Consider the following 121,896-nt stretch of genomic DNA (forward strand, 5'->3'; position numbering starts at 1 on the left):
TGGTGAAAAAAGGCATTCAAGTTTAAGAAACACAGAGAGCCCCAAGTAAGAAGAACCCAAAGAGGCACACACTAACACACATCATAATTAAAATGCCAAAAATTAAAGACAAAGAGAGACTCTTAAAGGCAGCAAAAGATAAGCAATAGATTACCTACAAAGGAACCCCCATAAGCCTATCAGCTGATTTCTCAACAGCAACACTACAGGCCAGAAGAAAATGGTAGGAAATAATCAAGGTAATGAAAAACAAGGCTCTGAATCCAAGACTACTCTATTTAGCAAGACTACCAATCAAAATAGAAGGTGAAATATAGACCTTCCAAGACACACACAAAAAAAGGCTAAGGTAACATATTAGCAGCAAACCAGCAATGTAAGAAAAATGGAAAGGACTGCTGTAATAAGCAGAAGAAAAAGGCAGAGAAACAAATCATAATAAACAAAAATGGCAGTAAATAAGTATATGTCATTAATAACCTTAAATGTAAATGGATTAAACAATTAAAAGCCACAGAGTAGCTGAATGGATAAGAAAGCATGACTCATATATATGTTTCTTACAAGAGGTCTACTTCACAACAAATGACTCACATAGGTTGAAAGTGAAGGAATGGAAAAAATTTTTTTCAAGCAAACTAAAAAAATAAAAAGCCATGGTAGCAATAATAATATCTGATAAAATAGACTTCAAAATAAAGACCATAACTAGAGACAAAGAAGGCCACTACATACGATTTTTTTTTACTTGATCAAAAACATTTTTTATTTGCTCACATAATTCAAAAGATGAAGTCTTTTGTTAAAATAAGTTTTAATTTATTTTTGTTACAGATGTTTTTCTTTTTTTCCCCATTGACATCCTCCTCCCCATTCCCCCAAAGCTATCCCCGACTTTATTGTCCATGTCCATCAGTTATGTGTAGTTGCATATAAGTTCTGTGGTTTATCTCTTCGCTCCCCCCAACACCCTCTCTTCTGAGGGTTGTCAGTCTGTACCTGGGACTACCCAATTTCTCAGACTGTTATGTTCATTAAATTCCATAAATGAGATCACATTATACTTGTGCTTCTCTGCTTGGCTTGTTTCACTTAGGATAATACTTTCCAGGTCCCTGGATAAGAGATCTTTCTTTCATACAGCTGCGTAGTAGTCCATTGTGTATATGTACCACTGTTTTTTATCCATTTGTCTACTGATGGACACTTAGGCTGTTTCCAGATCTTAGCTATTGTAAATAGTGCTGCTAATATCTGATAAAATAGACTTCAAAATAGTGCTCTCAAACATGGGGGTCCATATATTCTTTCTGATTGGTGTTTCTGGCTCCGTAGGGTATATTACTAAAAGTGGGATCACTGAATCAAATGGCTATTCAATTTTTAATTTCCTGAGGTAACACCAGTGTTTTACATAGTGGTTGTACCAGTCTGCATTCCCACCAACAGTATACTGGAGTCCACTTTTCTCCACACCCTCGCCAACACTTCTTGTTTGATGATTTGTTGATGGTGGCCATTCTGACAGGTGTGAGGTGATACCTCATTGTTGTTCTAATTTGCATCTCTCTGATGATTAGCGATGTTGAGCATTTCTTTATATGTCTCTTAGCCATTTGTATGTCCTGATGGGAGAGGTGTGTATTTAGTTCCTCTGCCCATTTTTTAATTGGGTTCTATGTCTTCCTTTTGTTGAGTTGTGTGAGTACTCTATATATTTTGGAACCTAACCTCTTATCAGATATATCATTGGTAATTATGCTCTCGCATACAGTGGGTTGCCTTTCCATTTTGGTGGTTGTTTCTTTTGCTGTGCAGAAGCTTTTGAGTTTGATGTAGTCCCACGTGTTCATTTTTTCCTTTGTTTCTGTTACTTTAGGTGATGTATCAGTAAAAATTCTGCTGCATATGAATGTCAGAATTTTTGTTGCCTACATTTCTTCTAGAATTTTTATGGATTCATGGGTCACATTTAAGTCTTTTATGCATTTTGAGTTTATTCTTGTGTATGGTGTAAGTTGATGGTCTAGTTTCATTTTTTTGCATGTAGCTCTCCAATTTTCCCAACACCATTTATTACTCCATTGTAGGCTCTTGCCTCTTTTGTCAAATATTAATTGAGCATAATGTGTTGGGTCCATTTCTGAGTTTTCTGCTCTGTTTTACTGGTCCATATGCCTGTTCTTGTGCCAATACCAGGCTGTTTTGATTACAGTAGCCTTGTAGTACAATCTGATATCTGGTTCTGTGACCCCACCTACTTTGTCCTTCTTTTTCAAGATTGCTGTGGCTATTCAGGGACTTTTTTGCTTCCATATAAACTTTTGAAGCATTTATTCTAGTTCTGTGAAATATGTCACTGGTATTTTGATGGGGATTGCATTGAATATAGATTACTTTGGGTAATATGGACATTTTAATGATGTTAATTCTTCCAATCCATGAACAAGGTATGTGCTTCCACTTTTTTATATCTTCCTCTATTTCTTTTTTCAATGACCTGTGGTTTTCTGTGAATAGGTCTCTTATTTATTTGGTTAAGTTTATTCCTAGGTATCTTAATTTTTTTTTGCCGTGATGGAAAATGGGATTGTTTTTTTAGTTTCTTTTTTTGTGAGTTCATCATTGGTGTAGAAGAATGCCATAGATTTCTTGACGTTAATTTTGTATCCTGCTACTTTGCCAAATTCATTTATTAAGTCTAGGAGATTTTTGATGGAGTATTTAGGGTTTTCTATCTATGATGTCATGTCATCTGCAAATAATGACAGTTTCACTTCCTCTTTACCAATTTGGATCCCTTTCATTTTTTCTTCCTGTCTGATGGCTGTGGCTAAGACCTCCAGTACTATGTTAAATAAGAGTGGTGAAAGTGGTCATCCTTGCCTTCTTCCTGTTCTTAAGAGAAATGCTTTTAGTTTTTGCCCATTGAGTATGATGTTGGCTGTAGGTCTTTCATATATGGCCTTTATTATGTTGAGATATGGTCCCTCTATTTCTACATTGCTGAGCGTTTTTATCAGAAGCGAGTGATGGATTTCGTTGAATGCTTTTTCAGCATCTGTTTATATGATCACGTGGTTTTTATTTTTCATTTTATTTATGTGGTGTATCACATTTATTGATTTGTGAATATTGTACCAGCCTTGCATATCTGGGATGAATCCCACATGGTCATGGTGAATAATTTTTTTGATGCATTGCTGGATCCAATTTGCTAATATTTTGTTGAGGATTTTGGCATCTATATTCATCAGGGATATTGGCCTGTAGTTATTTTTTTCTGTAGTGTCTTTTTCTGGTTTTGGAATTAGAATTATGCTGGCCTCATAAAACGAGTTTGGAAATCTTCCTTCTTCTTGAATTTTTTGAAATAGTTTGAGAAGAATGGCTCTTACTTTTTCTTTGAATGTTCCGTAAAACTCCCCCATTAAGACATCTGGGCCAGGGCTTTTGTTTGCTGTAAGAGTCTTGATTACATCTTCAATTTCTTCTGTTGTTATTGGTCTGTTCAATTTTTTTATCTTCCAGGTCCAGTTTTGGGAGACTATGTGTTTCTTTGTCCATTTTGCTTAGATTGTCAAATCTGTTGCCATATAATTGTTCATAGTAGTTGTTAACAATCCTTTGTATTTCTGTGGTCTCTGTTGTTATTTCTCCTCTTTCATTTTTGATTTTGTGTATTTGGGTTCTCTCTCTTTGTTTCTTAGTGAGTCTAGCTGATGGTTCATCAATCTTGTTTATATTTTCGAAAAACCAGCTCTTTGTTTCATTGATCCTTTGAATTGTTTTTTTTTTTTTTTTGGTCTCTATATCATTTATTTCTGCTCTGATCTTTACTATTTCCTTCCTTCTACTTGCTCTGGGGCTTTTTAAAATTTGCTTTCTAGTTCTTTATGCTGTGAGGTTAGATAGTCTATGAGAGATTTTTCTTGTTTCCTGAGGTAGGCCTGTAGTGCTATAAACTTCTCTCTCAGAACTGCTTTGCTGCATCCCATAGATATTGTGTTGTTGTGTGTTCATTTTCATTGGTTTCCAGGAAGTTTTTAATCTCTTCCTTGATCTCCTCGGCAACCCATTCATTGTTTAATAACATGCTGTTTAGCCTCCATGTGTTCAAATGTCTTTGCATGTTCATGTTGCAATTGATTTCTAGCTTCATGCCATTGTGATCTGAGAAAATACTTGATATGATTTCAATCTTCTTGAACTTGTAGAAACTTTCTTTGTTTCCTAAAATGTGGTCTATCTTTGAGAATGTCCCATGTGCACTTGAGAAGAATGTGAATTCTGTAGTTTTGGGGTGTAATTCTCTGTAGATATCTATTAAATCCATTTGGTCTAGTGCTTCATTTAGAGTCTGTTTTCTTGCTATTTTTTATCCAGTGATGTCAGCGGAGTGTTGAAGTGCCCTGCTATGATTGTATTGCTGTGGATTTCTCCTTTGACGTCCTCCAGAAGATTTTTAATATATTTTTAATATATTTTGGTGCTCCTATATTGGGTGCATATATTTTATCAAGGTTATATCTTCCTGTTGGATAGATCCTTTAAATATTATGCAGTGGCCTCTCCTGTCTCTAGTTATGGCCTTTATTTTGAAATCTATTTGATCAGATTTGAGTATTGCTACCTCAGCTTTTTCTTTTTTTTGCTCTTCGTTTTCATGGAAGATTTTTTTTTTTTATCTCTTTACTTTCAACCTATGTGAGTCTTTTGTTGTGGGTCTCTTGTAAACAACATATAAATGAGTCATGCTTACTTATCTAATCAGCTACTTTGTGTCTTTTTATTGGAGCATTGAAACCATTCACATTTAAGGTGATTATTGATACGTACTCATTTATTTCCATTTTTTGTTTAGCATGGTTATATTTTTCTTCCTATTTTTCTGCTAATTACAGCAGTCCTTTTAATATTTCTTACAGTCTGATTTTTCACTAATGTTTTCCCTTAGGCTTTTTCTTTCTTTCTTTTTTTTGTCTCAGAAGCTCTTTGTTTGACTTTCAATTTTGAATGATAGCCTTGCTGTGTAGCGTAGTCTTGGATTCAGATCGTTGTTTTTTATGACCTTGATTACCTCATGCCATTTTTTTCTGGCCTGTATTGTTTCTATTGAGAAGTCAGCTGAGAGCCTTATGAGGGTTCCTTTGTAGGTAATCTGTTGCTTATCTCTTGCTGCCTTTAGGATTCTCTCTTTGTCTTTAATTTTTGGCATTTTAATTACTATGTGTCTTGGTGTGGGTCTGTTTGGGTTCTTCTTATTTGGGGATCTCTGTGCTTCTTGACTTTGAATGCCTTCTTCCTTCACCAAATAGGGAAGTTTTTTGTCACTATTTCTTGAAATATATTCTCTAACCCTTGCTCATTTTTTTCTGCTTTGGGAACTCCTATGATGTGAATATTATTACATTTCCAGTTGTCCCACAGTTCTCTTAATCTGTCTTCCTTTTTGTTGTTGTTGTTGTTGTTGTTCTGATTAATTTATTTTTTCTACCCTGTCCTCTAATTCACTGATCCGGTCCTCAGCTTCTTCTACTTTGCTGTTTAGTCCTTTCAATGTGTTCTTTATTTCTGCTGTGTCATTCTTCATTGTGTCGTGGTGGTTTTTAATTTCCAATTGGTCGATTTTCAATGTTTCTATGTCTTTACTCATGGTGCTCATGTCCTTACTCATGCTGTAGAGCTTTCTCAAGATCATGGCTCTGAATTCTTACTCTGTTAACTTGCTTAACAGTGTTTCATTTACCTCATATTTGGCAGAGGTCTCTTGTTCTTTCATTTGGGATTTGTTTCTGTGTTTCACCATTTTGGTGATTTCAGTGGATATTGGAGCCTGCCAAATTTTCCCTGTGTGTTTGGTGTTCTGCTATTTGTGGCTCCCTCTACTGGGTTTGAATTAGTGAGGGAGGACCCACGTTAAACACCACTGTCAAATCTTACTTTCCTAGGTAGATTTGCAAGCCCAGGAAAGGTTTTGTTATCCTTCAGCTTTTTGCCTGGAGGCTATTAGTCACGGTTACTTAAAGAGCCTTGGTTTCCCAGTTGAACGAAAAACTCCCCCTCATGTTTAGAGTAAGGGATTTCCTGAGGGTGGGGCAGATGCTGGTTTTTAATGAGCCTCAATTTGCATTTCAGTGGCCACAGTGTGGGGTTGAATAACCAAGGGAGGGGCCACAGCCTCTTCCCATAGCCCTGGGAAGGGGTAGGATGGCCACAGTCCTGTGTGGCCACAACTCAGTAAAAGCTCTTAGTGCCCTCCAAATCTTGAGTGTCCCCACACAGTTCCAGTCCAGTCCACCCTCCCTCTGCCAGAGCCCAAGTTGAGTGGCTATGGCCATTTCAGTGCTCTGTCCTGGCTCTGTGCTGTGGAGTGGGCTTGGGAGTTTAACCCCAAAGCACTGCTCACAGCTAAGGCCACTGCTGTCCATGGGCTCCCAGCCCCCATCTCATGCCTCCACAATCCTACCAGGATTGAGTCAGTGTCCCTGGTTATATGGTCCTCACAACCTACTTTTCTGTTGCTTTTTCCCGATGATTTGTCTTCATTTTAGTTGTAATTCCAGTTAGGTCCTGGGACATGGTCTGTATAGCTTTCATTCACTCTGCCAACATTTCCCCACCCCACCCCCTGCCACTACATACTATTGAAAAAAATCTATCCAACAGGAGTATATAACCTTGATAAATATATATGCACCCAATACCAGAGCACCAAAATATATTTTAAAACTTCTGAAGGATTTCAAAAGAGAAATGGACAGCAATACAATCATAGCATGGGACTTCAACACCTCACTGTCAGCATTGGATAGATCCCCTAGACAAAATAATTAGAGACTCTATTATTATGTGTAAGAACGAGGCAGAAGGAGGTGGTGCAGGGTCTCCAGAAGTGCAGGTTTATTGGGAATCAGCCTGCCAAACTACCTCTAAGAGAGAGTAGCAACTGGCTTGTGCAGACTAGGAATTGTTAAACTTAGGGCTGGGGTTGTGGTCTTTCAACCGAGGAGATGTGCTTGTCTTTGATTGGTCGTGTCTGTGGTCTCCCGAGTTCTTGATTAGTCAGGGGCTGGTGTTTTCTGAAACTTGTTTTTCTTGTCAAGTGACTGTTTGCAGTTTTGGGTGGGTTAGGGTAGTTTCATCATTCTGTTCTTCCTGACTGGAGTGATGGGTTTTGGTTTCTTGGAATGAGAGGCTTAGGGCAGTAATATGAAAGTTAAAGAGTTAACATGATGCACTAGATCTAATGGATTTAATAGATATCTACAGAGAATTGCACCCTAAAACTGCAGAACTCACATTCTTCTCAATGGCACATGGAACATTCTCAAAGATAGACCTTAAGACACAAACTAAGTCTCTACAAATTCACGAAGACTGACATCATATCAAGCATCTTCTCAGATCACAACAGCATGATACTAGAAATTAATTACAATAAAAACATTCAAACACAAGAAATCTAAATAGCTTGTTATTAAACAATAAATGGGTTACCAAAGAGATCAAGAAAGAAATAAAAAAACTTCCTGGAAATCAATGAAAATGAACATACAATAACACTGAATCTATGGGATGCAGCAAAAGCAGTCCTGAGCCCTGGCCAGTGTGGCTCAGCGGTTGGAGCGTCCGCCTGCGGTCTGGAGGGACCCGGGTTCGGTTCCTGCTAAGGGCATGTACCTAGGTTGCAGTTTGTCCCCGGCCCTGGTTGGTCGTGCGGGTGGCAGCCACTCGATGTGTCCCTTTCACATCGATGTTTCCCTCTCTCTCTCTTCCTCTCTCTCCCTCCCACTCTATCTGTACAAAAAATGTCCTCGGGTGAGGATAAAAAAAAAAAAAAAGCAGTCCTGAGAGGGAAGTTCATAGCACTAAAGGTTTACCTCAAGAAAGAAGATGCATTTCTAATTGACTATCTAACCCTAAAACTTAAAGAACTAGAAAGTAGACAAAAAGAAAAACCCAGAGGAGTTCTTGTCAGGATGGTGGCATAGGTAAACATGGTATTGCCTCCTCCCACACCTACATCAAAATTACAACTAAATTTCAACACAACCATCATTCAGAACTGCCAGAAATCGAGCGGAATGGAAGTCCTACAACTACTAAATTAAAATAGCAGCCACATTGCGACTGGTAGGAGGGGTAGAGGTGTTGATGGGCTGGTCCCACACCCATGTGTGGAGGATAAAAAACAGGAGGGACACCTCAGTTGTCAAGGTCCTCCCTGAGGAGTGAGAGGTCCCTGTCCCACACCAGGTGCTCAGCTGAGAATTCCAGTGCCAGGAAAAGAAGTCCCCATTACTTATGGCTGTAAAACCAGTGGTAACTGAGGCAGAAGGAAGCTGCTGCTGAAGCCCCAGGCAGTTCCTCTTAAAGGGCCCATGCACAAACTTACTGGAACTTACTCCCTCTGAGCTCTGAGGGGAAGCAGCTTGAGGAGCATCAGAGAACAGAAGAAATAAGATGTTTGGCCTTGGGATAAGGGTTGGAGGGGCAGCTTCCTCCTGGACAGACATGCTGCAGAAGATGACGTTCCTTTGTTAAGTCCTTCCCCCACAGGGAAGACAGAAAACACCATATCTGGGACTCCAGCAAACTGGATGATACTGTTGGCCCCACCCAGGTGATTTCCTGAGGCCCCACCCCACCCAACTTTTGGGGCCACCCAAGCTGTTTCCACAGGCTTTACCATAGGATTGCCCTGTCTTGGATCCTGCTTCAGACTTTCCTAAAATCTCTCAAACAAGCAGCATCAGGTCTCAGTGAGCCCCATACCTCTTGTTAAGTGGCTCCAGGCCTGGCACTAAAAGAAGACAGCCTTGGTTCACATCTTGGCTTTTTCTGGACACCTCCAAGCCCAGCACAAGAAGCAGCCATCTACAGATGACTTTGTAGCTTATGCCAGGTTGTCCTGGGTAGAACACAGGCAGAAGCTAACCTTGCCTCAGAGCCAGCACACCCAGTGGACTGCCTCAGACTACATCCAAACACCACCACCCAACCACCTCCACAAGTGACACACTCAATGAGTGGACTCAGTGGGTACCAGAGTCCTGATGAAGTAAGTCTTGCTCTGTGTGGTGGGCCCCTACACAGCTAATCCTCCAAGATAGTCAGAAACTAGTGGCTAGTGGACAGAGCCAGTCCTTGCAGCTGATCAGCCTGAGTAAATCCCTCCCATTCACATGCCAATGGCAATCAAGACTAAAATACAACCAAAGGGTGTACAGTCCACACCAGGGGTTCACCTCAAGGGCCCAGCTAGGGTGATCAGGGAGACTGTGCCACTGGATCCTACAGGATACCTACAACAGTAGGCCACCCTACAAAGCCTAGGAAACATAGCAACTCTGCCTAATACATAGAAACAATCACAGGGAAGCAGCCAAAATGAGGAGACAAAGAAACATGTTACAAATAAAAGAAAAGAACAAAACTCCAGGAAAAGAATTAAACAAAATGGAGATAAGCAATCAATCAGATGCAGAGTTCAGAAAACAGGTTATAAGGTTGCTTAAGAAACTGGTGAAACATTCAAGGAACTTAGTAAGACCGTCAAGGAACTTAAAGAGACCTCTGAGGAACTTAGTGAGAACATCAACAACATAAAAAATGACCAGTCAGAAATTAAGAATGCACAAACTGAAATAAAGAATAATTTACAGGGAATCAATAGTACAGTAGGTAAAGCCAAGAAGCAAACCATTGACTTGGAATATAAGGAAGTAGAAAACACCCAACCAGAACAGCAAAAAGAAAAAAAGAATCCAAAAGCTGTCCTATGGGAAAACTTCAAGCATGCCAACATTTGCATCATAGGAGAGGAGAGGAGAGAGAGCAAGAAATTGAAAAGCTATTTGAAACAATAATGACAGAAAAGTTCCCTAACTTGGTGAAGGAAACAGACACACAAGTCCAGCAAGCACAGAGTCCCAAACAAGAAAACCCAAAGAGGTTCACACCAAGACACATCATCATCAAAATGCCAAAGGTTAAATACAAAGAAAGAATCTTAAAACCAGCTATAGAAAAGCAGTTAATTACCTACAAGGTAGTTCCCATAAGACTGTCAGCTGATATCTCTAAAGAAACTATGCAGACCAGAAAGAAGTGGCAAGAGACAGATATTCAAGGTGATGAAAAGCAATGACCTACAACCAAGATTACTCTATTCTGCAAAGCTTTCATTTAGAATCAATGGACATATCAAGTGTTTCCCAGACAAGGAAAAGCTAAAGGAATTCATCACCACCAAACCAATATTATATGAAATGTTGAAGAGTCTTCTTGAAGGCTATAAAGAACAAAAATATGAATAAAATGGCAATTAATACATATTTGTCAACAATTGAATCTACAAAGAAAATGAGCAAGGAAAACAGAAATAAATTCATAAATACAGAGAACTTTTTGTTGCTTGCCAGATGGGTGGAAGCTAGAGGGAAGGGTGAAAAAGATGAAGGAATTAAGAAGTACAAATTGGTTATTAGACTGATGAACCTCAAAGGGAAAAGGGAGGGCAGGATGAGATAAACCAAATGATTTCCATGCATATATGCATAATCAATGGACAGCGACAATAGTGTGGGGAAGGCAGAAGGGGGGTGGGATTGGGGAGAAAGGGGGCAATGGGGGAAAAGGGGAGAAACGTCTGTAACACATTCAACAATAAAGATGAGTTAAAAAGAAAAAGAACAAGAAAAACCCAGAGCAAGTAGAAGAATAGAAATAGTAAAGGTCAGAGCAGAAATAAACAACATAGAGACTAAAAAACAATTCAAAAGATCAATGAAATAAAGAACTAGTTCTCTGAAAAGATAAACCAGATTGATGAACCCTTAGCCAGACTCACTAAAAACAAAGAGAGAGGACTCAAATAAACAAAACCAGAAACAAAAGAGGAGAAATAACTGACACCACAAAAACAAAAAGGATTGTTAAAAAATACTATGAACAATTATACATCAACATATTGGACAATCTAGGCAAAATGGACAAATATCTAAAATCAAATAGTCTCCAAAACTGAACCAAGAAGAGATAGAAAACTTGAAGAAGTAATCAATAAACGCCCAGTAAACAAATATCCGGGCCCGCACAGCAAACAAATATCCGGGCCCACACAGCTTCACAGAGGAATTTTTCTGAACATTCAAAGAAGAACTACACCCATTCTCCTCAAATTATTCCAAAAAATTTAATTCATTAAACAGAACCCAAGGCTCTTCAAGTAACTGCCACTGACAGCCTCCAGGGAAAAAGCTAGAGGATAACTGAACCATTCCTGGTCTAGCATCTCTAACCAAAAAAGTAAGATTTGACAGTGGTATTTAAGGTGGGTCCTCCCTCGCTCATCCAAACCCAGGAGAGGGAGCCACAAACAACAAAACTCCAACACCCACAGGGAAAATTTGGCAGGCTCCAAAGCCCACTGTGATTGCCAAAATGGTGAAACAAAGAAACAAAAGCCACATAAATAAACAAGAGACCTCTACTAAAGATGAGATAAATGTGCAGCAGTTAAGCAAGTTAACAGAGCTAGAATTCAGAGCCATGATCTTTAGGAAGCTCAACAGCATGAGTAAGGACATTGACACCATGAGTAAAGACATAGAAATGTTGAAAATCAACACTGGAAATTAAAAATCATCAAGAAGAAATGAAGAATGACATATCAGAAATAAAGAACAGCCCTGGCTGGTTTGGCTCAGCAGTTGAGCATCGGCCTGCGGTCCAGAGAGAACCAGGTTTGATTCCTGCTAAGGGCACGTACTCAGTTGCAGTTTATCTCCAGCCCTAGTGCGGGTGGCAGCCACTCGATGTATCCCTTTCACATCAATGTTTCTCTCTCTCTCTGTTTTCTCTCTCCCTCCCACTCTACCTGAACAAAAAGTGGATAAGTGTTCTCAGGTGAGGATAAAAAAAGAAAGTATAAATAAAGAACACATTGGAAGGTTTAAACAGCAGAATAGAGGAAGCTGAGGACCAGATCAGTGAATTAGAAGACAGGGTAAAAAAAATCAATTAACCAGAAAACCAAAAGGAAATAATTAAAAAATAGGACGACAGCTTAAGAGAACTGTGGGACAACTGGAAACAGGAAGACAGCTTAAGAGAACTGTGGGACAACTGGAAATGTAATAATGTTTGCATCATAGGAATCCTCGAAGAGGAAGATAATGGGCAAGGGTTAGAGAATATATTTGAAAAAATAGTGAACAAAAACTTTTCTAACTGGGTAAGGAAGAAAGCATTCAAGTTCAAGTCACACAGAGAGCCCCAAGTAAGAAGAACCCAAACAGGCCCACACCAAGAGACATAGTAACCAAAGTGCCAAAATTCAAGACAAAGAGAGAATCCTAAAAGCAGCAAGAGAGAAGCAACATGTTACGTACAAAGGAAACCCCATAAGGCTCTCAGCTGATTTCTCAACAGAAACACTACAGGCCAGAAGGGAATGGCATGAGGTAATCAAGGTCATGAAAAACAAGGATCTGAATCCAAGACTACTCTACCCAGCAAGGCTATCATTCAAAATAGAAGGTCAAATAAAGAGCTTCCCAGACAAAAAAAGGCTAAGGGAATACATTAGCACCAAACCAGCACTGCAAGAAATGTTAAAAGGACTGCTGTAATTAGCAGTAGAAATGGGAAGACAAATAGAACCACACTAAACAAAAATGGCAATAAACAAGTACATATCAATAATCACCTTAAATGTAAATGGACTGAATGCTCTGATAAAAGGACACAGAGTAGCTGATTGGATAAGAAAGCATGACTCATCCATATGTTGTTTACAAGAGACCCACCTCACAACAAAAGACTCACATAGGTTGAAAGTGAAGGGATGGAAAAAAATCTTCCAAGCAAATGGAAAGGGAAAAAAGGGTGGGGTAGCAATACTCATATCTGATTAAATAGATTTCAAAATGAAGGCCATAACTAGAGACAAAAAAGGCCACTACGTAATATTGAAAGGATCTATCCAACAGGAAGATATAACCTTGATAAACATATATGCACCCAATATAGGAGCACCAAAATATATTAAAAATCTTCTGGAGGACTTCAAAGGAGAAATCCACAGCAATACAATCATAGCAGGGGACTTCAACACCCCATTGACAGCACTGGATAGATCCTCTAAACAAAAAATTAGCAAGGAAACAGAAACTATAAATGAAGTGCAAGAACAAATGGATTTAATAAATATCTACAGAGAATTACACCACAAAACTACAGAATTCACATTCTTCTCAAGTGCACATGGGATATTCTCAAAGATAGACCATATGATAGGACACAAACTAAATCTGTACAAGTTCAAGAAGATTGAAATCATATCAAGCATCTTCTCAGATCACAATGGCATGAAACTAGAAATTAATTGCAACAAGAACATGCAAAGACATTTGAACACATAGCATGTTATTGAACAATGAATGGCTTACTGAGAAAATCAAGAAAGAAATTAAAAACTTCCTGGAAACCAATGAAAATAAACACACAACACAAAATCTACGGGATGCAGCAAAAGCAGTTCTGAGAGGGAAGTTCATAGCACTACAGGCCTACCTCAAGAAACAAGAAAAATTTCTAATTGACTGGACCCTTATCTAGACTCACCAAGAAACAAAGAGAGAGAACCCAAATATACAAAGTCAGAAATGAAAAAGACACTACAAAGAAAGAAAACTACAGGACGATATCCCTGATGAACATAGACACCAAAATCCTGAACAAAATGCTAGCAAATCGGATCCAGCAATACATCAAAAAAAATTATTCACCATGACCAAGTGGGATTCATTCCAGGGATGCAAGGCGGGTACAATATTTGCAAATCAATAAATGTGATACACCACATAAACAAACTGAAGAATAAAAACCACATGATCATATCAATAGATGCTGAAAAAGCATTCGACAAAATCCAGCATCCATTTCTGATAAAAATGCTCAGCAATGTGGGAATAGAGGGATCACATCTTGACATAATAAAGGCCATGCATGAGAGACCTACAGCCAAAAATCATACTCAATGGGCAGAAACTAAAAGCATTTCCCTTAAGAACAGGAACAAGATAGGGATGTCCACTTTCGCCACTCTTATTTAACATAGTACTGGAAGTCTTAGCCACAGCAATCAGACACGAGGAAAAAATAAAAGGGATCCAAATTGGAAAGGAGGAAGTGAAATTGTCATTATTTGCAGATGACATGACATTATACATAGAAAACCCCAAATACTACATCAAAAATCTACTAGACTTAATAAATTAATTTGGCAAAGTAACAGGATACAAAATTAACGTCAAGAAATCGACAGCATTCATATACACCAATGATGAACTCACAGAAAGAGAAACTAAAAAACAATCCCATTTACAATCACGCCAAAAAAATTGAGATACCTAGGAATAAACTTAACCAAAGAAGTAAAGGACCTATTTGGAGAAAACTACAGGACATTGAAAAAAGAAACAGAGAAAGATATAAAAAAGTAGAAGCACATACCTTGTTTATAGAAAGAATTAACATCATAAAAATGTCCATACTACCCAAAGTAATCTATAGATTCATTGCAATCCCCATCAAAATACCAACGACATATTTCACAGAACTAGAACAAATACTTCAAAAGTTCATATACAACCAAAAAAGACTCCGAATCGCCTCAGCAATTTTGAAAAAGAAGGATAAAGTAGGTGGGATCACAATACCAGATATCAGGTTATACTACAACGCGACAGTAATCAAAACAGCCTGGTACTGGCACAAGAACAGGCATATATATAGACCAGTGGAACAGAATAGAGAACTCAGAAATAGACCCAAGGCAATATGCTCAATTAATATTTGACAAAGGTCGCAAGGGCATACAGTGGAGTAAGGATAGCCTCTTTAATATATGGTGCTGGGAAAATTGGACAGCTACATGCAGAAAAATGAAACTAGACCATCAACTTACACCCTACACAAGAATAAACTCAGAATGGATAAAAGACTTAAATGTGACGGATGAATCCATAAAAATCCCAGAAGAAACTGTAGGCAAAAAAATTTCAGACATCATACGCAGCAGAATTTCCATTGATACATCACCTAAAGCAATAGAAACAAAGCAGAACATGAACACATGAGACTACATCAAACTCAAAAGCTTCTGCACAGCGAAAGATACAATCATCAAAATGGAAAGGCAACCCACTGTATGGGAGAGCATAATTGCCAATAATATATCAGATAAGGGGTTAATTTCCAATATATAGAGAGTGCTCATACAACTCAACAAAAGGAAAACAAAGAACACAATTTAAAAATAGGCAGAGGAACTAAATAGACTCCTCTCCAAACAGGACATACAAATGGCTATGAGACTTATGAAAAAATGCTCAACTTCACTAATCATCAGAGAGATGCAAATTAAAATAACAAGGAGGTATTACCTCACACCTGTCAGAATGGCTGCCATCAACAAATCATCAAACAACAAGTGTTGGCGAGGGTGTGGAGAAAAGGGGACTCTAGTGCACTGCTGGTGGGAATGCAGACTGGTGCAGCCACTATGGAAAACAGTACGATGTTACCTCAAAAAATTAAAAATTGAATTTCCATTTGATCCAGTGATTCTGCTTCTAGGAATATACCCTAAGAAGCCTGAAACGCCAATTAGGAAGAATATATGTACCCCATGTTCATAGCAGCACTATATACAATATCTAAGATCTGGAAACAGGCCAAGTGTCCATCAGTAGACGAATGGATAAAAAAGCAGTGGTACATACACACAATGGAGTACTATGCAGCCGTAAGAAAGAACAAACTCTTATCCTTTGAGACGACATGGAGAGACCTGGAAAGTATTATTCTAAGTGAAATAAGCCAAGCAGAAAAAGGAAATACCACATGATCTCACTTATATACGGGATATAATGAACATAACAGTCTGAGGGATACGGTAGATCCAGAAACATGGAAGTAGGGCACAGACTGACATCCCTCAGAAGAGGGGGTGGGTGGGGTGGGAAGAGATAAACCACAGAAATTATATGCATGTATGCATAACCAATGGACATGGACAACAAAGCTGGGGAGCAGGCGGGGGAGATGGGGAGGGGTGTGCCAATGAGGTAAAAAAGGAGAAACATTTGTAACAAAAATAAAATTAAAAATAAAAAAAAATCTTTGATGTGCTCATGGGACAAGGCAAATACCGCATTTACCTATCTTTACCGGATTGGTACCATCTTGACCAGAAGTGTGTGGCAATTTCTTAAAATAAGACAAGAATGCCCTGACTGTTGTTACTCAGTGTTTAGATCATCAGCCTGTGCAGTGAAACGACGCAGGTTTGATTCCTGGTCAAGGGTACATGTTGCAGGTTCAATTCCCAACCCCTGTTGGGGCACATGTGGGAGGCAACCAATCAATATTATCTCTTTCACGTCAATATTTCTCTCTCTCTTTCTCTCCCTTTCTCCCTTCCACTTTTTCTAAAAATCAATGGAAAAAAAATACTCAGGTGAGGATTAACCAAAATATAAAATTTAAAAAAGGACAACAATGAAATTTGTTGCATTGATTGACTCTTCCTTTCATGAACGATTTCTCAGCAGTTTGATAGGATTTTACCCACAGTAGAACTTCTTTCAAAATTGGAGTCAGTCCTCTCAAATCCTGCCATGCTTTATCAACTAAGTTTAGGTAATATTCTGAATCCTTTGTTGTCATTTCAACACTCTTCACAGCATCTTCACCAGTAATACATTCCATCTCAATAAACCACTTTACCTGCTGATCCATAAAACGCAACTCGTTGCCCAGTTCACCAGTGTAGTTCAGTTGGTTGAGTGTGGTCCCATGCATCAAAAGGGTGCCTGTTTGCCTGGCTGGTGTGGCTCAGTGGTTGAGCATCAACCCATGCACCAAGAGGTCACCGATTCAATTCCCAGTCAGGGCACATGCCCAGGTGGTGGGCCAAATCCCTAGTAGGGGGCATGCAGGAGGTGGCTCAATTGATGTTCTCTCTCATTGATGTTTCTATCTCTCTCTCCCTCTCCCTCCTCTCTCTCTAGAATCAATAAAGAAAAAAAAAGGTGAGCTGCCTGTTTGATTCCTGATCAGGGCACATTGCCTAGGTTTCGAGCTCAATTCCCAGTAGGGGACATGCAGGAGACAGCCAATTGGTGTTTCTCTCTCTCTCTCTCCCTTCCTACTTGTCTAAAAATCAAGTTAAAAAAATATTTTTTTAAAAGAGGACAAAAATAGAGCAACTTCTCATCCACTCATTTTACCATGAGACTTCACAATTCAGTCAAATCTTCAGTCTCCATTTGTAATTCTACTTCTCTTGGTGTTTCAACCACATTTAGTTACTTCCCCCACTAGTGTCTTGAATCCCTCAAAGTTATCCATGAGGATTGGAATCAACTTCTTCCAAACTGCTGTTAATGTTGCTATTTTGACCTCTTCCCATGAATCATGAATTTTTTTATTGGAATCTAGAATTATGACTCCTTTCAAGAAGGTTTTCAGTTTACTTTGCTGAGATCCATCAGAGGAATCACTATGGCAGACAGAGCCTTAAAAAATGCATGTGTGTGTGTGTGTGTGTGTGTGTGTGTGTGTGTGTGTGTGTGTGACAAAGGATTTTTACTGAAAAGTCACTCAAAAGAGAACACCTAGCAGTGCTATAAATAATTCCATGCAATTACACTCTTTGTGTATCTTTTTAAGATCTGTATTTATATTTTGCTGATATAAATAGGTATCCAGCAATAAAAAAACATTTTATGGACATAACACTTCATTGTAATCGGTAGGGCAGTTGACCTCTATGTCTTCCAGCAGAATGTACTCCTTTCTTACGCATGTGAATTACAAAGAGAACAGAGGAAGCTGCACTCAACTTCCTGCCTGTCCAAGGCCACAGGATGTGCAACCAGCTCCTCACATGCTCCTGTGTGGCTCCTACCATGATTTTTCTCAGAAATGTGGGGATGTGGGAGGCAGGAGGGAAAGAACATACAAGATCCCCAAAAGAACACAAATAGACTCTATCATGTGTTTCCCAAGGGCCACTTGTGAAGGACATCGGGCAGAACAGGTGTGTCCAGACCAGCCACAGACAAGGGCTTTACTAATACCATGAAGCTCAGAGACAGAGCACACTAGCTTTATACTATCTGGTCACACACCCTTTATATAGGATTTCCACTATTCATATTCATAGGACTATCTACAGAAACAGTTCATCTATGTGCAGCCAACATGATATCAGAGAATTCACCACCTCCCCAGACTGCTTCCCATGGAACATGGGACATGAAAGTCTTTGTCTCACAACAAAAACTCTGTATATGCAAATAAAACCTAAAAAAACAAAACAAAAAACAAAACAAAAACAATAGAAGACTATCTACAAGGTTAGCTCTTTGTAGAGGCTACAGGTTCTGGAGACTGACCAAATTCATATGGGTTATGGGTGACCTCTGACTGCTCACCGACACTGAGGTGAGAAGGACTTCCCAAGTGGTGCTGATCCATGTTGGAGGTGTTAGACAGGGAGCTGAGGTTGGACAATGGCCAGGAGCCCCACACTCTGCCTGTGCCTCATGCAGGTCCTGTAAGAGCTTTGTCGCCTTGTCCAAGTTGCAATGGCTGTCATCATGGTCTAGCTCCTTCTTCACTTTCCCCAGAGGGCTGAGCATGGAGATGTCCCAAGAGACATCAGAATATGACTTCATTTACATGAAATGCAGCACAGAGCTGCCATTTCCCAGGAAGCCCCCAGCCTTTACTTCATCTGGGGGCTTCATTGGGACAATTCTCTGCCTTAGCTGGAAGAGCATCTGTGAGTGGTCTCCACCTGTGATCTAGTCCAGATCATCCACCATTCTCTTGCTGTAGCTCCCAGCATCCTTCACAAAATCTTGCAGGCTCAGCACACACTGCACACCCGTCTCATCTCCGTAAGCAGAATACAGAAGCTCCATTTCATCTGATATCAAATCTCCAAATACAGAATTATTATGCATTGAAAGTACAGTACTGGCACTTTAGAGAAAAGTGACTTTGCTCCTTCTCTCGTCTTTGAAGCCTAGTGTGGTGAAGTTAAGCCAGAGAGTGGCTTGCTGGAAAGTGAGCTCAGGTACATCAGGTGGGTCTCCTCCTCGTCGGCATCTGGCTCAGCCCTGTTGACTACCCTATAGAGCAGGCTCCCATATCTGCTCTTCTTCAGATAGCAGCCCATCTTGCCACCTAGAAGGAGTTGGTTGATCCTGTCCAGAGCCTCATCCACTGCATGCTCCACCAAGGCCAGCACATGTTTTTCTGCTGTGCTGTTAGTCAAGCTGCAAGCATTTCCTTCTGGCTCAAACATGCAGCTGATGACTTCTCTATTCGGCCTTTTAGATTTCTTGGCAATTTCTACTTGTACAGGTACAACTTTTGGAACAGGTTCAACAGCTGTGTTTTTGTTGCCCAGAAGAGCTGCCTGTTTGCTCATCATCTAAAAGCCTGCATGAAGGATCTTCTTAGCTATCTTGTAGTACATGGTGTCTGGTCTGTTGTATGTCACTGCATTATCACACCTCAGTTTGAAATCTGCCTTAAATTCTGTGACTGACTTGTATTCATTAGCCATGATTTTGTCTTTCATTGTGCCAAAATCCATTGGATGTTTTATTATAATTGAATATCCAGGAGCAACTGCATCCATGACTAGAAAAGCAAAAAATCCATGAGGATCTTTTCTCTGGAGCTGGTGGAAGAAATGCTCTAGTAATTGCCGAATACATGTTCTCTCATTTTCAGCTGGCTGTGTCTGGCATGCTCAAACTGGCCAGTCAGGGGGTGGCTCCACCTCTATCTTCTTCCCAGGATCAAAGTCATCAGCCTCTCCCTCTGTGTCACAGTATTCCTTTTCCCATTTCCACTTCTTCTCTTCCTTTTGCTTCCTTCTTTCTTCATTGTCCAGATATTTCTCCTTCTCTTTTTCCTTTTTTCTTTTCTTTGTGCCTCTCTTGCTTATGGTATTCCCTATCATCTTAGTAACTGGAGTCATGGCCAGATCCAGAGAGGTCACTTCACTTCCTCCAACCTTGAGAACCAGCTTCAGGGGCTTCTCCAAGGGTTTGTCTGCGTAATCTTTGTATGACGATGACGAGTGCCACTGTCTTGTGCTTCTTGGCCATGGTGGCAGTGGGACAAGGGCGTGGGGCTAAGGGCAGCAGGGAGCATGACCTGAGCAGGCATTGCCCTGGCTCAGTATTCCCCTCACCCTGTAGAGGCTGTGGGGCCATGCAGGAAGTAGGCACTCACAATGCATTTCTTAAAGAATAAGATTTAAAAGTTAAAATTGCTCCTTGATCTATATGTTGCAGAATAGATGCTATGTTATCAGACACAAAAACCACATTAATCTCATACATCTCCTGGGTGACCAGCTGCATTGCTAATTAGCAGAGATATTTAGAAAGGAATCTATTTTTCTGATCAGTAGATCTCAATAGTGGACTTAAAGTATTCAGTAAACCATACTGTAAGCAGTTGTGCTATCATAAAGAGAGGAGGTGGGGGTGTGGGGTAGCGGGGAGACCGGGAAAATCTAACTGGAGACCTTTTGGTTTATGGGATGCCACTTCAACCAACTGAGCCACACTAGCCAGGGTTTAGCATAATTCTAAGGGCCCTAGAATTTTTACAATGGTAAGTGAGCAATGGCTTTAATTTTATGTCATCAGCTGCATTAACCCCTAACAACAGAGTCAGGCTGTCCTTTGAAGCTTTGAACCAGGCATTGATTTCTTTCAAATTATAAAAGTCCTAAATGGCATCTTTTTCCAATATAAGGCTGTTTCACCTACATTGGAAATCTGTTGTTTATGCCACCTTCATTCATTATTTTAGCTATAACTTCTGGATAACTTGTTGCAGCTTCTACATCAGTATTTGCTGCTTCACCTTGCACTTTTATGGAGATGGCTTCTTTCCTTAAACCTCATGAACCAACCTCTGCTAGCTTCAAACTTTTCTTCTGCAGCTTCCTTACCTCTCTCAACTTTCAAAGAACTGAAGAGAGCCCTGGCTGATTTGACTCAGCAGTTAGAGAATTGGCCTGAGGACCAAAGAGTCACGGGTTTGATTCTGGTCAAGGGCATGTCCCTTGGTTGTGGTTCGGTCCCAGGCCCTGGTCGCGGTTCAGCAGGAGGCAACCAATCGATGTGTCTCTCTCAGTTGGTGTCTCTCTCTCTCTCCCCCTCCAACTCTATCTGTAAATAAATAAAAAAATATCCTTGGATGAGGATTAAAAAAAAAAAAAAAGAGTTGAAGAGAGTTAGGACCTTGTTCTGGATTAAGCTTTGTCTTAAGGGAATGTTGCAGCTAGTTTGATCTATCAAGACCACTAAAACTTTCTCCTTATCCACAATAAAGCTGTTTTGCTTTCTTACCATTCATATGTTCATTGGCGTAGCACTTTTAATTTCCTTCAGGAACTGTGCCTTTGCATTCATAACTTGGCTGACTGGTACAAGAGGCTGAGCTTTAGACCTATCTCAGCTTTCAACATGCCCTCCTCACTAATCTTCATCATTTCTAGCTTTTGATTTAAAGTGGGAGATGTGCAACTCTTCCTTTCACTTGAATACTTAGAGGTCATTGTAGGATTATTAATTGGCCTGATTTTAATATTGCTGTGTCTCAGGGAATAGGGAGGCCCAAAGAGAGGGAGAGAGATGGGGAATGGCCAGTGAAGTAGTCACAATCCACATACATTTATCTATTAATTCCACCATCTTATATGGGCATGGTTCATGGTGCCCCAAAACAATTACAATAGTAACATCAAAGATCACTCATCACAGATCACCATAACAAATAACAAAAAAGTTGGAAATGTGAAAATTATCAAAATATGACACAGCCAAGTGAGCAAATGCTCTTGGAAAATGGCACCAGTAGACTTGCTCAAAGCAGGGTTGCCACAACTTGTAATTTGTAAAAACACACATCTAGGAAGCATCAAAAATGAAGTGCAATAAAGCAAAGTGAAATAAAATGAGGTATAGCTGTAATGTTTACTTTTAACTTTCTTTTGGTGGCTTTAGGATATGAAGTGTCATCTTCTTGTGAGTCCTTGATAAATGCCAGCACTTGTATTGTGATCTCTCTACCTATTAATAATCATAGCTTATTACAGAGAAGCATAGTTTGCAAAGGTGGGAGAGGAGATAGTCATTATGTCATCCTAAAATTTTTTAATTTGAGAGAAGGAATAGGGGACTGATTCTTTGACTGGTAAACTCATTTTACGAGGTTATAAGCTTCCCCTAAAGCAAACATCGAGTCTCCCTATAATATTGGGGGCCCTTGGGGCAGGCTCAGGACTCTGGAAGTCCCCTGAGTCATTCTGGTGGGCAGCCAGAGACTGTCAAGGGGCTCTGCTCTTGGCAAGAATCTCTGGCAGAACCTCTTCCTGCTCTGACTTCTGATAAATTAGAGGTAAAAAGAGAGTTGGTGCCACCTGGATGGTGAAAGTGGGCACCTCAGAGGAAGGCTGAGGATATTCTTTTAGTTCTGGGGTGGTGCTGGTGGTGAGAAAGTACCATAAAAGTAATCTCTGCTTTTTACTATTATCTTTAAATAATAAAAAAAATATTTTTATTTTTATTTTTTTATTTTAATCCTCACCCAAGAATATTTTTCCATTGATTTTCCATTGGAAGGGAGGGAGGGAGGGAGAGAGAGAAAGAAAGAAATATTGATGTGAGAGAGACACATCAATTGGTTACCTCCTGTACAACTCCAACCAGAGCTGAGGATCAAACCACAACCGAGGTACGTGCCCTTGACCAGAATCAAGCCTGAGACTCTGGTCCACAGGCCAACACTCTAACTGCTTTTTAAATTAAATTTTTATTAAAGTAATTGTGGATTACCTGCAGTTGTAAGAAATAATGCAGACAAATTTTTGGTACCTTTGCCCAGTTTCACCCAATTGTATCATCTTGCAAAAGTACAGTATATAGATCAATGGAATAAAAAGAGTCCAGAAATAAATCTATACATTTATGGCCAATTGGTGTTTTTTGTTTTGTTTTGTTTTGTTTTGTTCTACAAAAGTGCCAACACAATTCAGTGGGGGAAAAGAACAGTCTTTTCAACAGATGGTGCCGGCTATTTACAATAGCTAAGATCTGGAAACAGCCCAAGTGTCCACCAGTAGACGAATGGATAAAAAAGCTGTGGTACATATACACAATGGAGTACTATGCAGCGGTAAGAAAGAAAGATCTCTTATCCTTTGAGACGACATGGAGGGACCTGGAAAGTATTATCCTAAGTGAAAGAAGCCAAGCAGAAAAAGACAAATACCACATGATCTCACTTATATACGGAATATAATGAACATAACAGTCTGAAGAATACAGTAGACCCAGACACATGGAAGTAGGGCACAGACTGACATCCCTCAGAAGAGGGGATGGGGGGTGGGGGGGTGGGAAGAGATAAACCATTGGTCATGTATGCATGACCAATGGACATGGACAACTAAGCCGGGGACAGGGTGGAGGCGGGGTGGGGTGGGGGGTGCCAATGGGGTAAAAAGGTAAAATATCTGTAACAAAAAAATAAATAAAAATTCATAAAAAAAAAACAAAAACAAAAACAGATGGTGCCGGGATGTCCACATGCAAAAGAAAGAAGTTGAACCCCTACCTCACACCATCTAGAAAAACTTATTCAAAATGGATAAAGACCTAAATGTAAGAAGTAAAACTATAAAACTCTTAGGAGAAAACATAGAGATAAATCTTCATTATCTTGGCTTAAAACTCTATAATAAAAGAATAAATAAACCTTAATTTAAATTAAAAGTGAGCAATGGATCTGAATAGACATTTCTTCAAAGATCTATAAATGACCAGTAAGCACCTAAAAAGATGCTCAATATCACTAGCTACTAGGCAGGGAAATGCAAATCAAAACCACAACAAAATACCACCTCATACTCACTAGGATATAATAAAGACAATAACAAGTGTTGGTAACAATGTGGAGAAATTTGAACATTTATACACTGCCTGTAGGACTGTAAAGTGGTGCAGATGCTTTGGAAAACAGGCAGTGTCTCAAAAAGTTAAACATGAAGTTATCATGTGATCAGCATTTCTACTTCTACGTATATACTCAAGAGATTAGAAAACATATATCATAAAAAACTTGTACACACATGTTCATAGCAGCTTTATTCACAAGAGACAAAAAATAGAAACAACCCAAATGTATGTCTACTGATGAATTGATAAACAAAATGTGGTACATCCAGAAAATGTAATATTATTCAGCAATAAAAAGAAATGAAGTACTGATTCATGCTAAAACATGGGTGGACCTTAAAAATATTACAATAAGTGAAAGAAGCCAGACACAGAAATGGCCATATATTGTATGATTTAATTTACATGAAATATCCAGAATAGGCAAATCCACAGAGATAAAAAAGTAGATTAATGGTTGGAGGAGCCTGAGAAGGGGAGTGAGGAAGGGAAAATGACTGCTAATAAATATGAATTTCTCTTGGGGGGTGATAAAAATGTTCTGGAATTAGTGGTAATGGGAACACAATATTGTGAATATACTGAAAACCACTGAATTGTATGCTTTAAAGTAGTGCATGTTAAGGTATGTAGATTTTGTCTCAATTTTTCAAAACTAGTAAAATTAATAAAAATAGCCCTGGCCAATTTGGCTCAGTGGTTAGAGCATCGGTCTGTGGACCAATGATTTGTGGGTTCGATTCCGGTCAAGGGCATGTACCTCAGTAGCGATTCATCCCTGGCCCTGGCGTGTGGGAAGCAGCCACTTGATGTGTCCCTTTCACGGTGATGTATGTTTCTCTTTCTCTCTCTCTCTCTCTCTCTCTCTCTCTCCCTCTCCCTCTCTCTCTCTCTCTCTCCCCCTCCCTCATTCCCTCCCACTCTATCTAAACAAAAATGGAAAAATGTTCTCCGGTGAAGATAAAAAAAATATCACAACTAGGATACTGATATTGGTACAATCTACCAGTGTTATCCAGGTTTCTCCAGTTTCTCTTGTACTTTCAGTATTCTGTGTTTCTACCAAGGATTTAGCAATTATGAAGAATATATATTACATATAAAAAGTAATAAAAATCTACCCTGGCCAGTTTGGCTCAGCAGTTAGAGCACTGGCCATCAGACCAAATGGTCTCAGGTTCGATTCCCAGTCAAGGGCACGTACCTGGGTTGCAAGTTCCATCTCCAGCCTGGTTGGGTGGTCTGGGAGGCAACTAATCCATGTGTCTCTCTCACATCGGTGTTTCTCTCTCTCTTTGTCTCTCTCCCTCCCTCTCTTCCACTCTAAAAATCAATGGAAAAATATCCTTGAGTGAGGATTTAATAATAATAATCCTACAATTACTTATAAGCCCATACTTAAAGCTGGAGTCATAAACCACAATTTTCATTGTAAAGTTGAGGTTTATAAAAATTGCCCTTGGTATATAGTTTTCTAGAATATCATAACATAAAAGACTAACTCAACACAATTCATATGTATTTCACAGTCTTAACACAACAATCCAAATCTCTGGGGTTCTTTTCTGGTTTTTAACCATGAGCCAAATGTATTTCACCTTAATTGTGAACACTTTTACATTCTGCTTTTCTTTTTAAATGTCTCATTATAAGAAGTTTGCATATTGCCTCCCAAGTCATCAGAAATAGCCTTTTGTCTAATCACTATGTTGTACACCTGAAACTAATATAATATTGTATGTCAACTATAATTTTTAAAATATATTAAAAACAAGCAAACAGAAAAGAAATATTCCTTTATAAAGTGTGTAGAATATTTCATCCCATGGCTGTACCATAATTCCCATAATCATCCCCTTATTGCTGGACATTTAGGGTGTTTCCAATTTTCTGGCTGCAAACTGCTTCATTGAGCAATTTTATTTTCTTCTTTTGGATAATTTCCTCCGGATAAGGGGTAGGATTACTGGTTAAAGATTTTGAACATATACCTACTGTATATGGTTCTTGACAATTGCTCCTTGAAGCAAAATCTCTCTTCCCATTCCCTATGTCCTGCTAGGCCCCAGCCCTACTCTGCAAAGCCTGAAGGCAAGCCTCTCCCTCCTGCTCCGCTGTCATCCTCACCTTCGGCCAGTGCCCCCAACCTCCCGCCCCTCCCGCCGCTCCTCTCCGCTCAGCAGGGCTCCTTCTCATCCCGCTGGTCTTCAGACTGTCTCTTCCCAAGTCAGGCTGGTGCCACTCATTGCAGCGTTCAGTCATCCTGACTCGGCTTTGTGGTAGCCAATGCAATTTGGCACGATGGCAGGTTCCGTTCTTACCTTGTCTTCAAGGTGTGCTGCCTAAGTCCCAAGAAAGATAAACCCTAGGTGATGTTTCATTCTCCTCCTTCCCACTTCTTCCGCCCCCCCTCCCCCCCCCCGCCCCCGCGCTAGGCGGCATGACTAACTGGTTCCAGATAAATACCCAAAGTATTTTAAAAGCACGTTGAAGTTTCTATGCTGATTTTTTTTATCCTCACCAGAGGACTTTTTAAAAATTTTATTTACCTTCAGATAGAGCCAGAGGGGGAGGGAGGGAGGGGAGAGAGAGAGAGAGAGAGAGAAAGAGAGAGAGAGAGAGAGAAACATCCATGTGAGAGAATCACATCCAGTGGCCGCCACCCACACGACCCCAACCCTGCCAGGGACAAATTGCAACCACACGACCCCAACCCTGACAGGGACAAACTGCAACCGAGGTATGTGCCCCTAGCAGGAACCCAACCGGGACTCTCTGGTCCCCGGGCCCATGCTCTAACCGCGGAGCAAACAGGCCAGGGCTTTAGTTAGATGCCTGAAGGTTAAAGTACAAAATAATTTTCACCAGGAGCAGACCCGATAGGAGGTGGGCAGAGGTAAACTATAAGAGCAAATTCATGCATTAATTCATTCAAGAATAGTTTACTGAGCACCTATTATGTTCCACGGCAGTGAATAAAAAGACAATACGAGCAACAAATTAAAAATAGTGTGTTAGATAATGATTTTAGTTAGGGAGAAAAATCAGGCCAGGGAAGTGGGGGGGGGGGAGGGGGGCTGAACGTGAGGAGTGGCTAGAGAGGCCTCCCTGATAAGGTGATAATAAAAACAGGTAACATGAATTGGGGGTCTACTGCGAGAGAGTGTGGTGGGCGCCTCACTTTCGAAAGCCGGTTTAAACTCACGCCACAACGCAATTATGCGGGGACTCCTCCTCCTCCTATTGTACAGGTAAGGTGAGAGTACCGCGCACAGGTGGGGTGCCCCTCAGTTCCGAGCCTAAGGCCTCCGCTACCCCCTCAATCTCCCTAACAAGCCCCAGCCCCTTCCTGGCCAGGACAAGGTTAAAGCCCCAGAAGGCTGTGCGACCTACATGTGCGCCTGCGCAGAGCGCGGAGTGCGCCTGCGCAGAACGCAGGGTTACGTGGCCGGCGGAAGTGTTTGCGTGGAACTGCCATCAGACCAGGGCTGGTTTTGTGTCCCCGCCGGCACCGTCATGCTGAAGAAATTCGACAAGAAAGACGAGGAATCGGGTGAGCGGATCTAATCCTGGAGCTAGGCCTGGGGAAAGCTGTACCATCGCGCAGGCTCTCAGCACCCTGCCTGGGAGCCCTGCTTCGAGGCTTCTGTTCTGGCCTAGGCCCACTGCCAGTCAGAGGCTTGTGCGAAGGTCTACAACATATCAGTGGCAAGCCACGGAGAGCCCGAGCATGCCCCACTGCACCCGCCTCCCCATTCGTAAGCTCCGACCGCGATTCGCTGGGTGACCTTGAGCGTGTCACGCGCTTCTTTGTGCCTCAGTTTCCGCATCTGTCAGGGAAGTAGCAGATTCTCCTTTGTCCCTTTTTCCTGTCGTATCTCTTGGGATTCGCCGAGGCGCTTTGGTGATGGCCAAACTAGGGCGATATCTCTAGAGCCAGTGTCCTGCGACTGAGAACCTGGACACTCATTCATTCAGCAAACATATTGAGCGCTAACTGTATTCCAGGCACTTTATTGTGTCCTGATACTGCAGTAGAACAAATGAGATACTCACTGCTTAAACTGGTAATATTAGAATGGTCTCAGGCATAATGGAGGCAAGAGACGTAAACCAAAAAATAATAAAACGTAGTTAATTGCAAATATGGCATCTGCTGTGAAGAAATCTACTCACTGGGAGATGGTGGTCCCCACACATAGCAGGGAGTCAGTTAAGTACCATTTGCATAAAAATATGCAAGAGAAGACACTATGAAAGGCACAGAGGACTGTACTAGGGCTAATGAGTAACTGTAAGTAATTTGGGGTACAGGGCAACCCTTACAGGAGAGTGGTATGATTTATACACAGGTTGTAGAGCTTTGGTTGCCATTCAGAGGAGTTTGAACTTGATTAGGTAAACAGTAGGGACATCTGTCCCTTCTCTATGAGAGACTTTTGAAATTCAGGGTCACAACTTGTACTCAGTCAGTCTTCTCTGTTCTCTGACCATAGGTGGAGGCTCCAACCCATTCCAGCACCTCGAGAAGAGTGCAGTACTCCAGGAGGCAAGTGTCATTTGCTCCCCTCTCTCTTTCATCATAATGTTCAGGATGGATTCAATTGATATACTAACACATTAAAAATGCTGATTTAAAGAACAATAGGGGAGAAACCTCTTCCTGGAAAGACAGGAAAACTTTGTTCCTGGAGAGAGTTCATTATGCTTACATTTTTGTTGTTCTTCATTTCTCTTTCTAGTTAACAGACATTTACTAAGTATCTATTAGTCAATAAATGAATACATGCCTAACTAATATTTAAATTAAGGAAGATTTCAGGAGTTATTAATAGATGAATTAAACAAATAAAAAACAAAACTTTCTTTATGAAAATAAGTTTATCTAAGCAAGTGTATTTATTTACTCTGGGACTTCTCAGCCCTTGAATATGCATGATGGTAATCAATGGAAGGAAACTATGCTAGAAAGTAATATTCTTGATCTCTTCTTCTTAGGCCCGTGTATTTAATGAAACTCCCATCAACCCTCGGAAATGTGCCCACATTCTCACCAAGATCCTTTATCTCATAAACCAGGTAACAGAGGAGACTTAGGGGTGGAGAAAATAGAGTTGAGAGATGTTGGGGTACTCAAATCAAATAGCCCTTAGACTATTTAACAGCCCATGTGTGGTTTGTAGCCAGTTCTGTGTCCCCTCAGAGTCCAACTCTGATGTGTTGCCTTTGATGGAGCCTCTGCAGGGTCTGAGGATCTGGCCTGGGCTGATCCAGCAGGAAGAGCCTTCTGGCTCCTCCATCCCAAGCTAAGACTTATTTTTTCATTAAAATAGGGAGAGCACCTGGGGACCACTGAAGCAACTGAGGCCTTTTTTGCCATGACCAAGCTCTTTCAGTCCAATGATGTAAGTGCCACAAGCTCAGCTTTCCTCGAGGGAAAAATCTGGAGTTTTGTGTAGTCTGGATTTTTCTTTTTCTAACCCAGTCCCTCATGCTGGGCTATGAGTCATAGAACATTTTCCATCTCTTTCCCAGCCCACCCTTCGTCGGATGTGCTACTTGACCATCAAGGAGATGTCTTGCATTGCCGAGGATGTCATCATTGTCACCAGTAGGTAAGCTTTGGATCTGTGGGTGGTTCCTCTGATGGGTTCTTTTGATACAGAGACATTTTTTCTCATGTATACTAGACAGTGAGACTTTTGATTTACATATTTCTAGATGCCCTTTCATCTTCTGATTCCCTCATCCTTCATTTACAGCTGCCCACCCCATGGCACCCTCTAGAGTGTGCTGCTTCCCTTTTAATTCTCTGATGTTAGCTCAGGCACAAACTCTGCCTTCCCTTAGATTCCTCTTAGTCACCTGAGCTAGCCTGGAATTCTCACAAGGACTTTAGTGAGTTCCAAGAGAGAACACAAGAAAAAATGGACATAGAGAATACAAGAGGTATACAAATAGACTTCTTTACTAAGTACTGGTTTCTACATTAGGCTGAGTAATTCAGGGAACAGATGTAACTAAAGTATATCCCTGCCCTAAAGAACTAGGGCTCAGTTCTCTTATATCTTCTTCTTGTCACAGTTTTTTTGGGGGGTGTAGAGGGAGACATTATATATTTATTTGTAGGTTCATTTATAAAATATCTGTTGACTGTCTGTCAGTTTCTGTGTTTAGCTCTGGGAACAAAGTAGCAAATAAGACAGACATACCCTCTGTAGCCCCAAGAATTCATAGAGAAATAACCAGGCAGTCAGATCATTCAGATAGGATATAATATGATTTGCTATGAGACATATGATGGGCTGTGAGAGCAGACCATAAGGGCACCCAGTTTGAATTTGGATCAGGAAAGCCCTCCTAGAACAGTGGTTCTCAACCTTTCTAATGCCATGACCCTTTAATACAGTTCCTCATGTTGTAGTGATCCTCAATCATAAAATTATTTTTGTTGCTACTTCATAACTGTAATTTTGCTACTGTTATGTCTTAGGCGACCCCTGTGAAAAGGTCCTTTGACCCCCAAAGGGGTCACGACCCACAGGTTGAGAACTGCTGTTCTAGAAGAACTGTCTGAGTGGAGTCCTGAACAAGGAGTAGGAACTAGCAGGACAGAGATGGAGGTGATAGGGTGAGAACTTTTCCGGGCTAAGAAAACAGCATACACAAATACCTGGAGAGGAAAAATCGCATGGCCTATTTGGGGACTTTGTTGTTAAAGAGTTTATACTTGATGGTAATAACAGTAGGAAGCCTCAGAAACATTTTAGTAAAAGCAGGGGAGTGACCTGGGGTCGGTTTTGAGTTTTATAAAAAATCTTCCATTTGGCTGCTTCATGGAGTTTGGCTTAGATGAGGCAAAAATGAAGAACATTAATTAGGAGACTTGTATAGTAATTCAGGTAAGTGTGGTGCTGGGAGCTAGAGAGGAATGGATGAGGACGTGGGCTTGGGGAGGGCAGGCTAGGCTCCTGAGTGTGGACAACACCTTCCTCCACTGCAGCTTGACAAAGGACATGACTGGGAAAGAAGACAACTACCGGGGACCAGCCGTGCGAGCCCTCTGCCAGATCACTGATGTGAGTCTTCTGCCACTACCCAGCCATCTGTTTTTTGCATGCTTCAGGTTGTTCCTGTCTCCTGGGCAAAGCCCTGCACCAGGTGATAAGGGTTGGGGTACACAGGAAACATGTTTGCTTCCTTCTCGTCTCACTTCTCCACACCCAATCATCTGTTTCCTGAAGGTTATTGAGGATTGATTGGGTCCCCTCTTGCCCTACTCTTTGTCCCCACAGAGCACCATGCTGCAGGCTATTGAGCGCTACATGAAACAGGCTATCGTGGACAAGGTGCCCAGTGTCTCCAGTTCTGCCCTGGTGTCTTCCCTGGTGTGTAGCTGCAGCCGGGGTCCTGCAGGATCAGGGGTTGGGGTGGGGGGTGCAGGATTAGGAAACTGAAGAAAATATCAGAGTTGCTTTCTAATAGGTAATAATGTTTCTGTAACCCCAGATCTGAGAGTCTCACTTAACTTCTTAGCGAAGAGTGCCGGGAATTCTGGGTTGTTAAGGAGGGGCCAGTTGAATAACCTTTGGGGTGACATATTGTAGGAGTTTGGGCCTGGGGGAGAGAGAGTACACCATCTCAGAGGACCAAGAAAATAGAGAGGTCTGAGGGAAGAACCAGGGCCTAGCTGAACTACAAGCCAGGCCCAGCAGATGTGATGGGAGAGCCTCCTGTCTTCCTGTTCCTTGATGTGCCCTAATGCCCACAGCACCTGTTGAAGTGCAGCTTTGACGTGGTCAAGCGCTGGGTGAATGAGGCCCAGGAGGCGGCATCCAGTGATAACATCATGGTCCAGGTGAGGTATGAGTGGAGCAGTGTATTTAAAATATTTAGGCAGATGGCATGGCACTGGCTAGTCAGAATGGACTCTCACCACAGAGATCTTGGTTGCCCCTAGCCAGAGCAGGATTTAATTCTTTTGTCATTGGATTATGGGGAGATTTGAGGGACTTTGTGGAGAGGGGCTTAGGTTAGAGACTGCTTAACATCTGTTGCAAAAATTTGAAAATATTTTGATAAAATTATTGGGTATTCACTGTAGCAAACCTGACTCAGGCAGTCAGAGGACCGTTGCCAAGCTGGCTTTGTTAGTGATACGTGGAAGTATCAGTGGGATTTTGTCTGTGTAACTCTTTAGTGATTTAGGCAAGGAATTCCTTTTATTTCTGTGGCTCTCAGTTTATCTGTAAAATGGGAATGAAAGTTCCTACCTGACAAAGCTGTGAGGATAAAATGAGACAACATCTATAACACCTGACACATCTGGTACATACCCATAGGCAGTTTCCGTGTACTTATCTCTTCACCCTTTGAACTGATTCTCATTTCCAGGGTCAGCTGTGACCCCTCAAAATACTTTCCAGGTTCAGAGAAGCTTCTCACATAGAAGGCACCCATAACCTATTTAGCACTTGAATGCCACTTGCCACTCTGGTAAGGAAACAGAAAGGGCAGAAGGGACAAGAGATAACTTTGTAGATCTTACATCTCTAGAATAGAGTCCCTGGATTTCAGGTCCTCTAGATCTTGCTTTTCCAGTACCAGCCATGTGTCTTTGGGCGAGTCAGTGGGCTAAGAATATCTATCTATGTAGGGTTTGCCATTATCTGTGATTAGGGGCCAGGGTGGGGAGGGGCAGGAAGAAGAACTCGAAATATATTCATGTGGTTTGTTGAGCACTGTGTCAGGAGCTATCTATACAGACCATCTGGAGGACTTGTCACAGCCACTCTTTGATGCAGCTACTATGATTCCCATTTTTAAAATCAGAAGGCTGAAGCCCAGAGACATGCAGTGGCCTGCCCAGGGACACACAACTAGTAGACGTAGGCTTCACATGTTTGTGCTCTGCTATCTTCTGTCCTCTAGTACCATGCACTGGGGCTCCTATACCATGTACGTAGGAATGACCGCCTGGCTGTCAATAAGATGATTAGCAAGTTCACTCGGCATGGCCTCAAGTCTCCCTTTGCCTACTGCATGATGATTCGGGTGGCCAGCAAGCAGCTGGAAGAGGAAGACAGCAGGTAACAGCTCTTGTCTCTCCTCACTAGATGATGTCTCATTCAACCTATCATGCTGGGCCATTTCCAGCTTCTTCTTACCGCCTATGTTCTCTTTTAGCCATGACAGCCCACTGTTTGACTTCATCGAGAGCTGCTTGCGCAACAAGCATGAGATGGTGGTCTACGAGGCCGCCTCAGCCATTGTCAATCTTCCAGGCTGCAGTGCCAAAGAGCTGGCCCCAGCTGTGTCAGGTTACCAGACATTTCTTCACCCCAACCTCACACATTTGTGCCTTCTAGGAGCTAGGCCCTGACTAGGGATTAGGGGAAGAAAGAAAATGCCCTCAAATAGGCCACAGTCTAATTTTAAGAAAAGGAATTAGTACCTAGTAAGCACCTGCTCTGTGCTAGGCACTCTGCTGGGTCCTCTCACATGCATTACATTTGTGGGGTGAGGTACTTTTAGTTCCATGTTACCACTGAAGAGGCTGGGGCTCTGTTAAGTAACATAGGTGAGGTTCAGATCTGCCCTACAGCCTGTTGGGCTGGCTAGCCATGGCAAGAGGGCCTGGTGGAGGAACCCAGCAGTTATGAAACCACTGCATACTCCCTAGGGGCTGAGGATAAAGGAGAAAGCAATTCAGAGGGCAGAGCCAGGACATGAGCCGGATAGCCAGGTGGGAGTCATGGCTCTCTACTTAGCAGCAGAGTAAGCCTGGGCAAGTCATCCATCCTGTCCATATTTCACCTCTGGATAGTGGATAGTAATTGTGCCTGTTACATAAGATTATACTAGACAGTAAACTTGCGTGATCTATACAGATGGCTTAGAATAGTGCCTAGCACCATGGTGAACACAGTGAAAATGTTCTTTGCTGTTATTAAGAAGAATCCACCCACCTCTAGTTGTTTCAGATCTAGTCTGAGCGTTCATTCATTGCTTTGTTTATACTTGTCTCTTTGTTAGATGTTGTGATCTCACTGTATATCAGAATAGCAAGCATGTGCTGTGCCAAGTAATTTGGTACTAGAAAGTGAGTACGTTGAGAGGTTAGAAAAGGAGAGGTTCTTAAGCTTGTTAAACACATATTCAGAGAGAGGGAGAGTGTTCTAGAAGGACAAACCTAGTGAAAGCCAAGATGTGATGGCAGGAGAGTTTGAGTTGTAGCTTTTTTGGAATGAGTGAACCTGTTTTTCTATTCTCCATAATAATGGTACAACCTGGCCAGGCAGAGAGGTGGAATTTATGTTTGAAGAGAGAAGTCTCTCTTCTTAGGGACAAAAATACAAGAACCAAATGAATTTATTCACCGATTTGGGTATTCATTCACTTACTGTATTCCCCATATTTCCAGAATAATGAAAGACATAAATAAGGTAGAGCCTTCAAAATAAGAGTTATCTTATTTTAAGAAACACAAAAATAAGTCCTGAAAAAGTGTAAGAAAGAAAAAGCCAAGTAATAGAAAGTAACATGGATAGCTCGGAAAACTGTAGTCCTGTTTACTACTGCTGCGGGTGCAGAATTGAACCCTGAGCTTTCTGACAACTAAGGCACAGGAGGTATATGCTGCCTGACATGTGCCTGCATAGTATAGGAACCAAGGCCATAGTTTAAGCCAGGACTGAGGAAGTTCTGTTGGTTTCTGTATGTGTCTCAGGAGAGAGGAATGGAGTTCTACTTCACAGAGGTCCAAGGCTCAGGCTTCAGGTGCAGGTAGTCCTGGATTTCAGTTCTGGTTCTGCCATTTACTTACTGCTAACCTAGAGTTACTTTAGTTTCTTTTTCTTTACCCCTTTGTGCCTCACTCTCCTTATCTGTTACATGGAGATAATAGCAATAGCTGCTTCATAGAGTTGTGAGGAATCAATGAGACAAGGCATGGTAGCTCCTCAGCACAGTGCCTGGCAAGCAGCAGGTGCTCAGTTAACAGCAGCTCTTGTCATTCATGGGATCCATTAGGCTCTCACGTGCCTATTAAGGCTTCTGTGCTCATGGCTCAAGTACCCAAGGAGAGAAATTGCTTCCTTGGTTGAGGTGGGAGTGCCAGCTGGGAAATGAGGCGAGCAGAGAGTTTGGGTTTGAACAGCCTCAGAGCCTTTGCATGCTCTCAGTGCCCTGTTCCTGCCTGTCTCCCCGGAGGCCTGCCTGGGTTTTCCCAGCTGCTGAGCAGTGAAAACAGCCTGGCACGTGGCATCTATCTCCCTACAGTGCTCCAGCTTTTCTGCAGCTCACCCAAGGCCGCTCTCCGCTATGCTGCTGTCCGCACCCTCAATAAGGTAAAGGTCCAAGGTGGGTGGAAGGAGGACCTGGCCTGCTGAGAGGGTCACGGGAGGTGGCCTTTTCCAGCTGGAGATATTTCCATGTCCCTGATCTTACCTGGATCGGTGTAGCCCTGATCACAGTTACTTTCTACCAGGTGGTAAGATGAGTTCTTCCAAAGGACCTCTGACTGGGCCAAACTCATCCACTAGAATGACAAAGGTTCTATTTTTTATCTCTTGTCCCTGTACTCTTTCCTCCCAAAATAGGTTGCCATGAAGCATCCATCAGCAGTGACAGCCTGTAATCTGGACCTAGAGAACCTGGTCACAGATTCAAATCGCAGCATTGCCACGTTGGCCATCACCACCCTCCTCAAGACTGGCAGTGAAAGCAGCATTGATCGCCTCATGAAGCAGATCTCCTCTTTTATGTCAGAGATCTCAGATGAATTCAAGGTACCCAGGGCACCTTGGAACACCCACAGTCCCCAGAGTCAGGAAGATGCTCTGTGCCCCTTCTCCATGTTCCATAGCCACTGGGCTAGGATTGACCTAAGGGACGACTGTTCAGGTTTGAGGATTCAGTGGAGAAGGCTAGTACATAACCCTTCACAGAGTTTGGCCTTGGGAGATGCGCACAGTCTTGCCTCTGGTATTTGTCTACATTGTTCCTTTGTATAGCTAGTTGACAGGGCATGATGTTTGAAACTGAGGGAGTAAATGTTGTCAAAGATGATGCTGTGTTCCATTTTGGGTTGATAGTGATGCCATTGATTGGTTTGGGGAAGGAGAGAGAAGGTTATGTTTTGGATGAAGGAAGTGGTTAGGTAATGATGGTGACTGCAGACATTGTGTTTGTGGGCAACACGTGGAGTTACCTGGTAGACATTTGGAAACACTGAGCTCAGACAAGAGACAGAGATCGGGAGTCAGTGGCATAGAAGAGGTAGGTACAACTATGGGAAGAGATAAGATTGCTGAAGAGATTGTGAGAGAAGAAAAGAGGAGAGGGAGAGCAGAGGGACAGGATATAGAATACCAAAGAGGATCCAGAAAAGCTAATTGAGGGGAACCTCAAAGGAATGGGAGGTGGTAGGAAGAGAATCAGGATAAGTGAGATAGAGAGGGGTTTCATAGACTTACCTTGAGGTCTGAGTAGCAAAGCAGAATTTGGAGTTCATAAGGAAGGACTTCGTTGGCACTTAGTGAACTAAGTAACTCCACCCTGGTGGTGGGAGGCTGCTGCTTATGCATGTCTTTTTGACTCAGGTGGTGGTTGTCCAGGCCATCAGTGCCCTATGTCAGAAGTATCCTCGAAAACACGCTGTCCTCATGAACTTTCTGTTTACCATGCTGCGGGAAGAGGTAAGAACAGGGGGTATGCAGGCATGCCAGGGCTCCTGGTGCTTGGAGCAACTTGGCTGCTGGCTCCATGTCAATTTGGGTATATCCAGATTAACCTGTTAACTGGGTAGATTTTCTGGCTCCTTTAAACTCATGAACCAGCAAATAAACATGTAATAATTACTAGTAATTACAGTAATAATTATAATGACATAGTACCCTGACTTTAAAGATACAGTAGATGCCCTGAGGCAATGTTTGTGCAGATAATGGAAAAACTTATTTTGTATTGGTAGCTGGTATAGAAATATTCTCTACCATTCCAGGAACTCCATGGTGTAGTTTCTTATTAAACCTATGCTACTATTGTGACATTTGTTCTATTTTTTTTTTCCTGACATGAATTAGTGATTCACTTACACCATCTTTCATGAATGTCTCAACAAAACCGGTTAATTCAGAGGAGCAGAAACATAGTGTTTGTGGAGTAGATTTGGTCCCCAGATATTTGGTGCTCCTTTGCCTTAGCCCCAGAGTGGCTCTTGGACCAAGGCAGTAGAAGAACCATTGCCTTGGGTGTCTTTGGGGTTCCCAAGGATATTGGAAGGGAGGAGAGCACTAATGCTTAGGGAGCCTTCAGCTAATGGTCCTGGCACTTTGGAGACGCAACACAGTATACACAGTCTTGTGATTCTTATAACAGGCCTTGTCCATTGACATTATTTTCTCCCTTTAAAAATCAGATATTTGAGACTCAGAGAGGTGAAATAATCTGCCTGTGGTCACCTGACCAATACATGTCTGAGCCAAGATCTATCTGACTTCAAAGCCCATGATTTTCTCTGGGATCTTCTTTTCTCCCAAAACAATTTATGGTTCCATATAATTGTAAGACCATCACTTATTAGAGTGCAGCACTTAGACACTGAGACCTTGTCTTCTAGAAATGGGTTTGTTTCTAGCTTTGCAGAGAGGTTTATCATTCTCGTGTTAGAGCAGCTGCCAGTAGAGCCTTGATGTACTTTCTCTGAACTTGGTGGCCACCAGGCTGACTGATTGGCTATAAAACTGATAATGAAAATAGTGCTTGAAGGTTTATAGTGTACCTACACAAATAACAGCCTTATTAAAATGTACAAATGCATCTTATGTATTCTTCAAAATAACCTGTGAGGTAAGCACACTGTTATGAAGGAGTGTGAGACTCAGCAAGGAAAGTGGCTCACAGCCATAAAACAAACTAATCTGAGAACAGGGGCCAGATTTACAGATAAGTTTTACTTAGATTATATAAAGTTTTAAACATTTCTGGTTAGTAGCCATTATCAAAAAATCAGGAAAACACTACCACCACCACCACCAAAACAGATTTTCAGTTTCTCCTGTAAAACTTGCCAGATCTCGCAAAACTAGGCTGAGTGGTGATTTCCTTCTTTAGATGGGACAGGCACTGTCCTTTGCTCCACCATTCCCATTTAGTCAGCTTTGTGTTACAGGTTACATGCCTGGCACCAAAGGCATCTCATTTGCCACCTTTGTCATTGAAGTCTGTAAGTAGAAGAGCATAGATTTGATCGAGGAACTTGTGACTCTCCACTGCCCTGTTCTGCCTTTCTTTTTTTCAACTTTATGGATTTTAGAGAGAAAGGAAGGGAGTGGGAGAGAGAGATAGAAACATCAATGAGAGAGAACATTGATTGGCCACCTGCATACCCCTCACTGGGGATTTGGCCCACAACCAGGGCATGTGCCCCCACCGGGAACTGAACCATTGACCTCTTGGTGCATGGGTCAATGCTCAACCACTGAGCCACACCAGCTGGGCCTATTCTGTCATTTTTTTTTTTTATAAATTGTGGTAAAACATGCATGACAAAATTTACCATCTTAACCATTTCTAAATGTATAGATCAGTAATAAATATATTCAAAATGTAGTGCAACATCTCTTTTTCATCTTGCAAATCTGAAACTCTGTGCCCATTAAACACCAATTCCCCATCTTTCACGACCCAGCCCCTGGCAACCACCATTCTGTTTTCTATCTCTATGAATTTGACTTCATATAAGTGGAATCAAGCAATATTTGTCATTTTATGACTGGCTTATTTCATTGAGCATAATGTCCTCAAGGTTATACAACATTGTATGTAGAATATGTCAGAGTTATCCTTTCTTTATTTCTTTCTTATTTTTTTTAAGACATATCTCTTTTGTTTTTTTCAGTTTATTAATTTGAGAGAGAGGGAGAGGGAGAGAGAAAAACATTGATTTGTTGTTCTACTTATTTATGCATTCATTGGTTGATTCTTGTATATGCCCTGACTGGGGATCCAACCCTCAACCTTGGCATATTGGGATGATGCTACCCAGCCAAGAATTCTATCCATGGCTAGAATTTTCTTCCTTTTTAAGACTGTATATTCCACTGTATATATAGACCACATTTTGTTTATCCAGTCATCTGTCAGTGAACACCTGGGTTGCTTCCACCTCTTGACTATTGTGAATAATGCTGCTATGAACATGGGTATACCAACTCTTCAGGACTCTGCTTTCAATTTTTTGGGGTACATACCCAGAAGTGGACCTGGAATTATATGGCAAGTCAGTTGTTGATTTTTTAAAAATTTTTTATTAATTTATTTTTGTTACAGATGTTTCTCCTTTTTCCCCCATTGACACCCTCCTCTGGATCCACCCCCCCACCCTGTCCCCAGCATTGTTGTTTATGTCCATTGGTTACACATACATGCATATAAGTTCTGTGATTTATCTGTAGAGATGCAAATTAAAACGACCATGAGGTATCACCTCACACTTGTCAGAATGGCTGCCATTACTCCCCACCCTCTCTTCTGAGATTTGTCAGTCTATACCCTACTTCTGTGTCTCTGGGTCTATTTTGTTCATCAGTTTGTTTTGTTCATTATATTCCACAAATAAGTGAGATCATGTGATATTCGTCTTTCTCTGATTGGCTTGTTTTGCTTAGGATAATACTCCCCAGGTCCCTCTATGTCATCTCAGAATAAGAGATCTTTTTTCTTACAGCTGCATAGTATTCCATTGTGTGTATGTACCACAGCTTTTTTATCCACTCATCTATTGATAGACACTTGGGCTGTTTCCAGATATTAGTGATTGTAAATAGTGCTGCTATGAACATAGGGTTATATGTATATTCTTTCTGATTGGTGATTCAGGCTTCTTAGGGTATATTACTAGAAGTGGGATCACTGGGTTAAATGGCAATTCAATTTTTTTTAACTTTTTGAGGTAACACCATATTGTTTTCCATAGTGGTTGCACCAGTCTGCATTCCCACCAACAGTGTACTAGTCTCCTTTTCTCCACACCCTCTTCAGCACTTGTTGTTTGATGATTTGTTGATGGCAGCCATTCTGACAGGTGTGAGGTGATACCTCATGGTTGTTTTCATTTGCATCTCTGTGATGATTAGTGATGTTGAGCATTTTTTCATATGTCTCTTGGCCGTTTGTATGTCCTGTTTGGAGAGGTGCCTCTAGATCCTCTACCCATTTTCAATTGGATTCTTTGTCTTCCTTTTGTTGAGTTGTATTAGTACTCTGTATATTTTGGAAATGAACCCCTTATCTGATGTATCATTGGCAGTTATGCTCTCTCATATAGTGGGTTCCCTTTCCATTTTGATTGTTGTTTGTTTCTTTTGCTGTGCAGAAGCTTTTGAGTTTGATGTAGTCCCATGTGTTCATTTTTTCCTTTGTTTCTCTTGCCTTAAATGTTGTAGCAGTGAGAATACTGTTTGCCATAGCATTTGTATCACCCATTTTGCCCTTTATCTCAGAGTTATGAAGAAAATAAGACACAAAATGTTTCTATTAACCAAATACTATTCAAACTGGAAAGACCCCAGCAAACATTCTGTCCAGGTCTTTTGTTTTACACAAAAAGGAAATTGAGTACAGAGAGCCAAGTCCCTTGTCTCCAGGTTCTGTGTTTGGACCATTGTTTTTGGTCCTAGTTAGGCTCTGAGCCTCACAGCTCATTCTGGAGTAAGCAGCCTTCTTGTTCAGCTTGATCCCTCCCACTACAGGGTGGCTTTGAGTATAAGCGGGCCATTGTGGACTGCATCATCAGCATCATTGAGGAGAACTCAGAGAGCAAGGAGACAGGACTGTCACACCTATGCGAATTCATTGAGGACTGCGAATTCACTGTGTTGGCCACCCGCATCCTGCATCTTCTGGGCCAGGAGGGACCCAAGACCAACAATCCTTCCAAGTACATTCGCTTTATCTATAACCGAGTGGTCTTGGAGCATGAGGAAGTCCGAGCAGGTGGGTCTGAGCCAGGGTTGAAGTGGGTTCTTAGCTTGTTCTTAAGTAGACTCCCCTGGCAAAGAGGCCTTATCCTTCAATAAGGATAGGGCACTTGGTGGGTCTTGCCTTACAAGCTCAGTTTTTAATAAAATAGTAGAAGGACCTTAGAATGCTTAGAGATCATCTAGTTGAATGGTTCTTAACCTCTCTATTTGTTTTATTGATTTTTTTTTCACTTTATATTAGTGTTTAACTTTCTTTTTTTTTCATGGACTTTTTTTTTGGTTAATCCTCACCTGAGGATGTTTTTCCATTGATTTTTAGATAGAGTGGAAGGGAGTGAGGGAAAGAGGGAGAGAGGGAGAAATGTTGATCTGAGAGAGACACATCAATTGGTTGCCCTCCTACATGACCCTGATGGGGCCCTGGGATTTAATCTGCAACCCAGGTACATGCCCTTGACCAGGAATCAAACCCGAGACCCTTGGGTCCTTGGACCGATGCTCTTACTGCTGAGCCAAACTGGCCAGGGCTTTATTTCTTTATTTCTTTAACAATAGCTTTGAGATATAATTCACATACCATAAAATTCACTCTTTTAAATGAGTGTGCAACTTATTGTGCAACCACTGTATTAATTTTATTTTTAATTTGCTGTTCTTTCTTCTTATATTCACTGGATAGATTTTCCTCTTTCAGCAGTTGATAATCTTAAAATAATAGTTCATTTTCTCATTGATGTTAATCTAACACTTAACTGTGAATTGAGGCCATTTGGATACAGAAGCTGAGAACCCTGACATTGTGGCCAGATCCTGGGGCCTCACCATAGTTAATGCTGAAAATGGCTGCTGGAACCCAAATTGGGGCAGCCTTCTCTATGAAATAGGTGAGGAAGTCAAGGCTGGGTGGTGTCAAGATCCACCTAGAGCCACTTGTTGCTTAGGCTCTGGTGTGTCAGATATATCTTCTGTGCTTCATAAACACAGGTGCTGTGAGTGCTCTAGCCAAGTTTGGAGCCCAGAATGAAGAGATGTTACCCAGTATCTTGGTGTTGCTGAAGAGGTTAGTCTATGCCTGAGGGCCCTGATGGATGTCAGAGTCCCCTCAGGATCAGGCAACTTTCCTTTGTCTCTTTTTAACTATAAAGGGGAGGGGAAGTGAATTATACAACTATGGATTGTAGGGGGGAAATAGAAGGGCATGAAAAGCAATATACAAAAATGCCCCAGATGTGACATTGTTCCTTTGAATTTAAAAAATGAAAAAAAGAACTTTGAGATATAATTTGTGAACCTTACAATTCACCCATTTAAAATATATAATATGATGGTTTTTATTCACAGAGTTGTAAAGCCATCACCACAATCTAAGTTTAAAAGATTTTTATCTCCCCCCAAATAAATCCTCTATGTATTAGTGGTCAGTCTCCACTTTCCTTAACACCCCACCATCACCAGCCATAGACAACCACTAATCTACTTTCTTTTTTTTTTATCCTCACCCGAGGACATTTTTGCATTTATCTTCAGATAGAGCAGGAGGGAGAGAGGAAGAAAGAGAGAGAGAGAAACATCGATGTGAGAGAGACATATCGAGTGGCTCCCACCCACACGACCCCAACCAGGGCCGGGGACAAACTGCAACCAAGGTACGTGCCCATAGCGGGAACCGAACCCGGGACTCTCTGGTCCTCAGGCCGACGCTCTAATCACTGAGCCAAACCGGCCAGGGCTCTTTTTTAATTCTCACCTGAGGATATTTTTCCATTTACAGTTATCTTTAGTCAGAGTGGGAGGGGGAGAAAGAGAGAAAGTAACATCAGTGTAAGAGAGACATCAACTGGTTTCTCCCATGCGACCTCAATCAGGGCTGGGGACCGAACTGCAACCAGGTACATGCCCCTTGACTGGAATCGAACCCACAACTCTTTGGTGCTCAGGCCAACGCTGTAACCACTGAGCCAGACCAGCCAGGGCCTACTCTATCTTCTATCTCTATGGATTTGCCTATTCTGGATATTTCATATAAATGCCATCATACAATTTGTGGCCTTTTGTGTGTATGGCTCCTTCAAAATGTTTTCAAGGTTCATCCGTGTTGCTATATGTACCAATACTTCATTCCTTTTTATTGACTAATAATATTTTATTGTATAGCTATACCACATTTTATTTATTCATCAGTTCATGGACATTTGAGTTGTTTCTACTTTTGGGCTCTTGTGAATAAGCTACTGTAAACATTCCTATACAGATTTTTGTGTGGACATATGTTTTCTGTTTTTTTGAGGATATAACTAGGAGTGAAATTGCAAGGTCATATTAATTTTTTTTTTTTTTTTGGACATACACTGTTGGATACAGGAGATTGATTGCCTCCCTCACTGGATGGGCTTTAGGGAGAAGATCCAGAAAATAGGAATATGGTCACCTCCTGTTAATTAGTTAGAGTCTTGTGGGTTTGATGGCTGGAAAACACATCTAGGGACTGTGCTTTCAGAGCTTTAAGAGATGAACTTTCTCTCACCACTCTTTGATGAAGTCCTGCAGGATTCCTCCTGTCATCTCGGTGGGGCCCCAGTCAGAAGTACCTTGTGTTCTGGCTGCAGGTGTGTGATGGATGATGACAATGAAGTCAGGGACCGAGCCACCTTCTATCTCAATGTCCTGGAGCAGAAGCAGAAGGCCCTCAATGCAGGCTATATTCTAAATGGTGAGCTTTTCCCTGTCTGTCTTTGACCCCCTACCAGATCTGTGACCCTTCTTATCACTCTGGGGCTGGGCAGAGGTAATCTGAGACAAGATGTTCTTTCCTGGATTTTCACAGCAACTTCATGGCATCCCTGTGACCCAGGAGACCTCAGGTCAAGTGGATCATACTAGTATCAGTGGAAATAGCCCAGTGAATTGAAACACTAGTCATTAAAAAAAAAACTCTTCTTTGCATGGTGCTTTAGTCTTTATCAGTCATTCCTGTATGTATGTTTATTCCCCACAGCAATCATATCAAGGAGGATTTGGATGAGGAAGTAGAGAGTTAAGTGGCTTTCTCAGGGTCATACAACCTAGACCCCAGGGCCTCAGTTTTCCATGGGGGATTCCTGGTGCTCATTCTGTCATGTGTTCCAAGCAGAGTGATCTCTCTCCCACTGGTCTCTAGGATTGACTGTGTCCATCCCTGGTTTGGAGAGGGCTCTACAGCAGTATACTCTAGAACCATCAGAAAAACCTTTTGACCTCAAGTCTGTGCCTCTCGCCACCACACCCATGGCAGAGCAAAGAACAGGTAAGTAACACCTATACTCCTTTCAGAGATCCTCAGGTTCAGGCCTCCATTGGAGGGTCTGCATTAACTGTGAAGCCACTAAACTTAATCAGGATGGATGGAGTTGTACTGGGAGAAATGAATAATCCTTTTAGTCTCTGGCTGCACACACAAATACTTGCTCTCCTTATTATATGTATACTAAACACTCTCAGAACATTATAATCCTTAAATAACAGCACTGTGCTCAACACCATACTGCCCCATTAGTAAAGTTGTCGATCACCATGTATATTTTCTCCTGCAGAAAGCACCCCCATCACAGCAGCTAAGCAGCCTGAGAAAGTGGCAGCTACCCGGCAGGAGATCTTCCAGGGTGAGTAACAGGACTTGATGGGGCTCTTAGGAGCAGGGCTCAGTCTCCTCATCTTTGGAATAGTTGCTCTCCTCAGGGGAATTCAGAGTAAGAATTGTTGTTTATTGGGTTTGTCCTGAATTCTGGGCTCTGAGAGCACTTTAGACAGTACGTTTGATCCTTGTGTGGAGGGTATTAGGTCCATTTGGAATCTGAGGAATTGAAAGTTCAGAGAGAATAATTTGCCCAAGGTTGCACAGCAAGAAAATGAAAGGGCTGGAATTAAGATCTAAATAAAACTAGCTCAGAGCTGCCTCTCAGCATTGGTTCTGAAGGCTCAAACCTCTGGAACCCAGGCCAGTTCAGTATGTTTGATTGCACAGTCAGTGTCCAAAGACATAGGTACGTTTTCTTGGGTTCTAGATGTGTTCACTCTACATTGTATTGTAACATTTTGTTTAAGTATTTATCTATTTCTCTGGTCTTGCACTTCTAAAGGGCAAGGCTGTGTATCTAATTGACCATTTTATCTATTGAATTCTTACCTTTAAGAACTAGCACATAGCCCTGGCCAGTTTGTCTCAGCGGTTAGAGCATCGGCCTGCAGTCCCGAGAGACCCAGGTTCGGTTCCCACTAAGGGCGCGTAACTCCTTTCACGTCGATGTTTCTCTCTCTCTCTTTGTTCCTCTCTCTCCCTCCCACTCTACCTGAACAAAAAATGGAAAAGTGTCCTCGGGTGAGGATAAAAAAAAGAACTAGCACATAGCCCTCTTCCTTTGTGAAGCTCTCCCTGATCTCCTAAGCTCTTCCTTCTGATCACTTCTATTACAACTCTTCTGTCTTCTCTTTGTGGTTGTTCACATGTTCTTTTATTTTTTCTTTCATAGCATTTAGCACAATGCCTTTTTTCCTCAGAGTAGGCCCAGTTATTGTTTAACTGAATTAAATTCCCCCCTTTTCCATTACATTGAAGAATCCTGCCTCCTGTCATCATGTTGCCTTTCAGATTTAGGAAAACTAGGATGCTAAGCTAACTGGGATCACTTTTTTTTTTTTTTAAATCCTCACCCAAGGATATGTTTTTATTTATTTATTTATTTTTTAGAGAGGAGGGAAGAGAGAAAGAGTAACCTTAATGTGAGAGAGAAACATCGATCAGTTGCCTCCCATAAATGCCCAAAGTAGGATTGAAACCTGCAACCCAGGAATATACTGTGACCAGAATCAAACTTGCCACCTTTTGGTATACAAGACAATGCTCCAACCAACTGAACCACCCCACCAGGGCTGGGATAACTCTTAGCCTGAAACTTTTTCTTCTGTATTAGTTTCCTCATGCTGCTGTCACAAATTACCACAGTTTTGGTGGCTTAACACAACACATTTATTATCATACAGTTCTAAGGTTAGAAGTCCAAAATGGGTTTTGTGTTGGTGGTGCTGAGCTCCCTCTGGATGCTCTAGGGGAAAATTATTTCCTTGACGTTTCTACTTTCTGGAGGCTTCCTACATTCCTTCCTCCATCTTCAAAGTCAGCAGTATAGCCTCATAACGACCTTTGTGATTACATTTGGGCCCACCCATGTAATCCAGAATAATCTCCCCATCTCAAGATCCAACATAGTTTTATCTGCAAAGTCCCTTTTACCATGTGACAAAACATTCACGGGTTTTGGGAATTAGCATGTTAATATCTTGGGGGCGATCATTTTGCCACACCTTCCAAGAAAGATTCCTTCTAAGCCTCTTAGAGAGGTTATCAATTTCATTTTAAACAATCTTATAAAACCTAACATTTATCAATCACATGTTCCAGGAACTTTGCTAGATCTTGATACTGATTGCCTCATTTTTCTTCCCAACAACCCTGTGAGAACGATTATTATATCTGTTTTATTGATGAAGACTCTGAAACTCAGAAGCATTAACTGATAGCTAGTAGCAAAATCCCCTAGGTAGTAAGTGTCAGGTCTAGAAACTTGAGGCCCAGTGAAATGAATTCCCATAGAAAAACATGCTCATGGCTGATGATCATGGTAGCCTAAAAGGTCTTCCTAATATGTAGGCTGGCTCTTTATGGGGATCTAGTAAGGCTTATTCCTATACACCACAGTCAGGTTCCAGCAGTGGGCTGGGTCCTATTGCCTGCATATTGATTAGATGCAGGTCCTTCATTGCTACAGAGGGCTGAAGCAATCAGGTAGGCTCTTTCTGGTGAGGAGGAAAGCAAAATAATAACAATAATGCCTACTTTCTGTCTCTATCCCTGAAATATGAATTGAGTACCTACTAAGTAAAGGGAAAAATAGCAGGTTCCTGGCCTTGGTATAATTCCTGTCCCTAAGGAGTTTAATTTACTTGGGAAGACAAGTTGAAAGTCTTAAGAACAGTAGTCTTCAAATATCAGTAGGAGGAACTTGTTAGACATTCATATTCCTGGGTCCCAAACCCAGAGATTCTGATAAAGCATATTTGAGATGGGTCCAGAAATCAGAGCTTTTAACTAGTCCCCACCCACAGATAATTCTGATATAGATTATCCACGGCCATGGTTTGAGGAATCCTGCCCCTGCTGTAGAATAGGGATGAGAGCAGCAGCTTTAGCCATCATAGGTGGACACCATGTACAGGCAGCTGCCAGATGCCTCATTTCACCTGGACAGGCCTGACTGAGGGTCCGTAGGACTAGACTTTACCAGATACCTATAGGTCACACTAAGATGGGTTTTCTGTAACACGCTGAATCTGAACCATCTCTCTCGCTTTCTCTTTTTTTAAATATATTTTTCAGTTATAGTTAACATACAATATTAGTGGCAGGTGCACAATGAAACACTTTTTAATGGCCATTTGTCTTAACTGACAAATGTATAGGACCAAATTCTGTAGCTCTAACAGTATTCATCTAATGCTGTTAATATTTTCCTTTCATGTTCTTTTAATAATCTTTGCTGAGCTTCTAAATTTGAGGGGGGTTCTCCAAATGGATTATGCCTAGAACATTGAGGTCTTCCAATCATTTTGTTGCTTCTGAGGTCTTTTGTGGTACTGAAGGGAGGAGAGTATTCATAGTGGGTGACACAACTTGAACAAAGTTAGGGAGATGAGAAAATTTATCAGTATATTTAGGAAATAGTAAATAGTTGTGTATACATATCCACCCATCTCAGTAGGATGAAAGACCTTAAGAATTGGGCATGAGCATTTATTAAAAACCAAGTTGATCTGAGAATTGAGAAGCTGAGTAAATGTGTGGCCTGTGTTTTTCAGAGCAGTTGGCAGCAGTGCCAGAGTTCAATGGGTTGGGGCCCCTCTTCAAGTCCTCGCCTGAGCCTGTGGCCCTCACTGAGTCTGAAACAGAGTATGTCATCCACTGCACCAAACACACCTTCACTGACCACATGGTGTTCCAGGTAAGCAGGGAGGCCTGAGGTCCTGCTGAAGTCTCCTAGGACCAGGGAGTGGTCCAAGATCTGATGGGTCCTATAGGGTAATGGCTTCTCCTATGCTGAATTGGTTGTGAGCACAGCTTGATGACTTGGTCATCACTAGCTGGTATGTCTATTGTACCCTTGACCCTGGACCTTTCTGGCTCCTTAGTGTCAGCATGAAGACATGGAACTGGAGCAGGGTGACTGGGATGGGAGTCAGCTTGGCCCACAGAATAAGAAGTAGAATCTCCTGGCTTTTCCACTGCAACAGGGCTTAGACCTAGAGCCATATCTAAGAGCAGTGTCTAAGTAACCTTACCCCACCCTCCCACCCCCGGTCCAGTTTGACTGTACAAACACACTCAACGACCAGACTTTGGAGAATGTCACAGTGCAGATGGAGCCCACTGAGAGCTATGAGGTACTCTGTTATGTGCCTGCCTGGAGCCTACCCTACAACCAGCCTGGGACCTGCTACACGCTGGTGGCACTGCCCAAGGAAGACCCCACAGCTGGTGAGCCCCTATCCTAGATACCAACCTGGTCTCACGGTAGCCGTCAGGATCGGAATGGGGTGGGCAGCTTATGTACCAGCCATTTATCTCTTATTAGAGCTTCAGCTCCTTGATTTCAGTCTTGAGAAAAAGAATGGCTAAGTCTGGGTACTTTTCACTTCCTCCTCATGGAAGACCTATGGGGATATGTACTGCCATACCTATTCCTAGATGAGTAAACTGAGACTTGGGTTAAATGGCTTGTCTAAATTCAAATAACTGGTAAGAGATCAAACCCAGGTCTATCTGGTCCTCAAACCAGCATCCTTTTATTATACCACGAGAGAATACAAAGACAGGCATAAGCACTTAAAATATCTCAAAAATACTCCTCCCAGGGAAACCACCAGTTTCTTTTTCCAGGCCTCTGACAGTGGGCCCATTACTGTTACGTGGACATAGCCATCCTGCTTTTCTCTTCTTCCTTCCCCACAAGGGGACTCCTCAGGCTCATGACTTAACTCTCCTATCCTTCAACAGAGTGGTGCCTTCTGCCCAGATTTGTGGGGTTGGGATGGCATGTTACCACTGCTGATAACATGGGAAAGGCCTAGAGAGCTGGCTGTGGCCACCTGCCCTATCAAGGAGCTCATCCCCTGTAGTGCCTATGGACATTCTGACCACCCAGCCTTTCTTTCTCATAGTGGCTTGCACGTTCAGCTGCATGATGAAGTTCACTGTCAAGGACTGTGACCCCACAACTGGGGAGACTGATGATGAAGGCTATGAGGATGAATATGTGGTAAGGAGCTGGTGTCTGGAGGCTCAGTTTTATGCCTGAAGCTGAGAATAACTCCCTCCAGAAGCTGACAACCAGACTTGGAGCATTTTCTTGCTGTTTTAGCTTTACTGTTTTTAACTTGAAAAAAATGTTTGATCATATGTAAAAAGAAACCTTGAGAAATATAAAAACAAAGTGTAAACAAACATTATCCATAGTTCTTGGGAGTTATTTTGGGGTGTGGAGAGAGTTATATAATTGAGGTTATTCTGTACATTATAAATCTTGCTGTTGTCACTTAAAGCCATAGAGTATTTTCCCATGCCATTACAAATACTTCATAAACACAATTTTAATGACTTTAAAATATTCTTATATAGTTTATGATTACTCACTTGATTCCTTTAATGTTGGACCCTTGGGATTTCACATCATTACTGTTTATAAATGCTCATTAAACATCCCTTTGGCCCTGGTCGGTTTTGCTCAGTGGTTAGAACATCATCCTGTGGACCAAAGAGTCACGGGTTGGATTCTAGTCAAGGGTATGTACCTTGGTTGTGGTTTGGTCTCCCGCCCTGGTCAGGGTCGTGCAGGAGGCAACCAGTCGATGTGTCTCTCTCACATCAATGTTTCTCTTTCTCTCTCCCCCCCACTCACCCTCCCACTCTATCTGAAGATAAATGGAAAAATATCCTTGGGTGAGGATTTAAATAAATAAACATCCCCTTGGGTACAAATGTGCAGATTATTTCCTTAGGGTAGATTTCTGGAAATAGAATAGTTGGGTCAAAGGGTAAACATGATTTTAAAACATTTTTAACTCAGCCCTGGCCAGTTTGGCTCAAAAGTTAGAGTGTTGGCCCACGGACCAGAGAGACCCGGGTTCAATTCCTACTAAGGGCATGTACCTCAGTTGCAATTTGTCCCCGGCCTCGGTTGGGGTCGTGTGGGTGGCAACCCGTTGATGTGTGTCGCTTGCATTGATGTTTCTCTCTCTCCTTTCCTCTCTCCCTCCCACTCTATCTGAAGATAAATGCAAAATGTCCTTGGGTGAGAATAAAAATAAATAAATAAAAATTTTTGATCCATATTGTCAAATTGCTTTCTAGAGAAATTAGATGAGTTTTTATCTGCTAGCCAGTCCTTTCATATGCTGAAACAGCCCTTCCCATTCTACCTTTATGAGATTGCATGGAATCATTCTGGGATTTGACCATGGAGCAGTGGGTGAGTGCCACCTGAGTGTAGACCATGATGCTGTTTGGTGATGGAGCTCCTTATAACTGGAGGGCCAGCCATTGGACTACAACTGATGTCACTGTTGTGTTGTGTCATCCTAGAACCATTGTTGAGGAAGGGCCTTTCCTGAGCCAGCAATGACTCAAGTGAACTCTTTGGGAGAGCTGGGACTGAGGCATTGCTTTTATTTTAGGAGCTGAATCCTACTTATGCACACCTTAAACCTCTGCAAGAGTAGGGGCTCAGTGAAGATCTGTTGGGTGAATGAATGGGAAATCTTTTTTTTTTTTTGGTATGTGCCCCCAGCGGGAACCGAACCCAGGACTCTGGTCCACAGGCTAATGCTCCAACCGCTAAGCCAAAATGGCCAGGGCCTTGAATGGGAAATCTTTATGTACACTTTGTCCAAGGTGAGGGGTGTAATTATGTGTCATGTTCAGGGAGGACACAGCTAAGATGGGGGTGTGGATCAATATATGTCAAGCCCAGAGGACATAGCTGAGGTAAAGGGAAGGACCTACTGAATCATAGAAGTGACAGAGCCATAGGAGTCAGACCTCTGAGTTTTCTGTACAGTCCCTGGATCCTTGAGGCACTGATTCTAGGCAGAACTCAGAAGGGATGTGATCTTGCAGCTAACACCCTCAGGTGAATACTTGGGTCAGGGCATTTCTAAAGGACTACTTTGCTGTGAGCACCTTCAGGACAGATATTCGGTCAAGTTGCTGTGTATCCCCAGAGCCTAGCACAGTGTTCAGCACCTAGGAAGTAACTCCTCAATGTGTTGCAGGAAGAGGTGAGTAGTGAGTTCAGAGCAGAGGCCCAGAGGTGTGTGGAACTTTCTCCACTAGAGGTATGTACCTAACTTTTAATCCCCACCTCCCCAGCTGGAAGATCTGGAAGTCACTATAGCTGATCACATCCAAAAGGTCATGAAGCTGAACTTTGAAGCAGCCTGGGATGAGGTAGGAGATGAGTTTGAGAAGGAGGAAACGTTCACCTTGTCTACTACCAAGACACTTGAAGGTAAAATCCTTGGCTACTGTGAAGTGCTCCTCATATTTGCTCCCTGCCGCTGCCCTGCTAGGATCCAGGGCCATGTCTGTAGCACATACTTCAGATGCCACTTCATTAAAAGTCCTTCAGAGCAGTGTTAGGGGATGGGGGAGTTGTGGTAACACAAAGGGCAGACAAATTATGTGGCTCAACTATTATAAAATAATATTGATTGTAAACTAATTGAAAGTGACATTTTTTAAAAAAAGATACGTGTCCTACTGATACTAGGATTTCTCCCTTATAGAGGCTGTGGGAAATATTGTGAAATTCCTGGGAATGCACCCTTGTGAGAGGTCAGACAAAGTACCAGATAACAAGAACACCCACACATTACTCCTGGCCGGTAAGCAGCATTTCCAGTTGGGAAGGGCCTGGGTAGCTTGTAGCCTAGATACTACTGCATCCTGGGCTGCTGGCTCTCACTGGGAACACAGGGATTCAAAATTCATGGTGTTGAAATTTCACGAAGTGAAAAAGACCTGCAGTGAAAATCTGCCAGTCATCTAGTTCCCTTCTAGCGGACAACCATTGGTACTATTACAGAGCCTGTATGTCCTTCCATTGATTTTATTTTTAAACTTACCTTTATTGTTGAATGTATTACAGATGTCCCTCTTCCCCCCCCCTTGACACCCTCCCCAATTCTGTCCCCCTCCTCCTGCTTTCCCCACACTATTGTCTGTGTCTATTGGTTATGTATATATGAATATAAGTTCTTTGGTTTTTCTCTTTCTACTGCACCTCCCCCCGCTTTCCTTTGAGATTCATCAGCCTAACAACCAATTTGTACTTCTTAATCCCTCCATCCTTTTCACCCACCTCCCCTCCCATCTGGCAACCAACAAAAAGTTCTCTGTATCTATGAGTCTGTTTCTGTTCTGCTTGCTCCTTTTGTTTGTAGATTCAATTGTTGATAGATATGTATTTATTGCCATTTTATTGTTCATATTTTTTTATCTTCTTCAAGAACACCCTTCAACATTTTATATAATACTGGTTTGGTGGTGATGAACTCCTTTAACTTTTTCTTATCTGGGAAACTTTATATGGTCATCGATTCTAAATGATAGCTTTGCAGGACAGAGTAATCTTGGTCGTAGGTCCTTGCTTTTCATCACTTTAAATATTTCTTGCCACTCTCTCCTGGCCTGCAAAGTTTCTTTTGAGAAATCAGCTGACAGCCTAATGGGAGCTCCGATGTAGGTAACTAACTGCTTTTCTCTTGGTGCTTTTAAGATTCTCTCTTTGTCTTGAACCTTTGATATTTTGATGAGGATATGTCTTGGTATGGACCTCTTTGGGTTCATCTTGTTTGGAACTCTTTGTGCTTCCTGGACTTGTATGTCTGTTTCCTCCACCAAGTTAGGGAAGTTTTCTGTCATTATTGTTTAAAATAGGTTTTCGATTTCTTGCCCTCTCTCTTCTTCTTCTGGCACTCCCATGATGCAAATATTGGTACATTTGAAGTTGTCCCACAGCCTCCTTATACTATCCTAATTTTTTTGGATTCTTTTTTCTTTTTGCTGTTCTAATTGGGTGTTTTTTGCTTATATTTCAAATCGATGGTTTGCTCCTTGGCCTCACCTACTCTATTATTAATTCCCTGTAAATTATTCTTTATTTCAGTTAGTACATCCTTTATTTCTGACTGGTTCTTTATTATGCTCTTGCGGCCTTCACTAAGTTCATTGAGCATCCTTATAAGCAGTGTTTTGAACTCTGCATCTGTTAGATTCCTTATCTCCATTTCATTTAGTTCTTTTCATGGAGTTTTGTTCTGTTCTTTCATTTGGGATGTGTTTCTTGGTCTCCTCATTTTGGCTGCCTTTCTATGTTTGTTTCTATGTATTAGGTAGAGTTGCTATGTCTCCTATGCTTCCTAGGATGGCCTGTTGTGGTAGGTGTCCTGTAGGGTCCAGTGGCACAGCCTCCCTGATCACCCAGCTGGACCCTGGAGGTGCACCCCTCATGTGGACTTTACACCCTTCTGTTGTAATTGAGTCTTGATTGCTGTTGGCATGTCAATGGGAGGGCTTACTCAGGCTGGTCAGCTGCAAGGACTGGCTATGCCTACTAACCACCGACCTCTGACTGCCTTGGAGAATCAGCTGTGCAGGGGCCCACCACACAGAGTAAGACTTATTTCAGCAGTGCTATGATACCCCCTGAGTCCATTCCTGAGTGTGTCACTTGTGGAGGTGATTGAGTGGTGATGCTTCGACGTGGTCTGAAGCTGTCCACTGGGTGTGCTGGCTCCAGGGCAAGGCCATTCTGTGCCTGTGTTCTACCTGGGGCCACCAGGCAGAAGCTACAAAGTGATTTGCCGATAGCTGCTTCTGGTGCTGGACTTGAGGTGCCCAGGTGAAGCCAAGTTGTGAACTAAGGCGGGCTGCTTCTAGTGCCAGGCCTGGGGCCACATAGCGAGAGGTATGGAGCTCACTGTGGCCAGATGCTGCTTGTTTGAGAGAATTTAGAAAAATCTGAAACAGGAGTCAAAATAGGCCAATCCTTTGGTAAAGCCACTGGAAACAGCTTGGGTGGGCCAGAAAGTTGCGTGGGGGCAGGGCCTCAGGGAATCACTAGGGCAGGGCAAACAGTATGAGCCAGGTTGCTAGAGTCCCAGATAGGCACCCATCTGACTGCCCTGTGAGGGAAGGGCTCACTAAAGGAACAATGGCCTCCCCCAGCACACCTGTCCAGGAGAAAGGTGCCTCTCCAGTCCTCGCCCCAATGCCAAACAACTCAGTTCTTCCCCGTATGCCTTTCAAGCTGCCTCCCCTCCATGCTAGAGCTCAGAAGAAGCTGCTCTGAGTAAGTCTGTGCACAGGCCCTTTAAGAGGAGTTGCCTGGGGCTTCAGCAGCCTCAGCCTCGCTCAGCCACAGTTCCTGCTGGTTTTTAGAGCCAGAAGTTATGGAGACTTCTCTTCCTGGCACTGGAACCCTGAGTTGGGTGCCTGGTGTGGGATGCAGACCCCTCACTCCTCAGGGAGGACCTTCCCAACCGAGATGTACCTCCTGATTTTTATCCGTCACGTGGGTGTGGGACCAGCCCATCATACTTCCACCCCTCCTACCAGTCTCAGTGTGGCTGCTGCTTTAATTTCGTTGTTGTAGGACTTCCATTCAGCTCAATGTCAGCTTAACGTTTTTATTGATTTTTTAGAGAGAGAGGAAGAGAAAGAGAGAAACATCGATCTGCGCCTCCTGCACACCCCCTACTGGGGATTGAGACCACAACCTGGGCAAGTGCCCTGACCAGTAATGGAACCGGAACCTCTCAGTCCATTGGACAGTGTTCATTCCAGTGAGCCACATGGCCAGGCCTTTCATTGATTTTTTTGGATAGAAAAGTTAATATGTACATATTTCTCTTTTTCATTTTATTGTTGTTTTTTTTTTGAAAGAGAAAGGACAGGAGAGGGAGAAGTAGATAGAAACATCAATGAGAGAGAAAAATCGATTGGCCGCCTCCTGCATGCCCTCCTCACCTGAGGATCAAGCCCACAACCTGGGCATATTTCCCTTTTTTAATTCAAATGTTTATGTACAAATGGTTTTACGTTTTACTTGACAGTGCATCTTGGAAATCTTCTCTGTCAACACAGAGTTTCCTCATTTTTTTTTTCAAATTGTGGTAAAACATGTAACAGAATATACCCATTTTACCCATTTCTAGGTGTACAGCTTAGTGGCATTAAGTACATTCATATTTTTCTGCAATTATCTCTATGATCCATCTTCAGAACCATTTTATCTTCCCAAACTGAATCCTTATTGTTTTTTTTTTTTAATCCTCACCCAAGGACAGTTTTGCATCTGTCTTCAGATAGAGAAGGAGAGAGGGAGGGAGAGAGAGAAACATCAATGTGAAAGACACACATCGACTGGCCGCCACACACACAACCCCAACCAGGGCCCGAGACAAACTGCAATCGAAATACATGCCCTTAGTGGGAACCTAACCCGGGTCCCTCAGGTCCACGGGCCAACACTCTAACCACTGAGCCAAATCAGCCAGTGCCTTATTCTTTTTTTTATAGCTGCGTCTAATTCCATTGTGTGGACATACCATATTTTATAGAATCAGACTATGTTGATGAACATTTTTTTTTTTTAATCACCAAGGATATTGTTCCATTGATTTTTCAGATGGAGTTGTGGGGGAGAGGACAGAAAGAGGGAGAGAGAAAAACATCGGTGTGAGAGAGACACATTGATTGGTTGCCTCCCGCAGGACCCCAACCAGGGCTGGGGATTGAACCACAACTGAGGGATGTACCCTTGACCGGAATTGAACCAACAACCCTTTGGTCCGCAGACAACCGTTCTAACTGCTGAGCCAAAAAAGCTGGGGTTGTTGATGAACATTTAGATTGTTCCAGTCTTTTGCTATTACAAACAGTGCTAAAGTGAATAATCACATATACACGTGTGTACATACACATACTTTTTGTTGTGTGCACTGAGGTCAAAGTGCATTTCTCATTTTGATAAATATTACCAGTTGCCTTTTATAGAAATAGTATGCCTTTCTTTCTACACTCTGAGAAAATGCAGTGTGTTATCAAACTTTATGACCTTTGCCAGTCTGGGTGAGAAATGGTATCTTGGTGTAGTTTTATTTTACGTTTCTTTCTTTTTTTTTTTTCCATTAATTTTTGTTACAGATGTTTCTCCTTTTCCCCCCACTGATTTCCCCCTTCCCCTCCCTCCCTGCCCTGTCCCCAGGTTTGTTGTCCATATCCATTGTTCATGCATACATGCATGTAAGTTCTGTGGTGTATCTCTCCCCGACCACCCCCTCTTCTGGGTATTGTCATTCTGTACCCCACTTTCACGTCTCGGGGACTACCCCATTCCTCAGACTGTTGTGTTCATTATATTTCACAAATAAGTAAGAGCATATGATACTTGTCTTTCTCTGTTTGGCTTGTTTCACTTAGGATGATACTTTCCAGGTCCCTTCATGTAGTCTCAAAGGATAAGAGATCTTTCTTTCTTACAGCTGCGTAGTACTCCACTGTGTATATGTACCACTGCTTTTTTATCCATTCGTCTACTGATGGACACTTGGGCTGTTTCCAGATCTTAGCTATTGTAAATACTGCTGCTACAAACACGGGGGGGTGGGACGACATATATTCTTTCTGATTGGTGTTTCAGGCTTCTTAGGGTATATTCCTAGAAGTGGGATAACTGGGTCAAATGACAGTTCAATTTTTAATTTTTTGAGGTAGCACCATATTGTTCTCTATAGTGGCTGCACCAGTCTGCATTCCCACCAGCAGTGTACTAGAGTCCCCTTTTCTCCACACCCTCGCCAAAACTTGTTGTTTGATGATTTGTTGATGGCGGCCATTCTGACAGGTGTGAGGTAATACCTCCTTGTTGTTTTAATTTGCATCTCTCTGATGATTAGTGATATTGAGCATTTCTTCATATGTCTCTTAGCCATTTGTATGTCCTGTTTGGAGAGGTGTCTATTTATTTCCTCTGCCCATTATTTAATTGGGTTCTTTGTCTTCCTTTTGTGGAGTTCTATGAGCACTCTACATATATTGGAAATTAACCCCTTATCTGATATATCATTGGCAATTATGCTCTCCCATACAGTGGGTAGCCTTTTTGATTTGATGATTGTATCTTTCGCTGTGCAGAAGCTTTTGAGTTTTATGTAGTCCCATGTGTTCATTTTCTCCTTTGTTTCTATTGCCTTAGGTGATGTATCAGTGAAAATTCTGCTGTATATGATGTCTGAAATCTTGTTGCCTACATTTTCTTCTAGGATTTTTATGGATTCATGAGTCACATTTAGGTCTTTTCTACATTTTGAGTTTATTCTTGTGTAGGGTCTAAGCTGATGATCTAGTTTCATTTTTCTGCGTGTAGCTGTCCAATTTTCCCAACACCATTTATTAAAGTGGCTGTCCTTACTCCACTGTATGCCCTTGCCACCTTTGTCAAATATTAATTGAGCATATTGCCTTGGGTCCATTTCTGGGTTCTCTGTTCTGTTCCACTGTCTATATCCTGTTCTTGTGCCAGTACCAGGCTGTTTTGATTACAGTGACTTTCTAATATAACCTGAAATCTAGTAATGTGATCCCTCCAACTTTGTTCTTCTTTTTTAAGATTGCTGTGGCTATTCGAGGTCTTTTTTGGTTTCATATGAACTTTTGATATACTTGTTCTAATTCTGTGAAGGATTTTGATGGGGATTGCATTGAATCTATAGATTGCTTTAGGTAATATGGACATTTTAATGATGTTAATTCTTCCAATCCATGAACAGGGTATGTGCTTCCATTTTTTTATATCTTCCTCTATTTCTTTTTTCAATGACCTGTAGTTTTCTGCGAATAGATCCTTTATTTCTTTGGTTAAGTTTATTCCTAGGTATCGTAATTTTTTTGCCGCAATGGTAAATGGGATTGTTTTCTTAGTTTTCTTTCTGTGAGTTCATCATTGGTTTATAAGAATGCCATTGATTTCTTGATGTTAATTTTGTATCCTGCTACTTTTCCAAATTAATTTATTAAGTCTAGTAAATTTTTGATGGAGTCTTTGGGGTTTTCTATGTACAGTATCATGTCATCTGTGAATAGTGGCAGTTTCACTTCCTCCATTCCCATTTGGATCCCTCTTATTTTTTCTTCCTGTCTGATTGCTGTGGCTAAGTCTTCCAGTACTGTGTTAAATAAGAGTGGCGAAAGTGGGCATCCTTGCCTTGTTCCTGTTCTTAAGGAAAATGCTTTTAGTTTTTGCCCATTGAGTATGATGTTGGCTGTAGGTCTTTCATATATGGCCTTTATTATGTTGAGATATGATCCTTCTATTCCCACATTGCTGAGAGTTGTTATTAGAAACGGATGCTGGATTTTGTCGAAGGCTTTTTCGGCATCAATGATATCATGTGGATTTCATTCTTCATTTTATATATGTGGTGTATCACGTTTATTGATGTGTGAATATTGTACCAGCCTTACATCCCTGGGATGAATCCCACTTGGTCATGGGGGATAAATTTTTTGGTGTATTGCTGGATCCAATTTGCTAGTATTTTGTTCAGGATTTTGGCGTCTGTGTTCATCAGCGATATTGGCCTGTAGTTTTCTTTCTTTGTAGTGTCTTTTTCTGGTTTTGGAATTAGAATTATACTGGCTTCACAAAATGAGTTTGGAAGTCTTCCTTCTTCCTGAATTTTTTGAAATAGTTTGAGGAAAATGGGTGTTAGTTCTTCTTTCAATATTCAGTAAAGATCATCTGGGCCTGGGCTTTTGTTTTCTGGGAGAGTCTTGATTACATCTTCAATTTCTTCTGTTGTTATTGGTCTGTTCAAGTTTTTTATCTCTTCCTGGTCCAGTTTTGGGAGACTATGTGTTTGTAGAAATGTGTCCATTTTGCTTAGATTGTCGAATTTGTTGCCATATAATTGTTCATAGTAGTTGTTAACGATCTTTTGTATTTCTGTGGTGTCAGTTGTTACTTCTCTTTTATTTCTGATTTTGTGTATTGGGTTCTTTCTCTCTGTTTCTTGGTGAGTCTAGCTAAGGGTCCATCAATCTTGTTAATCTTTTCGGAAAACCAGCTCTTTGTTTCACTGATCCTTTGAATTGTTTTTTTGGACTCTTTGTCGTTTATTTCTGCTCTGATCTTTACTATTTCCTTCCTAATACTTGCTCTGGGTTTTTTTTGTTTGTTTGTTTGCTCTCTAGATATTTAAGTTGTGAGGTTAGATAGTCTATTAGAGATTTTTGTTTTTTGAGGTAGGCCTGTAGTGCTATGAACTTCCCTCTTAGAACTGCTTTCACTGCATCCCATAGATTTTGTGTTGTTGTGTCTTCATTTTCATTGGTTTCCAGTAAGTTTTTCACTTCTTCCTTGATCTCCTCGGTAACCCAATCATTGTTTAATAACATGCTATTGATCTTCCATGAGTTCAAATGTCTTTGTATGTTCTTCTTGCAATTGAGTTCTAGTTTCATGCCATTGTGATCTGTGAAGATGCTTGATATGATTTCAGTCTTCTTGAACTTGTAGAGACTTAGTTTGTGTCTTAACATGTGGTCTATCTTTGAGAATGTCACATGTGCACTTGAGAATTATGTGAATTCTGTAGTTTTGGGGTGTAATTCTCTGTAGATATCTATTAAATCCATTTGGTCTAGTGCTTCATTTAGAGTCTCTGTTTCCTTGCTAATTTTCTGTCTAGAGGATCTATCCAGGGATGTCAGCAGGGTATTGAAGTCCCTGCTATGATTGTGTTGCTATCAATTTCTCCTTTGAAGTCCTCCAGAAGATTTTTGATATATTTTGGTGCTCCTATATTGGGTGCATATATGTTTATCAAGGTTATATCTTCCTGTTGGATAGATCCTTTCAATATTATGTAGTGGCCTTCTTTGTCTCTAGTTATGGCCTTTATTTTGAAATTTATTTCATCAGATATGAGTATTGCTACCCCCCTTTTTTCCTTTCCGTTTGCTTGGAAGATTTTTTTCCATCCCTTCACTTTCAACCTATGTGAGTCTTTTGTTGTGAGGTGGGTCTCTTGTAAACAACATATAGATGAGTCATGCTTTCTTATCCAATCAGCTCCTCTATGTCTTTTTATGGGCGCATTCAGTCCATTTACATTTAAGGTGATTATTTATATGTACTTATTTATTGCCATTTTTGTTTAGTGTGGTTATATTTTTCTTCCTACTAATTACAGCAGTCCTTTAAACATTTCTTGCAGTGTTGGTTTGGTGCTAATGTATTCCCTTAGCCTTTTTTTGTCTGAGAAGCTCTTTATTTGACCTTCTATTTTGAATATCCTTGCTGCATAGTGTAGTCTTGGATTCAGATCCTTGTTTTTCATGACCTTGATTACCTCATGCCATTCCCTTCTGGCCTGTAGTGTTTCTTGTGAGAAGTCAGCTGAGAGCCTTATGGGGTTTCCTTTGTAGGTAACATGTTGCTTCTCTCTTGCTGCTTTTAGGATTCTCTCTTTGTCGTTAATTTTTGGCAGTTTGATTACTGTGTGTCTTGGTGTGGGCCTGTTTGGGTTCTTCTTACTTGGGGTTCTCTGTGCTTCTTGAACTTGAATGCCTTCTTCCTTCACCAAATTAGGGAAGTTTTCTGTTACTATTTCTTGAAATATATTCTCTAACTATTGCTCATTTTCTTCTTGTTTGGGGACTCCTATTATGCGAATGTTATTATGTTTCCCATTGACCCACAGTTTTCTTAAGCTGTTTTCCTGTTTTTTAATTATTTTTTCCTTTTGGTTTTCTGATGGGTTAATTTTTTTCTACCCTATCTTCTAATTCACTGATCCTGTCCTTGCTTCCTCTTCTCTGCTATTTAGACTTTCCAATGTGTTTTTTATTTCTGCTATATCATTCTTCATTTCTTCTTGATGGTTTTTAATTTCCAAGTGGTTGCTTTTCAACATTTCTATGTCTTTACTCATGGTGCTCATGTCCTTACCCATGCTGTTGAGCTTCCTCAAGATCATGGCTCTGAATACTAGCTCTGTTAACTTGCTTAACTGCACCTCATTTATCTCATCTTTGGTAGAGGTCTCTTGTTCTTTCATTTGGCTTTTGTTTCTATGTTTCACCATTTTGGTTATCACAGTGGGCTTTGGAGTCTGCCAAATTTTCCCTGTGGGTGTTGGTGTTCTGCTGTTTGTGGCTCCCTCTCCTGGGTTTGGATGAGGCAGGGAGGACCCACTTTAAACACCACTGTCAAGGCTTAACTTTCCTGGTTAGAGTTGCTAGCCCAGGGAATGGTAGTTATCCTCTAGCTTTTTTGCATGGAGGCTATTAGTAGTGGTCACCTGAAGAACCTTGGTTTCTGAGTTGACTGAAAAACTCCCTCAGGTCCTCAGTGTAAGAGGATTTCCAGAGGGTAGGGCAGATGCTGGTCGTTAATGGGTTTCAATTAGCATTTCAATGGCCACCAGGTATTGTTGAATCTCCAAGGGAGGGGCCACCGCCTCTCCCCAGGGCCCTGAGAAGGAATAAGGTGACCATAGTCCTGCGTAGCTGCACTCAGAAAAAGCTCCGAGCACCCTCCAAATCCCAGGTGTCCCCACACCGTTCCAGTCTAGTCTGCCCTCCCTCTGCCGGAGCCCAAAGTGAGTGGCTGCTGCCAATTTAGCCTCTGTCCGGGCTCTGTTCCGCGGAATCACCTGGGACTTTAACTCGAGGGCACGGCTCCCAGCCAAGGGCAGCCGAGGCTCTGGCAGCTCCCAGCTGAGGGCACAGCACCCAGCTCAGGTCACAGGACCCAGCCGAGGGAGTAGCACCCAGCCAAGGTGGCCGCAGGTCCCTGCCAAGGCTGTAGGACCCAGCTGAGGGCGCAGCTTCCAGCCAAGGCCGCTGGTCCCAGATGAGGGCGTGGCACCCAGCTGAGGTCGCAGGACCCAGCCAAGGCAGCCGCTGGTCCCAGCCGAGGGCGCAGCTTCCAGCTAAGCCACTGGTCCCAGCCGAGGGCATAGCCCCCAGCCGAGGCCGCAGGACCCAGCCGAGGGTGCAGCTTCCAGCTAAGCGGCTGGTCCCAGCCAAGGGCATAGCCCCCAGCCGAGGTCGCAGGACCCAGCCGAGGCCACGGCCTCCAGCCAAGGCCACGGCCTCCAGCCAAGGCTTCTGGTCCCACCCGAGGGAATAGCCCCCAGCTGTGGTTGCAGGACCCAGCCGAGGCAGCCACTGGTCCCAGCCGAGGCCACAGGACCCTGCTGAGGTCGCAGCTTCCAGCCGAGTCCACTGATCCCAGCCGAGGCCGCAGCAGGACCCAGCCAAGGTCCTCGCAAGCCTACCAGGATTGAGTCAGTGTCCCTGGTTATGTGGTCCTCCAAGCTGCCCTTCGGTTGCCCCTTCCTGACGACCTGTCTTTATTTTCGTTGCAATTCCAGTTTGGTCCTGGGAGATGGTCTGTGCAGCGTCCATTCACTCCGCCGCCGTTTTTTCTCTTTTATTTTATGTTTCTTGTGTATTGAATGACATTAAGTATCTTCTCAAATGTGAAGTATCATTTGTATTTCCTGTTTTGTGAATCATTTTCATATTCTTTGTCTAAATTTTCTAATAGGAATGGGATTTTAAGCATTCATCATGGGAATATTTAAACAATAAAAGTTGAATGGTATAATGAGCACCCATGTGCTCATCTTCCAAATTCAACAATACAGCATCTATACCCCCACCATTGTCTCTCCCTGCCCCTGAGAATTTTAAAGCAGATTACAAAAATAGCATTATGTACTTAAATTATTCTGTATCGGTATGTTTCTCTAAGACAGTAGTTCTCAACCTGTAGGTTGTGACTTCTTTGGACCCTTTCACAGAGGTAGCCTAAGACCATCGGAAAACACATATTTCCGATGGTCTTAGGAACCGAGATACCATTCCTCTATCCACCTCTACGCGGGTCCGCCCACATGCAGATACAGCCACATACAACATGAGGAACTGTATTAAAGGGTCGCAGCATTAGGAAGGTTGAGAACCTCTGCCTAAGAGATAATGACCCTTTGTTTAAAAAGAAGGTGTTGGGCCCTGGCCGGTTTCTCTCAGTAGTTAGAGCATTAGCCCTTGGACCAATGAGTCTTGGGTTTGATTCCAGTCAAGGGCACGTACCTCAGTTGCGGTTTGTCCCTGGCCTGGTTGGGGTGGTGCAGGAGGCATCCAGTCAATATGTCTCTCTCACATCGATGTTTCTCTCTCTCTCTCTCTCTCCCTCTCTCTCTCCCTCCCTCCCTCCCACTCTATCTGAAGATAAGTGGAAAAATATCCTTGGGTGAGGATAAAAGTTAAAAAAAAAAAGGAGAGGTTGGGCAATACAATTATTACACCTAAAACAATGAACAAAAGGAAATGGGAGATTTTTTTTTTTTGCTGAGTGTTTATAAACAGGATTGGGAGGTAGCTCTGCTTCAGTGCCCTTCTCCACAGCTGACAACCCCCAAGCCCATGTTTCCGGCCACAGTGAAGCAACCCAGTCCCCTGGGTCTTGCAGACACCTGCTCTGCGGTTTTGTCATGGTGGGGCTGTCCCTTCTTCTGTGCTCTTAGATTCAGCCAACATATGTGAGAGCCTCTATGATACCAGGTACATCCTTATGTGTCTATTAATTCATTTGATCTTGGCAGAAGCTTAAAATATGGTTAGTATTATCTCCTCCACTTTCTGGTTGAGGACACTAGAGCTTGGAGAGGTTAAGTGACTTGTACAAAGTCTGACTCACTCAGGGGTTTCAGCCCAGTTTTCCTGGTCCCAGGCCTAGTCCCATTTTACTACCCCAGAGCTGCCTTGATCAGTTGCTGCAAATGCCACCTCAGCAAGCCCCTTTCTGCTTATACACCTGTGCTTCTTTCTTCCCTTCTAGGTGTGTTCCGGGGTGGTCATGACATCCTGGTGCGCTCCCGGCTGCTGCTTTTGGACACAGTTACGATGCAGGTGACAGCCAGAAGCTCAGAGGAGCTGCCAGTAGACATCATCTTGGCATCTGTTGGCTGAATCTAGCCTGCATAGGCCCTGCTCCTACCCTTTCCCCCCAACTCTAACAGAAGTTGTACCTTCCTCACATACCCAGTGGAAACTCCTTCCTAAGCCTCTGTATTCAAAAACAATTATGAATCATTGAGGGATTTTTTTTTTTTTTTTTAATTTTACATTTGCCCCAGGACTGTTAGGGGGTAACTTTATTATTATTTTTTAAAGGATCATTTTAGCTTATCCTAGAACTTGCTGCCCTGACTGCCAGGGAAGGACATCACAAATTAATAAAATGCTTGTATCTTGGTATAGTTTTATGTTTCTTGTGTATTGAATGACATTAAACATCTTCTTAAGTGTGAAGTACCATTTGTATTTATTTCCTGCTTTCTGAATTGTTTTCATATTCCTTGTCTAATTTTCTAATAGGAATAGGATTTTAAGCATTCATGGAAATATTTAAACAATGAAAGTTGAATAGTATAATGAGCACCCATGTGCTCATCTTCCAGCTTCAACAATACAGCATCTATACCCCCATCATTGTCTCCCTGCCCCCTTAATATTTTAAAGCAAATTATAAATATAGCATTATGTATTTAAATCTTTCTGTATCTGTATGGTCCTCTAAGACAGTGGTTCTCAACCTGTGGGATGCGACCCCTTTGGGGGTCGAATGACCCTTTCATGGTGGTCGCCTAAGACCATCTGAAAACACATATTTACTATGGTGATTCATAAAAATAGTAAAATTACAGTTATGAAGTAGCAACCAAAAAAAAATTTTTTTTTTGTACGTGCCCCTGCGGAAACCGAACCCAGGACTCCTCTGGTCCGCAGGCCAACAGTCTAACTGCTGAGCCAAACCAGGCAGGGCCGAAAATAATTTTATGGTTGGGGGTCACCACAACATGAGGAACTGTATTAAAGGGTCGTGGCATTAGGAAGGTTGAGAACCACTGCCTAAGAGATAATAACCCTTTGTTTAAAAGGGAGGGTTGGGCAATACAATTATCATACCTAAAACAATGAACAAAAGGAAATGGGAGTTTTTTGTTTTTGTTTTTTGCTGAGTGTTCATAAACAGGATTGGAGAGGTAGCTCTGCTTCAGTACCCTTCTCACAGCTGACAACCCCCAAGCCCATGTTTCCTGCCACAGTGAAGCAACCTTGTCCCCTGGGTCTTACACCTGCTCTGCAGTTTTGTCATGGTGGGGCTGTCCCTTCTGTGCTCTTAGATTCAGCCAACATGTGTTAGAGCCTCTATGATACCAGTCACTCTTATATGTCCATTAACTCATTAGATCTTGGCAGAAGCTTAAAATATGGTTAGTATTATCTCCACTTTCTGGTTGAGGATACTATAGCTCAGAGAAGTTAAGTGACTTGTGCAAGGCCTCATTCGGGTTTCAGCCCAGTTTTCCTGGTCCCAGGCCTACATTTCACTACCCCAGAGCTGCCTTGATCAGTTGCTGCAAATGCCACCTCAGCAGCCCCCTTCTGCCTTATATACCTGTGCTTCTCTCTTCCCTTCTAGGTGTGTTCTGGGGTGGTCATGTGACCTGGGCCCCAAGGCTAAGGTGACTAGATTCCATTCCTATGTAGGCCTCTTGGCTAAGGTGACTAAATAATTCCATTTTTATCATCAACAGACCTTTCTCGATATTTTTCTAATGAAAAGTTAATTACCCCTAGAAGTAAACTAAGATTATAGTTGCCCCACGTGTTGGGAGGCATTTGCAGTTTCTGAGTACCGGTAATTGCAGGTACTCATGAGCCCAGTGAATAATTCTAATTTTGACTTATGTAATCACTGTCACACCCACTATTGTACCAGTCCTCTGAGGGGGAGGTGGGGGCAAAAGGAGGATGGGGCTTCTGTCTTTAAAATCAACAAGCAAGAAGAATCAGGGCTGCTGATCTGAAGGGAGACTATGCCCCTTGCAGCCTGCCAATGAGAATAAAGAGCTCCTTTACAATTTGGCTGTGTGTCTCTGGTTATCTCGCTGACACATTATAACAATGACATCCTGGTGTGCTCCTGGCTGTTGCTTTTGAACACAGTTACAATGCAGGTGACAGCCAGAAGCTCAGAGGAGCTGCCAGTAGACATCATCTTGGCATCTGTTGGCTGAATCTAGCCTGCATAGGCCCTGCTCCTACCCTTTCCCCCCAACTCTAACAGAAGTTGTACCTTCCTCACATACCCAGTGGAAACTCCTTCCTAAGCCTCTGTATTCAAAAACAGTTATGAATCATTGGGGGATTTTTTTTTTAATTTTACATTTGCCCCAGGACTGTTAGGGGGTAACTTTATTATTATTTTTTAAAGGATCATTTTAGCTTATCCTAGAACTTGCTGCCCTGACTGCCAGGGAAGGACATCACAACTTAATAAAATGCTTGCATCTCCTTTTGAATTTATACCCCAAGAAACCAGTTTATCCCTATAAATAAATTAGCATGACTAATTTAATGACTGCTATTTATGCTGACTCATGCTTAGGGGCTCCACCTTCCCTTTCTAGGCCTCCTCACCACCAAGAAAAACACCTACTCCATCCCCTTTGCATCCACATACCTTTGGCTGCTGCTTACCATGAAGCAGGACCCCTCATACTCATCTCTGTCCAAGTCCCACGCATAGAACAACAGGTGCAGTGCAGGTTTGCTGAGGGAATGACAGTAGCTGGCAGGCTTTGAGTTCATGCACTTAACGTCGTTTTCACAACCACCTTCCTTTTCTAGGTGATGGATGGAGACCCCTGGGATTTTGGATCAATGACCTGGGTATATCTAGCATCAAGTCTGAAGTGGAGTGTGTGGTAAGGTTTGCCTGTTTCTGAACTGGGCTATTTAGAAAATCAAACTCTATTCTGATCAGTTATTCCTGCACGTAAACACCGGAGCAGTTTTCTAAAAAACTTGGGACTGACACCCAGAGGAACCATAAAGATAAGGAGTTAATGATGGCCTTGGGAAACTTGAAGGGACCATGAAAAAGAAAGAGATTAATGATTGCCCTAATCCCTGCAACCTATCCCCCCTCTCCTCTGGAGAAGTCTGTATCAGCCCTGATGCCAGTTAAGTGGAGCCAGGAGGAATGTGTTTTTTCTTTGAATGTAGCTCTTTCTGTTTTTCTAATGTAGTTTTTTCTGTATTTTGTTCCTATATAAGCTAAGAACAAAGGAAGCTGCGGGCTGTGGGATTTGGGAGATCCCCCCAGGCCTCTGGTGTAATAAAGTGCTCCTTTACAATTCTTTACAATTCGGCTGTGCGTCTCTGGTTATCTCACTGACATGTTACATTTCCACTTTAGTCCAATTTAGGAAATGCATAGAAGAGAAGAACAGCCTTTAGAGAACACTCTGTTGGCCTCAGATGCAGAAAGCCCTGGTTTATATCCCAAGAAAGCAGGCTCAGAGGCCACCTCAGCTGCATTTGTAAACTCAAGCCAGATTGTTTACCAACTTTGTGGCTGAGAAACACTTGCAAAGCCCGTTTAAAAAAATCCAGGCCAGCCCTGGCCAGTGTGGCTCTGTTGGGCATTATCCTGTGCACCATAAGATTGTCAGTTCGATTCCTGGTAAGGGCACATGTCCAGGTTTCCGGCTAGATCCCTGGTAGGGCAGCCCATCCATCTTTTGCTCTCATAGAAATGTTTTTCCTCCTCTCTAAAAATTGATTTAAAAATCTTTTTAAAAATTCTAGCCATCGCCCTTTGAGATTCAGATGCAGGGCGGGGCAGTGAAGGTGAGGGCCTTAGGAAGGCACATTCTGGTACCCACTGAAGTTTGAGTAACTTGTGTGATTCATTCAAGTTTTCCTGGTGGTCCCCAACTTTTTGCCCCAAACTTTGAGGCAGTTATTCGGACTGTGAAATAAAGAAAATATTTCCTGATTTCTCCCCTACAAAGATCTGGGTGCCCTAGAGTTTTGGTTATCGCTCCACAAAGAAGGGCACTTCAGGCTGTGCTGGCCTACTTGTCACATCCCACCCTGATTACATAATACAAAAGGCCAACTGTGGAGCTTTCAGGGACAAACTGAGAAAGTGCCAGCTGACCTGTTGTCCTCTAAGTGAATTTGTCCTTTAAGTGAATTTGTCCTCTAAGCAAATTTCTTGTTTTTAAGAACTTAGAAAATAGAGTGAATAGCAGGACAACCCTGACCATAGATGTGTGCTGACGCAGTTCCCTCCCGCCTCAGCTTCCTCCCACCTCCACTCGCTGCTCCGGCTTATTGCCAACTGTCTCCGCTTCTCTTGCTTGCTTGCTCTCCCCCAAGGCCATCAAGAAATTCCAGATGCAGAAATTTGAAACAAGCCCCCTATAAAATAAAAATGTAGCTGAAAGTCGGGGCTGATCTCTGAATCTCCTCTGGAGAACTCGGGATCAGTCCCGGGCTGGCTATGCTCTCTATTTGGCTTTAATTAGGTGCTGGTGGTCTCTTGGTTCTCTTGGGACACAACAGGGCCTCCCTGGAAAGGTGCTAGATCTGTCAGCACCGCCTTGTCCCTGCAGATCCTTCCCTAGCCCTGGAATGTCAGTTAACCCCGCAGACGAACAGACGAATATGGAGGAAAGTGGATCTCCAAGAACCCTAGGGTCAAGGAGTCTCCAAAGGCAACCTTAGTCTCTTGGGCATTTTTAGAAAATTCACCTTCGGGGACCAACCTCTCACGATGAGGGAGGGAAAGAAGCAGGGACTGCAGTAGGACCTTTCGAACGTCGCCCTAGCCTCCCCCTGTTTGGGGTGGAGCTAGGCTGCGTCGCTGGGGGCGGGGCCGGGAGCGCGCGCCCGCGTACTGTGTGAGCTGGACTGCAAGAGTGCCGTGGGCCGGGTGGGGCAGAGGTAAGGTTGAGACCACCTGGCGTCAGGCGGGGGCGAGGGTGCGGAGGTTGGTGGGATGGGGCCGATGGCAAGACTTTAGCCGTGGTGTGGAAGGGCCAGGTGGCGCCTTGGGACCACCTTGATGCCGAGACTTGGCGCCAGGGTCTGGATGTGGCCTGAGGGATGGGGGGATGGTCCCTGATACTGGGGAGCAGAGGAGCCACGGACTGGGAAGAGGCTGAGTTTGGTTACCACTGAGGGCTGGCACCCTCGCAGCTCTGGTTGTCTTCGTTGAGGCCAGCAGCTGCTGGTTTGTTGTGAGACCCTAATTAATCCAAGGAAAGGAGAGAAAGAAAAGTAGTGAGGACAAGATGATGAAGACAAAGAGTCACCCAGAGAAAGAAACTAGTGGCTCAAACCTTCTAATGTTTTCTGATCTAAAGGTTGTGAGAGGCAGCGCTGAAGAATGTGTGGACGAACATCCTGTCACTTACCTAGAGATGTTCTCACAAGAGCTTGTGCGTATCAGGATCGACAGGGCCAGCAGCGGCTCCCAGAATGGAGAGACCCTGACAAGTATTGCCCCTCTTACAACAAGAGCCCTCGATCAAACAGCCCAGTGCTTCTGTCTCGACTACACTTTGAGAAGGTAACCACTTTATCTGCATTTTATATTAGGTTCTGGCCTGGCATTGAGATGGTCATCTACTTCTACAGTTGACCCTTGAACAATTCGAGTGGGGTTGGGGTAAGGTCTCCAACAACCCCTCACCCCCACCCCTACAAAAGTCTGAAAATCTACATATAACTTGTAACTTCTGACTCTCCAAAACTTGACTAGTGGCCTACAGTTGACCGGAAGCCTTACCGATAACATAAACACTAGATTAACACATATTTTACATGTTACATATATTATAAGCTATATTCTTACAATACAGTAAGCTAGAATAAGTAAAATATTTTTTAAAAGTCGTTAGGAGCCCTGGCTGGTTTGGCTCAGCGGTTGGAGCGTCGGCCTGCGGTCCAGAGAGACCCGGGTTCGGTTCCCGCTACGGGCACGTACCTCGGTTGCAGTTTGTCCCCGGCCCTGGTTGGTCGTGCGGGTGGCAGCCACTCGATGTGTCCCTTCACGTCGATGTTTCTCTCTCTCTCTCTTCCTCTCTCTCCCTCCCGCTCTATCTGAACAAAAAATGGAAAAATGTTCTCGGGTGAGGATAAAAAAAAAAAAAGTCGTTAGGAGCCCTGGCCAGTTTGGCTTAGCTGTTAGAGTTCCCCTCCTCCCCCCTTAGGACATGTACCTCGGTTGCAGTTTGTCCCTGGGGATCACTTTATTTTGAAATAAACCTAATAACATTGATCTTTTTGGTTGAATGAAACCAATATTTGGTTGAATAAAATAGTTTGTTCTTGAGTCTTTTAAGGAAGCTTTTTTAGTGAGAGGATAATCAAAATGAAATTAATATCAAGGGGAACCTTGACTAAGAAAAGAAACAATAAAATGCTTTAAAAAGGGTATAATTTGAGCCCTGGCCGGTTTGGCTCAGCGGTTGGAGCGTTGGCCTGCGGTCCAGAGAGACTCAGGTTCAGTTCCCGCTAAGGGTGCGTACCTCGGTTGCGGTTTTTCCCCGGCCCTGGTTGGGTTGTGTGGGAGGCAGCCACTCGATGTGTCCCTTTCACGTCAATGTTTCTCTCGCTCGCTCTCTCCCTCCCACTCTGTCTGAACAAAAAATGGAAAAATGTCCTCAGGTGAGGATAAAAACAAAACAAAACGGTATAATTTGAAGCAAAAAGAGAGAAGGATCAGATGTATGAGACGTTCTTTTTTAGCTTTGGTTCTTTTGTACTACCTCTTTAGAATTATACAATGAATGTTAGCTGGAAGAAAAATTTGTTAAACAAATGTTAAGGCAGAAGTGTAGAAAGATTGTGACTTGTCCTAGGTTACCTAGTCAGTGATGGATAGAGCTGTCCCCACTTGAATAGATCCTTCCTAGAACTAGGAATGAGGAAGGTGGAGGCCCTAGCAAGTATAGCCCTCCTTTTCTGTCTGTGGTACAAATTTGCTGATTGATGTAGTGTTATATATGTATGAATTGCAACATTTACATTTGAAACCACTGGTTTGCAGATTACTTCCTCTTTCATATATCTACCCCAAGGCTACCAGCTGTTCTGGTCATGAGTCCAAAAAGGTAGAGGAAAAGATGACTAATATTGAGCAATATTTTCAGTATTTTGGCTTTGCAGCCATTTTTTATTCATTGCTCCCAGTAGAGGGCAGCCTCACATTTGGGTTTGATTTACAATTGTCCAGTGAACACACTCAAGTTAAAGGTTATCACTGGAATTTGTAAAAATAAGATTTCTTCGCCTCAGTACTACTGACATTTTGTGTGGTATAATTCTTTGTTATGGAAAGCTGTTCTATGCATTGTAACATGTTTAGCAATATCACTGGCCTCTACTGACTAGATGGCAGTTGTATTTGCCTAGGTCATAACATCCAAAACCAACTCCTGACATTGTAAAATATACCCACTACATGTTGCACACACCCTACCCTACCTGCACCAGGTTTTGGTGGTGATGGTGGTGGGGTGGGTAGGTGTCAAAATTGCCCCATGTTGAGAACCTCAGATTTAAGAGTATTGTCTTGCAAATTTGTGATGAGACATCATTTAGTTGGCAATATATAATGTTATCTCTTTTATTTTCATTTCTGCTTTGGATAGGGGTCACTTCTGCTTGGAAGGAACATTTGATTCTGGAAGAGAGGGTTAGGGGTAGGTTTACAAAGGTTCTGTGTATTCACACATTTTTTCTTCTTCCTATCACTGATGAGATTAACACTTGGGTTTATGTTCTCCTACCATTTCCTCTAAGGTTTTCTTTTTTTTGGTTGTCCTGCAAACTTGTTGTTTTTGTTTTTCTTTTGGCATACAATTGTCAACCAAAGGTCCTTGGTATCAATTCAACACAAACAGGAATCCCCAATTTGGGGTGTGGTAAAGAAGGAAACTTTATGCAGTGCTTAACAACTCAACTATGACACAGCAGGTCTGTGAAAACTCACAGCTATTTGGTGGCCCTGGGACCATGCTCCTCTCCAACTGGTCAGCTCTGCTCTGCTCTTTGCTGGTCTGCTACAGCAAGACATCTTCAGTGTTTCATCTTTGGTTTTTCAGCTCCAGGCAGGGAAACACAGTCTTCAGTGTTCACTGGAAAAAGAAAGTGTCTTTCAGGGTCAGAGGGGAACTAACTTATGTAGACAGAAGTCCCCTGCTCCTGGTCACTGATTGATCTATCCTGATGCAAATAAGGATGCCAAATCTTTGCAGTTTGATTGGTCTAAAAGACACTGTCTTGATTGGTTAGAATGGAACTGCTCTGATTGGTCAGTGAGGAACCTGATGGGGAGATAGCTGCACAACTCTGATTGAATGGGGAAATCCACAGTCTTATTGGTTGAAATAGGATTCCAGGAATTCCAGTGTAAGGGTTGGCTCAGATGACAGAAACACAAAGCAGGCAGGCAGCTTAGTGCAGGCTTCTCACTCAAGTGAAGTTTGTGTGAGAGGCTCCTACATAAAAATGGTTGCTAGGCTCTGTTTTTTAAATTTGAGCTAAGTTAGCCACCAGGAGCCCTTCTCAGTAGGTATCTTCTTTCTCATAATCCACACAATATATCTAGGCTGCCTCTGTCCTTAAGGAGGAAAAATACACACACACACACAGTTGAACCTCATTTATAGATTCTGTGCTTGCAAATTTGCCTACTTGCTAAAATGTATTTGTAACTTTCCAAATATACCCATGTTGCTTTTGCAGTCATTCATGGACAATACAGGTGGTGAAAATTTGAGTTACCTGATTAATAAGACAAAGCTCTTAAAAAACAAACCAAAAAAAAAGAAATGAAGCTCTACCTTCTTTTTTTTTTTTTTTCAGATCCCTTCCAGTGTTTATTTATTTATTTATTTTTTATTTTTCCACATCTTTATTGTTGGATGTAAAATGTATTACAGATGTTTCACATTTTTCCCCCATTGACCCCCTCCTCCCCACTCCCGCCCCCCCTCCCACCTTTTCCCAAACTATTGTCCATGTCCATTGGTTATGCATATAAGTTCTTTGGTTTATTTCTTCCCACCCCCCCAACCCCTTTCCCTTTGAGGTTTGTCAGTCTAGCAATGAATTTGTGCTTCTTAATCCCTTCACCTTTTTCATCCATTCCCCCAACCCCTTTCCCAGCTGGCAACCAACAAAATGTTCTCTGTATCTATGAGAATGTTCCTGTTCTTCCTGTTCATTTTGTTTGTAGATTCCATTGTTGATAGATATGTATTCATTGCCATTTTGTTTGTTCATACATTTTATCTTTTTCTTTAAAAAGACCCTTCATCATTTCATATAATAACGGTTTGGTAGTGATGAACTCCTTTAACTTTTTCTTGTCTGGGAAAGTTTTTATATGTCCATCAATTCTAAATGACAGCTTTGCAGGATAGAGTAATTTTGGTTGTAGGTTCTTGGTTTTCATCACTCTGAATATTTCTTGCCACTCCCTTCTGGCCTGCAAAGTTTCTTTTGAGAAATCAGCTGACAGCCTAATGGGAACTCCCTTGTAGGTAACTAGCTGCCTTTCTCTTGCTGCTTTTAAGATTCTCTCTTTGTCTTGAACCTTTTGCATTTTGATGATGATGTGTCTTGGTGTGTGCCTCTTGGGGTTCATCTTGTTTGGTACTCTCGGTGCTTCCTGGACTTGTATGTCTGTTTCCTTCACCAAGTTAGGAAAGTTTTCTGCCATTATTGTTTCAAACAGGTTTTCGATTTCTTGTTCTCTCTCTTTTCCTTCCGGCACCCCCAAGATGCGAATGTTGGCGCGCTTGAAGTTGTCCCAGAGGCTCCTTACACTATCCTCATTTTTTTGGATTCTTTTTTCTTTTTGCTGTTCTGGTTGGGCGTTTTTTGCTTCCTTATATTCCAAATCGATGGTTTGCTCCTTGGATTTACGTACTCTATTATTGAAGCTATGTAAATTATTCTTTATTTCAATTAAAGCCTCCTTCGTTTCTAACTGTGCAGCGATCATTTCCGACTGGTACTTTTTTATGCTCTTGAGGCCCTCACTGAGTTCATTGAGCATCCTTATAAGCAGTATTTTGAACTCAGCATCTGTTAGGTTGCTTATCTCCATTTCGCTTAGTTCTTTTCTTGGGGTTTTGTTCTGTTCTTTCATTTGGGACCTGTTTCTTTGTATCCTCATTTTGGCTGCCTCCCTGTGTTTGTTTCTGTGTATTACTTAATGAGAGGTATGGGGCTCGCTGAGACCCGATGCTGCTCGTTTGAAAGAATTTAGGAAAAACCTGAAGCAGGATCCAAGACAGGCCAATCCTATGGTTAAGCAAGTAGCAACAGCTTGGGTGGGCTTGAAAGTTGTGTGGGTCGGGGCGGGGCCTCAGGGAGTCACCAGGGCGGGGCTACCAGTGTGAGGCAGGTTGCTGGAGTCCCAGATATGGCGACTGTCTGCCGCCCCAGGGAAGGGCTCACCAAAGGAACAAAGGCCTCTTACAGCACGTTTGTCCCCGAGAAAGCCCCCTCTCCAGCCCTCGCTCCAGTGCCAAACAGCTCAGTTCTTCCCTGTATTTCTCTGGTGCCCCTCGAGCTGCCTCCCCTCCGAGCTTAGAGGGAGAGAGTCCGACCAGTCCGTGCGCGGGCCCTTTAGGGAGCTGCCTGTGGCTCCAGCCAGGTCAGCTTCCCTGAGCCTCAGTTTCCGCTGGTTTTTCCGGCCAGAAGTTATGGGGACTCTCTTCCTGGCACTGGAAACCTGAGCGGGGCACCTGGTGTGGGACGGGGACCCCTCAGTCCTCAGGAAGGACCTTCCCAGCCGCGGGAGCCTCCTGATTTTTATCCGCCACACTTGGGTGTGGGACCAGTCCGTTGCGCCGCTGCCGCCACCCCTCGCGCCGCTGCCCCTCCTATCGGTCTGGATGTAGCTGCTTTTTTTTTTTTTTAATTCCGTAGTTGTAGGACTTCTATTCAGCTTGATTTCAGGCGGTTTTGGATGATGGTTGTTCTGTAGTTTTGTTGTAACTTGGACGTGGTTGTGGGAGAACACGATACTGCGTTTCCCTACGCCGCCATCTTGACCCGGACCCCAGCTCTACCTTCTTGTTTCAACTCTTAGACTATAAACAAGTGTCACAATTTGTTGTCCCCGTAAGAAACATTCAAATCTGTGAAAAATTTTCGTGAGTTTATTGAGCCAAAACTGTTAACAAGTGCTGGGAAGCAAAATCTCAACAGATTGAGATAATGCTCCAGAGAATGGCAGTTTTGCACCTTATTTTATATATTACAATAAAAAAAGGAGACACAGGTGGGTTACATGAAATCTATTGGTGATAAATTAGGAAGGTGGGAGAAAGACACATACATCATTTACATAGGTGGGTACAGGATAGTGAACAATCAACAACTAACTCAATAACAATAAGGGGACTTGTGGCCTCTGCCAAGTGGTGCCTATGCTTTGAGGAGTCTGAAAAAGGGAAAATTACTTTGACACTCCAAAGATATGCTATCACAGATGCAAAAAAGACAGTAGACAGGCTCAGTTAAGGTAAAGATTGACCTTTGCCAGGGAAGATGCTGGCCTAGGACATGACTACCTGCCACAAACTGTTTTCAGTTAAAATGTTTTAACTTCAGACCATCCTTTGTGCTTGCAAGGCCACCACACAGGCCTACCCTGAGTTTGTCAGGTTAGCATGTGGCCCCTTTTTGTCCACACTATTTAGTTTTTTGCATTTGTGATTTCACTGTTTAAAACTGTCCCCAGCCTGGCCGGTGTGGCTCAGTGGTTGAGCGTCAGTCTGTGCACCAAGAGGTCACCGGTTCAATTCCCAGTCAGTGCACATGCCCAGGTTGTGGGCCAAATCCCCAGTGAGGGATATGCAGAAGGCTGCCAGTTGATGTTCTCTCTCATCGATATTTCTATTTCTCTCTCCCTCTCCCTTCCTCTCTAAAATCAATAAAGAAAAACAAAGAAAAGAAAAGAAAACTCCCCAAGCATAGTCCTGGAGTACTTGCTGGCTAGTGTAAGAAGGTTGTAATATGCCTCACAGAGAAAATACATATGTTAGATAAGCTTCATTCCAGCAAGAGTTACTGTTGCTGTTGTTCATGAATTCAGCATTAATGAATCCACAATATATATGAAATAAAGTGTCTTTAAACAGAAATACACATAAAACAAGGTGACATGTTAATCAGTTGATGAAAATGTTGTCACCATAGGCTCATGGGAAACAAACCCTGTATTTCCCCTAAGAGTAGCAGTTCAGTATTCGCTAATTCAGTGTTTGTAGGAACATTGTAGAACCTGTTGTGAATAATGAGAATGGACTCTGTGTGTGTGTGTGTGTGTGTGTGTGTGTTGTGTAGAAAGGGGATTGACTATACAGACAAGATTTTTTTAAAATATTTTTCTTGCCCAGCCAATGTGGCTCAGTGGTTGAGCATCGACCCATGCACCAAGAGGTCGCTGGTTTGATTCCCGGTCAGGGCACATGCCCAGGTTGTGGACCAAATCCCCAGTTGGGGGCATGTAGGACACAGCCCAGTTGATGTTCTCTCATCGATGTTTCTGTCTCTCTCTCCCTCTCCCTTCCTCTCTCTCTAGAATCAGTGGAGGAAAAATAAAATAAAATAAATAAAAATAAAGATGTTCTTTTAAAAATATGTGTGTATATATATATTTTTTTTCTTTATTGATTTTAGAGAGATAGAGATAGAAACATCGATGTGAGAGAGAAATATCGATTGGCCACCTCCTGCACTCCCCCTATAGGGGATTGGGCTCGCAACCTGGGCATATGCCCTGACCGGGAATTCAACCAGTGACCTCTTGCTGCATAGGTTGATGCTCAACCACTTGAGCCACACTGGCCAGGTATACAGACAAGATTTTGAAAGAAACAGGACAGGATCTTATCAAGATCACGGTGGAAAGATTAGCTTTAAATAAAAGGGAAGCCCACCTGGCTGGTGTGGATCAGTGGATTGAGTGTTGCCCTATGGACTAAGAGGTTTGATTCCTTGTCAGGGCACACTCTCAGGGTTCGGGCTCGATCCCCAGTAAGAGGCATGTAGAAGGCAGCCAATCAATGTTTCTCTCTCACATCAATGTTTCTGTCTCTCTCTCCCTTCCTCTGTCTCCAAAAAAATCTATAAAAACATATTTAAAAAATAAAAATAAAAGTGGTGTTCTGAGACACCACTACTGATGATTCCTTTATTGACTTTTCTCATTCAGTTTTTCTCTCTCTAATACTTTTTCTTGGACTCTACTTTTTCCTCATTTCTCCTTTTCTCTTTTTGTACCCCTGGGTTAAATCCTATGCTTGTTGACTCCCTAAGAAACTTTATTCTAATGGCTTAAACAGTAACATTTATAATTCTAACCTAAAAAGAATACTGAACTACCATTTGTATGCATATTCCATGCCATACATTTTAATGATTCTGCAAGGTTGGTATTGTTCACTCTATTTTGAGAGAAAAGAAAAGTTGAGGGTTCAGGAAGTTGAAACTAGTCCAACTTCATAAGTGAAGGGATTTTTGTTTTCATTTTTTTGTTGTTGTTAATCCTCACTCAAGGGTATTTTTTCCATTGATTTTTCGATAGCGTAAAAGAGAGGCAGAGAGGGAGAATCATTGATGTGAGAAAGTCACATTGATTGGTTGCCTCCCACATGACCCTGACTGGGGCTGGGGATCAAACCTGCAACCTAGGTACGTGCCCTTGACTAGGAATCAATCCATGACCATTTGGTCTGTGACCGATGCTCTAACTGCTTAGTGAAACCAGCCAGGGCAGTGAAGGGATTTTTGAATCAGAGTCTTACAAAGGCCTTATTTTTTCCTCTGTACCAGAAGATGGCAAACTATCATTCTCAGACCAAATCTGACTCACTACCTGTTTTTGCAAATAAAGTTTTATTAGATCACAGCCGCACTCATTCATTTGTTCTTTGGCTGTTTTTACACTTCCCAGTGGTGGCAGAGTTCAGTTGCTTGAGTCATTGCAACAGACTATATGGCCTCACAAAGCCAAAAATATTTATTATCTGGCCTATTACAGAAAAAGTTTGGTTACCCATTATCTCTACCATGCTGCCTCGCTCCTAAACTTTAATTCCATATGTTTTTTTGGGCATAGTAAACAACTCCATTTGGATTTTATCCTAGTGACTTAAAATAACCTTTAATTATTTTTTAAAGTCAGTTTGAGAGAGAAATCGATTTGTGTTCCACTTATTTATTTATTCATTGGTTGCTTCTTGTGTGTGCCCTGATCAGGGATTGAACCTGCAACCTTGGCATATCGGGACAACACTCTAAACAACTGAGCTGCCTGGCCAGGGCCAAAATAACTTCTGTTATGTTCACCAGTGAGGAATTAAGACAAAGCATTGCAGATATGTTTTGTCTCTTCCCTGAAGTCTGGGGTCTTAGCTGAAAAGACTTAGCATCTGGGGCTAGAATCATCTAGATCAGTAATCAGAAAACTAGGGCCTTCTGACCATTTTTGTAATGAAATTTTATGGAATACAGCAATATCCATTTATCTCTTGTATATGGATGCTTTGTTCCTGTAACAGCAGTTATAACAGCAGAGACTGTATGGCCCAACAAGTATGTAATATCTGGCCTTTTATAAAAAAAGAAAGTTTGCAAATATCGGATCTAGAGTCGTCTTCAGTCACTTATCTGGCAGTTGATGTTGGCTCTTAACCTGAGCTTTTAACCATAGTACCTACATATGGTCTCTCCACACAGCCTGGGCTTTTTCACAGCATGGCAATCTTAGGATAATTGGCTTTCTTATATGACAGCTCAGAGTTCCAAAAGTGATGTCTCAACAAATAAGGAAGACGCAGAAAAACCTTTTCTGACTTAGCCTTAGAAATTATAGTGTCACTTGTGCCACATTCTGCAAGTCACAGCTCATTCCAATTCAAAGGAAGAGAACACAGACCCCAGCTCTTAAGGGGGAAAATGGTAAAGATTTTTTGACCATTTCCTTAAACTGCCACAGCCTTGTCACTATTATCAGAAAGTCAATACATGATCTTTCCCCAAGTCAAACACTTCAGATATTTTATTCAATTGTGCCATCATTATTTCAGTCTTGTAGGCCTGAAAACTTAATCATCCCTATTTTCTTTTTACAAGTGCACCAAAATTTTATTTTTTCTATCTTTTGGATGTTTTTTATTCTTACTACTGTCACTAGAGCTACTGTATCCTTATTGCTAGATCCCTGAACCACCAGAAATACTATAGGGTTTCTTCCAACCTGTAGTATATTGTGCCATGCAGAATAGTGTGTATGTACATCTAAAAAATTTTTTTCCTTATTGATTTTAGAGAGAAAGGAAGGGAGAAGGAGAGAGAGAGAGAGAAACATCGATGTGAGAGAACATTGATTGGCCCCCACAACCTGGGCATGTGCCCTGACCAGGAATCAAACCGACAACCCCTTAGTGCATGGGTCGATGCTCAACCACTGAGCCACACCAGCTGGGCTGGTGTATGTGCATTTTAATCTGTAGATTTTATCAAATTCTCAAGGGCCAAATGTCCCCAAATAAAGTTTAACAACCATGTGTTGTGGGACCCCAATTGCATTTGGATATTCATTAGAAGGACTCAACACATAGGCACATAGTGGCTAAGCTTTATAACAATGAAAGGTTACACAATAGAATAAGTAAGGGAAAAAGGTAAGTAGAAATCTGGAAAATTTCCTTTATGTTCTCTTCTTGTGGGGGACAAACTAAGCATCTTCCTTCTCCAGCAGTGATAAATGTAACATGTACAGTGTTTCTGCCCAGAAGAAACCCATTAGAAACTCAGGGCCCAAGTTTTTACTGGGGCTGGTCACATAAGCACTGTCTGCTTAGCAAGTACCAAAATTCCAGACTCACAGAAGGAAAGTAGGTGTTAAAAATAGATGTCATTTTTTTGCACCAATGAATTAGTCACAATACCACTTTTATCAGTAAGAGAAAGGTGGGAACACTAAAAAATCTTAGTTCCCAGATGCTAACTGAAGCCAATCTTGCAAGCAGGCCATCATAAAAATAGCATTCTTACCCTTGCTTTTGTGCACAAAACTACTTCCTGAGTATTTTTGACATGGCCTCTTTGCTCATCTAGTTTCATATCTTGTCTTTTCTCTCATCTCTTCTCTGTCTAGCTTGTGGGATCCAATTCAAGAACCACCACTTCTGCCCCTTCTAAGGAGCAGATACTTTTCCTTTTTTTTTTATCCTCACCCGAGGACATTTTTCATTTTTTGTTCAGATAGAGTGGGAGAGAGAGGAAGAGAGAAAGAGAGAGAAACATCGATGTGAAGGGACACATCGAGTGGTTGCCACCCGCACGACCAACCAGGGCCGGGGACAAACTGCAACCGAGGTACGTGCCCGTAGCGGGAACCGAACCCGGGTCTCTCTGGACCGCAGGCCGACGCTCTAACCGCTGAGCCAAACCGGCCAGGGCGATACTTTTCCTTCCCATCCCTCACAGATCACTCTTCACAGAACCTCTTTGACACTCATTGTATGTACCATTTACATGGCCCTTAGCCTACTATTTTTATGTCTATGTGCACTCACATGTTATGGTGTAGCCCTGTGAGGCTAAGCATTCTTCCACATGCACCCTGTGTATTCTTTAACTACAGCACATACCTCACTGTGTTATGCTTGTTTATAACATATGCTTCTTAAGAGCTGGGACCACATGAAGTGCAGGGCCTAGCACTGTGTCTCTTCCTTAGTAGGCACTAATTAAATGTTTGCAGGAATGAAAGCTGTTTGTATCCCCTTCTCTACCCAAGCAGTATGTCTTACATTCCAATAAATATGATTGCTAAAGAAGACAAGTTGTGTCATGATAAATCACTAAAATTGTTTTCAAGTAGAATATTTCCCTTAAAAATTTTTTTTTTCCTTTATTGATTTTAGAGAGAGGAAGGGAGAGGGAGAGAGAGATAGAAACATCAATAAGAGAGAACATCGACTGGCCGCCTCCTGCATGCCCCACACTGGGGACCAGGCTCACAACCTGGGCATGTGTCTTGACTGGGAATCGAACCTGCAACCTCTTGGTGCATGGGTCGACATTCAACCACTGAGCCACACCAGCTGGATGAATAGTTCCCTTTTAATAATCTTTTCTCTATTCTTTGTATTTTGATTCTAATAGTAATGTAATGCATGTGCTAAACTTGGTTTTGTAAATTTCATTATGATCTAGTCACTGGATCTTAACCTTTTTTGTGGCAGGGTGCAGACTCATCTGAGCGTATCATTGCTCCCATGCGATGGGGCTTGGTCCCATCTTGGTTCAAAGAAGGTGATCCTTCCAAACTGCAGTTCAACACTAGCAACTGTCGTAGTGATACCATAATGGAGAAACTGTCCTTCAAGGTAGGTAGCTTATGTTGGAAAAAGGTATATATTCTGTTCTTTTTATGAACAGAGCTTTTAAATGCCTTATATACCTGAAAAATAAAATAAGGTTCTCTTTGGAACCTCCCTTAAGGTCTCAAAGTGTTGAGTGCTATTTTATTTATTACTGTGTAATAAACCATGCCAAAATTTAGTGGCTTAAAACAAATCAACTATTTGTATTATTTTTTATATTCTGCGGGTTGACTGGAATCAAGTGGACCATTTTCGCTTGGAGGTTCTTGTGTGGTTATAATCAAATGACAGCTGGGGCTGGATGTCTAAGATGGCTTCTTTACCCACATGTCTGACACCCCAGCTGGGGTGGGTAAAACAACTGGGAACCTTTCCACTTGCCTCGCTGGGGATTGTCAGAGTAGTCGAGCTTACCCAAAGCTCATGATTCAACACAGCATGGCAGAAGCTGCAAGATTTTTGCGACCTAGCCTTGGAAATCATATAGCATCACTTCTGTAGCATTCTATTGGCCCAGCCCAAAATCAGTGTGGGAGGAAACTACATGGGATGTGAATACTGGGATGCATGACTCATTGGGGAGCCAACTTTGGAGAATAGCTACCACAAGTGGCCTGTTTGTTAGAGACCTGTTGTTATTTAATCATTCATTATTTAATCTTTATTTAATCTTTCAGCATCTGTGTGAGTGGTGACTTTATACATATGAAAAGTGAGGTACAGAGAAATTGAATAACTGCTCTAAGGTCACACATTAGCAGACCTAAGATTTAATTCAAGTCCATGAAATATAATTCTATTGTTCAGACCATATCCTGCTCACATTTTCCCTCAGGTCCCTCTGGGAAAGGGAAGACGCTGTGTTGTTTTAGCAGATGGATTCTATGAGTGGCAACGATGTCAGAGAACAAATCAGAGGCAACCATACTTCATCTACTTCCCTCAAATCAAAACAGAAAAGGTATCATCGGCAGCACTCACAGTAAATATTTAGAAACTAATCCAGAGAAGGGCATAGTTTTCTTCCTTCATAGAGTTTGGCTTTTTAGTTGATTTTTAGAGAAAGAAACAGATTTGTTGTTCCACTTATTCATTTGTTTGACTCCTGTAGGGGATCAAGCCCACAAATTTGGTGTATCAGGATGATGCTTTAACCAACTAAGCTACCTGGACAGGGTCCTCATAGAGTTTTAAAAAATAACAGCTTTAGTCCAGCTGGTGTGGCTCAATGGTTGAGTGTCAACCCATGCACCAAGAGATCGCCGATTCGATTCCCAGTCAGGACACATGCCCAGGTTGTGGGCCTGATCCCCAGTGGGAGGCATGCAGGAGGTGGCCAATCGATATTATCATCTCTCTCTTTCTCTCCCTTCCTCTCTCTCTCAAATCAATAAAGCGAAAAAATATAATAGCTTTATTGAGATGTAATTTACCTTTTTAAATTATTCAATTCAGTGATTTTTTTAGTATATTTAAAGTTGTGCAACGATCATCACTATCTAATTTTCATTTATTTATTTGTTAATCGTCACTCAAGGATGTTTTTCCATTTATTTTCAGATAGAGTGTAAGGGAGGGAGGGAGGGAAAGAGAGAGAGAGAGAGAGAGAGAGAGAGAGAGAGAGAGAAAGAAACATCTGTGTGAGAGAGGCACATCGATTGGTTGAGAGAGAGAGAGAGAGAGAGAGAGAAAGACACATCTATGTGAGAGAGGCACATCGATTGGTTGCCTCCTGCATGACCACCACCGTGGCTGGGGATCAAACCCAGCTATGTGCTCTTAACTGGGAATTGAACCTGCGACCCTTCATTCCACAGGCCCACGCTTTAACCACTGAGCCAAATTGGCCAGGTACTATCTAATCTTTAGAACATTTTTATCATCCCAAAAAGCAATCCTGTATCCATTATCAGTCACTCTTCATTCCTCTGGCAACTACTAGTCTACTTTCTGTCTCTATAGATTTGCCTGTGTGTGTGTGTGTGTGTGTGTGTATGTATTTGTATATGTATACATATATAAAATGCGATATGTGGTCTTTTGTGTCTGGCTTCTTTTACTCAGAATATTGTTTCTAAAGTTTATGTTGTAGCATATATCAGTACTTTATTCCATTTTATGGCTAAACAATAGTACATTGTATGGGTATCACATTTTGCTTATTTATTCACCATTTGATGGATACTTGGGTTGTTTCTACTTTTTGGCTATTATGAATTATGCTGCTATGGGCATTCATGTACAAATTTTGGTTTGGATATGTGTTTTAATTTCCCTTGGGTTTATGCTTAGGAGTGGATTTGATAGTTTGTATGGTAACTCTATGTTTAACATTTCCCTCATAGAACTTTCATTTTAAGGCACATAATAAATATAGCCTGTTCATATAACATTATATAAGGAGATTGAAAACAAATCAGCCTCTCTAACATCATGTGTATGTGTTTTTTAATTAGATTTATTACTCTGACACTGCTAAAACATTTGTGGTTTTCACCAGTTTGCATTGTTAAATTCGAAATTATTTGTTACTTCAGATGATGTCATCTCATTTTGGGCACTTCTCATAGTCAACAACAGTTGCCTTACCCTCAGAAAATTCCCTCTCTAGCCAATCTATTAACACAAAATTGATTTGGTAAAGGAAAATATTGTTAAATATATAGAAATTATTATCTTTTTTTTAATCCTCACTCGACATTTTTTTTTTTTTTGCATTTATTTTCAGATAGAGCGGGAGGAAGAGAGGGAGGAAGAGAGAGAGAAACATCAATGTGAGAGAGACACATTGACTAGTTGCCACCCACACGACCCCAACCAGGGCTGGGGACAAACTCTAACCGAGGTACGTGCCCTCAGCGGGAACCCAACACGGGCCTCTCTGGTTCATGGACCTATGCTGTAACCGCTTAGCCAAACTGGCCAGGGTCAAATTAGTATCTTTTAATGATAACAGTTAAATATGAAGCACATACTGTGAGCCAGATGCTCTTGCTAAGAACTTAATGTGTATTAATTTATTTAGTATTTCTAATAACCTGTGAAGAAACTACTGTTATTCTCATTTCAGATGAAGAAACTGAGACGTAAGAGAGAAAATATAAAAACTATTTTGTTTTCTAAGACTCTTATTTTAACTTCACCTAATGACCATTATTAATAGTTATTAAAGCCCTTGCTTCTGAGTGGTATGAGCAAGAAACAAAAATCTGTGCTATCTTATAGTAAGAAACCAGTGTACAAAGTTGATTATTAGGTATTGGGGAAAGAACTGGAATTAGAATGTTTTAAATCCTGTAACTCCCTAACTTGGTGCTTTAACATTGGTTTACAGTATGAAATCTTTTTTGTCCCTAATGGTTAATTTTTAGAGTGATTGGTCAGTAATCTTCTATCTCTTGTGTTGTTTTGGGGTAAAAGATTGTTGGTTTGTCCAGAGGTAATCAATGTGATGCTTTGTCAGGAGATTTAGCCTTCAAATAATTATTGCTCACTTCCTTTTCCTCCATAAGGGCTTTCCTATACTCAGGAGCATTTCTATCATAAGTGAAGGGTACTGGCTAAGGTGGAAACCAGAGTGGAGATTAAATTTTCAGAGAGGAAGAAATGCCAGTTTAAAGAATTTCCATAATATCTCTTTCCCCCCTTTAAATCCAGGATGCCACTTTCGTTTGTATTCTAATTAATATTTTTTATTGAGGTAAAAATCCATGTAACATAAAATTCACCATTATACCCATTTTAAAGTATATAATTCAAGAGTTTTATTATACTCAGTGTTGTGCAACCATCACCATTATCTAATTCCAGATCATTTTTATCACCCCAAAAAGAAATCCTGTCCCCATTGAGCAGTCCCTCTTCATTTTTCCCTTCCTCTGCCCCCTGGCAAACATTAATCTACTTTTTGTGTCTACAAATTTGCCTCTTCTGGACATTTTATATCAGGGGAATCATACTATATGTATCCTTTTATGTGGTTAGCCTCTTAGCATGATGTTTTCAAAATTTGTACATATAGTAAATATTAGTATGTCACACCTTTTTTTTAAAAATTCTTACCCAAGGATATTTTTCTATTTATCTTCAGACAGAGTGGGAAGGGTAGAGAGGGGGAGAAAGGGAGAGAGAGAGAGAGAAACATCTACGTGAGAGAGCCACATAGACTGGTTGCCTCCCGCACGACCCTGACCAGGCCCTGAGATGAACTGCAACCGAGCTAGTGCCCTTTGGCAGAATCGGGCCGATGTTCTACCGCTGAGCCAAACCAGCCAGAGCAGTATGTCACACCTTTTTTATTGCCAAATAATATTCGCTTTTACAGATAATACCACATTTTGTTTTGCCATTCATTTGTTGATGGACATGTGTGTTGTTTCCACTTTCTGGCTATTATGAATAATGCTCCTATGAACATTGGTATACAAGTATCTGTTTGCATACTTCTTCAATTTTTTTGAGTTAAATTCCCACCCACGATGTATGAGGGTTCTGGTTTTTCTGTATCCCTGTCAACATTTTTTTCCTGTGTTTTGTTTTTAATTACACTCATCCTAGTGGGGACGAGGTAGTATATCACTGTGGTTTTAAATTGCATTTTCCTAATGACTAATGACATTTGATCTTTTTTTTTTTAATCCTCACCTGAGGATATTTTTTCATTTATCTTCAGATAGAGTGGGAGGAAGGGAGTGAGAGGGAGATAGAGAGAAACATCAATGTGAGAGGGTCACATTGAGTGGTTGCCTCCCGCATGACCCTGACCAGGGCCAGGGACAAACTGCAACCAAGGTACGTGCCCTTGACCAGAATTGAACCCATGACTCATTGGTCTGCAGGCTGATGCTCTAACCACTGAACAAAACTGGCCAGAGCGTTTGATATTTTTTTTCCTCACCTGAGGATATTTTTTGTTCAGATAGAGTGGGAGGGAGAGAGAGGAAGAAAGAGAGAGAGCGAGAGAGAGAGAAACATCAATGTGAAAGGAACACATCAAGTGGCTGCCACCCGCACGACCAACCAGGGCTGGGGACAAACTGCAACCGAGGTACGCGACCTTAGGTCTCTCTGGACTGCAGGGCAATGCTCTAATCGCTGAGCCAAACCAGCCAGGGCTTGATCATTTTTTAATGTGCCTGTTGCCATTTGTATATTTTCTTTGGAGAAATATATATATTTAAGTTCTTTAAACTTAATTGTTTGCTTTTTGTTGAGTTATAAGCCTTCTTTATATATAGTCTGGCTACTAAACCCTTTCCAGATGTGTGATTTGTAAATATTTTCTTTCGTTTTGTGGTTGTCTTTTACTATCTTGATAGTGTCCTTTGAAGCACAAAAGTTTTAAATTTTAATGAAGTCCAGTGTATCTGTTTTTTCCTTCATTGTTTGTCCCTGTGGTGTCACATTTAAGAATCTATTGCCAAACTCAACGTCGTGAAGATTTACCCCTCTATTTTTTTTCTAAAGGTTTGTAGTTTTAGCTTTACATTTAGATCTTTGATCTATTTTGTCTGTTTTTTTAAACTTCTTTTAGTACTTATTTTTTTAAAAAAAATTTGTATTGATTGATTTGAGAAAGAGAGAGAGAAAGGGAGGGAGAGAGACATTGATTTGTTGTTCCACTTATTTATGCATTCATTAGTTGCTCCTTGTAGGTGCCCTGACCAGGGATCAAACCCACAACCTTAGTGTATTGGAATGATGCTCTAACCAACAGAACTACCCAGCTGGCACCTCTTTGATCTATTTTTAATTAATCTTTATAAATGGTGTAAGATAGAGGTTCAACTTCATTCTTTCCCCCTACCCAAATATGTTTTATTGATTTTTTAGAGAGAGAGGAAGGGAGTGAGAGAGAGAAACATTGATGTGAGAGAGAAACATCCATTGGCTGCCTCCTGCATGCCCCCTACTGGGGATTGAGCCTGCAGCCTGGGCATGTGCCCTGACTGGGAATCAAACCAGGACCTCTCAGTCCATGGGACAATACTCAGTCCACTGAGCCACACTAGCTAGGCTCAATTTCATTCTTTTTCATATGGTTATCCAGTCATCCCAGTACCATTTGTTGAGAAGACTGTTTTGTCCCCATTGCATTGCCATGGTACGTACCCTGTCGATAATCAATTAACTATATAGATGTATAAGTTTATTTCTGGACTCTAGATTCTATCTATTGATTTATATGTCTGTTCTTATGCAATATCACACTAGCTCTGTAGTAGTTTTTAAATGGGGAAGTTTGAGTACTCCAACTTTGTTCTTTTTCAAGATTGTTTTGGTTATTTGGGTTTCCTTGAAGCTCCATGTAAATTATAGGATCAGTTTATTTGTTTCTGCAGAAAGGACAATTGGAATTTTGATAGAAATTGCATTGAACCTGTAGATCAATTTGAGGTATTGCCCATTTTGCCATCTTTATAATATTAAGTTTTACAATCCATGAACACAGAGTGTCTTTTCATTTACTTATGTCTTTAATTTCTTTCAACATTTTATAGTTTTCAGTGTATAAGTCTTGTACTTCCCTGGTTAATGTAATCCTAAGTCTGGTATTGAATAATACTTTTACCTCAATGCACGCACCTTAAAGAATTTTATCCTTAGGTCAACGTACTCAAATCAATAATATTTCTATATACTAACAACAAACAATTGGAAATGACAGCACTTCAGTAAACTGTTGGAAATAATCCAGTAGAGAGCAGGGAGAAAGTGTAAGTCACTGGAGGGATGTGCTTGTGTAGTGCACCAGTGGAGAAATTGACCTACTAAAAAGCATAGACCATTAGAGAGTGGAGGAAAGACTACATGTATTGGTAGGTGGGGAGATGCATTGATAAGAAGTACATGGAAGCTTTTTTCTTAGTGCTTCTATTTTACCAGTGAGATAGGAAGCAAAGTCATCAGCTGAGAGTGAGGATAGGGGGAGTGCCAGATATCTGAGAATAGGGAAAAAAGTATTGAATGATTATCAGTAAATAGACAATAGAAATATACTAGGATTGCCAAGTCATGATCCATTGGATTTTGTTTTAAGGAATAAAGTAGGAATTTAACTTTCTTTTTCCCAGTATCTACCCAGTTATCCCACAGCCATTCATTGAATACTTTTGTTACCTTTTTGTTAGTTATTTTATTTCTCCCATTAGCTCTGCTTTTAACTGTCTCTTCTTTTCCATTTACCTAGTTCCTATATATAGGCTAGAATTTTTCCTTGCCAACTTGTAGTAGAACATTCCTCAATATGACTTACTATAATAGGGTTTTCCAATGGTGGCAAACTAGTGTTGCCCATCTTCTAAGGAAAGGGAAGGAAACCTCTTCATAGCCACTTCTCTCCCTCTAAGGACCCTGCATGGCAAATTGACAGATAGCTTCTCTGAGAGAATCCCCAGGCTTCTTTCTACCCTCTTCAGGGAGCCACTAGATGCAAAGTCCTTGCCCCAGACTTTCTTTACACCAGTGGCCCTTACTCTTGCCTCAGAGGAGCCAGCATGCTTGTCCTGGCTATTGTATTATTCTAGGGATGAAGGCAAGACTGCGCATTCAGGCTGCCATCTTCCTAGACTCTCCACTTTGATTTTTTCCATTTAAAATGAACTGTAAGTCAAAACTTCTAGGGCTGTTTCTTGAGTTTCTTGAGGGAACTATTCCATAAGATTTTCATTCCTCTGCTTCTCCGTCTTTTTTTTTTTTTAAAGTCTAAATAAGAGCCGTTTATTAGCCGGCCGGCATATTCCGAACACCCCTGTGACAGAATCTTCAGAATCAGCTGCTTCTCCATCTTTAAACTAGGATCTGTATATCCAAAAAGAGAATTTTCCTCTAGTACTCTTTTTGAGAGACAGATAGGCACTTATGTGACTAGGATGGCATTTCCTCAATCCTATACTATTAGTCTCTTGCCTATAAAAATTTATCTCTATTCAAAGGACATTTATTAAACATATGCCACGTGTCCTGCTAGGCTCCTGGGAGTTCAGTGAGACATGATTTCTATCCATGAAGCTTTACTGCTAAAACATAGACAAATCAACAATCACAGACTAGTGGTGAATTGAATGCTCATGGAAGGCATGCTTGTGAGGTTATAGGGGCACAGAGGACAGCTTGTAAGTCAGACTGGGGCATCACACACAACTTCCTAGTTGAGGGAGTTTTCTAAAATGCAAATAGTTGGGTCTTTCCCTTTTTATCTAGTTTACAATCACTCGTATAATTTGTGTTTAAAACATTTACATTTAACTAATATAATACTGTTTTAAAAATTTATTATTCTGCTATTGATTTCTGTTTGTTTCATCAGCTCTTTTTTTCTTTTTTTTTCTGCCTGCATTTGGATTGAGTATTTTTTTTATTATTTCATTTTATCTCTACCATTGGCTTATTATTTTTACTTTATAAAAAAGTGTTTTACTAGCTGCTCTATAATATACATTTTAAATTATTAACCGTCTCTTTTCAAATAATATCCTGCTTCTTGTGTAGTGTAAAGACCTAACAACACTATATTTTTTACTTCTCCCACCTTTTGGTATATTGTCACACATTTTACTTTTTCAAATGCTTTAAACTCACAATATATTGCTACTGTTTTAGACAGTCAATTATATTTTAGAGTGACAAAAAAGTAAGAAATTTTACATTTACCTTCATTTTAGCCATTTCCATGGATCTTCACTTCTTCATGTATATCCAGGTTTCTTTCTATCTGGTATCATATTCCTTCTGTCTAAAGAACTTCACTTTAATGAGTGTGTACACACACACACACACACACACATATTTTTAGAAAGAGAGGAAGGGAGCGAGAGATAGAAACATCAATGAAAGAGAACATCGATTGGCCGCCTCCTGCATGCCCTCCACTGGTGATCGGGCCCACAACCTGACCAGGAATCGAATCGGTGACCTCTTGGTGTATGAGTCAATATTCAGCCACTGAGCCACACCAGCCGGACTATTTTAATATTTTGTATAGTGCAGGTCTGCTGGTAATGGATTCTATTTTTTATTATTATTAATTAAATTTTGTTACAAATGTCCCCCCACCCCCAAACACCCTCCTTCCTTGCAAGCATTGCTGTCTGTGTCCATTGGTTACTCATACATGCATATAAGTTCTTTGGTTTATCTCATACCTCCCCCTGACACCCCTCCCCTGAAGTTTGTCAGTCTGAACCCTACTTCTATATCTCTGGGTCTATTTTGTTCATCAGCTTATTCTGTTCATTATATTCCACAAATAAGTGAGATCATGTGGTATTTTCCTTTCTCTAATTGGCTTATTTTGCTTAGCAAAATACTCTCCAGGTCCCTCCATGTCACCTCAAAGGATAAGAGATCTTTCATTCTTACAGCTGCGTAGTGTTCCATTGTGTATATGTACCACAGCTTTTTTTTTTTTTTGATTGAAAATGATCTTATATTAAACATTATATCCATGGAAACATATTTACATACACACATACATATACATGCAAGTATATGTGGGGTTTTTTTGTTTGTTTGTTTGTTTTTTCCTGTTCTCTCTTTTTTTTTTTTTTTATGAATTATTTATTTATTTTTTTGTTACAGATATTTTACCTTTTTACCGCATTGGCACCCCCCACCCCACCCCACCTCCGCCCTGTCCCCGGCTTAGTTGTCCATGTCCATTGGTCATGCATACATGCATATAAGTTCTGTGGTTTATCTCTTCCCACCCCCCCAACCCCCACCCCCTCTTCTGAGGGATGTCAGTCTGTGCCCTACTTCCATGTTTCTGGGTCTACTGTATTCCTCAGACTGTTATGTTCATTATATTCCGTATATAAGTGAGATCGTGTTTTTTATTTATTTTTGTATGTACCACAGTTTTTTATCCACTCATCTATTGATGGACACTTGGGCTGTTTCCAGATCTTAGCAATTGTAAATAGTGCTGCTATGAAGATAGGAGTACATATATTCTTTCTGATTGATGTTTCAGGCTTCTGAGGATATATTCCTAGAAGTGGAATCACTGGGTCATATGGCAGTTCAATTCTTAATGTTTTGAGGAAACACCATATTGATTTCCATAGGGGCTGCACCAGTTCCTTTCCCACCAGCAGTGCACTAGAGTACGTTTTTCTCAATGGGTACCAATAGGCCAAGGTTGTGGGTTCGATCTCCAGTCAAGGCACATGCAAGAATCAACCAATGAATGCGTCCAATAAATAAGTGGAAAAGCAAGTCAATGTTTCTCTCTTTTTCCCTAAAATAAATAAATAAAAAATTGAAAACAAGAAAGTTTATTTTTTTAATCTAGTTATTTATTTCAAAATAATCATGATTTTCTTTATTGAGATATAATTCACATACCATAACATTTATCCTTCTAAAGTGTATAGTAGTTTTAGTTTATTCAAAATGTCAGGCAATCATCATCACTGTCTAACTTCAGAACATTATTATCACCCCCCAACTCCGAAAAACCCATACCCATTATTAGTCACTCCTTGCCCCAAGCACCTGGAAAATATTATCTGCATTTTTAAAACATATGTTTCAATTTAATTGTATTGATTTCAGAGAGAAGAAGCCGGGGGGGGGGGGGGGGGGGAAGCATCCATGTGAAACAGAAACATTGATTGGTTGCCTCCTGCACATGCCCAGATATCTAATGCACAACCTGGGTATGTGCACTGACTGGAAATTGAACCCACCAACTTTTGGTGTATGGGATGACACTTAATCCAACTGAGCCACACTGGCCAGAGCTATCTGCATTTTTTAAAAAAATTTTTATTTATTAATTTGATTTTGTTACAGATGTTTCTCATTTTTCCCCCATTGACACCCTCCTCCCCTTCCCCCCCTGCCTCATCCCCAGCTTTGTTGTCTATGTTCATTGGTCATGCATACATGTATGTAAGTTCTGTGGTTTATCTCTTCCCCGATAAACCACCCTCCTCTGAGGCTTGTAAGTCTGTACCCCACCTCTATGTCTCTGGGTTAATTTTGTTCAGTAGTTTGTTTAGTTCATTATATTCCACAAATAAGTGCGATCATGTCATATTTGTCTTCCTTTGCTTGTCTTGTTTTGCTTAGCATAATACTCTCCATGTTCTTCCATGCCATCTCAAAGGATAAGAGATTTTTCTTTCTTACAGCTGCATAGTATTCCATTGTGTACATGTACCACAACTTTTTAATTCACTCATCTACTGATGGACACTTGACTTGTTTCCAGATGTTAGCTATTGTAAATAGTGCTGCTGTGAACATAGAGGTACATATATTCTTTCTGATTGGTGTTTCAGGTTTCTTAGAAGTGCATCACTGGGTCAAATGGCAGTTCAATTTTTAACTTTTCGAGGTAACACCACAGTGTTTTCCATAGTGGTTGCACCAGTCTGCATTCCCAACAACAGTGTACTGGAGTCCCCTTTTCTCCCCACCCTCGCCAACACTTGTTGTTTGATGATTTGTTGATGGCGGCCATTCTGACAGGTGTGAGGTGATACCTCATTGTTGTTTTAACTTGCATCTCTCTGATGATTAGTGACGCTGAGCATTTCTTCCTATGTTTCTTAGCCATTTGTATGTCCTGTTTGGAGAGGTGTCTATTAGTTCCTTTGCCATTTTTTAAATTGGGTTCTTTGATTTCTTTTGTGGAGTTGTATGAGCACTCTATATATCTTGGAAATTAACCTCTTACCTGATATATCATTGGCAACTATGCTCTCCCATTCAGTGGGTTTCCTTTTCATTTTGATGATTGTATCTTTTGCTGTGCAGAAGCTTTTGAGTTTGATGTAGGCCCATCTGTTCATTTTCTCCTTTGTTTCTGTTGTCTTAGGTGATGTATCAGTGAAAATTCTGCTGTGTCTGATGTCTGAAATTTTGTTGCCTACAGGTTCTTTTAGGATTTTTATGGATTCATGAGTTACATTTAAGTCTTTTTTGCATTTTGAGTTTATTCTTGTGTATGGTGTAAGTTGATGGTCTAGTTTCATTTTTTTGCATGTAGCTGTCCAATTTTCCCAACACCATTTACTAAAGAGGCTGTCTTTACTCCACTGTATGCTCTTGCCACCTTTGTCAAATATTAATTGAGCATATTGCCTTGGGTCCATTTCTGGGTTCTCTGTTCTGTTCCACTGGTCTATATCCTGTTCTTGTGCCAGTACCAGGCTGTTTTGATTACAGTGGCTTTGTAGTATAACCTGAAATCTGGTAATGTGATCCCTCCAACTTTGTTCTTCTTTTTCAAGATTGCTGTGGCTATTCAAGGTCTTTTTTGGTTCCATATGAACTTTTCAAGTATTTGCTCTAGTTCTATGAAGTATGTCGTTGGTATTTTGATGGGGATTGCACTGAATCTATAGATTGCTTTGGTAATATGGACATTTTAATGATGTTAATTCTTCCAATCCATGAACAGGGTATGTGCTTCCACTTTTTTATATCTTCCTCTATTTCTTTTTCTAATGACCTGTAGTTTTCTGTGAAGAGGTCCTTTATTTTTTTGGTTAAGTTTATTCCTAGGTATCTTAATTGTTTTGCTGCGATGGTAAATGGGATTGTTTCCTTAGTTTCTCTTTCTGTGAGTTCATCATTGGTGTATAAGAATGCCATCGATTTCTTTTTTTTTCTTGCCATCGATTTCTTGACGTTAATTTTGTATCCTACTACTTTGCCAAATTCATTTATTAAGTCTAGTAAATTTTTGATGGGTGTTTGGGGTTTTCTACGTATAGTGTCATGTCTTCTGTGAATGTTGACAGTTTTACTTTTTTCTTTCCCATTGGGATCCCTTTTATTTTTTCTTCCTGTCTGATTGCTGAGGCTAAGACTTCTAGTACTATGTTAAATAAGAGTGGTTAAAGTGGGCATCTTTGTCTTGTTCCTGTTCTTAAGGGAAATGCTTTTAGTGTTTGCCCACTGAGTATGATGTTGGCTGTAGGTCTTTCATATATGGCCTTTATTATGTCGATATATGATCCCTCTATTCCCAGATTGCTGAGTGTTTTTATCAGAAATGGGTGCTGGATTTTGTTGAATGCTTTTTCAGTGTCTATTGATATAATCATATGATTTTTATCTTTTATTTTGTTTATGTGGTGTATCACATTTATTGATTTGCGAATATTGTTCCACTTGGTCATGGTGAATAATTTTTTTGATGTATTGCTGGATTTGATTTGCTAGTATTTTGTTCAGGATTTTGGCATCTATGTTCATCAGGGATATTGGTCTGTAGTTTTCTTTCTTTGTAGTGTCTTTTTCTGGTTTTGGAATTAGAATTATGCTGGCCTCATAAAACAAGTTGGGAAGTCTTCCTTCTTCTTGAATGTTTTGAAATAGTTTGAGGAGAATGGGTATTAGATCTTCTTTGAATGTTCAGTAAAATTCCCCTGTGAAGCCGTTCGGGCCTGAGCTTTTGTTTTCTGGGAGAGTCTTGATTACATGTTCGATTTCTTCTGTTGTTATTGGTTTGTTCCAGTTTTCTATCTCTTCCTGGTTCAGTTTTGGGAGACTATGTGTTTCTAGAAATTTGTCCATTTCACTTAGATTGTCGAATTTTGGTATATAATTGTTTATAATATTTGTTAACGATCCTTTGTATTTCTGTGGTGTCAGATATTATTTCTCTTTCATTTCTGATTTTGTATATTTGTGTTCTCTCTCTTTGTTTCTTGGTGAGTCTAGCTAAGTGTCCATCAGTCTTTTCAAAGAACCAGTTCTTTCTTTCATTGATCCTTTGAATTGCTTTTGGTCTCCATGTCATTTGTTTCTGCTCTGATCTTTACTATTTCCTTCCTTCTACTTGCTCTGGGGTTTGCTTTTTGTTTGCTTTCTAGTTCTTTAAGTTGTGAGGTTAGATAGTCTATTAGAAATTTTTCTTGCTTCTTGAGCTAGGCCAGTAGTGCTATGAACTTCCCTCTCAGAATTGCTTTCACTGCATCCCATAGATTTTGTATTGTTGTGTATTCATTTTCGTTGGTTTTCAGGAATTTTTAAATTTCTTCCTTGATCTCCATGGTAACCCATTCATTAATCAATAACATGCTATTTAGCCTTCATGTTGTCAAATGTCTTTGCATTTCTTGTTACAGTTGATTTATAATTGCATACCATTGGGATCAGAGAAGATGCTCGATATGATTTCAATCTTCTTGAACTTGTAGAGACTTGCTTTGTGTCCTAACATGTGGTCTATCTTTGCACTTGAGAAGAGTGTGAATTCTGTACTTTTGGGGTGTAATTCTCTGTAGAGGCCTATTAAATTCATTTGATCTAGCACTTCATTTAGAGTCTGTGTTTCCTTGTTAATTTTTTGTCAAGAAGATCTATCCAGTGATGTCAGTGGGGTATTGAAGTCCCCTGCAATGATTGTATTGCTGTTGATTTATCCTTTGAAGTCCTTTAGAGGATTGTAATATATGTTGGGGCTCCTACATTGGGTTCATATATGTTTACCAAGATTATATTTGCCTGTTGGATAGAACCTTTCAATATTATGTAGTGGCTTTCTTTGTCTCCAGTTATGGCCTTCACTTTTAAATCTACGTTATCAGATATGAGTATTGCTACCCCAGCTTTCTTTTGCTTTCTGTTTGCTTGAAAGATTTTTTTCCATCCCTTCACTTTCAACCTATGTGAGTCTTTTGTTGTGAGATGGGTTTCTTGTAAACAACATATATGTGAGCCATGCTTTCTTATCCAGTCAGCTGCTCTGTGTCTTTTTATCGGAGCATTCACACCATTCTCATTTAAGGGGATAATTGATATGTACTTATTTATTGCCATTTATATTTAGTGTGGTTCTATTTTTCTTCCTATTTCTTATTCTAATTACAGCAGTCCTTTTAGTATATCTTGCAGTGCTGGTTTGGTATTAATATATTGCCTTAGCCTTGTTTTTGTCTGAAAAGCTCTTTATTTGACCTTCTATTTTGAATGATAGCCTTGCTGGATAGAGTAGTTTTGGATTCAGATCCTTGTTTTTTATGACCTTGATTACTTCATGCCACTTTCTTCTGGCCTGCAGTGTTCTGTTGAGAAGTCAGCTGAGAGCCTTATGGGGTTTCCTTTGTAGGTAACCTGTTGCTTATCTCTTGCTGCCTTTAGGATTCTCTCTTTGTCTTTAATTTTAATGTGTCTTGGTGTGGGCCTGTTTGGGTTCTTCTTACTTGGGGCTCTCTGTGCTTCTTGAATTTAAATGCCTTCTTTCACCAAGTTAGGAACGTTTTCTGTCACTATTTCTTCAAATATATTCTCTAATCCTTGCCCATTTTCTTCCTTTTTGGGGACTCCTATGATGCGAATGTTATTACGTTTCCAGTTGTCCCACAGTTCTCTTAAGCTGTCTTACTGTTTTTTAATTGTTTTTTCCTTTTGGTTTTCTGATTGGTTGATTATTTTTTACCCTGTCTTCCATTTCACTGATCCGCTCCTCAGCTTCCTCTACTCTGCTGGTTAGTCCTTCCAATGTGTTCAAAATTTCTGCTATGTCATTCTTCATTTCCACTTGGTTGTTTTTTAATGTTTCTATATCTTTACTCATGGTGCTGATGTCCTTACTCATGCTGTTGAGCTTCCTCAAGATCATGGCTCTAAACTCTACCTCCGATAATTTGCTTAGCTGCATTTTATTGATCTCATCTTCGATAGAGTTCTCTTGTTTTTTCATTTGGGATTTCTTTCTTTCTTTCTTTCTTTCTTTTTTTATTGATTAATTTTTGTTACAGATGTTTCTCCTTTTCCCCCCACTGATTCCCCCCTCCCCCTTCCTCCCTGCCCCTTCCCCAGATTGTTGTCCATGTCCACTGTTCATGCCTACATGCATATAAGTTCTGTGGTTCATCCCTCCCCCACCTCCCCACTCCTTAGGGGATTGTCAGTCTGTACCCCGCTTCCACATCTCTGGGACTACCCCATTCCTCAAACTGTTATGTTCATTATATTCCACAAATAAGTGAGATCATATGAAACTTGTCTTTCTCTGTTTGGCTTGTTTCACTTAGGATGATACTTTCAAGGTCCCTCCATGTAGTCTCAATGGATAAGAGATCTTTCTTACCTCTGCGTAGTACTCCATTGTGTATATGTACCACAGCTTTTTTTTTTTTTTTTTTTTTATCCTCGCCCGAGGACATTTTTTTTTTTCATTTTTTGTACAGACAGAGTGGGAGGGAGAGAGAGGAAGAGAGAGAGAGGGAAACATCGATGTGAAAGTGACACATCGAGTGGCTGCCACCCGCACGACCAACCAGGGCCGGGGACAAACTGCAACCAAGGTACATGCCCTTACCGGGAACCGAACCCGGGTCTCTCCGGACCGCAGGCGGACGCTCTAACCGCTGAGCTAAACTGGCCAGGGCTCTACCACAGCTTTTTGATCCATTCGTCTACTGATGGACACTTGGGCTGTTTCCAGATCTTAGCGATTGTAAATAGTGCTGCTACAAAGATGGGGGTACATATATTCTTTCTGATTGGTGTTTTATGCTTCTTAGGGTATATTCCTAGAAGTGGGATAACTGGGTCAAATGGAAGATCAATTTTTAATTTTTTGAGGTGACACCATATTGTTTTCCATAGTGGCTGCACCAGTCTGCATTCCCACCAGCAGTGCACTAGAGTCCTCTTTTCTCCACACCCTCGCCAACACTTGTTGTTTGATGATTTGTTGATGGCGGCCATTCTGACAGGTGTGAGGTGATACCTCATTGTTGTTTTGATTTGCATCTCTCTGATGATTAGTGATGATGAGCATTTCTTCATATGTTTCTTAGCCATTTGTATGTCCTGTTTGGAGAGGTGTCTATTTAGTTCCTCTGCCCATTTTTTAATTGGATTCTATGTCTTCCTTTTGTGGAGTTGTATGAGCACTCCATAGGTATTGGAAATTAACCCCTTATCTGATATATCATTGGCAATTATGCTCTCCCATACAGTGGGTAGCCTTTCCATTTTGATGATTGTATCTTTCGCTGTGCAGAAGCTTTTGAGTTTTATGTAGTCCCATGTGTTCATTTTCTCCTTTGTTTCTATTGCCTTAGGTGATGTGTCAGTAAAAATTCTGCTGCGTATGATGTCTGAGATTTTGTTGCCCACAGTCTCCTCTAGGATTTTTATGGATTCATGAGTTACATTTAAGTCTTTTATCCATTTTGAGTTTATTTTGGTGTAGGGTGTAAGTTGATGGTGTAGTTTCATTTTTCTGCAAGTAGCTGTCCAATTTTCCCAGCACCATTTATTAAAGAGGCTGTCCGTACTCCACTGTATGCTCTTGCCACCTTTGTCAAATAGTAATTGAGCATATTGCCTTGGGTCCATTTCTGCGTTCTCTATTCTGTTCCACTGTTCTATATACCTGTTCTTGTGCCAGTACCAGGCTGTTTTGATTAGTGGCTTTGTAGTATAACCTGAAATCTGGTATTGTGATCCCTCCAACTATGTTCTTCCTTTTCAAGATTGCTGTGGCTATTCGAGGCCTTTTTTAGTTTAGGGATTTATTTCTTTGTTTCACCATTTTGGCTATCTCAGTGGGTTTTGGAGCCTGCCAAATTTCCCCTGTGGGTGTTGGTGTTGTGCTGTTTGCGGCTCCCTCTAGCGTGTTTGGATGAGCCTGGGTGGGCCCACATTAAATACCACTGTCAAGTCTTCCTTTCCTGGGTAGATTTGCAAGCCCAGGAAAGGTTCAGTTATCCTCTAGCTTTTTCCTGGTGGCTAGTAGTCTCAGTTACTCAATGCCTGGGAATGTAGCCCTGGTGTTCAGTTTCCCTGGTTATATGGTCCTGTCCTGCTGCTTTGCTGTTACTTTGTTCTGAGGATTTGTCTTTATTTTAGTTGTAATTCCTGTTTTGTCCTCGGAGATCGTCTGCGTAGCTTCTATTCACTTCGACTCCATTTTCACATCTTCTAAGTCTATCTTGTGCACAGCTGGTTCACACAGGCCTTCTTGGTGCCCCCCGCACCCTGCATGTTTCACAGGTAACTGGATCACACAGCCCCTTTGCAGACTCGGCTCTATGCCTATGTTATGGGCTGCTGGATCTCACAGGCCTCTCTGGTGCTTCAGCACCCTGCAGGCCCAGTGGGTAACTATATCGCGCAGTCCCTGCTGGGTTGCACATGCCTCTCTGGTGCTTCAGCACCCACAAGTCCCGCGGGTAATTGGATGGCACAGTTTCTGCTGGGTTGCACAAGCCTCTTTGGTACTTCAGCATGCTGCAGGTTCCGCTGGTAACTGGATGGCACAGTCCCTGTTGGGTTGTGCAAGCCTCTCTGGTGCTTCAGCACCCCCTAGGCCCCATGGATAGCCAGATCGGGCAGTTTCTGCTGGGTTGCACAGGCATCTGTGGTGTTTCAGCACCCCACAGATCCTGGGGGCAACTGGATTGTACAGTCTCTGCTGGGTCGCACAGGCCTCTCTGGTGCCCCCTCACACTGCAGTTCCTGTGGGCAGGTAGCTGGATCGCACCAGTCTCTCTTAGGCTCAGGCTTCCCACTGCTCTTGTGAGCTACTGGACTGCACAGGCCTCTGAGGAGCCCCAGGTCCCGCTGCTGGCAGCTGGGGAGTGCTGCCGCCCTGTGGGGGTGAACTCCTGCTCAGCTTTTTGCTGTACTTTTTGGGGATGGGTCTCAGCTGGTGGTCTGTGCTTCTGTTGCCTGGGGATGGATGTCTGCTCCCTAGCCTCTGTTGCTGGGGGTATATCTCGACTCTGATAGGGCTGCTACTATGGGGGATGGTGCTGGGCTCCGGGCTATCTGCAGCTTCCATGACCGGCACCTTGGGAGCTCCACTACTGTGCACTGGTCTGTGTTGACACAGGGTATCCACTGGTCCGATGGTGCCAGGTGTGCTGGTGGGCTCAGGTTGCTGGACTCTAGCCGCTCCCACTGCCTCCTCCCAGGGAAGACCCGGGATCTTCCAAAATGGTGGGACCTCCTTTATAGCGCAGGGAGAAGCACCCTAAAGAGCCGCTTAACGTGATAGCTGACTGCTCCCATCCACAGTACAGAAACTTTCTGCCCCGCGTCTCTGCACTGCATGAGTTTGGTTATCCACCTTCACATCCACTCACACTCTCTCACACACTCGCTCACTCTCTCACATTCTCACCCTCCCTCCAATCCTGCGGGCTGCCAACTTCCCAAAGTTCTCATAATTTTTAAAAAATTCTCAGTCATTAATCAGATATTTGTTAGCCGCATCTTCTTTTCTCTTTCTGGGATTCTAATTACATATGTGTTAGGTATTTTGATATTGTCCATAGTTTTTGGATGTTCTCTGTATGCTTCATTAATTTTTTTTCTGTGTCTCAGTTTGGAATTTTTATTGACCTATGATTAGTTTTAATTTCACCAAAATTTCTTAACTGTTCAGGCATGTAGTCCATCTTTTCTACAAGAACCTTTAACATATCAATTATATTTATTTTATTTTATTTTTTATTGTTATTTTTTTTATTGTTGAAAATATTACAGATATCTCCGTTTTTTTCCCATTTACCCCCCTCCTGCCTTCCTTAGCCTAATGTCTGTGTCGATTGGTTGTGCATATACACATATAAGTTCTGCGGTTTATCTCTTCCCACCCCTCCCACCCCCCATCTCTCTGAGGTTTGTCAGTTTGTTCCCTACTTCCATGATTTCGGATGTCTTTTGGTCGACAGCTTATTTTGTTCATTATGTTCCACAAATAAGTGACATCTGATGGTACTTTTCTTCCTCTGACTGGCTTTTTTCACTTAGCATAATACTCTCCATGTCCCTCCATGTCATCTCAAAGGGTAAGAGATCTCTCTTTTTACAGCTGTATAGTATTCCATTGTATAAATAATGTACCACAGTTTTTAATCCACTCATCTAGTGATGGGCACTTGGACTGTTTCCAGATCTTAGCTATTGTAAATAGCACTGCTAATAACATAGAAATGCATATATTCTTCCTGATTGGTGTTTCAGGCTTCTTAGGATATATTCCAAGGAATGAGATCACTGGGTCAAATGGCAGTTCCATTTTTAATTTTTTGAGTAAACACCACATATTGTTTTTTACAGTGGCTATACCAGTCTGCATTCACACCAGCAGGGTGGTAGAGTACACTTTTCTCCACATCCTTGTCCAGCATCTGTTGTTTGAGGATTTGATGATGGCTGCCATCCTGGCAGGTATGAGGTGATATATCACAGTCGTTAATTTGCATCCCTCTTATGATTAGAGATGTTGAGCATTTTTTCATGTCTCCTGGCCTTTTGTATGTCCTGTTTGAAGAAGTGTTTGTCTTCCTTTTGTTGAGTTGTATAAGTAGTCTATATATTTTGGATGTGAACCCCTTATTCGATGTATTATTTGCAAATATGTTCTCCCAGAGAGTGGGTTCCCTTTTCATTTTGATGCTAGTTTCTTTTGCCATTCAGAAGCTTTTTAGTTTGATATAGTCCCATTTGTTATGTTTTTCCTTTGTTTCTCTTGCCCTAGGTGATGTATCAATGGAAATTCCACTATATATGATCTCTGAGATTTTTCTACCTACATTTTCTTCTAGTATTTTTATGGTCTCGCGGATTGCATTTAAGTCTTTTATCCATTTCGAGTTTATTCTTGTGTATGGTGTAAGTGGGTGATCTAGTTTATTTATTTATTTTTATAGTAAGTTTTATTTTTTTCTAATCCTCACCTGAGGACATTTTTTTTTCTATTTATTTTCAGATAGAGTGGGAGGGAGGGGGAGAGACATAGACAGAGAGAAACATTGATGTGATAGACCACATTGACTAGTTGCCTCCCGCATGACCCAACCAGGGCCAGGGACGAACTACACCTGAGTTATGTGCCCTTGACCAGAATTGAACCCACGACTTACTGGTCTGTGGGTCGATGCTCTAACCACTGAGCAAATCCAGCCAGGGCTAGTTTCATTTTTTTGCATGTATCTGTCCAATTTTCCCAGCACCATTTATTGAAGAGACTGTCTTTTCTCCATTGTATGTTCTTGCCTCCTTTGTCAAATATTAATTGTGTATACTGTCTTAGGCCAATATCTGGGTTCTCTGTTCTGTTCCATTGATCTATATGTCTGTTCTTGTGCCAATTCCAGGCTGTTTTGATTATAATGGCTTTGTAATATAACTTGATATCTGGTATTGTGATCCCTCCCACTTTGTTCTTCTTTTTCAAAGTTGCTGTAGCTATTTGGGGTCTCTTATGGTTCCATATACAGTTTTGGAGTATTTGTTCTAGATCTGTGAAATATGCCATTGGTACTTTAATAGTGATAACATTGAATCCGTAGATTGCTTTGGGTAGTATGGACATTTTAATGATGTTGATTTTTCCGGTCCATGAAAATGGTATATGTTTCCACTTTTTAATATTTTCCTCTATTTCTTTTTTTAATGTACTGTAGTTTTCTGAGAACAGGTCTTTTACCTCCTTGGTTAAGTTCATTCCTTGGTATTTTATTTATTTATTTGTTATTTTGTTTGTTTGTTTATTTATTTGATTTTTTATTTTTTTGTTTAATCCTTATCTGAGGATATTTTTTCATTGATTTTTAGAGAGAGTGGAAGGGAGGGAGGGGTACAAAGAGAGAGACATCAATGTGAGAGAGACACATGTATTGGCTGTCTCCTGCATGACTCTGACCAGGGCAGGGGATCAGTCCTGCAAACCAGATACATGCCCTTCACCAGAATTGAACCTGAGACCCTTTGGTCCACAGGCCAAAGCTCTAACCACTGAGCAACCTGGACAGGGCAATATTTTATTCTTTTTGTTGCAATGGTAAATGGGATTTTTTGTTTGTTTCCCTTTCTGAGTGTTCATTATTGGTGTGTAAGAATATCCTTGATTTCTGGATGTTATCAGTTATATTTATTTTAAATTCCTTGATATTTTTAGCATTTGGTAAATGTGATCTCTTGAGTCTGGTTCTGTTGTCTCTATAACTCCTGGCAGTTGATTGGTTATTGTTGTTTTGTTTGTTTTGGTTGTATGTGTCTTGTAATTTTTTAAATTAATTAATTGTTTTAATCCTCACCCTAGGACACACCTTTCATTGATTTTAGAGAGAGAAAGAGAAACATTGATATGAGAGAAAAACCTTAATCAGTTGCCTGCCACATGCGCCCCCACCAGGCATCAAACCCCCAACCTGGGCATGTGCCCTGACTGGGAATCTAACCCATGACCCTAGGTGCACAGGGTTATGATCCACACCAGCTAGGGCTAATTTTTATTGATTGATTGATTTGAGTGTGTGGGGGGAGAGAAACATCAATTAGTTGTTCAAAAATTTGTGCCTTCATAGGTTGTTCTTGTATGTGCCCTGAACAGGGATTGAACCAGCAATCTTGGCATGTCAGGACATTGATTTAACCAACTGAGTACCGGGCCAGGGCTGTGTCTTGTAATTTTTTATTAATTGCCATAGTATGTAGCATAGAGTCTGAGATAAATAATATTTATGCCTGGAAATGGACACCCTTATCCTTCTATTAGGCCATTAACATGTGAGATTGAGTGGATCTTGTCAGCTGAACTGGGTTTGGATTTTGTTGTTGTGATTACTTTTGTTACCACTGTTTTATTATTTTTCTGGTGTCACCTTGTATTTAGAGTAAGGGTTGATTTTTCTCAGTCGCCATGCTCCCTTCACCTGTAATATTTCCCTTTGAGCCTTTGCCTTAGAGAGGATCTTTCCATGCTCTTGTCCCTAATCCAGAATTAGACTGCTGTCACTTCTCATTTGGTGCCACTAATCTGCAGGGGAGTGGAGAGTGTTCTCTGTTGTTTTCATTCAGCTTCAGTTTTAGGCAGAACTGTAACACTAGCTCTCGGGTTCAGCCTTTCTCAGTGATCTTTTTCCTTCCCCAGGGGAGTAGAGGGTTTTTTTCTTTTACCCTCCCCGAGACTCTTTACCTTTATCTTAGGAGTGATAGGGTTTATTACCCTTTCCTTGACCCCTTAAGGTTTGTATTCCTTAGAGGAAAAGTGATCAGGTGAAGCTTCATGCCTTTCCTGAAGCAGGAGAGCTCCCCTTCTGTAGGCATGCATCAGCAAAAAAGGCTTTCTCCAGTCTCCTTCCCTGCCCCCAGTCTTTCCTGTGAGCATCAGGGGAGGTCTGTGGAGAAGAGTGTGCAAACTGATTCAAACACCCTGATGTCTGTAGCTCCCAGGGATTCTGTACTCTCAGGCTAGCCCACACTCTACATATAGTAATTTGATAATAATTTTATCTGAATTCTTATCTGTTGTATGAAGAACTTGCCTTCCTCCTGTTGCCACTGGTAAGCCAGTGCTTATGTCTCATCTTCGGTGGAGGCCCCTGTCTTTCTATTAAGTGTGTGGTTGCCCTGTGACCTCAGTTATCTAATGAACTTAAGAAAATGCATGACTTCTGATCAAGATGGCGGCATAGGTAAACGCAGTATCGCATCCTCCCACAACCACATCAAAGTTACAACTAAACTACAGAACAACCATCATTCAAAACCACCTGAAATCAAGCTGAGTGGATGTCCTACAACTATGGAATTAAAGAAGTCGCATCGAGACTGGTAGGAGGGGCGGAGGCAGACGAGCTGTGCTGGGAAGGTCCTTCCTAATGACCAGGTGCCCCGCTCAGGGTTCCAGTGCCAGGAAGAGAAGTCCCCATAATTTCTGGCTGGAAAACCCAGCGGACACTGAGGCTCATGAAAGCTGAGCCCCAGGCAGGTCCTTAAAGGGCCCACGCACGGATTTATCAGACTCACTCCCTCTAAGCTTGGAAGGGAGGCACCTCGAGGGGCACCAGAGTCATACAGGGAAGACCTGAGCTGTTTGCCACAGGAGCGAGGGCTGGAGAGGGGGCTTTCTCCTGGACAAACGTGTTGTTAGAGGCCTTTGTTCCTTTGGTGAGCCCTTCCCTGGGGCGGGAGACAGCCGCCATATCTGGGACTTCAGCAACCTGGCTCACAATGGTAGCCCCGCCCTGGTGACTCCCTGAGGCCCTGCCCCACCCAACTTTCAGGCCCACCCAAGCTGTAACCATAGGATTGGCCTGTCTCGGATCCTGCTTCAGGTTTTCCTAAATTCTTTCAAACAAGCAGCATCTGGTCTCAGCCCCATACCTCTCGTTAAATAACACACAGAAACAAACACAGAGAGGCAGTCAAAATGAGGAGACAAAGAAACAGGTCCCAAATAAAAGAACAGAACAAAACCCCAAGAAAAGAACTAAGCGAAATGGAGATAAGCAACCTAACAGATGCTGAGTTCAAAATACTACTTATAAGGATGCTCAATGAACTTAGTGAGAACCTAAGAAAACTAACTTAGTGAGGGCCTCAAGAGCATAAAAAAGAACCAGTCAGAAATGAAAGATGCACAGTCAGAAATGAAGGAGGCACTAACTGCAATAAAGAATAATTTACACAGATTCAATAGTAGAGTAGGTAAAGCCAAGAAGCAAACCATCAATTTGAAATATAAGGAAGAAAAAAACACCCATTCAGAACAGCAAAAAGAAAAAAGAATCCAAAAAAATGAAGATAGTGTAAGGAGCCTCTGGGACAACTTCAAGCATGCCAACATTCGCATCTTGGGGGTGCCAGAAGGAGAAGAGAGAGAACAAGAAATCAAAAACCTGTTTGAAACAATAATGGCAGAAAACTTTCCTAACTTGGTGAAGGAAACAGACATACAAGTCCAGGAAGCACAGAGAGTCCCAAACAAGATGAACCCCAAGAGGCCCACACCAAGACACATCATCATCAAAATGCAAAAGGTTCAAGACAAAGAGAGAATCTTAAAGGCAGCAAGAGAAAGGCAGCTAGTTACCTACAAGGGAGTTCCCATAAGGCTGTCAGCTGATTTCTCAAAAGAAACTTTGCAGGCCCGAAAGTGGCAAGAAATATTCAGAGTGATGAAAAGCAAGAACCTACAACCAAGATTACTCTATCCTGCAAAGCTCTCATTTAGAATCAATGGCCATATAGTTTCCCAGACAAGAAAAAGTTAAAGGAGTTCATCACCACCAAATTGTTATTATATGAAATGATGAAGAGTCTTTTTGAAGAAAAAGATAAAATACATGAACAAACAAAATGACAATGAATACATATCTAACGACAATTGAATCTACAAACAAAATGAACAGGCAGAACAGAAACATTCTCGTAATTACAGAGAACACTTTGTTGGTTGCCAGATGGGAGGGGGGTTGGGGGAATGGGTGAAAAAGGTGAAGGATTAAGAAGTACAAATATATTGCTAGACTGACAAACCTCAAAGGGAAAGGGATGGGGGGTGAGAAGAAATAAAGTAAAGAAGTTATATACATAACCAATGTACACAGACAACAGTGTGGGAAAAGGTGGGAGGGGGGCGGAAGTAGGGAGGAGGGGGTCAATGGGGAAAAAATGAGGACTATCTGTAATACATTCTACATTCAACAATAAAGATTTAAAAAGAAAATTATGATTTTCCCTGGCCAGTGGTTAGAGCATTGGCCCACAGAGTTGTGAGTTCGATTCCAGTCAAGGGCACATACCTCATTTGTAGTTCATCTCCAGTGCCCCGCGGGAGGCAACCAGTTAATGTGTCTCTCTCACATCGCTGTCTCTCTCTCCCTCTCTCCCATTCTTCCTATCTGAAGATAAATAGAAAAAAAAAGTTATGATTTGGTAGATCATCTAGCTTCTTTTTTTTTATTATTTAAGGTAAAGGTGCCACTCTTTCTAGTTTTCTGTGTTCTAGGCCTTGAACTGAATCTTAAATAGCAAGTAGGAGTTGGCATGATAAGAAATGGTGGGAAGGACATTTTGGGCAAAGGAAGGTTGTTTCAGCAAGACAGTCAGAACAGAATTACATAAATTCATTTACAGACAGTTTGTTTTGGTTCAGATTAACATTGTAAGTGAAAACTGGAATGATGGGCCAGATCATAGAAGGCCTGAATCCTTAGTGAAGGTATTAAATTGTGTTCTGAATGTATTGAAAGAAGCATAAATCTATAGTTTTGGTGGGTATTTGCTTCCAATCCTTTTTCCTTTGAAAGAAGAGTTAATAAGATATGGGCTAAATTACTTCTAAAATTATTGCAACGCTTTTAAGTCTGTAGTAGTGCCCAACTTGCATGTAGAAGAAGGCTGCTGAATATCTAATCTTCCCATGTACTTTGCTTCCAGTCTGTCAGCAATGGTACTCCAAATAATCCTGAGGACTGGGAGAAAGTGTGGGACAACTGGAGGCTACTAACAATGGCCGGGATCTTTGACTGCTGGGAGCCACCAGAGGGAGGAGACTGCCTGTATTCCTACACCATCATCACAGTGGATTCCTGCAAAGGCTTGAATGACATCCACCATAGGCAAGTCATACTTCTTTATCCCTGGATGTAAAAGGATTCAGGGAGGGTTTATTCCCTTTGCTTTTAGATAGCTTTTGGAATTTAAAATTTCTGTATGCACAAATTTAAACAGTAGGAAATTAAGTTGCTTCACAAAATACAGTTACAGTCAGTTTGGCTATACCATGACATGCATTCCTTAAAATTACCACATTATACAAAATTGTACAATGAAAACCACAGAACGTATGGGAAAAGTGGGCTTAAGCTGACCACATTTAAAAACTTTGTCAGTGACACATTAGAAAAGTAGAAATCTATTAAAAACTACCACAGTTTTATACATTATATGGTTAAGAAATACATATGGTACTTTACCTTAAAAATACCCAAAGTTTGCTTGTGGAGTCAGTGTCAGAAGAGTTGTGGCTTATAAGTTATTGTGAAGTGGTAGAAGAAAGATTATGCAAAATTTATGATCTTTTGTAGTCTTAAATACATGGCATGTTTTTCTCTTTGTTATATGTTCCTTTGAGTCATGCATTTTAATATATATATTTAATCAAAATTGAAGACTATTTTTTAATCCTGACCCAAGGATATGTGTATTGATTTTGAGAGAGAGAGAGAGAGAGAGAGAGAGAGAGAGATCAGTTGCTTCCTGTATGCACCCTGACTGGGAATCAAACTCTCAACCTTTTTGGTGTACTGGACAATGCTCCAATCAACTGAACCACCTGACTGGAGCTCTAAATTGTATGTTTTGATACAAGGCGTAGCCTCCTCCTTCAACGAACTTGTGTCACTGCTGGAAATTCTTTAGCAGCATTTTCATCTGTGCTCATGTCTTCTTCCAACAGTTAAAAGTTTTGGTAATTCCATCAGTGGTTTGAAACCACCAAACCAACCAGCCATTACTATCACTAAAAGGAGCCACTTCTGTGTTTCTTAGGTCTTTTGTTAATTGATTTTTTAGAGAAGAAGGGAGAGACAGAAACCTCGATGTGAGAGAGAAACATAGATTAACTGCCTCCTGCATACCCCCTACTAGGAATTGAGCCTGCAACCTGGGCACATGCCTTGACCGGAAGTGGCACTAGGACCTCTCAGTCCACGGGAGGACGCTCAGTCCACTGAGCCACACTACCCAGGCTGTGGTTTTTAGGTCTTTATGTATAAATAATGTTTTTTCCTTGTGAGAAAGCATCTAATTTTTTTTAAGCTTTATTATTTTTATTTATTTTTTATTATTTTTATCTTTATTATTGAATGTATTACAGATGTTCCTCATTTTTCCCCCATTGACCCCCTCCTCCCCACTCCCGCCCCCCTCCCACCTTTTCCCACACTGTTGTCTGTGTACATTGGTTATGCATATAAGTTCATTGGTTTATTTCTTCCCACCCCCCAACCTCCTTCCCTTTGAGGTTTGTCAGTCTAGCAATAAATTTGTACTTCTTAATCCTTCACCTTTTCCACCCATTCCCCCAACCCCCCTCCCATCTGGCAACCAACAAAGTGTTCTCTGTAATTACGAGAATGTTTCTGTTCTGCCTGTTCATTTTGTTTGTAGATTCAATTGTCGTTAGATATGTATTCATTGTCATTTTGTTTGTTCATGTATTTTATCTTTTTCTTCAAAAAGACTCTTCATCATTTCATATAATAACAATTTGGTGGTGATGAACTCCTTTAACTTTTTCTTGTCTGGGAAACTATATGGCCATTGATTCTAAATGAGAGCTTTGCAGGATAGAGTAATCTTGGTTGTAGGTTCTTGCTTTTCATCACTCTGAATATTTCTTGCCACTTTCGGGCCTGCAAAGTTTCTTTTGAGAAATCAGCTGACAGCCTTATGGGAACTCCCTTGTAGGTAACTAGCTGCCTTTCTCTTGCTGCCTTTAAGATTCTCTCTTTGTCTTGAACCTTTTGCATTTTGATGATGATGTGTCTTGGTGTGGGCCTCTTGGGGTTCATCTTGTTTGGGACTCTCTGTGCTTCCTGGACTTGTATGTCTGTTTCCTTCACCAAGTTAGGAAAGTTTTCTGCCATTATTGTTTCAAACAGGTTTTTGATTTCTTGTTCTCTCTCTTCTCCTTCTGGCACCCCCAAGATGCGAATGTTGGCATGCTTGAAGTTGTCCCAGAGGCTCCTTACACTATCTTCATTTTTTTGGATTCTTTTTTCTTTTTGCTGTTCTGAATGGGTGTTTTTTTCTTCCTTATATTTCAAATTGATGGTTTGCTTCTCGGCTTTACCTACTCTACTATTGAATCTGTGTAAATTATTCTTTATTGCAGTTAGTGCCTCCTTCATTTCTGACTGTGCATCTTTCATTTCTGACTGGTTCTTTTTTATGCTCTTGAGGCCCTCACTAAGTTAGTTTTCTTAGGTTCTCACTAAGTTCATTGAGCATCCTTATAAGTAGTATTTTGAACTCAGCATCTGTTAGGTTGCTTATCTCCATTTCGCTTAGTTCTTTTCTTGGGGTTTTGTTCTGTTCTTTTATTTGGGACCTGTTTCTTTGTCTCCTCATTTTGACTGCCTCTCTGTGTTTGTTTCTGTGTGTTATTTAACGAGAGGTATGGGGCTATCTGAGACCAGATGCTGCTTGTTTGAAAGAATTTAGGAAAACCTGAAGCAGGATCCGAGACAGGCCAATCCTATGGTTACAGCTTGGGTGGGCCTGAAAGTTGGGTGGGGCAGGGCCTCAGGGAGTCACCAGGGCGGGGCTACCATTGTGAGCCAGGTTGCTGGAGTCCCAGACTTGGCAGCTGTCTGCTGCCCCAGGGAAGGACTCAGCAAAGGAACAAAGGCCTCTGACAGCACATCTGTCCAGGAGAAAGCCCCCTCTCCAGCCATCGCTCCAATACCAAACAGCTCAAGTCTTCCCTGTATGTCTCTGGTGCCCCTCAAGCTGCCTCCCCTCCGAGCTTAGAGGGAATGAGTCCAATAAGTCCATGCACAGGCCCTTTAAGAGGAGCTGCCTGGGGCTCCAGCCACCTCAGCCTCCCTGAGCCTCAGTTCCCGCTGGTTTTTCCAGCCAGAGGTTATGGGGACTTCTCTTCGTGACACTGGAACCCTGAGTGGGGTGCCTGGTGTGGGACATGGACCCCTCAGTCCTCAGGGGGACCTTCCCAGCCGAGGTATCCTGATTTTTATCCACCACACGTGGGTGTGGGACCAGCCCATTGCACCTCTGCCCCTCCTACCAGTCTTGATGTGGCTGCTGCTTTAATTCCGTAGTTGTAGGACTTCCATTCAGCCTGATTTCAGGCAGTTTTGAATGATGGTTGTTCTGTAGTTTAGTTGTATCTTTGATGTAGTTGTGGGAAGACGTGATACCATGTTTACCTACGCCACCATCTTCACCGGAAGTTCCATATTAAAAAGCATCTAATTTTTTTACTATTTGTTATTTAATCCATATATTAAAGAATCTTTCCATTGCTTCTGTTCTTTGAGGCCTGATTGGTATTAACTTTACAACACTTCTTGAAGTTGTCCCAGCCATGGACATTCCTTTTATTTTTACAAAACAACATTGTCATTTGTGTGGATTCCTTTATGTCTGTTGCTCAGGAGATATCACATGTTCTCTTTTTACTTTCAAAATGGCTTGTTATTTCAACCTTCTCCATAATACTTAAAAGTTTTATTTGTGCCCAGTGGGTGTGGCTCAGTGGTTGAGTGTTGACCCATGCACCAAGAGGTTGCTGGTTCAATTCCCAGTCAGGGTACACATCCAGTAAGTTTCATTTGCTTGCACCGCTTAGCATGCACTGGGTTAGGAAGCTCAGACATGTTTGAGATGTTGAATGAATTGGTTTTTTATATAGAGAGAAGTTAAAAAACGCAAACTAAAAGCAAAACACAACTTTGGAGGATACTACTATGTGGTGAATCAAGGTAGCTGTCAATATTTGAGGTTTGTACATGTGTGTATTTTGTTAATTCATACATGGCTTATTTCAGTGGGGTGCAGTTTTCTGTGTTCACCTTGTCTTTCTCACAGATAAAACTACCTAAACAAATGCAAAATCTGCATTATACTTAAATTGTTCTCTAATATATCAATCACATTGGAACAGATTCCCTTCTTTTTTTTTTTTTTTTTTTTTTAATATGTTTTTATTGATTTTTTAGATAGAGAGGAAGGGAGAGAGAAAAACATCAATGAGCCCAGCCAGTGTGGCTGACTGATTGAGCATCACCCCATACAACAGGACATCACCGGTTTGATTCCCAGTCAGAGCACATGCCCAGGTTGTGGGCTAAATCCCCAGTGGGGGCATGCAGGAGGCAGCCGATCGATGTTCTCTTTCATCGATGTTTCTACCTCTCTCTCTTTAAAATCAATAAAGGGAAAAAAAAAGAAAGAAAACATCAATGAGGCAGTTTGTTCTGTAGTTAGTTGTAACTTTGATGTGGTTGTGGGAGGAGGCCATACCGCATTTACCTATACCGCCATATTGAGCGGAAGTCCCACATTCCTATTTTTAAAATGAGTATTAGCAGGACTGACTATACTCATGTAACACATTCACAATTTCTTCCAGAGTCTGAGTGCCCTCAGAAGTGATATTGATGTTTTACCGAAAAGAATGCACATATCACAATTACCTATTTTCACCTTGTCCTAAGCATTGTGTGTGAAAGTATTCTCTCATGTGATAAAGTTGTTCTGTTTTTTGCTAATTTACCTTAAAATAAATTCCCATTTCATCTAATTTAAGACACCATCGATTTTTAAATCATTTTATATGCTGTTAAGAAACTATAAAGCTGCCAATTACTGCCCAGTAATCTATAATACAGTGCTAAACTATAATACAGTTAAGAAATGCCATTCACCATTAAAAAGTTAAGTAGCTCAGCTGGTGTGGCTCAGTGGATTGTGCGTCAGCCCATGGGCTGGGGGGTCCTGGTTTTATTCCTGGTCGGGGCACATGCCAGGGTTTTGGGCTTGGTACACAGTGGGGGGCGTGCAGGGTACAGCTGATCAATGTTTCTCTATCACTTTGATGTTTCTATCTCACCCTCTCTAAAAAAATCAACAAAAACATATTTAAAAAAATAAAGCTGCAATTCATCATAAAATGCATCTGGATTTCAGAGATTGTAAAATATCTTGGGAAGGATTGCATCAACTTAATTTTATTTAAAAAAATTTTTTTTTTTCAATTACAGTTGACATTTGATATATTAGTTTCAGGTGTACAGCATAATAGTTAGACATTTATATAACTTATAAAGTTATCCCCCTGATAACTCTAGTACCTAACTGGCACCATACATAGTTATTACAATATTGACTATGTTCTCTAAACTATACTTTACAACCCTGTAACTATTTTGTGACTGCCAATTTGCAATTTTTAGTCCCTTCACCTTTTTCACCCAGCCCTTCAACTATCTGGCAACCATCAGTTTATTCTCTGTATGAGTTTGTTTTTGTCTTGTTTGTTCATTTATTTTGTTGTTGTTTTTTTAGATTCCACATATAAGTGAGATCATATGTATTTGTCTTTTTCTGTCTGAGCTATTTCTCTTAGCACAATACCCTCTAGGTCTATCCATGTTATCACAAATGGTAAGACTTTATTCTTTTTATGGCCAAGTAATATTCTATTATATACATATACATCTTCTTTATCCATGTTTTTATTGGAGCATTTAATCCATGTACATTTAAATAACTTATTGATAGGTATGTAGTTATTGCCCTATTGTTTTACGGTTCTGTTTCTTTCATTTTTTTAAACATAATCTTTTATTCTACTTTATTTTATTTATCCTCACCCGAGGACATATTTTTGCATTTATCTTCAGATAGAGCAGGAGGGAGAGAGGGAGGAAGAGAGAGAGACACCCACACATTGCCACCCACACGACCCCAACTGGGGCTCAGGACAAATTACAACCGAGGTACTTGCCCTTAGCTGGAACCGAACCTGGGACTCTGTGGTCTGCGGGCCAACACTCTAACCTCTGAGCCAAACCGGCCAGGGCTATTTTATTTTATTTTTTAATTTTTCTCCTTTATTGATTTTAGAGAGAGAAAGGAAGTGAGAAGGAGAGAGAGATAGAAACATTGATGAGAAAGAACATTGATTGGCCGCCTCCTGCATGCCCTCTACTGGGGAATGGGTCCACAACCTGGGCATGTGTCCTGACTGGGAATCAAACTGGCTACCTCTTGGTGCATGGGTCAACACTCAACCACTGAGCCACACCAGCCAGACTGTTTCTTTCTTATATGTTGATGACTTTCTGTAGTGTTGTGTTGGATTCTTTTCTCTTTATATCTTGTATATCTCTCATATATTTTTGGTTTTTGCTTACCATGTGCTTCATATATACCAAGCTGTGTTTATAGCAGTCTGTTTTAAGCTGTTGGTCTCTTAAGTTCAAACACATTCTATAATCACTACCATTTTTAATCATCCCCTTCATATTTGTGCTTTTGTCATTATTATTATTATTTTTTTTTTATGGAACGCTTCACAAATTTACGTGTCATCCTTGCACAGGGGCCATGCTAATCTCCTCTATATCGTTCTAATTTTTAGTGTATGTGCTGCTGAAGCAAGCACTGTCATTATTTTTTAGTGTGTGTTTGTGTGGTTACCTTAATTTACTGTTGTAATTACACATGATCTTCCTACTTTTTCTGCCTTTTTTTTTTTTTAAATCCTCACTCGAGGATACTTTTCTGTTTATCTTCAAATAGAGTGGGAGGAAGGGAGAGAGAGAAACATCGATGTTAGAGAGACACATTGACCAGTTGTCTCCCGCACAACCTACCAGGGCCGGGGATGAACTGCAACCGAGGTACGTGCCCTTGACCAGAATCGAACCTGGGACTCATTGGTCCACAGGCCATCACTCTAACCACTGAGACAAACCAGCCAGGGCATTTTTTCTGCCTTTTAACCTTCATACTAGTTTTAGTGTTGGTTGATCTGCCGTTTTTATTATGTGTTTGCCTTTGTCAGTGAAAATTATTTTTCTTTGTGATATTTTTTTATTCATATTGTAAATTTTTTCTTCTTTTTCTTAAAGAAGCCCCTTTAACACTTCTTGTAAAACCAGTTTGGTGTTCATGAACTCCTTCAGCTTTTCATTCTCTGGGAAATTCTTTATCTGTTCTTTGATTCTAAATGATAGCCTTGCTGGGTAGAGTAATCTTGGTTATAGTTCCTTACTTTTCATCACTTTGAATATTCCATGCCAATCCCTTCTGGCCTGCAAAGTTTATGTTGAGAAATCAGCTGACAGTCTTATAGATGCTCCCTTATATGTAGCTAATTACTTTTAAGATTCTTTTTCTTTAACCTTTGGCACTTTAATTATAATGTATCTTGGTATGGTCCTCTTTAGGTTCATCTTGTTTGGGACTCTCTTTGGTTCCTGGGCTTACAAGTCTATTTTCTTCACCAAGTTATGGAAGTTTTCAGTTACTACTTCTTCAAATATGTTTTCAATCCTTTGTTTTTTATTTTCTCCTTCTGGTACCCTAAAATGAGAATGTTGTTATGCTGGATGTTGTCCCAGAAATCCCTTAAACTATCCTCATTTTAAAAATATATATGTTTTTATTTATTTTAGAGAGAAAGGGAAAGAGGGAGAGTTAGAAACATTGATTTGCTGCCTCCTGCATGCCTCCCCCCACCCCCCACCACCAGCGGATTGAGCCTGCAACCCAGGCATGTGCCCTGACCAGCAATTAAACCAGCAACCTCTTGGTGCAAGGCACAGTGCTCAATCAACCAAGCCACACCAGCCAGGGTTGTTCTTATTTTTGTAATTGTTTTTATTTTATTTTTGCTATTTTGATTGGGTGTTTTCTGCTATCTTGTCTTCCAAATCACTGATTCAATCCCCTGCTTCATCTAATGTGTTATTGATTTTATCTAATGTATTCTGCATTTCAGTTATTGTATTCTTCATTTCCAATTGTTTTTTAAATGTTTTCTATCTTCTTTTTTATGTTTCCTATCTCTTTATTGAAGTTTTCACTAACATCATCTGTTCTTCCCCTAAGTTCATAGAGCATCTTTATAACCAGTGTTTTGAACTCTGCATCTGATAAGTTGCTTGCTTCCATTTTGTTTAGTTCTTCTTTTGGAGTTTTGTCCTGTTCTTTCATTTGAAAACTGTTTCTTTGTCTCCTCATTTTGACTGCCTTCTTGTGTTTGTTTCTATGTACAATATCAGGTAGATCTGCTACATCTCCCAGTCTTGCCAGAGTGGCCTTATGCAGTAGGTGTCCTGTTGGGCTCAGTCTCCCTGTTCACCTAAGCCCGCTGCTCCAGAGATGCCCCTTGTGTGGGTTGTGTGTGCTCTCCTATTGTAGTTGACCCCTCATTGCTGTTGGCACATCAGTGGGTGGAACTGACCCTTATAGGCTGACTGGCTGAAGACTGTGACTACAGTGATTGACCTGTTGTATGTGGGTTGACCCTACAGAGCAGGATTCACTTTAGCAGGGCTCTCATGCCTGACAAGTCCATCTGTTGGGTGTGTCATTTATGCTAATTAGGTGCTGCTCTGGTGTTGTCTGAAGCCAGTCACCAGGTGTGCTGGTTCTGGGGATTCTTGGGAGGGGCTCTGATGCAGGCTAAGGTCAGTCACTGCCTGTGTCTGGCCTGGTAAGAACTATGTGGTTTGTGTTTGGTAGCTGCCTGCACTGGGCTCGAAGAATCCTGGGAGTGGTGATGCTATGAACCTAGGGCAGCAGCCACTAGTGCTAAGCTTGGGGCTGCTTTGCAAGAGGTACAGGGCACACCAAGACCTGCTTGTTTGAGGTTTATGGACTTTTGAGAGATTTTAGAAAAATCTGCAGTGCAGGCCAGGTCTGTGCATTGGGTGGGGCGATGTCTCAGAGAATCCCCAGCATGGGGCAAGAGCAATGTTATCCAAGTTAATAGAGACTCAGATTTGGCAACTCAGATTTGGCATCCATCCAGCTGTTTGAGATGAGGGCTCAACAAAGGAAAAATATCACCTGTTGGCATTTTAGTTCCAGAAATAGCTGACCCTCCCAAGCCCTCTCCCTGAAGTCAGACAATTCAGTTTCTCCCTGTATGTCCCTGGCACTTTTGAGCTGCTGTCTCTTCTCTTGAGCTTAGGGTGAATGTTTGTGAACAAGTGAATCTGTGTGCAGGGCCTTTAAAAAGATGCCTGGATGTACAGCAGCAGCCCTCACCTGGACTGAGTCCATACTGATTTTCATAGCCAGCTGTTGTGATGACTCCACTTCTCAGCACTGGTTCTCAAAGGCTAGGAAGCTTGGTGTGGGCCTAGGGAGCCCAGTGTGGGGCTGCGACCCCTTGCTCCTCATTGGAGACCTCCACAACTGAGATAGTGCTTCCTATTTTTTTTTTTATCCTCACCCGAGGACATTTTTCCTTTTTTTTTTTGTTCAGATAGAGTGGGAGGGAGAGAGAGGGAGAGAGAGAGAGAGAAACATCGACGTGAAAGGGACACATGGAGTGGCTGCCCGCATGACCCAACCAGGGCTGGGGACAAACTGCAACCAAGGTACGTGCCCTTAGTGAGAACTGAACCTGGGTCTCTCTGGACTGCAAGCCGATGCTCTAACTGCTAAGCCAAACGGACCAGGGTTTCCTTTCTATTCTTAACCACTATACATGGATGTGAGGCCTGCCCATTTCTGCCCCTGCTACCAGTCTCAAGGTGACTTCTTTTTATCCTTTATAACCCCTGTGAGTTCTGTTGAGCTAGCCTTCAGATGGCTCTCAAGGGCAGTTCTAAATTTAGTTGAAATTTTAAGATGGTTGTAGGAGGAGGTGAGCAAAACATTTACCTACTCCCTGTAAAATATTTTTAAAATATGTTTGATTTGTTGAAATGAGAATAATTATTAAAATGGATGTTTATGCATTCATCTCCTAAAATCAATTGTATCACCTTCCAATGAAATGTGTACCACACTGTGCATTGACCATAAAACTGGAAGCTAAACAAATAATCTTTTCCTAACATCTTCCTGGGTACCAGGAGTCATGACTCTCAGACAGCCTCTTAGCTTTCTAAGGTGTAGTTTCCTTTTGTTCACAATTATGTAGGTATGTCTTTCTTACTGTAAATCTGTCATAGGTTATAAGGCTGGAGATTATTGTTGATAGACAAGTTTTCCAGGATCTATTTCTCCTTTAATTCTAGGCTAGGGCATCATAGAAAAGTCACCAGTTTGCTAACATGTACACTGGAGTGCACTGGGTCCAATCATAATTACTATTCACTCTCTTTGCCATAGAACTTGATAAACTGGCTCTCCTAGTGTTGAATTTCATGCTCTGTCAAGTTGTGGTCAGAGAGCACATGGCAGCAATCAACATGTGGGAGGGCAAACTTCTCTTTGTGATGATTTGTGCTCTCAACTAACTCAAGTCTCTCTCCCTTCTCTCCCTACCCTCTCTCTGCCTCTTCTAACCCATATTTTGACCTCATGGGCTAGGATGCCTGCCATATTAGATGGAGAGGAGGCAGTCTCTAAATGGCTTGACTTTGGTGAGGTCTCAACTCAGGAAGCTCTGAAGTTAATCCACCCCACAGAAAACATCACCTTTCATCCAGTCTCTACCGTGGTGAACAACTCCCAAAACAACACTCCTGAATGTCTGGCTCCTGTTGACTTACTGGTCAAAAAGGTAGGCGTGTGTGATATTGACTGTCTTTTTTGAGCTTTCTGTCTTTGTCAGTTTAGCATTTTCTTTTAGGATATGGCCTTTTACAATCAGAGTTTTAATTTAAGCCACCCAAAACTCATATTCCTTATTCATGGCAAGGGTGAGCAGAGCAGTGATTCAAAGTTGGCTGTAATACAGAGTTCTCAGGAGAGCTCTTTTAAAATGGAAATGCTAGACCCTATCTAGACCTACTGAGTCAATCACTATTCAAGACTGAGCTTGGACTTCTTTATCAGTTAGAAGCTCTTAGGTGAATCTGGTAAAAAGCCAAGTTTTAGCGCTTCTACTCTAGAGGGTGATTGTAAGAAAGATAAAGGAACCCTTCACCATAATTGTATCTCTGTCCATAACAAACTTGTGATTTTTGATATCTCTTTGCTGCACTTCTGCTTTCCCAACCACAAGTTGGAGGAGTTCCAATCCTTGTTCACCTTCAGGACGATTTGAGAACATTCGTGTTACGAATTTTAACTTCTTAGAATTGGAAAGGATCCTGAAGATATATTTTGAAGGGTAGTTGAACAAGGAAATGGCCTGCAGTGGGGAGGGGAGCTCCAGAGGGGAAAAAAAAAAACTGGCCCCTACTGACATTTTGGGATAACAATTTAAGAGTCACAGCTCTTTTTAGGTGGCATAGAGAGATCTAAAGTAGGACATGGCTATGAGTGTTTCAAGAATAAGCATCTTAGAATGACAAAAAAGAATTAAGAATTATGATTGCAAAAAGAGCTATCCCGCCCCCCACGTTTTTCTTTAAGTTTTTAAAGTTTTCCATACCCACAGTCAGTGTCATCTTTTTTCTTTTGTCTCATTTCTCTGCAAACTCCTACAACCCTGATACTTTTTTCTATTAGATGTCTCTAAAAATGATTCATTTTGCACTAGACACTGTCCCATTTCCGCCATGGTCTTTACACCAAAAGAATTCACATTCTGGAGAGGTGGCATTTTGTGAATTCAGAACCTTCAATTCAGGGATGGGGTGCAGATAATGGAAGCAGAAGAGCAGTGCCAGGCAAGGAGAGGCTCTGCAGAGGAGCTACATGTTAGGGAAACAGCCTGTTCATGGAGGCTATTTGAAGCCATATCTCCCCAGCTTCTTCTCCCAACTCTTTGCTTAGTCCCACTAAATTACATTCTTTTCCATGAAAATGCTTCATTCTCTGCATGTTTGAATGCCTGTCAGTGCTCTTCTCTGAATGGCCCCACATACCTCCTTGAAGCCTTCTCTGAAGAGCTATTTCCTACCTCTTACATCCCTTGGAGCACATTCAGTTGCTCCTCTCTTTCAATTCCTGACTAGTGGGTCCTATCTGGCCCTTAGTAATATTTTCTAAATCTGGGTCAGTACCTCATGCCTCTTCCCCTATTTCTTCCCTTGGAGTTGTCCTTTTCCCAAAACCTTGAGCTGAATGGTTTTGACTTTTTAATTATTTTCCTAGGAGCTCAAGGCAAGTGGCAGGAGCCAGAAGATGTTTCAGTGGCTGGCCACAAAGTCATCCAAAAAGGAAGACCCCCAAACACCCCAAAAGGCAGAGTCAGATGTGCCTCAGTGGTCCAGCCAGTTCCTGCAGAAAAGCCCATTCCCCACCAAGAGAGGCGGTGCTACACTCCTGGAGCGATGGCTGAAACAGGAGAAGGAGGAGGAGCCAGTGGCTAAGCGTCCTCACTGCCAGTAATGCAGGACCTTTGACAGACCAAGGTCATGGTTTGCTGCACTACATACTGTTGCTAATAAGATTCTTTCATTGTGTGTATGTGAATTTGCTTTGGGAGAAGGTAGCACAGTGTTAACTGTTGTGGGTTCTTGAGGGAGTGGCTGTCCTGCCTGTGACCAGTGGGGCTATGGGCAGCCTGGGAAGGGGAGGGTTCACCTCCATTAACTCATAGGGGTTCACTATGCCTACAGCCCTCTCTTGGTAGGACTGGTGGAGTCTTCCCTGAAAGCCTGACCCTGCTGGCAGTTCTTAGCACCTGACCTGGTGCTGCTAGCAAAAGTCCATTTTCTGCTTAGCCTTTGGACTCTTTCAGTCTTTTGAAATTAAGTTCTTAACACATTTTTCTGAATAAATTATATTTGATAAATTGTCTATATTTCAGAAAATGCTGTTCCTGGTTGGGGGAGTTCTGGATCTTACTATTTGGGGCTTTCTGTGTACAAAACAATTTGGAAACAATGAAAAAACTTCACGCTTCACTATTGTATCTCTTTTCTCTCAGTCTTGGAAGCTATCTGAATCCTTTAGCTTAAAACCTTAGCTGACTACCTGCCAAACACAAGGGAGTGAGGGGAGAATGGAGTATAGAAGCCAGGACCCTGTCCTTATACAGGGAGCTCATAGTGTGGGTAAGGAGAAATCCCAGTCACAGCCCTCTAGGTCCTATGAAGATCCCCAGCTTCTGGGTAGAGCAAAGCGCAGAGGATGACTTGGTCTTGGGGTGAAGGTGGGAGCTGACCATCTACCTGCCCTGCTTGATCAGAGTCCCTATGATTTGCTCTGCAATCTCCTCCTTGGCACTGAATCGCTTTATAGTTAGAAATTTTGGGGGGCTAGTTGTCTGTTTTACCTCTGTCCACCCAGATCATTAATTCCATGAAAGCAGGGACCTCTTTTTCACTGTTTTGTTCTCCCAATGTTAATGGTAGGTGTACAAATATTTGTTAGATGAATGTGAGCATTTATTACATGTCCTGCCCTGTGCTAGCTAGGCAAGGAGCCACAGGCATTTAACCAGAAGCCACACCTGGCAATTAAGCACTTGCGTGTGCATGTACGTGTGCCCCACATGGGGTTGTGGTGTGCCAGGAGAGGGCCTTCCCAGAGATTCTGGGGGAAGAACTAGTGAATCTCCAGAAGCACCAGGGCTGGTATGCTTTTAACCCTTTGGGGCCTCTAGGAGATAAGACCCACAAAATGCTGTCCTGGTGGCTGTATGGAAAGAAAGCAGGCCCTGAGCAGACTGGAGAGTGGGCTGGCCACCACCACCACCACTACCACTGAACCTCTGGTGGGGTGCTGGCAAAGGCCCTATGCAAATCAGGGATTGGGATTTTCACCAATCAGAGGGCAGCTCTGGTGCCTCTTTACAGGGGTGAGGGGAGAGTGGTCTCTGACTCTGACCTTTGTGGTAACCTCCACCCACCCAGCCTTGCCTCTAAAATTATCTTTAAATCACCATTTCAGTTGAGAAGGCAAGATTGGTGGTTAGTACTTCGGATCCCTTCACTGAAGGCCAGAGGTGATTTCACTGTGGCCTCCAGTTTTGTTTGAACTGATTTGCATGGAGTTTTGGTGGCTTGACTGAGATACTTTAAAAATACATAACTAGCCTTGGCCAGTGTAATTCAGTTGGGCATCAT

The 121,896-nt window shown here is 41.6% G+C and overlaps 2 protein-coding genes, 1 non-coding gene and 1 pseudogene across 5 annotated transcripts; 2 read left to right on the top strand and 2 right to left on the bottom strand.

Annotated features, from left to right (window-relative positions):
* Positions 1 to 18,435: 18,435 nt before the first annotated feature.
* Positions 18,436 to 25,293, bottom strand: LOC118619202 (annotated as a pseudogene).
* Positions 25,294 to 27,512: 2,219 nt separating this feature from the next.
* On the top strand, positions 27,513 to 64,529 carry COPG1 (COPI coat complex subunit gamma 1). Of its 3 annotated transcripts, XM_036244027.1 has the most exons (25): positions 27,513 to 27,624; positions 28,568 to 28,620; positions 29,070 to 29,150; positions 29,405 to 29,476; positions 29,607 to 29,686; positions 31,075 to 31,150; positions 31,367 to 31,459; positions 31,843 to 31,929; positions 33,003 to 33,160; positions 33,258 to 33,391; positions 35,352 to 35,419; positions 35,672 to 35,860; positions 36,674 to 36,769; positions 40,826 to 41,069; positions 41,821 to 41,940; positions 42,041 to 42,116; positions 43,663 to 43,766; positions 44,214 to 44,339; positions 44,626 to 44,694; positions 47,945 to 48,087; positions 48,449 to 48,620; positions 49,304 to 49,401; positions 51,510 to 51,648; positions 51,926 to 52,024; positions 64,057 to 64,529. In XM_036244027.1, exons 1-25 carry the CDS (start codon positions 27,588 to 27,590, stop codon positions 64,185 to 64,187), a joined length of 2,745 nt encoding a protein of 914 aa, XP_036099920.1. In that variant the 5' UTR covers positions 27,513 to 27,587; the 3' UTR covers positions 64,188 to 64,529. The 3 variants fall into 3 exon arrangements, 2 of the variants coding, with proteins under 2 accessions (XP_036099920.1, XP_036099922.1); XM_036244029.1 differs by lacking the exon at positions 41,821 to 41,940 and having other exon boundaries at positions 27,572 to 27,624; positions 64,057 to 64,331; XR_004957005.1 differs by lacking the exons at positions 48,449 to 48,620; positions 51,926 to 52,024; positions 64,057 to 64,529 and having other exon boundaries at positions 51,510 to 51,622.
* On the top strand, positions 64,088 to 120,815 carry HMCES (5-hydroxymethylcytosine binding, ES cell specific). The gene is made up of 8 exons (XM_036244030.1): positions 64,088 to 64,127; positions 66,915 to 66,991; positions 69,443 to 69,648; positions 81,362 to 81,505; positions 82,338 to 82,463; positions 107,657 to 107,838; positions 118,304 to 118,496; positions 119,978 to 120,815. Exons 3-8 carry the CDS (start codon positions 69,466 to 69,468, stop codon positions 120,212 to 120,214), a joined length of 1,065 nt encoding a protein of 354 aa, XP_036099923.1. The 5' UTR covers positions 64,088 to 64,127; positions 66,915 to 66,991; positions 69,443 to 69,465; the 3' UTR covers positions 120,215 to 120,815.
* LOC118619407 lies at positions 114,306 to 114,413 on the bottom strand. Its single transcript, XR_004957187.1, has one exon. It is a non-coding gene; the product is annotated as a U6 spliceosomal RNA (small nuclear RNA).
* Positions 120,816 to 121,896: the final 1,081 nt, after the last annotated feature.

This window comes from Molossus molossus, unplaced genomic scaffold, assembly GCF_014108415.1.
Source record: "Molossus molossus isolate mMolMol1 unplaced genomic scaffold, mMolMol1.p scaffold_m16_p_6, whole genome shotgun sequence".
Classification (NCBI taxonomy): domain Eukaryota; kingdom Metazoa; phylum Chordata; class Mammalia; order Chiroptera; family Molossidae; genus Molossus; species Molossus molossus.

Coding starts and splice junctions, on each gene's coding strand:
- COPG1 (XM_036244027.1), top strand. CDS start 27,588: ATGCTGAAGAAATTCGACAAGAAAGACGAGGAATCGG. Junction 44,340..44,625: donor CATGGCAGAGCAAAGAACAG/GTAAGTAACACC, acceptor TTTCTCCTGCAG/AAAGCACCCCCATCACAGCA. Junction 48,088..48,448: donor CTGACCACATGGTGTTCCAG/GTAAGCAGGGAG, acceptor CCCCCGGTCCAG/TTTGACTGTACAAACACACT.
- HMCES (XM_036244030.1), top strand. CDS start 69,466: ATGTGTGGACGAACATCCTGTCACTTACCTAGAGATGTTCTCACAAGA. Junction 82,464..107,656: donor CTCAAATCAAAACAGAAAAG/GTATCATCGGCA, acceptor CTTTGCTTCCAG/TCTGTCAGCAATGGTACTCC. Junction 107,839..118,303: donor TTGAATGACATCCACCATAG/GCAAGTCATACT, acceptor CTCATGGGCTAG/GATGCCTGCCATATTAGATG.